Below are 144,179 nucleotides of genomic sequence, written 5' to 3'. Positions count from 1 at the left end.
GTTTATTTTTAGGGGCATATAGTTGAATATGAATTGGGGGGAGGATTGTCTTATTGACTGCTCTTTGGAGAATTCTTTTACTGTGTTCTGAATATGAAGCTTTTCTTAGGATGGAACGGGGAGAAAATTGAAACCAGAGGCAAAGACTTTGGAACTCTCTGCCTCAAAAGGCAGTGGAGATGGGGCCATTGAGCACCTTTAAGGCAGCAGTAGATAGATTCTTGTTAGGCAAGGGAATTAAAGGTTACCGGGGGTAGATGGGAACGTGGAATTAGTAATACAAACGGATCAGTCATGATCCTATTGAATAGTGGAGCAGGCTCAACTGGCTGAATGGTCTACTTCTGCACCTATTTTCATATGCTTGTATTATACATATTCTAATTAGTACATAATAAAAACCATGGGATTCTATATCCTGACTAAAAAAATCAATAGACAACCATGTTCCCAGAACCATATTAATGCTAATCACGTGCTAGTTGGTGCAAGGTATTCAAGAGTCACATGGGGCAAACAAGCCTCTGAATTTCCCTTTCTTTCTAATAGAAGAATCATTCGCATCTGCCCAGTGGCTCCTCCCTTTGGTCTTTGTGAGGAAATTGCATGTTCAAGCCACTGCCACCCTGCTGCAAAGGACAGGGGCTGACCTTTTCATAGCTGCAGATGTTTGCATGATACCTTTTTCCAATACTCCAGAAATTTAAAACAATGAACTTCTTTGAAAGAAGTATTGTTGATTCATCTGAGCAATTTGAAGATTTTAATTATTGTTAAGGAATTAAAAGATACAGTATGCAAAACCATAGCAGTTAAGAATTTATAATGCTGCAGGATTCAAGCAACCAGGTGAAAAGAAGAGAAATCATTGAGACACAAGTTTATAAAAAAAACAAAGGGGGGAGGAACAAAGAGAAATTTTATATGGCACGACTAGAGAGAAAAGACTTCAGACACTCAAAGGCGATGCCAAAAGTGATTGTTGCTATGAAATATTTTGTTAGATGTTAGATGAATTTAATATTAACAGTTTATAAAGGAATTCATTTAGAACTTTGTTTTCTTTATTCTTTCATGGGATATGGGAATCGCTGGCAAGCATTTATTGTCCATCCCTAATTGCCCTTGAAATTAATGGCTTGTTAGGCCATTTCAGAGGGCAGTTCAGAGTCAACCACATTGCTGTGAAATTACTCTACTTAAATATTATTTAAAATATCTTGTAATGCATAGATGCTGCATACAAAATTAGGCTATTTTGTTTCAAATCTATGGTTAAAGTTACCTTATTATCTTTTTTATTATTCAACTATAAGCCACAATCAATTTCAATACATTATACTCAAGTATACAGTTTAGTCAGATACAGCCAGAGTACGTGTTACATCATTGTTTTTTCAGAAGTCTTCACAATGTCACTAGCAGGTGTTTCAGACTTCCCCAAGAGTCATGTGAGACTGTTCTTCCCTCTACTCAAGAGTACATGATGATCTATTTGGAAACTCCCTGTTGGAATTTGTTCAAACACTCTCTATAGTCTTAACTGTTTGTAGAGCTTTGGAAAACTTTGTTTATGGCTGAATTACACATGTCCAGGTTTGTGCTTAAACTGCACTTGGTCTGTTGAAAATATACCAGTACATATGTGTTATTGCTGCAGATACATGGCAAGTTGTGGAAGTGAACGTTGCTGAGCTGCAGACAACTGTGATGACTAAAAAACCTGTCCTTGCTCACTCGGGTCAGTTCCTAGCAGCTTTTGATTGCATCCTGGAGCTACTTGCCAATGTTTTACCAAGTGATTTAAGAATCAACTCTGTAAGAGGAGACAGGGTAGCACAGTAGGTTTTAACAGCATTCTTTCACTGTGATCTTGGTTTAAATTCAGCCCAGACTGGTGCCATCAATGTCTTTCCCATCTGTCAACCATAAAAGGCTTAAGAGTGGATGGATGAATATTGTGGATTTTAGCTTGATTAGATTTAGAATCTAATTTAGGAGAATTATGTGAAATTTTGCCTTAGGTAATTAAATGAGTGAAGCGGACCCATGGTAGGGTTTCTTGTGCATGATTTGTGGAAGGGTTAATTGGCCTTCATCTAAATAGCCTTTTCTTGTTCTATATTTTCTCATGTTCTTTAGTAAAAGGGGGTTGGACAATCTCAGTCCAGTTCTTTGGGCAAAATCCACAAAACCAAATTGCCCATAATTCCACATTAATTGGCCAATTTCATTCAGAGGAGCCACAATAATTGCAAGTGTAGGAGAAATGGATATTTTATGCTAATGCTCTGCTGCGTTTGAGATCAAAGAATTGTTACAGAAGTGAAAATAACCTTTACCCCATAGCAATACCTAGCCTGGGATTGCTCGCCATTTGATAGCATGTTTTAAAGTAGGGGAGGTGTCCATCTTCTTCAAGTTAATGCATACAAAAATTCCAGACTCTCTTTTTTGTTATCCCCATAAATCTGTGTCAATCCTTTTCCACAACTTCATGTTTGAAATTCTCCAAACATGTTTATCAGTGAAATGGCATTCACTGCCCCTCTTAATCTTTGCCCTGGTGACCAGGCCACCAACCTCTAACCATTCCTCCGTTGTCCAACTCAGTGGGATTGTACTCACTTGGGTCCATTCTCACCTATCTGACCATAAACAGAGTACCTGCAGAGATTACCCCCCAAGTATCTATCCTTAATGCCACTCATCAATCTCCCCCACCACACACACATACATACACTTCCTCATCTAAATGTTGCCCTGACATCATATGTCTATACAAAATTATACTCAGGAAGAGATTTCCTGGTCCATCCAACCTACTGTATGCATCATAATGCATACACTCCCCAACAATCCTGAGCTATGTGATCTCCTGAGAAATGCAAAATATCATCATGCAGACATGGGGTCAGCTAAACATGTATTTTAACAGTACCCAATTCTACCTTCCTACTGGTTCTCTTAATCTCCTCTGCACCTAATCTCAAATGAGCCGCAATTTTCCTGACTTAAATGCTGGGAGCCCAAAATCAACATCAGTACCTATCACAAGCTCAATATCCTCTCTACTGATTCAATCGCATTCCCCAGCCACATTCTTCTGGTTGAAGTAAACTGTTTGTATCCTCAGCTTCCTATTCAACTATGAGCTGAACTTCCAACACCATACTCTTTCCTTCACCAAGACTGCCTCCCTCCATCTCTGTTTCATCATCCAACTCCACTGCTGCCTCGCTCCATTTGTTGCTGAAACAATCATCCCTGCCCCTATTGCCTTCAGACTAGATTACATCAATGCTATTAAGGCCATACTTCACAAACTTCAGATCATCCAAAACTCTGTTGGCCATATCAAATCCTGCACCAAATTCTGCTCACCCATCTCCCCTGTTCTTCTTGACTTACATTGTCTCTGCTCCCCATAAATCTCAACTTTAAAATTCCTATTCTTGTTTTTTGAATCCCCTCATGGCTTTGACCCTATCCTTATCTTCACCTCCAGCCGCATAACTACCCCTTACCACCACCTCCCCACAAACCTCCCAAATACTCCACAGCTATCCTAATACATTAGCTCAACTTTAATGTTCTCATCCCATTTTACAAATCCTTCCATTGCTTCACTCCTTGCTATCTCTGTCATCTCCTACAGCTCCACAGTTTTTAAGGATCTCTGTGGTCCTCCACTCCTGGCCTCTGATTTTAATCTCTCCACCATTGGCTGTCTGGCCTTCAGTTGCCTGGGCCCTAAGCTTTGAAATTCACTCCCTAAACCTTGCTGCTTCCCTCTCCTCCTACCTCATTGACCAAGCTTTTGGTTATCTGTCCTATTTTCTCCTTGTATGAAAATTTGATAACATTCCTGTGAATTGCCTTTATGATATACCAAGGGTGCTAGATAAATGCAAGCTGTTTTTCATCTTCTTCTTCTAACTCTGTAGTCTTGTGTATTCCTCCTTCCACTTTGCCCCACCATTCAAAGCCATACATTTTTAGATCCTATGCTCTGGAATTGTCTCCCTAACCTTTTTAATCTCTCTCTCTTCTACTCTAAACCCACTTCCTTAACAAAGCTTTTGGCCATCCAACTCTTACAGCATATTCTTTGGCTTGGCATCCATTTTTGTCTGTTTACACCTTTGTGAATCATTTTGTGACATTCCTTTTACATTAAAGGTTGTATAAATGCTAGTTGCATATTATTGGCTATGGTTTGCACACAATCAGTACTGTTATTCAACTTTTTCCAAAGAGAACTACTATTTCACAGATGACCCACCATCTCCACTGCCCAATCTTGTAAGAAGAACAATACTTCACAAATGTTGTCACTGTTTTTCCTTAATTTGCCTACTGGAGGGCATGCCTGAGTGGTACTAAAGTGGACTTCTGAGTAACTTTCCTTCCTCTCACATGTAACCCAGCTTTCCCTACCAAGATGTCAGTGTAGAGTTAGTGCTGATGTCAGGTACTCAGAGTGGCAGAAGCGGTCCTACAAGAATCAGTGCTAGGACCACTGATGTTCACAAATTATATTTACGACTTAGATTTTGGAATCAAAAACACAATTTCCAAATTTGCAAAAGACACCGAATGGGGATGGAGGGGGGAACAGGGTGGTGGTGTAGATGAGGGTGTTGATAGTAAGTGCTGAGGAGGACAGGAACAAATTACAAGAAGACTTGCAGAATGAGCATATAATCGGCAAATGAATGTCAACATAGGTAAATGTGAGGTATTACATATTGGCAAGAAAAATACATAGGGTGCATATTACTTGGACAATAAGAATCTAAACTGGGCAGAGGAGCAAAGGGATCTGGAATTACAAATACACAAATCATTAAAAATAGCAACACAGGTTAACAAAGCTATATAAACCAACTATTTCTAGGTACTATTTCTAAAGGGATAGAATTGAAAAATAAAGAAATATTTTTTATTCGTTCATGGAATGTGGATGTCACTGGCTAGGCCAGCATTTGTTGCCCATTTCTATTTGTCCTTGAGAAGGTAGCACTGTGCTGCCTTCTGTGCACTCCAGGTGATGTAGGAACTTGCACAGTGCTGTTAGGAAGGGAGTTCCAGGATTTTGACCCAGCGACAGTGATGCTAGACTTGTATCAAACCATGGTCAGACCACATGTACAGTACTGTGTGCAATCTGGTCACCATATTATAAAATAGATAAAGAGGCACTGGGAGAGGATGAGAACAGAAATGCAGGGGCATACCTATCATGAGAGGATGAACAGGCTGAGTCTCTTTTTCCCTTGATAAGAGAAGGCTGAGGGATGACCGAAAGTTATGAAAAGTTTTAATGGAATAGGCATTGATATAACATTTCCATTTATGGGAAAGAGCAAAAGGCCACCAATACCAAATTGTCATCAAAAAATCAAATAGGGAATTCAAAAGAAATGTTTTTACCCTGAGAGTGGTGAGAATGTGGAACTTGCTACTGCAGGAAATAGTTGAAGCAAATACTGGATTTTCACGGAGTCAGGAAGACTGGCAGACCTTTAAAAATGGCAGGTGGGATCCGGGTGCAGAAGTCCTGCCCCCATTTCTAGCAGATCCAATTTTTGCCAGTAGAGGAAAGGGGACAGGGCATGATTCACACAGGCAGGAAACCCAAACTCAGCAAGGCCATTTGAATTCAGTGCTGAGTTTAAACGGACCCCATTTTGGCTGCTCTAGGGGCCTTAACCTACAATATGGAAGTCACAAATTGGTGGAATATACATAAATGTTCTTGAAAAGTGAAAGGCCTGTATAACTGTCACGATTTGAAGTTTTTTAAATGCCCAGATCTCTAACCATTTAAAAAACAGGCTGCACCTGTCAGTAAGAGATTTAAAAAACCCTCTGCTGGACAGCTTTGATTGGCAGGCATAGGTTAGAAAAAGGAGGTCTTGTGATGCAGTGGGTACTGTCCTTGTCTCTGAGCCAGAAGCTCCAGGTTCAAGTCCCACTCCAGGACTTGATAGCCAAGAAAGATGTGTTGGTAACATGGCCAAACAGGTTGAGTATCGACTCTGTAAATCTCGCCAACATATGTCAAATGCAGGTGTTTAAAAGTGGGAGAGATTCCTTGTCAGCCATGTAATGGAAAGAATGTTGGAGCCTGTCCCATCACTATTCATAGCTCCAGACTACAACTTGCATGTAACAGTGTATGTTGCCAGTTGAACTTGAACTCCTTGTGGGGGCGGTGGAGGGGTTGCATTTGGCTGGACAGCTGTCGTGGATCAGGTTGGTGCAAAAAGCATGAAGTTTGATTCCTGCTCTGCTGGGGTGGATTCAGGATGTGCCTCCTCGCCCTACCCGTGGTGGAGCTGGTGGCACTGTGGGTTGGACCTGCCTTCGTTCAGAAAACTCAAGAAGAAGGTTAGGAAAAAGAAGTAACAGTCAGTCATGCAGTTCCAATAGAGCTCATCGTTGACATTTCCCCAAGGGCAGTCATTTTGTTTTTATGAATTCTTGGCTGAGTTTGAAAAGCTACAATAACCTCAGCAGGGTGTTCTGAGTTCACAGTTTGACTGACAGCTTAAAGAACCTATTAAAGGATTAGCTGTCTTTGATGTGGATAGTGAATAGAAGTTTCAAAACTTTGAAGGGATTTATGGGTAGTGTTTAATGGACGTGATCGGGTCTTAGCCAGCAGCTGGAGAGCTGGTTAGAGCCCTGAGTCACCTCTTTTGACAAGGCCTGCTCCATTAAGTGTCACACAGGAACTTAACTAGACAGAGGCAGGCCTACCCAGGATCAAGAATCCTGGTCTGGCGTGGAAGTCTAGCCTGCCAAAAGCTGCCAACCAATCAAAGGCTAGCAGCTCAATTGAACAGCAGCACAACCAGGGAGGTAGTGGCTGCTACTGGCAGGATGCCTACCCAAGGCCTAGGATCGTCACTGGATCTCAGGCCACTGGTGAGTGATGGGGAGATGGGGAATCACAAGATGGGTGTCACAGGTGAGGGGATTCAGCAGTTAGGGCATGGTGTGGCTCTCAGTGGGTGCCCCCACCTTCCAATGCCTTGTCCCTTAATCAGGCACTGAGTGCCTTTAAATGAGGGACCCCCCCCCGGGAGCCCGCAAACAACCCCGCATGGGTTTGCTTGTCATGCACCCTGTATGTCAAGCCCCCCACCCCCACCCTCCCACCACCATCCATGGTGGACACTTGGATACTTGCTGAGTGGCTATGGAGGTGGCATGGAGGGAATGAGGGGCCATGGAAGGGATGGGAGAGATTTGCAGGAGCGAAGGCTAGAGGGCCTAACATCTTCTAAAATAAATAGGTGGAAGTCCCAGAGAATTGAGGCACGTCTTCTAACCAGTCTGCCTTGACACTTGCTGCAGCCTGTGGCCACCTAGGCTCTGTTTCCGGGGTTGGCAGTCCAGAGCCTATCCCACACCTGTATCCCTGGAGCAAAACTCACACGTTTCAGGGTATTTTTTACTAAGACAGATCTGGTGACTCGGGAAATTTCCTGACTCAAGTCACCCATCTCGGTAACCAAAATCTTTAAGGGGAGGCTAGATAAGCTTTTGAAGGAGAAGGGAATAGAGAGTTATGCTAATAGATGAGGAAAAATGGGAGGAGGCTCAAATGAAGCGCAAACGCCAGCGCAGACAGGTTGCACCAACTAGCTTGCTTCTGTGCTTTATATCCCAAATATAAGTAATTCCATATACACCAGGTATGAAATCTGGTCTCCTAGCCCAGAGGCCCAAATTTTCATGCTGCAATGATCATCCAGGTTATTGAAAGTTATATATTTAGAATGTAAGTTTACCTTCAATTTCAATGACATAGCATATTCTTTATAATTATTCAAAACATTATGTAAAAGAAGCAGAACAGTCCACCCAAAGCTGTTGATGTATTCTAACAAAGTTTTTTTGACAATAAGCTCAACCACTAACCCTGCTGGCTGACAATGGTAAAACAGTTAAAGAGGCACCAAATTAATTGAATTACAAATTCCCTTCTGCATCTTGCACAATATTATTACGTTTAGAAAGAAAGGAGATGTTTTGGTTTAAATTGCTGCCCCACAATACTTCAGAGAAAAGTGGAGGTTAATTAGTATCCCTTGGTTTTAGCGTAACTTAAAATGAGCAGATGAAAGTACTCATATTTCACAAGCCCAATCTTTGTGTGCATTAATCTTTAAAGAAGTACTCTATCTTAGTCTTTGAAATTAGTACACCTGGCTTCTTTATGATTCTATGTGATAAATTCTCTAGATGCTGGGTTATCATTTTTTCTGTGAGAAATTCTGAAAGAGGTCCACAAGGGAAGCGAATGCTTCACATGGGTTGGCACTCAGCTGCGTACACCAGGAAAATTCCATTCCTGATCAGTGGTGAGTTAACTGATTGTAGCTGAGTTTATAGATGTTATAATTGGCCATAGTGTATTGAGCTAGGGAAAGAATAGCCAGAATACCCGTCCTTAATTGTTAACATTCAGTAATCTCTGGTATGAATTGAATGTATGATTAGGTTTGTTTTGACACCCCCACATTGATAATCATCATCAAAGCTCAGATATGAATAATGGTCATGTAGATGAGGCATTAAAGAACGATTATTGCATCAAAAGTTATCCAAAAATCCACCAGTAATGTATAATATACGATAGCAAAAAAAAAATTCCCCGACTAATAAAGATAAGATTTAAGGCAATAATTTAGTTCATTTCTATAAATTAGATAATGCTATAATTGCTGTTGCTCTGTTCTCTCAGCATATACATTCCCCCCCCCATTTGTTTTAATCCAGTGCCAATAGCATTAAAGTTAAGACAATGCAGGTATGTAATTATAATTGCTTTCTAAATATTTCAAACTTATCATATTTCTCAATCACATGAAACCTTGAGAAGTTTTAACTCTGGGGCATTTTTCAAGTAGGTTACTTTCAATAGTGTTACTAATGCAGGGATCATGGGGCAAGAACAGGCAAATCCCTTGGAACAATGAGTGAGTGGGCAAAGATTTGGCAAATGAAGTTGAAAGTGGGAAAATGTGGAGTTGTTCATTTTGGCAGTAAGAACAAAAAAGCAGAGCATACTTAAATGGAAAATGGCTGCATAATTCTGAGATGCAGAGGGATCTAGGTGTTCTAGTACATGAGGCATAAAAGTTATTATGCAGGTACAGCAAGTAATTAAGAAGGCTAATAGAATACTATCCTTTATTATGAGAGGAGTTGAACATAAAAGTAAGGATGTTATGCTTCAGTTATATGGGGCATTGATGAGACTGCATCTCAAATATTGCGTGCAGTTTTGGTCTCCTTATTTAAGGAAGGATGTAAATTGGAGGCGGTTCAGGGGAGGTTTACTAGATTGATAACTGGAATGAGTGGATTGCCTAATGAGGAAAGATTGGACAAACTGGGCTTGTTTCCAGTGGAGCTTAGAAGAGTGAGGGGTGATTTGATTGAAGTATACAAGATTCCCAACGGCCTTGACAAGGTGGGCATGGAAACGTTGTTTCCTCTTATGGGTGAGCCCAGAACTAGGGGACACTGTTTTAAAATTAGGGGTCACCCTTTTAGGACAGAGATGAGGATAATTTTTTTTCTCTCAGAGGGTTTTGCGACTTTGAACTCTCTGCCTCAGAAGGTGGTGGAGGTGGGGTCATTGACTATTTTTAAGGCAGACGTAGAAAAATTCTTGTTAGGCAAGGGAATCAAAGGTTCTAGGGTAGATGGGAATATGGAATTCAAAACACTAGCAGATCAGCCATGATCTTATTGAATGGCAGAGCAGACTTGAGAGGCCGAATAGTCTACTCCTGTTCCTTTTTCTTACGTTCTTTTGTTCTTAATGTTGACTAATTTTCATGACATGTGAAGTAATTATTCAGCAACCGCCACCCCTAACACCGCCCCCCCACCCCACCCACTCAAATCATTCTCCTGTCCATTTTCCAGCATATAATTTTGATTTTACAAACTCTTCAAGGAGGAATCGACATAAGAATATACAGGAGCATAGGAATTAGGAGACGGAGTAGGCCATTTGGTTCTTTGAGTATAGCTTCAGCATCTAACCTACTCCAGATGAACTGAACAGATAATGTAACAAATGACTGAATCAAAGAAAGGCCAATGTAGCTGCCAGTAAGCCAACATGTTGAGCAAAAGCATCTCATTTGGTAGACTGTACTAGATACTGAAATGCCAGCTGAATGGTATGGGCAAGTGGTACAAGACCAAGAACAATTTGGCATTATAGAGAAGATCCTCCTGGAGGTTGACGTTATAGCTCAATATGGGCTGGAGTGGAAGAAGCTACTACTGGCCCCATGTGGCAGGGTTATGAGAAGATCTTCCCAATTCAATTATGATCTTTCAGTGCTCAGCCTCGATAGGCAAAGGATTATTGCACTGGGGAATGGGCTAAGAGGAAGGTCTTCACAGCCACTAGATTAGAAATCCAGCAAGTTTACTTTGGCACTACACATTGTAAATGTTTAGAGCCAGTTCCTGCACCAGCAGTCCATCAAAATCAGATCTGTACACCACACAACGGAGCATAGCAGCATTACAAAAACTGACACTTACTGGATATTTTGTTAAAAGGGGAAGATGAGTACAGTATCTGAAGGTCACTGTTCCCTGAGTGAGACTCTTTTTTTTTTACAGATGAATAGAATGACTTTCAGAATATTGAATGCCAGTGTACATCTCAAGGGAGTTGGAATACAGAAATGAGGAAATGAAGTCTCACTTGTACAGGGACTTGGCCAAACCCGATCTGGAGCACTGCGTTCATTTTTGGTCCTGAACCTCACCAAAGATAAATTGAACTTGGAGAGAGTAGAGCACTAGAATGATGCCAGGGTTTAAAAAGTAAAATTGAGTATAGAATGCATGAACTTGGCTTGTACTCCATTGAGTTGAGAAGGTTGAAGGGCTATCCAATCGTAGGATTTACAATGATACTGGGTTTTGATAAGGCAGATACAGCAAAATTGTTTTCTCTTATGAGGAAATCCAAAACAGGGGGCACAATCTTATTTTTTTTAATTTATTCATTGGAAGTGGTCATCAATGGCTAGGCCAGCATTTATTGCCTATCCCTAATTGCCCTTATTCAGAGGGCATTTAAGAGTCAACCACATTGCTGCAGGTCTGGAGTCACATAAAAGCCAGACCAGATAAGGACAGCAGATTTCCTTCCCTTTGTGAGCCAGATGGATTTTTACAACAATTGGCAATGGTTTCATGGTCATCATCAGACTTTTAATTCCAGAATTTTATTGAATTCAAACTTCACCTTCTGCCACGGTGGGATTTGAACCCAGGTCCCCAGAGCATTACCCTGTGTCTCTGGACTACTAGCCTAGTAACAATACCACTATGCTTCTGGTTCATCTAGGAATGGAATCAAGAAGCACCTTTTCAAACAAAGGGTAGTGAAAATCTGCAGTACTGAAGACTGGGGCTGGTTGAAATTGTCAAGACTAAGATAGGTTTTAATTAGATAAGGGATATCAAAAAATATGCAAAGGTGGGTGAATGGAGTTATTGTGCAGGTCACATGGATTCTAACTGATTGATGGACAGTAGGATGGCCTACTGTTGTTCCTACTAAGTACATTGTGCATAATTTTGGCAGAAGATACTCAATAAATAGAGCAGACTGCTCCATCTACAGGGAAACTATTGTAGGTACAGATTTATGCAGGATTTGCATAAGTTATTTTAGGAAGGTTGTTTAATGATGATCTAAAAACCATATCACTCAGAAACCATACAAATATTCACTTAACACTCCAGGTTGTTGCAATATTTTGTTGATAAGCTTTGAGATGGTGGAACTAACATCATGTCAGTTGCAACAACATTTGGGCCCACATTGCACTTGGACCATTTTTTCTTAAATTCATTGACCCAATTGTTAGTAGTTTACTCTTCTGTGCTTATTATCTTGCAGAACGGGGCAACATTATGGAGGATGAAATTCAACTCATGGCCGGCCCTTTTGAAAATCGGGGGGAGGGGATTCAGCGGCTGGGCTGTCCCCATTAATGCCCAAGGCCTACCCATTGCCAGGTAGAGTCTGAAACAGACACAAGGGTGCTTTACTTTACAGATTGGGACCCTGTGCCAATTGTAAGGCCACAAAATTCAGGTTAAAAAGGGCCAAAGCTTGCACCAAAAGTTGTACCAGTTCTTCAACTGCACTAGGATCACTCACAAAATGGCCACAAAACTTGTTCAAAGTGCCATTATTCTGGAGCTAGACAGAGAATCGGTGCTCCTCCTGACTTCACAAAAAATACAGTAAGGCGCTGATAACCTGGGCAAGCCCCTCGCTGCACCACGACTCCCGGCATGCCCACCATCCTCTCACATCCCCCACTTCCCCCTGCCACATCTCCCTCAGTAGCCAGCTGGGATTTGTCAGGCCTCAACCAGGAAATTCCCTTGGGATGCCCATTTGACAGCCACAGTTTGTTGCTTCCATTCAAACCAGACCCGATGCCAAATTTGGTGCCGATCTCAGGCTGACATGGAACAATGCCCACAGCAATCACTCCATCGACTTGCCACTCAATTTGGGCACATTTTCGATTTCTCTCCCATGGTGTTTAACTCACAGCTGCATCATAAATGCAACCTTGTGCAATAAACAGCATCTGTTTGTTTTAATAGGGTACCATAATTTGGACTTAAAATACGAGGACTACTTACGCAAAAAAATGGAATGAGAACCCAAAAACTTTCTTGGTTCTTTTACACAGAATGTTTAAACAAGCGTATGTTAAAACCTGATTTAATTTTTACGCATTCTTCAGATGATTCGTAAGTAAAATGTAAATTGACACCATATTGAGATGAAAAGTCTTCTTGGAGTGGTTGCCCTCATTATGCACATACATATCTAACCATTGGTTTAAACCCTGCATGCAATCTGTAAGTGAATGTTGGAGCTCTGGGCCCTTAAGGTGAACCCAGCATTTTTCTGTTATGACAATAAACAGTCCCACTGAAGCACATTGGCGTTTTCAGTCTAAATCTAATATCTGATGCATCTGCGACATTCTTAAAATTATTCTCTTTATCGCTCATGCTTTTGTGTGTACGAACCTTTTGGACGTATTTTTTCACTTTCACTCGTCATCCCTGCTATTTGCACATTCTTTTGTTCCTCCCATTTAAATGCATTAAATCACTGATCTATATCAGATTATTCTGCGGTTGGATTTGGCCTCTCGCAGGTGCCTGATTTTAATTGCTCCATCATTGGTGACCATGCCTTTAGCTGCACAGGCCCTAAACTCTGGAGTTTCCTCCCTAAAACTCTCTGCCTCTCTACCACACTTTTCTTCTTCAAGATATCTTAAAATGCCTTTATTTAAGGTATTAAGCAAGCAGAAAACTACAGGCCAGTTAGCCTAACATCTGTCATAGGGAAATTGTTAGAATCCATTATTAAGGATGTTAGAGCAGGGGACTTAGAAGATCATAATTTGAACAGGCAGAGTCAACATGGGTTTGTGAAAGGGAAGTCATGTCTATTAGAGTTTTTTGAGCAAGTAACAAGCAAGGTGGATGAAGGAAAACCTGCAGGTGTGGCGCACTCAGATTTCCAGAAGGCATTTGATAAGGTGCCATATCAAAGTTACTACACAAGTAAGGTTACATGGGGCAGAGTTTTAGGGCGTTGTGCAGGCGCGATCAGCGGGCCTGGGAGCAGCCAGGGAACAAACTGCCACCCGCGATCGACCCCTGACTGCGATTTCATGCTGGCTGGTCATTTAACGGCCAGCCAGCATGAAACGCGTGCTGAAATGCTCAGCGCTGCTGGAGTTGGGGGGGGGGTGGGGGGGAGGCGGCTAAGCACTGACACCAGCATGGGCATGGGCAAGCTCTGAACGAAAGCTCCCTGAAGGCAAAGAGCTGAACCAATTTTTAAAACCAATAAATAAAGATTTTAAAATCTGGAAAAAAAATGTCCACCCATCAGAATCAGTCACCTGAACATATACATGATGAAAATTCTGTCCATGCTTGTTATTTAATAAAGGAAACCTCATGCCACCCTTAGATGAGATTTCATGAAAAATGCAAAGTCCACCTGGCAGATTCGCCCATCCCCATGAAAAATCAGGGACAATTGGAACTTTGATGGGCATAATTGCCCCCTTAATTGTCGACGGGCGCCTCTAACTTTTGCGCGTGCCCGCCAACTGAAATATCATGGGAGTGCAGGATGACATCGGGATGCTCGCTCGATGTCATCACACGCTATTTTACGCTCGAGCAGGTCAGGCGTGCGTCCGCATGCTGAGCTAAAAACTCTGCCCATGGTGTAGGGGGTAACATATTAGCATAAATTAGCAAAGGACTGGTTAGCTAACAGGAAGCAGACAGCAATGATAAATAGGTCTTTTTCAAGTTGGCAAGCTGTAACCAGTGGAGGGCCACAGGGATCAGTGCTGTGGCCTCAATTTACATCAATGACTTGGATGAAGGGACCAATTGTATGGCAGCTAAATTTGTCGATGGCACCAAAATGGGTAGGAAAGTGCGTTGTCAAGAGGAGGTAGAGAGTCTGCAAAGGAACATAGACAGGTTAAGTGAATGGGCAAAAATTTGACAGATGGAGTATAATGTGGGAAAATGTGAACTTGTCCACTTTGGTAGGAAGAATAGAAAAGCAGAATGTTATTTAAATGGAGAGAGATTGTAAAACTCAGTTATACAGTGGGATCTGGATGTCCTGGTACATGAATCACAATAAGTTAGTATACAGCTACAGTAAGTGATTAGGAAGGCAAGTGGAATGTTGTCATTTATTGTGAGGGGAATGGAATAGAAAAATAGGGACATTTAACTGCTGCTGTACAGATCCTTGGTGAGATGTCATCTGGAGTACTGTGTTTCAGTTTTGGCCTTCTTACATGAAAACTATATAATTGTATTAAAAGCAGTATAGAGAAGGTTCAGTCAACTCATTCCTGGGATGAGGGGCTTATCTTATGAAGAAAGGTTGAACAGGTTGGGCCTATACCCGATTGGAATTTAGAATAATGAGAGATGATCTTATTGACACATAATATCCTGAGGGGAGTTGATAGGGTAGATACCAGGAGGATGTGGGGGAGTCTAGAACTAGGGGACATATTTTAAGAATAAGAGGTCTCCATTTTAAGACTGAGATGAGGTGAAAATTAGTTAGTATGTGAAATCCTCTTCCCAAGAAAGCAGTGGAGGTTGAGTCATTGAATTTATTCGAGGCAGAGTTAGACAGGTATTTGATAGACAAGGTAGTCAAGGGTTAGGGGGGTGCAGACAGGGAAGTGAAGTTGAGACCACAACCAGATCAGGCATGATGTTATTGAGTGGCAGAGCAGACTTGAAGCGCTGAATGGCCTAATCCTGCTCCTAAGTCCTATGTTCCTAAAACCTGCCGCTTTGGCAAAAACTTTGGTCTCCTGTCCTGATATTATGTTTCTCAGTTTCAAATTTCATTTGAAAATGCTCTTATGTAGTTCCATGGGATGCTTTGCTACATTAAATGTGCTATATAAATGCAAGATGCTGGGCTGGATTTTCACAGAGTGCAGAGGCTTTTAAAAATGGTGGGCAGGACACGATTCTGGGATTCTCATCCCCATTCCCAGCACTGGCAATTTTCAAAGACGCAGAATAAGGGTGCAGGTATCAACCCCCACACCCTACGCTTCAGACTTAACTTAGCCCATTGCAGGGGTAAGCGTCTTATGTCCCCCATAATTGTCGTGGAGTCGGGCCAGCTTTTCGAGGATGCGTGTTTTGTGGCAGCTCAGAGGAGTCATGAACTATAGGCCTGAATTTTTCGGTTGTCGGGCACGCGCAATCCCGGGAGCAGCTTGGAAACAGACCCCCGGCCGCAATCGGCCACCAACCACCATTAATTGAAAAGCTCAGTGCTGCTGGGGTGGGGGTGAAAAGAGGGCAGGTCACAACATCACTGCGATCACTGTGCTGCGAGAGAGCTCCCTGAAGTCAGATAGCTGCCTCAGGGATCTGCAGACCTGCAAATAATGAAATAAAGCTCTAAAGTGCTGAAAAAAATGTCCATGCATCACAATGAAGCACCTGAACACATACCTCATAAAAATACTGTCACCAGATATTGATTTTTATTTTATTTCCTAATGGAAATTTCATCCCGCCCTTGAGTAAGATTCATGAAAAATGTAAAGGCCTCCTGGCCAATTCACCTGTCCATCAACTGTAAGGTTGGACAGACCACGAAAAATCACAGATAATTGTGCCATTAATGGGCTTAATTGTCCATTTAATTGTCAGCAGGCGCGCCTCCAGCTTTTGCACATGCCCACTGAGTGAAATATCACGCAAGTGTGCGATGATGTCAGGACACTCGTCCAACGTCATCTCACGCGATTTTACGCCCAATCAGATCAAGCTTGTGCCCACCCACAGGACTAAAATTCTGCCAATGGTCTAGATTCAGGGGCCTTTTGAAAGGTATGTTTAAAAGGTTTCTATCAATGCTATCAATACCCCCTATGCTCCCTCCATGCCATCTCCATGCCCACTCACCCATTATGCAACGTAGAACTAATGAGCCATATTATAACAATGTTAAGTCTTGAAATGCACTAAAAAAACACCCATTCACAAATCTGCTTTGAACATAACTGCTGCTCTTACAACCCTATAAAATTGTCAATCAGACAGAACCATTATAGTATCAATAAATAAGCTTTATCTCATTTCACAGCTCTTAATCCTGTCCAAATAAACATACAGGCATTGAAATAAAGAGTTCACAGAAAGAATAACTTATTATAACCTCATAAAGATGTCAATTATCTACTTCCAACTGTGAAATCAGAGCCCTGTGAGATAATCCATTTGTGGGTCTTGGAGCTCAGCCAAGCTTTCATAATAAGGCATGTGGAGTCACAAAAGTCTGCCCTTCTGTTATTGATATTACCACAGCTCTGTCTGATTCACACTTCTATAAGGTTATAAGAGCAACAGTTTTTTCAAAGCAGGTTTTTGAACAGGTTTTTTAATACATTTCAAGACTTGCAGTTGTTCTATGGTTCATTGGTTCTGTTGTGCACACTGGGTGAGTGGGCATGGAGGTTGCAGAGGGACCATGGAAGGGGCATGTAGGTGACATGGGAACAGGGGGATGCCGGGGTAGGGGGAGCTGGAAGAGACATGGGGCATGGAAGTAGCATGTGGAGCATGAAGGAGCATACGATGTCGATGGGAGGGTGAGGAGGTGTGAAGGGTGAGGGTTAGAGGGACTAACAGTCTTTAATGCAGCTCAGGCAAAGTCCAGGAGAACAAAGGCAAGCCTGCTAATCAGCCCACCTCGGCACTCACCCGCTTCCTTGTCCAGATCCAAACTGTTTCCAGAGTCGGTAGGGCTGACTCGATCTAGCTCCTGCCTACCCAGAGCAAAAATAGAGTATGCAGGGGCCATTTTTACGGAGATTTCCTGACTGGAACTTCCTGCCTCAATGGCAAAAATTCAGCCTGTTGCTGCTGTCACAGGTCATTTAACACATTAATTCCCTCTTTGTAATTGATTGCTGGTTACCTCTACATTTTCTCCACTCCATTTTCTCCCTTTGTATTCTTTTTAAGCTTATTGAGATACCTGTTTATCTCTCAGCCTTCAATCTATTTGAAGGATACATGCTGGGAGTGTTTCGACCTGTCTTTTCCCTTTACAGATGCTGACTGGCCAGCTAAGTCTTAAAATTGTTATTTTTAGTTCAGATTTCCTGCATTTGCAGTTTGCTTTTCATTTCACAAGTGAATGGAATGGTCTGTTGAATCCTAACATCTACCAAATGTGCATTTACTTGCTAATGAGTCACAGATTGTTCCTCAGCAAAACTGCAAAAATGACATCTCAAATTTTAATCCTTCAGGGTGACCACATTGCCAACACCAATGTTAAAATAGGCTTTTGAACAGACCAAAAACTGAAAGAAACAATCATGAAAAATGATACCAGAACATATGGTAAACAACTGGAGATAATGTGGAAATAACTTTAAAGCCAGTAATTTAACCTTCTGATCAGACAACCTTATAAATCACTTGCAGTTTATTCTGCCATTTGGATCTGGTGATTACATTACTGCTTGGAAATCGCTCCCAGATATCCATTATTTTCCGTTTAACCCGAAAGGATTGGTATGCTTGAAATGATAATACAATATTTCAACAGCCAGAAGTGTTTAGTCATCCTTCCTGAGAATAGTTACCATTTTTATTAAATATGATTTTGAAAAGGGTATAGCATTCCTTTTTCAATCCCATCACCTTGCCCATGTTGCAAATGGGTTTGGGCTGCAGGCAACTGGAAACATTCAAGTGCGGTTACCTCAGTTCACTTTCAATGGCTCAGATTTGTGATAGTAATGACAGCAAAGCTGTCAGCATTCACTATCATGACTCCTTTGAATCTGACAGCTCCTTCTGGATTCCATACATGTGAAAATCCAGAAATTTCTGTCAATGACTCTAAACTTCTCCCGGGGGCCTGATTTTTAAATTAGTGCAGGGTCCGGAAGGGAGGTGGGCATGTGCACAGTTTCACGCCGCCAACCTCTGTGCCAGTTCTTCACCACAATCCTGACCCAGAGTCATTTTGAATGAGGGCGGCTTGGAGTTGGATCGGGAGCCAAGAATTGTTGATAATTAGACCTGTTTCCTGTGCTCACTGGGATTTGCAGTTGACAATATGGGTAGGCCATGTCAGCCTGGACCATGTTGGGCTCAGGTAGGGAACTGGTTGGAGGAGTGGGAGGAGGCAATGGATCATGTGAGGGACCCCATACATGACCCATAATGGCTACCTAGCCACAGATGCAGCCGCTGACCGTTCCGTGGAGGGGTCGGCCCTCCAAGATCATGGCCAGCGGTTTAATTTTTTTAAAACTGACCTCTTCTTCATGGAGAATCTCTTTCTTTGTCACCTCAGTTGGTGGGGCTGCCGATGTGTCCATGCTGGAGGGCTTCCTTTGGCTCTCCAGCCTCGGAAGCCTGCCCATTTTGTGATATGAGGTGCATGCACTTTTTAGGGGGTGTAACTTAAACTTCTGTCAATTATTACCACCTCGAGACAGGATGTGATGTATTCGTCCCATGGCTTGTAGACAATCGGCAAGCTGTAGTGGTCGAGATCAGACATGTGCCTTACAGTCTCCCAGTGCACATTATCCGTGCGTAGTTTTATCTTCAAATAAAAAATCTACATTATTGTTTCACTAATCCTTCTGTATAATTGACACATTTACATTGAAGAGAACTAGAATGTGGCATGGAGGCAGCACAGTTTTCGAAGATTTTATTGAAAAATATATACGCCTCAATGTTTTGCATCAAGCAGAAGAAAAGAGCCGGTTTGAAAGTGAAACAACTATTAAGACTCACTGTGTGTAAGGGTTCTGCAGCTTTGTAGGAATTCTACACGCACTGTACCTTTGTCCTGGGATCATACCTTGCCCCAAGATCGCAGGCATCGGGTCCTGGTAAGATTGTTCAAATCTGGGAGAACTTGAATAGTTAAAGTTTACCTGCTGCGAATTTTAAGCAGGAACAGAAATTAAACTGAAGACTGCAGGTGGTCTCATTTTAAGTAGAACTCCACAGACAGGAGAATTTATTACTGCTGAAGCTAAATACCACTGGGCTGGGAAGAGAAATCTATGCAGTAACCACTCCTAACAGCTAAAATAAGCCTGGAAAAAAAAAAGGCTTTTTCACTGTTTGCTTCCATTTTTGAAATCTGCAGGCATTTTTCCTGCCAAAATCACTGCTTCATGAGTGGAATTTGGAACTAATACTGGGAAAAATCAGAATGAGCTCAACAGTGCCACCATTGCAGTCAAAGCAGTAACCTATGACCAGCTAAGACAGTGGCCACTAAAGGTAATGAAACACAGGCGAAATTAACTCTAAAAGGGCTGTAGGAAACTTGCTTAGGTCCAGATAGCATTAAGAATCCTGCAAGAAGGTAAAAGATGACTACAACCTTTCCAAATTTCGATTGGAAGGCAATGGATCTCTTACCTGAATTCACTTCATCCCAACAATACGTCGAGTTACGTTATCTGGGCCTCAATATTCCTGAACCAGATAACCATTAAAATTAAAATTGCAAGAGGCAATGAAGGCCTTCACAGACTGAACACACAGGGCAGAATTTTATGGATGACGCACAGGTGGTGGACCCCGCACGTCAGTGCTTAAAATGGCGCGCGGTGACATTGGGCAAGTGTCCCGACATCAGCGTGCGCCATCGCGATATTTAGCTAGGCAGGCGCGTGATGAAGCACGACACGCACCCGCCATTAATTAAAGGCCTTGTTAAGGCCCTTAACTCAGCATTCGACACCGATTTTGAGGCGCCCGTGCGATCTTTGGCTCGGTGCACGGGCGCAACAGGCAGGCGGGTAAGTGACTTTTTAAGAAACCTCATCCACAGGCAGGATATGTGGGCTCAGGGGGGTTGTCAATGTTTCATGTGAAGTATTTATTGCAGCAAGTGTTTTAAACTTGCCTGTGTGATTGTTAGCAGTTCAGATCGATTTCCAACAGCTTTCTCTGTACTTTGAAGCTTCAGCTCAGCAGTCTACAGACAGTAATCTTTATCGGGTCTGCAGCTTTCTGGAGGCCTCCATTTAGCCTGGGGGTATGGGTTCTGACATCTCCACTGGAGGCAGCTCCTCTGAGGAGGAAGGGATGGATAGAATAAGGAGGATGCCAGGAGTGGACAATCAGCCTCCAGGGGAGCCACCTTTGGGAGGCCAGGTGCAGGCACAAGGGGCGCAGGACTAAGAGGTTGTCCAAGGTGGAAGGGGCTGCAGAAGACGCCACTATCCTGCTGCCAGGGTATACAGGCGACAAAGCAGCAAGCTCAATGTGCCTGAGGTGCAGTGCCGAAGGAGGCTCCGACTGTCAAGGGAAAGAGTCAACTACATCTGTCAGATGATTGGCCCTGAGATATCTCCTAACTGTGTGGGTGGACACCCCATGCCAGCAGCTCTGAAGGTCACAGTTGCCCTCCACTTCTGTGCATCTGGCTCCTTCCAGGGCTTGGTGGGTGATCTTTGTAGTGTCTCCCAATCAGCTGTCCACACTTGTGTCAAGCAGGTTACAGACGCTCTGTTCAGACGCCCGTCTTCATCCAATTCCACTGCGACCAGGCAAGTCAGGCACAGCGAGCCAGAGGCTTCGCGGCCATTGCTGGCTTCCCCTGCATCCAGGGTGCTATAGACTGTACACATGTGGCCATCAAGGCGCCAGCAGGTGAGCCCGGTGCCTTCGTCAACAGGAAGGGCTTCCACTCCATGAACGTGCAGATAGTGTGTGACCACAGGATGCAGATTCTACAAGTCTGTGCAAGGTACCCAGGCAGCTCCCATGACACCTACATCCTCAGACACTACCAGGTGCCAAGGCTCTTCAGTGCTCCGGCTCAGCTGGATGGTTGGCTGGTGGGTGAGAAGGGCTATCCTCTCAGAAGGTGGATCATGACGCCTCTCTGCCATCCAAGAACAGAAGCTGAGTGCTACAATAGGAGCCAGGGCACCACAAGGGCTGTGGTGGGAAGAGTCATTTGTCTTCTCAAGTTGCGCTTTGTTGCCTGGACCACTCAGGGGGCGCACTCCAGTACCCCCCAGATCACATCTCTCTGATAGTGGTAGCATGCTGCACTCTGCACAATCTTGCGCTGGAAAGGGGGGACACAGTTGACGATGAAGACCTTGACGCAGTGGATGAGGCTGCACATGATGAATCCAGCAGTGGCTCAGAGGATGAGGAAGCACAGGGCGATGATGAGGGGCAGCACGCTGACCCACTACTACACCAAGGAGGCAGGGACACCCGGGACACTTTAATCCAACGAACCTTCAGCTAGTTCCACACACATGGATCAGCAGGACCAGCATTGCCTGGCGCTTCCACAAGTGGCACTTAGGGGCTACATCTTCCACCTCATTAGCTGCAACTAAGGGCTTAGTACAGAAACATCAATGTCCACTCAAACACTCATGATATGTCTGTGAAACAGACAAATGCAGCCATCGTCACAAATGTGGACTTTATTTCCACCCATTAGATGGTGCCACCAGAAACATGACAAAATGTTGCTCTGACGTTCACAAAAATAAATTCCCTAATCTAGGGGCAACAGAAAAGCACCAGTAACAAACCTGTGGAGTGCCTAACGTGCCTTATGCTTACGTTTGCGGGTGCTACGTCTCGGTGCCGTCCCATCGCTCGGAGTGGCTTGTGAGCCAGCCTGCTGACCCTGCTGTCCTGTTGGCCCCGATTACCTTGGTGGGCTTCCTCTGGCCCGTGGAGCCTGTGATGGCCCTGCCTGGGAGGGAGTGGCCAGTTCCAGAATTGGCACCTCCCCAGTTGTCGCAGCCTCAATGGATACAACGTTGTCTGGCAGAGGGGCAGAGGAGCTGCTGCCCTCATCCGGAGCGCCCTGAGAGGAGCTCGCAGCGACGACAGGTAGCTGCTGCACCGACGTAAGGTCACTTTGGACCTCCCTGCTCACCGCAGATGGATGGGCACTGAGCGATGACACTTGGTGCCCAGAACATCTCCCACATTGCGAATGACCACCTGTAGGCATTAGCGCTGTGAGGACTTGCAGGTCAGAGCGTAACCCAATCAGAAGAGTCTCAATCCGATCGAAGCCCCTCTCCATAAGAGTCGCCAATCTCTCAATGGAGGAAGCCGGAAGCTCTGCCCTGAGGTTCATGCCATCACTGACGCTCTGCCTGGATTCCTCTACCACAGAGACCAAGTGAAGAACACCCTCATGCAGCACTGCCAGACGTTCCTGCGCACCGCTTTTCCTGCAGCTGCTGCATGGCGGACATCTCCAGAGGCACATCATCACGGCCCTGCTCAGCATGTGCCTGATCCCCTACAGTCCTCCGGCTGCTGGCACCATCGGCACTCTCTGTCCATGCCATCTCCTCCAGTGATTGTGAACCTCTCCACTGTGCTCGGGACACTAGCCAACGTTATAATCCCCACCGATGTAGTAATCGCTGTGCTGGTACCTGGCTTGCTGAAATGATGTGACACTAGTGCCAATTGATACCCCTCAGATGTGGAGGGGGGGCTCCAGATGTGTTGAGGGCAGTTATGCAGTGGTGATGCTGAAATTAACACCAAGGACAGTGGATCAGTTAGTGTTCAGTCAGTAACACAATTCATCCCTTTCCCCCCAGGCTCATAATGTGCTCAACCTTCAAGAACCTAAGGAGATGAACATTGGTGGGGTGGTAAATAGTCAAGAGGAGGCCCAAACATTACACGCGCATACAGACAGGCTGGTCAGATGGCCTAAGGAATGCCACATGGAATGTTATGTGGATAAGTGTGAGGTTATGCACTTGGGCAAGACAAACAAGGACGGGAATACATGAGTAATGGTAGGACCATGGGAAGTAAGGACGATTACAGGGGCCTTGCTAGGCAGACCCATTAAGGTAGCAGAACAGGAATATAAGGTGATTAACAAGGTCAAAGCCAGACTTGCCTTTAGTAGCCGAGGAATAGAATGTAGGAAAAGGGAGGTCATGTTGCAGATACAGAAAACACTGTTGAGGCCACATCAACACTCCTGCGTCCATTTGTGACCTGCGCTTCATGGGAGGGATGGCATTGGATTGGGGAGAGTGCAGAGGTTCCTGACCTGGATGCATGCTGGCCTGGAGAGTTGGAGTGATGAGGAAACATTGCAAACACTTGTGACATTTGCCGTGAGGCACAGGAGATTGACAGGTCACATTATTGACCTTTACACTGTTATGAGGGGCATAGACCGGGTGGACAGAAGGCAACATTTCCCCTTGGCGCAGGGATGACTAACGTAGTGGCATTTATTTAAGTTGAGTGCCATGAGGTTGACAGGTGAGGTGCTGAGGACCTTATGGACAGAGTAATGTGGGACGCACTGGCTGAAAGGGTGGTGGAGACACAAACCCTCCTAAGATGCAATAAGTCTTTGGATGTGCAGCAGCGATGCCATGGCATGTTAGGCCATGGAGATAGTGGTCACAAATGGGATAAGGTGACTTTGGAAGGTGCTAGAGACGCGGATCCTCAAGGGGCTGAGGGACCAGTGTGTATGACACACACGTCTGACCGAATCAGTCTGTGAATGAACAGTGTTGCAGCATTAACGATTGCAGCAACCATCAGTGCTTTGGATAATGGAAAGACATAGGAGATGGGACTGTGGACCTCAAATACCTGGCCGCTGCACCCCAGCCTTACCGCCACCTGCCGACCTGGCCTCTTGGATTCTTCCCAGCTCCATGGCCTGTTCTTCAAAATGGGTGACGGTATGCAGCGTGGCCTGGCCACCACCAGCACACCAAAGCTCTTGGTTGTTGTGTTCAGTTTTTGCCTGCAGAACAGAGAAGACCATTTATTGGGGCTGATTGCTCATGTACTCTGCACGCGCATGCCGCACCCCAACCACAGCCCATCTGAGGCTTCCAGAGGCTCCTGTCCACACTACTGGTGATCAGTCCCCAGAAGATAGTACAACTGGTCCCAACCACCTCCCCCAAATGGACACCTTGGACACATTTGGTGTCCATCACTTTGAATAACACACGGGTCTTAGCGCCCATGGCAAGGAGGCGCAACTAGGTGCGGCGCTGAGGCCAGCAGATAGCTCTTGGCCACGACACCTTGAGGCTCCCCTTCCACCATCTCATCACCGTCAATAAGACATGTGTTGGAGTTCTGAGTATGTGTCTAGCAACCTCTCCTGCAGGTTGCCCACAGACTACTCAAATGCGACAAACACCAACATATGCTGCGCGGAGAACCCATCTTCTCATCAACCATTAAGGCTGATGTAAGCATGGTCACTATCTGTTTGCCCACCCAGCGTGCGCCAAATGCCCAATACAGTAACGACACTAAGACGTGGGGGTGGGGGGTCCTCAAAGGCTAAGGCTACCTGCTGGGTTAAATGGCCAAGGCTGACATGGTACTCACCCTTCCAGAGCGCAGCAAATCATTGAAGCGCTTACGGCGGTGGGTCCCTGTGCGATGGACAGCATCTTGGGAGCTTACAGCCTCCGCCACCTCCTGCCTGGCCCGCTTCGTCACGTGGGGGTCCCTCCTCCTCCCATCCTGGGGAAACAGGACCTCCCGACGTTCTGCCTTCTCCTCGAGAAGGGCAGCAAGGCAGCCATCAGAGAAGCGAGGGGCACATTGGCCCCCCACTGGCCTACCCTGCAGCCTGCCCTCCTCCTCTGGCAGACCCCCTGCACCTGTCACTGGCCATGGTGAACAGCCTAAAGGAGGCTGCCTGGCCTTTCTTTACACTGACTGCTGCTTCCCCATTGGAACCAGCGGTCTGTGCATGCCTGCCACAAATTTGAAAATCCCGCTGTCCACGAGAGGGTGAAATGCTCTGGGCGGGCCTTAATTGGCCCACCCACGCAAAATGGCAGCGCGGCCCGCTTCGCCGGCCGCGGTCGGCTCCGCGCCCACCAGCGATTTGGTCAGGCCCACCCACCTGACAAACGGAAAATTTTGCCCAAAATGTCTGTCTAATGACCATCTAAAAAAATCCAGAAAAAAAAATGGTCAACACTCCAAGATCAATTACAAGTGATGCTCTACTTCAGAATACACCGTATGGAATTCATGTCCTTCAGGCAACAACCAGCAGAGACCATTGGCCAATTCATAAGTAGATGGAGAGACAAGGGGCCTGACTGTGACTTCACAGCAGCAGAGCCAGCCAACCTCTTGATCGCATTTACCACAATGGAAGCATTCTAGAAAGGCATCTTGGACCAACCCAAAGGCCACACTATGGAAGCACTACAACAAAGCGGATGCAAATATGAAACTGTACTAATGAAGAGAAGCAGAACATAACATGATGGCATGGTGGCAGCACAGGTTTTGAAGATTTGACTGAAAAATATAGAAGCTTCAATGCTTCGCATCAAGCAGAAGAAAAATGAGCTGGTGTGAAAGCGAAATAACTATCAAGGCTCACCATGTGTAAGGGTTCTGCAGCTTTGTAGGGATTCTACATCCAGCGTGCCTTCGTTCTGAGATTGCACATCGCTCCAGGCCACAGGCATCAGGTCCATGTTAGATTGTTCAAATCTGACAGAACTCAAATAAACTGCTGTCAATCATTACTTCCTCAAGACAGGACGTGATGTATTAGTCCCATGACTGTTAGGCAGTTGTCGAGGTCAGACATGTGCCTCACAGTCTCCCAATGCACATTATCTGTATATAGTCTTATCTTGAAATAAAGAATGCATATTATTGTTTCACCAATCCTTGTGTATGATTGGTATGTTTATGTCAAATAGAGAAAAGTGTGACAGCCACCATCCTTAACTGTGCCTGGCCATTAAAAAATCCAGATAGGCATGTCTGGAACAGGCCATGTAGGGTCATGATCTGGAACCAAATGAGCTTCCCGATGTAGAATTGAAAATCCCAATCAGGGTGTGCTGTTGGTGTTCCTTCAGGATGCAATCAAGCAGAAATCATTGAAGTGATGAAAGCTTATCCTTTTACACTCTTAGTCTCACAGTAAGAACCCTTGAAGAAGCTACACCTTGTTGAATTAGGGGTAATTGTGCTTTTTAATCATGTACTATGCTCATAATTACTGCAGAACAGCCTCAGTGTCCCTAAAAATTTTTTTTATATATGTCAACTTTCTCCATGGTGATAAAGAATATCACATAATTTTAATCTAAAGTGAAACATTCAGTGGTTTATACCTCCTGTTTTGCAGTCTATGAGAATCTTAAATTTGATTGGCTTAACCCTGCTTAATGACATCACGGATACTGGACAACTGGAGAACACCTTGACTTAGCATCACGTTCAAACTGACACCAGGAAAGGGGAAATCCGCAACACAGCGATAACTGAACCTTTGTGGGTAACTTTCTGTGGGGTCAGCAATTTCCGTCACTTGGCCGTTGATTGCGAGATCTGGGTTATTGAAACTAATGACTCCAGTGCAGTAACAGAAGCCAGGACTTGTACTTAATTTAATTCAAACACAGATTTTTTATTTGCCAGATTTTTAACAACAGAACTGCAATATTGGAAATTTTACGAATAGAATAAAATTATTCAAAGAAGAATGACGCTTAAGCATACTTTATAAATTCAGGCAGTTTTCCTTCCCTTTCTTAGCATATATTGATTAAAAAAAAATTGGTTTTGCAAATAGTTAGAGTGCAGCCTCAATGCAGTTTCTGCAGCTTGGGTTCTGTTTAAAGTGCACCAGAGCGCAGCCCCCTTCATGTCCACAGACCAGGACTGCTCTAGTTGACAGATGGCCCTAAAAGCAAAGGTGACGGTAGCCCCCAAATTTAGTGACGCCTCCCTGGGGCACCTGTGGAAAGCCGCCATGATGACCTCTACCCCCGCTCTTGCCACAGGAGGTCCACCAGATTCACCAATCCCTCTTGGGAGGCAGTGGCAGCGACGGTCAGCACCTACGGAGCACAGAGGTCAGCCATCCAACGCAGGACGAGGACCAATGATCTAGAAGTCAACTACCATCAATCTCCACACACACTCCCAAACCCATCACATATCCGCAGGGATCTTACACCTCCAGGGACAGCACCATTAATTCTCACACACACCCTCACATCTCCATCAGACCTCGCGTCCTCATTCCATCAGCTGAGCTCCCTGGCACTTGGAGGACTATTGGGGAAGAGGCATCTGTGAGGTCCGAGTCAGATGATGAGCCTCTGGATTAGGCCTTTGAACCCATCGTGGAGAGTCAGCAGAATGTGGGGGAACATCACACAGAGCTGCTGGAAGCACTCAACAGAGTAGCACGCAAGTTGGAGGAGTGTGTCACCTGCTCTCTGGTGAAGAGGTGCCCACATGTGGGTGTATTAAAGCCTCCATGGGAAGGATGGCAGATGCCATGGAGACCCTGTTCCAGCAGAACATGGAGATGCGTGCAAACCTGAATTCCATCGCTGTAGCTATGGGTCAGTTCCTGCAATCTCAACGCGAGTGGGAAATGGGGCACCTCAACATCCCTCCAGGTGCTCCTTCCCCTCAAGAAGTCAGGCCAGGGGCACCCAGAGGATGAGGAGCAGCGGCTGGACGGCCCTGGGTCATCCACTCAGAAATCTCAGAGGCCGTCCGTTCACTCCAAGTCCCCTTTGCCTGTGACCCCCCTCAACCTCGTCCTCTGTCACTGGATGACAGCCAAAGCAAGTTGGGCCTTCAAGGCCTCTGCTCTCCAGAGGACACAAGCCAAAGTTATCAGAAGCGACAGGGCCAACCATTGCACAAGCTGTCTCCACCTCTCCTGCAGATGTGAGGATAGTACCTAAAAGAAGTGTTAGGTCTAGAAAAGCTAAGAAATTCTGATTACAGGGATAAACACATTTTATCATTTCATAACCTGAAAATAGATTCACTTTCACTGAATATTGTGTAATATGTCTATCAGCTTCATGTACAGACTTAGCGAGTCCTCCCCTTGCATCCACCACCCCACTCCCACCCCTGTCCACTAGCAGTTCAGCTGCACACAGCCAGACCACGAGTGACTCTGGAGGGAGAAGAGTGTCTGTGGCAGGACCTTTGTGCAAGCAGCCTCCCATGCACGTGGAGCCGTCCCCCATCACACTCACCTCACTATCCCGAGCATTTTCGATGCTGCCAGCTGGAGTTCTCTTTCAGTTGTTCATCTGAGCTGACCTGCATCTCCACCCACCCACTGATCACACTCCCATGCAACACCTGTTCCCGACCAACACGAGGCTCAGCTCATTTTTGATTTGCACTGTCTGGTAGTCGTTAAGTTTCTGATCAGCTCCCCCGTCCTTTCCTCTCACCCAGTCACCCATGTCCTTTCCCCCATCACAGTCCAGCCCCCTGGCATCAACTTCTACCTCTCTATCGTTACCCTACAGCCCAAACCCTTGTCATTTCAGGATGTTCAGGTGAACGTGCACATTCCCAACTTTCCGGAAAATCCCATCCACATCCACATTCTCTTCCCTGACCTCCTCCTTCCCACCCCCAGGGTCCTTGTTTGATCCCGTGTCTCCAACAACCACCCCCGCCGCCCCTTCTACCAGTACCGAAGCACCTCATGAACCCACACAACTGGCTCCCTCTGCACCTTCTCACGCATCATTCCCTCCTACCATGCGCAGCCTGGGTTCACTCCCCAGGAGGCAGTCAATGACACCACAGGCCCCTTCCTTGCATGTTCACCTGGACATTCCATCCCCCTTCCCTTTCTCCTAACTCCCTCCTCCACCCTTACTCCTTCCTCCACCCCTCTCCTAACTCCCTCCTCTGCCTGGACACCTTCCCCCCTCCTAAATCCTTCCTTCCCCCCGGATACCTTCCCACCCCCAAACTCCCTCACTTACACCTTCCACCCCCCTTACGCCTACCTCCTCACTTGTAACATTCTCTCCCATTACACTGTCCTCTCCCCGTACTCCATCTTCCCCGCCACACAACACCCTCCTTCCCCCTCCCAGCCTCACTCTCCTCCAACGCCTTCATCTCCCTCTCCGAACCTCACCCGCACCAACACCTTCATTCCCCCCTTTCCAACCCCCACCCCCCTCACCCAGTACACTTGCTTTCCCACTCAGACCTACACCTTCCTCTCCAGCCCCCACTTTGCCAATCATCCTTATCAGCCCATGGCAAAGTCCATGAAGTTCCAAAGCAGGCCCGAATCATGAACGGAGACCATGGAAGATGCTGCAAGCCCATGGCGAAATCCATGAAGGTCAGAAGCCTCAGCAAAGTCAAAGCTGAAGCATGGAGACCTCCCACCTTCTGATGCACATGGCAGTACCGCCATGTGCATGAGGATCCACCCAGCAGGCACTGCATGTGTTCCTCCAAGGTCCAGTAGCTGTAGACCTCCAGCATCATCCCATCTTCTCCTCGGATGTCCACAGCCTGAGCAAGGCCCTAAAGGTAGATCTCAACTTCTGCATGTCACACTTGTCCAGATGTGTTCTGGGCCAGTGTGTTTTCCCGCAGGCCAAATGGTAAATCAGGCGTGGGGGGACAATTCCAGTCAGGCCTGTCTTTGCATCCCATAAGCAGGATGAAAATTGGGTTCACGCCAGTCTGCAGCAGGATTTGCGATCTACGATGGTGGACACAATCAGATGATCCCGCTGCGATTTCACACCTGCGTGAAACCGATTTTCGGCCTTCTCGCCATGTTGTCCATTCACATCTGCCAAGGTGTGCCACTGCCAACGGGAGCAGACGGTTCCGGCCCTGGTGTATTGTTCACAGTTTTGGCCATTTTACCTTGGGAAGCTTGTCATTGCCTTCGAGATAATGCAAAAAAGGTTCACTAGGCTAATTCCTGTGAGGAGAGTTTGAATAGAATGGGCCTTTGCAGCCTCGAGTTCAGAAGAATGAGAGGTAATTTCATTGAAATATAAAATTCTCGGGCAGGGGCAGGTTGCCCAGATAAATGCTAACAGGCAGTTGTCCTAAATTGGAGAGTCTAGAACTAGTGTTAGTCTCAGGAAAGGGGTCGGCCATTTAAGACTAAGACGAGGAGAAATCATTTCACTCAAATGGTTGTGAATCATTGCAATTCGCTACCCCAGAGAGTAATGATCAGTATGTTCAATACTGAGATTGATAAATTTTTGGGCTCTAAGAGAATCAAGGGTTATGGGATAGGATGGTAAAGTGGAGATGATGTCGAAGTCCAGCCATTATCTTATTGAATGACAGAGCAGGTTCAAAGACCACATGGCCTACTCCTGCTTCTACTATTTATGTTCTTATGTAGAAACTGGTCCCCCTCAGGTCAGAACAAGCCTTGTAGTATAGGGTTAACGTGGGACTGAGCACAGTACTATCCACACTGTGATGTAAGAGAAAACACATGACATGCACCTAGGGATCACTCCAGCGTTAGACAGAGCCATGTGCGCAAGCAAGCATGGAAACAGCTCCTAACTTGAACTCCTTTCTGTATATATGTACTTTGTTCTTGTAGTTACTAAATGCATACAGTTAACCTACTTAAGACCATGAAGACTTCATTAAGACCTACTGAATGGTATCCAAACCCTACAACAATCTTTTTCTTGTGCTTCCTGGAAGGATGGGGCAGGAGAGACTTTAGATTGAAAATATATTCACTAGGAATAATGTTCCCCTTATAGGACCACTTCCTCTTCCCTTTCTTACCAATTTTACCTGGAGTCATAGAGTCATTTATGGTGCAGAAGGAAACCATTCGGCCCATTGAGTCTATTCCGGCTCCCCACAGAGCAATTCAGTCAGTCTGGCTCCCCCACTCAATCCCCATAACCCTGCAAGTTTATTTCCTTTAAGTGCCCATCCAACTTCCTTTTGAAATCATCGATTGTTTCCGCTTCCACCACCCATGTTGGCAGTGATTTCCCGGTCATTACCACTCACTGTGTAATAAAGTTCTTCTTCACATTCTGCCCCCCAACCCCTGTATCTCTTGCCTAAAATCTTAAATCTTGTACATTGTTTAATTTTAAGGAATTGGTGTCTATGAAAATACTTAGAAAGTTTATGTTATTTTTCGACAAAAAGATACAATAATGCATACTTCAAAATATGCCATGGTGTCACTTAACATTAATGAGAAAAAGTAAATATTCCAATTCACAGTCCCCAAAAATTATTTGCCAAACCCTTTTGTGGAGACAGAGCTCCTTTAAAGTAGGCGTACTGTATAACTTGGCACAAGAAGATAAACTGTAACAGATGTTACAGTTATACAAAGTGCAACAGATTCCTGCATTTCACCACTACCAGAGTTCTAATTTACAAAGTAACTGGAGAATCACTTCACTGGTGGCCACATTTTTAGTGTAAGCTGCAGGGGAAAATATTTCTTTCCCCCTTAAGCTGTTTTTTTGTCTGATGACACTTAAAAGTGATGTTCCAAAGTAACAAAAAATTTCTGCTGTGGCTTCCAAACATCAATGTACATATAGGTCACTATATTGCTGTTGCTGTGTATTTAAAAGTGTGAGGTAGTCTTGGAACCTGTGACTTAGGATTCAGAATAACTGAAGGGAAGGGGCTTTGTGACATGATGCCAATGTTATTAAAATGATGAAAGAACTTTCTTTTTTGAGAATAATATGTGTTCAATATCCCCAAGAGAAAAGCTGGTGGAAATGTATAATTCTGTAATACTTTCCATGTCTGGTAATGGAACTGCACTAAACTAATCTAGATTTAAACTTGCTGCAAAAAGTATTTGTGGCTTCAACATCAAGAGGCTTGAGAAATATGGAACTAAATAGATTCAATGGCTCTTGAACCCGACTGACCTTGAAATAAAAATGTGCCATCACTTAGTAGCGTTCCTTACAAAGTTAACAGAACTTGAAATAATCTGATTGGTGAGGTGATAGCCTAAACCAAATTAACTATACAAACTACAAAGATTCCAGGTTCAACCCCCATTTAGGCTGAGATGCCTCATAACAGGGACAAGTCTATGGATGGTACAATTCCCACAGGAAAGATCTGGCCAGAGTTCCCACCCCAGTCGCTAATCATTGTCCCCTGCTAGAAGTGAGTGTGTAAACGTCAGGACATTTTCAAGCCCAACTTGTGATGCCAGCTTCCCCATGGTCATATACTCTGGCAATAACTGCAAAGGTTCAAAAGTAAATAATGACCACTTCAGTGAGGGCCTAGAGGGGAACCAATCACCATGGGATGAGTCAATGACTTACATAATGGAAAAGAAGAAGGGAATCCAAAAGATAAAAATTCAGAAGCTATAGTGAAAATGTTTTTGATGTGGATATTCTTGTAATGGAACTTGCTGAGCATTCTCTCTTCTAATGCCAAAGTCCATTCTGAGAATATTCATCTCTCTTCTTGTTTACCTTAATTAAAATGGGTACATCTTTATGGATATGCCAGTAGTTAAGTTTACTAACCTTATGGCAACATCTTCCTGTTCGTTTTGAATTATTTTCTCTCATAGTTTTCTGACGGTTGTGTGCATTGTTTCAATTAGTTTGGAGTAAAATATTATCCCATTGACCTAGGCCACAGAAGTAAAGGCAATAGTGGAAGGATACAGTCGAGAATACATAGCTTTAGTGTTAGCACTTCATCAGATTTCAAATGTCTCAGATTTCAGATTAGACTCTGAAACTCCTGCTTCTGTTCGATAATTTCCTGACCAAGATTCCCAACAAAGCTTGGATCCCATGAGCTTGTTGAAAGAATGTTGTGACCCCTAATAATAAGGACAAGCAATGGCAGCTTTGCACTATGTGCTACCAGCAAAAAAAAACCTGGCCAGGAATTTCCTTGAAATAGCTCTTGCTCCAGCACTTTACCAGAAGTGTGGTGGAAACCTGCATGAAGGGGATTTTGGAATTTCTAGCAAAGTTACAGTGGCAGAGTGGAAGAATTTCCAAGGTTATGCAGTTTATAATAACATTAGCTGACGGTCCAGAGCAGCCTGCACTGTTGTGCCAGCAGCTTTCAAACTTAAGGCTGAATAATAGAGGCATAGTACCACTCTGTTTACTTTCTGCGGCCTAATTATTTGCATTACAGCTCTTCATCTTCCTGTTTGCATTGAACTCTATTTTCATCATTCTCTTCTTGTCTTTGTCTGATTCTGGGACACTTTGCCTGTCGTTGCCTCCGTATTTGTCTAAATGTGTCTCATCCTAGCCGTAGGCCTGTCATTCCCCATCTCCTCTCACTCTTGTATGTGTCCCGCACAGATGATTTGGGTGTCATTTTTCTTTCTGTTTCGTGTCTGGTATTGTGTATTCGTCTCATGTATTTCATTTCTCACTCTCATTTTGTGCTTTCCTTTTAATCATTTGAATTTGCTTTGCTCTTCTTTTTAATCCTGATCTTACCTTGATTTACAGTGGGTTCTTTCTTTCTGTGGGGGTGAAGAGAGTAAGGTTGCACTGTTGAATCAGCCAACACAAAGCTACAGAGCACGTGCAAAACCCCACACATCATGAAGCAACAATAATAACAACTTGTGTTAATATATTTTTTAAATTGGCAATAGTTTTATTTTGCATGATATTGGAAAGAACTTTGATGAACTTTAAGCAACAGCGACTTATATGGCACCTTTAATGTAATCAAACATTCCAAGGCACTTTACAGGAGCATCATAAAAAAAATATGACACCGAATCACTTAAGGAGACAATGGACTGGATGATCAAAAGCTTGGTCAAAGAGGTAGGTTTTATGAAGTGTCTTAAAGTAGGAAAGTGAGATGGAGGGGTGTAGAGATCTAAGAAGGGAATTTCAGAGCTTTGGCCTAGGCAACTGAAGGCACAGCCACCACAGGTGGAGAAATTCTGATTGAGAATGGCTAAGCTAGAGACAAGAAACTACCCATAACAAGCAGGCAAAGAATTAGAGTAGCTTAACCCACACAACACCCCCATCTCACCCCTTTTACACAACACCAAGTGAAGAGTAGGCTCTTTCTGGATGTTGTAGTCAGAAAGGGTGCAATCATCTTCCAGTTGCTTGCTAGCAAAGATCAAGTGCTGCAGGTCAAGTGGGATTCATACCTTATCTTGAATTTTGACTTTGATTATTGCAATGGTGTCACTGGGTTCTACTTCAAGGGTGAAGGTCTTGCCAGTCAGCGTTTTCACAAGGAACAGTGTGCTACCTCTCAGATGTAGTGCTAAGTACAGGGATGATTCTAAAAGTCATTGAGCTAAGGTTACACCTGCTGTCCCGACAAAGAGGCAAGAAATCATGTGAGTAAGGAGCAAAGAAAAACAACACTACCATGTTGTTAGGCGTGCAGTCAGAATGTTAATGTACATCCACAGAGGTATGGAAGATACCAGGAACAAAAGCTTAATTCTAATGTGCAATTTCAACCTGGGGATGCAGCCATTTTTGTGAGCAGGGCATAACTGAATTCTGAACCTGTATAAAAGATCAACAATAACAAAACAACTTATACTTATATAGTGCCTTTAATGTAATAAAACATCTAATGGCATGAAACAGGAGCATTATAAAAATGACACCGAGTCACATAAGGAAAGATTAAGACAGGTGAACAAAAGCTTGATCAAAAATGTATGTTATAAGGAGTGCCTTAAAGGAGGAAAGCAAGGTGGAGAGGCTTAGGGAAGATATTACTGATCTTAAGGGCTAGGTAAATTAAGGAACAGCCACCAATGGTGGAGTAGTTAAAATCAGCGATATTCAAGGCCAGAATTAGAGAAGTGTAGATAACTCAAAGAGTTGTTAGGCTGGAGGAGATTACAGAGATGGTGGGGGGGAGGAGGGCGGTGTGGTGGGGGGCAGCAAGGACATGGAGGGATTTGAAAACAAAGATGGTAATTTTAAAATCAAGATGTTGCTTGGCCAGGAACCATTGTGGCTCAGTGAGTGCCAGTGTGATAGATGAATGGAACTTAGTGTGAGTTAAGATACAGGCAGCAGAGTTTGGATGACCTCAAGTTTACGGAGGGTAGAATGTGGGAAACCAACCAGGCATGATTTGGAATAGAAGCAAAATACTGCGGAATTTAGAAATCTGAAATATAAACAGGAAATGCTGAAAAATCTCAGTAGTCTGGCAGCATTTGTGGAGAGAGAAACAGTGTTAACGTTTTGACTCGGTGTGACCCTTCTTCAGAGCTTGTGAATTGGATTAGTCAATGTCTAGAGGTAACAAATCTATGAATGAGCGTTTCAGCAGTACATTAGCTGAGGCAGATGAAGTTAGGCAATGTTATGAAGGTCATAGGGTCATAGAGGTCTACAGCACAGAAAAAGGCCCTTCGGCCCATCGAGTCTGCACCAGTCAAACAAGTACCTAACTATTCTAATCCCATTTTCCAGCACTAGGCCCATAGCCTTGTAGACCATGGCATCGCAAGTGCACATCCAAATACTTCTCAAATGTTATGAGGTTTATGTCTCTACCACCCTTTCAGGCAGTGAGTTCCAGATTCCCACCAGCCTCTGGGTGAAAAACTTCTTCCTCACATCCCCTGTAAACCTTCTGCCCCTTACCTTATATCTATTCTGCCTGGTTATTGAGCCCTTCACCAAAGGGAAAAGTTCCTTCCTGTCTACCCTATCTAGGCCCCTCACAATTTTATACATCTCAATCATGACCCCCCTCAATCTCCCCTGCTCCAGGGAAAATAACCCCTGTTGCAAACAGACAGGTTTAATCTCAGACTGTTGTCAGGGAGATGGATGCAATTGGTAGCTGGGGAACAGAATTTGGAGCACGGACTGAAAACTTGACTTCAGTCTTGCCAATATTTGATCGGGGGAAATTTCTGTTCTGGATGTCGAGTAAGCATTCTGATAATTTGACAACAGTGAAGGAGTCGAGTGATGAGGTAGAGTGGGTGTCATCAGCGTACATGTGAAAACTAATGCTGTGCCTTCGGTTGATGTCGCTAAGGGAGATTAGATAAAGAGGGAACCAAGGATTACAGAATACACAAGTGTAACTGGTTAAGTCCCGACAATGTTAATTCCCCCCAGTCATTTGCACTAGTGTTGCAGATTGTGGCTGGGATCCGTGCGCACAACTAGCAGAAACTTCAGCCCCGGAATATGTTGCATAAAGTGTAAGCTATTATCGCAGTACAAAAGTTATGCAATCGGTAAGAAAGTAAACTCAAATTGTTTCCCAAGGATCTCAGACTGAACCATAAAGATATGCAATGTATAAATAATTTGATTCAATTTACTGATGCTTCAGGGAACAAGCTAAGTAACCACGTGACTAGTCTGGCTCTCCAGCCTGTCAGGTGTTCCTAGCGATAAAAACAAAAAAAACTGCGGATGCTGGAAATCCAAAACAAAAACATAATTACCTGGAAAAACTCAGCAGGTCTGGCAGCGTCGGCGGAGAAGAGTTGACGTTTTCTCCGCCGATGCTGCCAGACCTGCTGAGTTTTTCCAGGTAATTCTGTTTTTGTTTTACGTGTTCCTAGCACCTAGCTCCCGCGCTAAATGATTGACAGCTCGCAGCAGCCAATGGGCTTCAAACACATCTACATCTCCTCCCGCCCAACATTCCAACTCCTCAAAAATATTTTAAAATTTATCTCTCATGGCCAGAAGCAATGTGTCATCGATAATTTATTTAAATGTAAAATATTTAATAATGTCGATTAATTTTATCAGTCATCTACCAGCGTTGTGGAATGGAGGGGGGAGTAAATCAGCATCGTCGGCTCTTAATTAAAAGGGAAAGCTATTTGTCACGGGTTCGGATAGATGAAACGAATCAGATATGTTACCAAGTGATAATCAACATTAGATCATTACAACTGAAAAGATTACAATATATGATTTAATATTTCCACCCCCCTCCAAAGAATGAAATGGATGAGTCCGCTGACCCGGAAGCGGATATGCTCCGGGATTGACCCCCTGGCTGGGTGACCCCTCCCCCCTTTCCCGAGACCCGGTGACAATGGGAGCTGCAGGTAATGGGATGAAGGGGGAGGGGGGGGGGGGCTGAATGAGAGAGGCCAGCAGTGGACAGCTCGGGCTGGGTGGAGCGGAGCGAGCTGGCCGGCCTCCTGCCCACCCGCCCGGGCCACTCACCCGCCCGCGGCCGCCGAGCTGCGGGGGAGGCTGAGCGCCCAGTGCGGACGTGGCTCATTCCCCGAGTGACCGCTCTGCCTTTCCCCGGGAGGAGGGGAGGGGTGGGGGGGTGTTTGGATAGGGGTACCGGCCGAATGGCGACCCCGGGGACGCCGCCGCTGTGCCAACTTCAGTCAAGACCTTTGCTTTTTTGTGCCTGGAAAATTGCGCATCAGCTCGTGGCAGGGTTCAAAACTCGGCCACCTGCAGCCGTAAAAAAAAGCTGCTGCCCCCCCCAGTTTAGCAGATCTGTACCAGGTTAGAATGGCCAGGTCGCTGGAAGTTATGGGACACAGTGTTGGACTCGTTGAAAGGCCTTTTGTCCCCGCTCGTTTTCTCAGCTGTTAGGCGGACACTTGTACCTGTGTCCTCTAAATTGAGGTTATGGATGCAGCAGCCCTTGCTCCTGAGCACCCCCCCCCCCCCACCTCGGTACTTCACCATTTTCTCTTATATCCATCTTTGTCTCATTCACTCTGAGCTCTGGAATTTCCTCTGTAAACCTCACTGCCTCTCTTGACTCACTCCCCCACTTTAAGTGGCCACTTAACACCGAGCCTTTTGATCACCTTTTTGTCATCTACACTAACATCATATGTGGCACAGTGTCAAATTTTGCTTTCTGACGCGTCTGTCAAGTGCTTTGGGGGTGTTCTTTTGTGTTAAAGGTGCTATACAAATTCAAGGCGTTATAAGGTTATGCACCATTTTAATTGGTAATGGAATGGTATGGATCATCAAATTATAGGTCTTTATTGCTTTAAAAGTCACATCTTCATTGCAAAAATTTTTGGTGTAGCCAAATTAATACTGTTTTTCTACATGGCGTTTCACGACAAAATGTTTTGGTATTCACAGCAGCCATCATGTTTTGGAGTGCATTGATGCACAACTGTAAATCTTGTATCTGTTCCAAGCTAGTAACATTCCAGAGCTGGCTGTGAGATGAATGGCCAGTCAATTTGATGGGGGAGTGTTGGCCAAAATACCAGCGGAACACCTTTGAATATTGCAATGGGAGTTTTTAAACTTCTAACTGAGCAAACGAACGAGGATTCAGTTAGAAGATTGGTACCTTTTGACAATGCCGTGTATTCTCTACTGCACTAAAGAGTCAGCTCCCCTGCACTTCAAGACATTTAATTTCTGAAAGACAGGATCAGTAACTAAAGAAAAATGGTACTATAGGAGCAGAAGATATAAAAGCAGGAAACACTGGAAATCCTCAGGAGTGACAGCATCAGCCAGAGTTATTGTTTGTTTGATGACCTTTCATCAGAACATTGCTGCAGGATTCCTAGGCCCAACACTGCTTCAACAATGACCTTCCCTCAATCTTAAGGTTGGAAGGGACGTTTGTTGATGATTACACAGTGTTCAGTACTATTCAAACTTTGCAGATGCTGAAGCAGCCCATACCAGTTTGCAGCAAGACCCGGACAGCATTCAGACTTGTTTAGCGGCAAGTAATTTTTGGGCTATGCAAGTGCCAGCCAATGACCATCTCCAACAAGAGAGAATCCAACCATCTCTCCCTGATGTTCAATGGCAATACTGGATCCTTCATCAAATTTCTGGGGGTTACCATTGACCAGAAATTAACCAAACTAGCCATATAAATGCTGTGGCTACAAGAGCAGGTCAGAGATTGGGAATTTGGCAGTGAGTAACTCATCTCCTGACTCCCCAAGGTCTGTCCACCATCTATAAGGCACATGTCAGAAGTGTGGTGGAGTATTGTCCACTTGCTTGGATGTGTGCAGCTCCAACAACACTCTCAACACCATCCAGAACAAAGCAGCTCACTTGGTCGGCACCCCATTCATCACTTGAAACGTTCACTCCTTCCACCACCGCTACTCAGTGGCAACAGTGTGTACCATCTACAAGGTGCACTTCAGCAACGTGTCAAGCTTCCTTAAGCGACACTTGCCAAACCCACATCTACCAGCTAAGCAGCAAAAGCATGAGGACAGCACTACCTGCAAGTTCCCCTCCAAGCCACACGTCATTCTGACTTGGAACAATATCACCTTTCCTTTGCTGTTGTTAGGTCAAAATCCTGGATCTCCCTAACAGCACTGTGGGTGTACCTACGCCACCTGGACTGCAGCGGTTCAAGAAGGTGGCTCATCTTTCCTGAGGGCAATTAGTGAAGGGCGATAAATGCTGACTTTGCCAGAAATGTGCTCATCCCATGAACAAAAAATAGCAACTATCCAAACCTGAGTATTTCCAGCATTTTCTGCTTTTGTTTCAGAAGTAATGCCCTAGTAAATTACTGAATGCTTGAGACATGTCTACAGAACAGACAGAAATCCGGTGACTTTGCTTCCAAGTTATCTGCTTGTAAGCATATATTTTAAAAATCCACAACCTAGATTCTGAATTCTGAAATAAACAGTTGCAGTAAATGGTGACACTGGATAATGTATTATCTTGTGGATTATAGAAGCAGGTGGGGAAGCATTTTTGTTTAAAACAAAATACAGATATTTTCTCTTTTTTTTCTCTGCACGTGAGAAAGATGAGCCACCTTCTTGAACCACTGCAGTCCACGTGGTGTAGATATAACCACAGTGCTGTTAGGGAGATCCAGGATTTTGACCCAACAACAGGGAAAGAATGGCAATTATAATTCCAAGTCAAAATGGTGTGTGGTTCAGGGGGAATTTGCAGGTGATGTTGTCCCCATGCTTCTGCTGCTTGGTTGGTAGAAGTTGTGGGTTTGGCAAGTGCTGCTTAAGGAAGCTTGACACATTGCTGAAGTTTACCTTGTAGATGGTGCACACTGTTGCCACCTGAGTCAGTGGTGGAAAGAGTGAATGTCTTAATTGCTGCTTGAGGCGTAAAGAATTCACTGTGAATTGAGAATGCCTGCTTTGAGTGCTCTCTTCATATTAAAGAACTTCCCAAGGAATGGTATCTCTGTTAAATATATTAAAGGGAAATCATAATAAAAAAACAACATGAAACAAAGTCACTGCCTTCTATCTCCATACTCCACTGACTCCCCACTATCTGCCTGATGTGTGTACGCACAAAAAAAACACTGAATTCAAATCAAACACTACTAAAAAACTGAACTGAGAAATTAAGTAATCTTCCTTTCCCAATAAATACATACACACACGCACACACAGAAATAAGAGTTTGAATCGCAATGATACACAGTGTTTAGATGTGACGAATGCATCTTTTTGCAAATCATACTAGATACACCATTGTTTACTTAAAGACTCCTGTGTTGTGTGGCAGGATTGAGAACAGGCCCTGGTCAGTCATTCGCTATTTCTGATTTAACTTTCATTTCAATATTCAATTTTTCTTTTGTACTAGGATACATTCAGAGATGTGTAGCTCTCATTTATAATGTTAAACATATGCAAAATATATAGTCACATTGAATGAACAGATGATGTTGTAGAAATATAGAGACAGAGCTACCTATCCCCATGAGCCTGTTCTGCCATTCAGTGAGATCATGGCTGATCTGTGATCTAACTCCATATCCCTGTCTTTGCTCAATATTCCTTATTACTTTTGATTAACAAATGATCAACGTCAGTTTTAAAGTTAAAAAACGATCTTGCATCAATTGCTGTTTGTGGTAGTGTTCCAAAAATCTGCCAGCCTTTGCTCAAAGGAATTTTTTCTAATTTCTCTCCTGATAGGTCTGGCTCTAATTTTTTTGACACTGTCCCACTCTCTTCTCCCCCTGCCCCCAACACGCACACACAGCCTAGGCCTAGACTTCCCAACCAGTGAAAATAGTTTCTCCCTCTCTCTCCCTCTACCTTATTTTTCCTCCTCAATTTCTTGAAAACTTCAATCAAATCATCCTTTAACTTTCTAAATTCTGGGTGGGTATAGCCCGATTGTGTTTAGTCTCTCCTCCTAGCTTAATCCTTGGAGTCCAGATATAATTCTGGTAAATCTACACTATTCTCCCGCAATAACCAATATATTCATCTAAGTTGTGGCACTCTTTACTGTTTACATCACACCAGATGTAGTTTAACTGAACGTTGTTTTCTATTCCCTTGCAGTCTATTCTAGATATAAAGGCCAACATTCCTGTAACCTTTTTGATTATTTTCTGTACCTATTCATGACATTTTAATTATCCATGTACCTATGCTCCCAAGCCCACTTTCTAGCTTTTTACAATTTAGAAAGTACTCTATTCTGTCCCCTTTTGGTTGAAACTGGATGACCTCACATTTCCCTGCATTAAAATCCATTTGCTACAATTCTGCCCATTCACTTAACCTATCAATATCTCTAATTTTATGCTTCCATCAAAACATCCCTACTTTTATATTCCATTTCCCTTGCAATAAACACCAACATTCCATTTACCTTACAAATCACTTGCTGTACCTACATACTAACTTTTTGTAATTCACGTACTAGGACGCCCAGATCTCTCTGTACCTCGGAGTTTTGCAATCTCTCTCTATTTAAATAATCTACGGTGTTTCTATTCTTCCTGCCAAAATGGGCAAGTTCACATATTCCCACATTATACTCCATCTGCCAATTTTTTTCGCACTCACTTAACCTAACTATATCCCTTTGCAGACTCCCTATGTCCTCCTTCACAACTTGCTTTCCTACCTATCTTTGTGTCATCAGCAAACTTAGCAAGTATACATTTGACCCCTTCATCCAAATCATTGATATATATTGTAACTATCTGAGGCTCAGCATTGGTCCCTATGGCACTCTACTTGTTACACCTTGCCAACCCGGAAATGACCCATTTATGGCTACTCTCTTTTTCCTATTAGCTAATCAATCCTCTATCCATGCTAATATTTTACAGGGGCACAAGAAATTTCAAATTTGGTTTCTGATTAATAAGTTGCATAATTGGCACTTTCAACTACATATCAATTTTTCTGTTCTGGGAAAGGCAAGAAATCACTTGTGGGAGCTGTGAACAGGCCCCCTAATAGTAACCACATGATAGGGTGGGACCATAAAGAAATAATGGGAGCTTGTCAGAAAGGCATGGCAATAATTATGGGAGATTTTAATCTGCACATAGGAAAAGTTGGCCTGGATGAGGAGTTCATAGAATATTTCCGGGATAGCTTCTTAGAATAGCGTGTTCTGAAGTCAGTCAGGGAGCAGGCCATACTAGTATTATGAAATGAGATGGGATTAATTAATGATCTCATAGTGAAGGCATCCTTAAGTAGCAGCGAGCATAATATGGTTGAATTTTACATTCAGTTTGAGGGAGGGAGCAGTGGGACCGAGACTGTTTTAAAACTTAAATAAGGGCAATTGTGAGGGCTTGAAAGCAGAACTGGCTAAAGTGAATTGGCAGATTAGGTTAGGGGATAGGTCAATAGAGATGCAGTAGCAAACATTTAAGGGGACATTTCGGAATACACAGAATTGATGCATTCCAACGGGTAAGAAAATGTCAAAGGGATGAACACATTTTCTATGGTTAACTAGAAAGCTTAAAAATGGTATCAAACTTAAAAAGAAAAAGCATATAACTGGGTGAAGACAAGTGGAAAGTCAGAAGATTGGACAGAATATAAGGAACAGCAAAGAATGACTAAAATGTTAATAAGGAGGGAAAAATTAGAGTGCAAAAGAAAGCTAGCCAGAAATATTAAAAACTGATGTGAGTTTATATAAATATTTTAAAAAGAAATGAGTTAACAAAGTGAGCGTTGGTTCTATAGAAAATGAGTCTGGGGAATTGATAATGGAAAACCAGGAAATGGCACATGAATTGAACAGATATTTTGCATCAGTCTTCGCTAGAGGATTCAAGTAACATCCCAGAAGCAGCTATAAATCAGGAAATGGGAGGGAGGGAGGAACTCAGGAAAATTACAATCACCAGAGAAGTGGTACTGAGTAAATTGTTGGAGCTGCGGGCTGACAAGTGTCTGGGCCCTGATGGGCTTTATCCTAAGGTCTTAAAAGAAGTAGCAGGTGAGATAGTTGATGCAAGGCTCCTTAGCACCTTCCAAACCCACGACCACTACCATCCAGAAGGACAAGGGCAGCAGACACATGAAAATGCCACCACCTGGAAGTTCCCTTCCAAACCACTCACCATCCTGACTTGAAAATATATCGCCGTTCCTTCACTGCCACTGGGTCAAAATCCTGGAACTCCCTCCCTAACAGCACTGTGGGTGTACCAACACCACAGGGACTGCAGTGGTTCAAGAAGGCAGCACACCACCACCTTCTCGAGAGCAATTAGGGATAAGCAATAAATACTGGCCTAGCCAGCGAAGCCCACATCCCATGAATGAATTTTTTAAAATTCCAAAACTCCCTAGATTCAGGAAGGGTCCCATTAGATTGGAAGATAGCAAATGTAACTCCATTACAAAAAGGTAGGGAGACAGAAAGCAGGAAACTACAGGCCGGTCAGCTTAACATCTGTCATAGGGAAAATGTTAGAAGCTATTATTAAAGAAGCTATAACAGGGCACTTGGATAAGTTGACAGTAATCAGGCAGAGTTAACATAGTTTTGTGAAAGGGAAATCATGTTTAGCAAACTTGGAGTTCTTTTGAGAAAGTGACGTGCTGTGGATAAAGGGCAACCAGTGATTGTACTGTACTCAGATTTCCAGAAAGCATTTGATAAAGAGTCACATCAAAGGTTATTACGTAAAATAAAAGCTCATGGCGTGGGGGTAATATATTGGCATGGAAAGAAGTTTGACTGGCTAACAGGAAACAGAGTAGGCATAAATGGGTCTTTTTCAGATTGGCAAGATCTGAAGTCTTTTCCAGACTGAAGTGCCACCTGGGATCAGTGCTGAGACCTCAGCTGTTTACAATTTATATAAATGACTTGAATGAAGGGGTGGTTGATGGTTGCCAGATTTACTGATGATACAAAGGTAGGAAAGTAAGTTGTGAAGAGTACAAAAGGAGGCTACAAAAAGATATAGGTAGGTTAAGTGAGTGGGTAAAGACCTGGCAAATGGTGTATAATGTGGGAAAATGTGAAATTGCTCATTTTGGCGAGAAGAATACAAGAGAAGTATGTTATCTGAGTGGTGAGAGATTGCAGAGCTCCAAACTGCAGAGGGATCTGGGTATCTTAGTGCATGAATCTCAAAATCACTTGCTAGTATTCAAGTACAGCAAGTAGTTAGGAAAGCTAATAGAATGTTATCATTATTGTAAAGGGAATTGAATAGAAAAGTAGGGAGAACTCAGGTCTGAAAACATCTATGGAGATAAAGACAGTTAACATTTCGAGTCCGTATGACTGTTCTGAAGAGTCATACGGACTTGAAATTTTAACTCTGTCTTTCTCTCCACAGATGCTGTCAGCCCTGCTGAGATTTTCCCACAATTTTTGTTTTTGTTTCAGATTTCCAACATCCACGGTATTTTGCTTATACAAAAGAAGGGAGGTTATGCTTCAGTTATATAGAGCACTAATGAGACCAGATCTGGAGTACTGTGTATAGTATTGGTCATCTTATTTAAGGAAGGATGTAAATGCTTTGGAAGCAGTTCAGAGAAGGTTTACCAGACTAATACCAGGAATGGGCAGGTTGTCTTATGAGGAAAGGTTGGACAGACTAGGTTTGCATCTGCTGGAGTTTAGAAGAGTAAGAGGCAACTTGACTGAAACATATAAGATCCTGTGGGGTCTTAACAGGGTGGATGTGGAAAGGATGTCTCTTTTTGTGGGAGAATCTAGAACAAGGGGTCGCTGTTTAAAAATAAGGGGTTACCCATTTAAAACAGAGATGAGGCGAAATTTTTTCTCAAGGTCATGAGCCTTTGAAGCTCTGTTCCTGAAAAGGTGGTGGAAGCAGTGCCTTTGAATATTTTTAAGGCAGAGGTGGATAGATTCTTGGTATGCAAGGGGGTGGTAGATTATTGGGGATATGTGGGCTGCAGGTTTGAGGTTACTATCAGATCAACCAAGATCTTATTAAATGGTGGAGCAGGCTCGAAGGGCTGTTCTTATGTTCACTTTCACTGTATCTCTCATTTAGTTCCTATTGTAGATAGGAAGTGATCAGAATTGTGAGATCTTCAGTGTCAATGTGGGGAATGATACATATTTGTCTTCAGTTTGCAGTTCTTCACTGCTATTGAAGTGTTCGCATCAGTTAGTTCTGCAGACGTCTGAGTCAAACAAGCCTGGATATATCCTTACCATGTGCTGCTTTTAATTATATTGAACTCATAAAACCCAGAGATGTTTAATATGTCTCAAGTTAATAAACATTACACAAAAAATACTGTGAACTTAATGCATGCATGTGTAATCTCTCTTAACCTTTTACTTTAACTGTATTTTTCACTTGTGTTTCAGGTACAGGAACTCTGTTCACCTTGGCCTTGCTGGCCATTACTCAGGCCATCACCCTTAAGCACTATTTGTCGAATTTTGATATTGAAAGATTAACGCAAACTTTAAAACAACCTTATTCCAATTTGGAGAATGCCTATTACACCATAGTAGGCTTGCAAAAGCTTGGTGATCAAGTACCAGATGAGCAGGTAAGCAGTTGCAAAATGAGAATATTAACCTATATCACTAATGCAACAAGAACTTAAATTTATATAACACCTTTAACATAATAAAACGTCCAAGACACTTCGCAGGAGCATTATAAAACGAAATGACACCGAGCCATATAAGGAGATGTTAGGTCAGGTTTGATCAAAGAGGTAGATTTAAACAAGGTAGAGGTGTACTGTGGGAATTCCAGAGCTTAGGTCCTAAAGTATTGGTGCGGCCACCAATGGTGGAATGATTCAAATCGTGGACGCTGAAGAGACCAGAATTAGATTTGTACAGATATCTCAAAGCATTATGGGGCTGGGTGATATTACAGAGATAGGGAGGGGCAAGGCCATGGAGTGATTTTAAAACAAGGATGAAAATTTTAAAATCAAGACTTTGCTTGACCGAAAGCCAGTGTATGTCAGCGAGCACAGGAGTGGATCAAGTTTAGAGGTAATAAAGGTATGAATGAGGGTTCAGCAGCAGTTGAGCTGAGATGAGCAAAGTCAGGCTGTCACAGAGATAGAAATAGGTGGTCTGAATGATGGCGTGAATATGTGGGCGGAAGCTTCTCTCTTCGTCTCCCTTATCAACATAGTTACATCACCTGGAGACGTGGGGTCAGATGTACTGTTGGATAAATATTCTCGAGTTAGCCAGAACTCGGCCATTGTCCACTGATGTTGGGTATTTCTGTTTTGCCCTATTGCTGCTCCTGAAGTTGGAGGCCAGGAAACACTGTCTGCCACCTTGTATTTAAAGAAATTGAGAAAAAAATATTTTCTTTATTCTGGGATCATGGGTGTCACTAGCAAGGTCAGCATTGCTTACCCCAAGTTAACCATGAGAAGATGGTGGTGGGCTGACCTCTTGAACCACTGTAGTCCATGTGGTGAAGGTACTCCCACAGTGAAGTTCGGTGGAGAGCTTTCAGATTTTGACCTGAAGGAGCAACAATATATGTTCAGATAGGATGGTGAGTGACTTTAAGGTAATGGCGCTCCAATGGACCTGCTGCCCTCCTCCTCCTAGGCAGTGAAGGTCGCAAGTTTGTGGTCCCAAATAAAGAGGTAAATAGCCAACCTGAGTTACACCAAAAGCAATTAGTACTTATACTTGAAATTGAATCAACATTTTTTTACAATAGATAGTTATTTCAGAATTTTCAATAATGTGATGGGCAATCGGTCCAACAGGTGGAAAATGAGGTATCTCAGATTCTTTTAAAATAGTCTTTGGGCCAAAGACCTTGCATACTTAAGGATTTCCCCTACCCCATTAATCTAGCTAGTACAGAATGATGACTGCCTGCTGGGAGAAATAAGAAAGACACCAAAGGTAATGAGAGTTTTGAAAGTTTGCATGTTCTGTGTTTAAGGGAAAACTGATTAGCCTGAAGAACAGAACAGCTTTCGTTGGGCTGCGTTTTGTAGCTCTTGTATCTTTTACATATGTTAACAATGCTGTTTTAATGGCTTTGTCCATTTTAATAATTTATTTTTGTTTACTTATCAATGTAAAGATTAGTGCTAAGAATTAACTGGACATCTGATTCACAAAATCACACCCGAACAATTTTAGAACCACATTATCTGGATTTCATTTCCATCGTTTCTTTTAAGACATATAAGCAATTAAAACTGATTTCTATTGATTATTACTGTGTGCAGTTCTGGTCGCCACATTATAGGAAGGATGTGATTGCACTGGAGGGGTTGCAGAAGAGATTCACCAAGATGTTGCCTGGGATGAAACAGTTAAGTTATGAAGAGAGATTGGATAGACTTGGTTTGTTTTCGTTGGAGCAGAGAAGACTGAGGGGCGACCTGATCGAGATGTACAAGATCATGAGGGGCATGGACAGGGTGAATAGGGAGCAGCTGTTCCCCTTAGTTGAAGGCTCAGTCACGAGACGACACAAGCTCAAGGTGAGGGGCAGGAGGTTTAGGGGGGATGTGAGGAAAAACTTTATTACCCAGAGGGTGGTGACGGTCTGAAATGCGCTGCCGGGAAGGGTGGTGGAGGCGGGTTGTCTCACATCCTTTAAAAAGTACCTGGCTGAGCACTTGGCACGTCATAACATTCAAGGCCATGGACCAACTGCTGGTAAATGGGATTAGGTAGGTCAGGTGTTTCTCATGTGTCGGTGCAGACTCGATGGGCCGAAGGGCCTCTGCACTGTGAGATTCTGAGATTCTTAAATACAAAGGTTTATGTCAGTAGTGAAAGGTTATTTCTAAATCTGTTCTTTCCAATCAGGCTGCTTGTAACTTTTTGAAATCACAAATGGACTCCAGAAATGTTGATTCCCTTTTTTACGTTGCTGAGGCAAGTCAAGTCCTCTCTAATTGTGAGGTAAGATAATTTGAAAATAACTTAAGAAATGTTTTATTTTACTTTGTAAAACGTATAGAAAATAATTTCTGTGTGATTTAGTCAGCCTTCTACAGACCCATTCATGCTATAACTGTTTTCACAATAGTAATTACTGTAATTAATTGAGTTTTCTGATGGACTCGTGAAAGTGCAAGCAATAATATAGGAAAGCTGATATTCTAAACTGTATTGTACCAATGTATCATTCCATTGTATCATTATTCAGGGGCATGTTGTAAGCACTAATACTGATTTGATAATACCAGCTGCATGTTTTGTACCAGCTAGAAAGAATAGTGTAGGACAGGAGATTTCATGGCACTTGCGCTGCCAGTTTTAATTGAAAGGCCTCCATATTGTTTCCATATCTTTGGAAAATTAGTACAGCAGGGCTTACAGCCCAGAGAGGACTATTTCCATATAGTGATACTGAAAGCAAATCACTGTATTAGTAGTGGCCTCCATGACTGGGACAGCACTCCAGACGAACAATATTTTTTTGTTGGAGTGCAATCTAATAGCTAAGATTGCAGCCCCTTTATCCTATAGATGTATACCTTTATCCTGCTGATACATACCAAAATGATGGAGCCTAAGTGACATGACAAGGAAGCGGATGTAACCTTAAATGACTGACTGTGCAACAAGTAGGAAGGGCAATAAGCAGATACTCACGTTTTTTTCTTCAAAACGCATTCGCAGATTACAGTCAGCAATGAAACCCGAGATCTCTTGTTGGCAGCAGTGAGCGATGATTCTTCAATTACTCAGATTTACCATGCAGTTGGAGCTTTGAGCAATTTTGGCCTTCCTCTGGCATCTCGGGATGTTCTCGGGGCCCTTGCTGCTCACATCTCAAAAGATGATGGCTCCTTGGGGTATGTAATTCCTTCTATTTCTGTTATTAGTGAACACTAGAAATTTAAGATGGCCTGTTCATCTGGAGTCTATATATAAATCCATACCTTTATAAGTCAGTTATGGATAATCACACAAATCCTTATGTGACCAGAGTGTAAGTTTTTAACTATTTTGCAAAGAAAGTGAGTTTTTTAACAATTCTTTCAATAATTATATAGCCATACATTGCAGAAAGAGGCCTTGTTCAGTTTGACCACAATGAAGGTGAAATGTGGGAATGAAAGTATAGAGGGACTGGTCCTGACCACTCTCAATCTAATTCCTAAAGCCCAGCCATTTCAGTTGTATTTGTGCTTTTATTTCTTAATCACTGGTTTGTCCTGCATGAATTTTGTATGCCAGGAAGTTTGGAAGCAGCTGCTCATAGAGCATCAAGTTATGTTAGTAGCACATTGAGATTAATGAAAACAAATACATGGATTTAAACTTTATTTAAAGCTCCTAAGGCTTGATACCTAAGTGGTCCATGAAGATAAACCTTTGGACACTCTGTGCTTGACAATGGTTCCTGGAGATTGCAGATACCATTGGGGCAGAGAGAAGGGAGTTGTGCTTTACTCTGCTCAAAACTAATAGTACGTCAAAGAGACTGAATTCAAAAAGTAGCAAAGTATTCAATTCTTCTGAAGTGCTTTGAGGAAGTTAGCTAAGGATAGAAAAAATAATGTTGTCTAAATAGATAATACAACAGGTGCAAGAGATAATTCCTTTACAATCTCAGAATGAGCGTCTCAATAAAATGACTGTAATCACAGACCTTCCCAACCTTTTGATATACAGAAATAGTGTGAGATTACAGATACATTACATTAATGTATTGTGATTATTCTGATTTTCTTCGATCAGTACATTGCAATCTGAGATTGCAGGGTCATTAAGTAGAGCCTCTTCTGGTCACTTCTGCAATGTACAGTAACAATGTGAGATTGTAAATACATTCATGGAAATTTGTGGTTATTGTGCCATGGTGAAAATTGAGTAAAATTATTAAAGATTCAATCTGTACTGTAACTTAAATTAGCACATCATATACAAAAGTATGGACCTCTTAAAATTAGACATCCCTGAGTCTGGTGTTCTTCTTTACAGAATTATCCAAGCATTGTTTGCGGCTTCCTATCTATCTCAGCAGGCTGATCTAAGAAGCATTGTGGAGGAGATTGAGGTAAAATCTTTGTTTCTGAGCAGTGTGTGGGCAGATGTGAGTGGGGGGGAATAGAATAGAAATGTTAAGGCTTTGACAATCAACATTGGTGATGAGCAGATTGCATTTTGGCTTTTGAAAAGTTCTTTTGACTTTTTTAAGCATAAAATAACCCTGCCTGCAATATAGATAGGATAAATAATTAAACTACATCTGCAAACAGTAGAACAAAGATTGTTATTCTTAATATACATATTCTGAAACAGTTATAATGTGTATTGTTCATGTGTATTTGTGTGAATTTCAGACCAGTTGGATGAAGGTAATTCACATGTTTGAGTTTTTACAACTGATGTCTTTTATTTGGCTAGAACTAAGCTTTGTATGTGTTTCAAAATATTTTAAATGCTTAACAAATAGTTCTGTGTACCCGTCCATTTCGTTAACTACATATTTTCTAATATTACAAATTCCAACTATGTTTTTCCCTTTTTCGTTATTATTAAATGGGCAAATTTGATCAGTACGACGAGTGTCCATATCACCTAAGGCAGACTTTACAGCGTACTGTCAGTTGTTATACCTTTGTGACATCCATTGAGTCATTTTTCCTGCCCAGTATTCATCTCCCAAATGCTTTCATCTACAATTTCCAATTTACTTGTTACCTTAGTTTTCTGAAATATGTGTATTCGCTTTACTGATTGGACATCCGGACTAGTGGAGCTCCCTTAGCACCGGGTAATTAAGCCTCTTATTTCAAGACAAAACTAATTTGGATGATTCATAGTTTGCCTTGTGTCCCTAGAGGCTTTGTTATTCATATCTTTCTGAAACAGAAACTTGAACATTTTTAAATATGAGGTAAGATTGGGTTGTATCCTTCATAAAAGGACCATAAATGGCGAGGTGACACTTCTGAATAGTTCAGTGCTACATATTTCAGATTTATAATAGAATTGATATTAAACTTTTTTCTCAGCAACAGGATAGAAATTTCATATGGTTCAATCAAAAATCAAGTATTTTGTGACGTATTCCTTTGTCAGTGTGTTTGCTATAGGCACCTGTTGAATTTCAAAGTTTATTTTATCTGTTTTACTTCATTTTTACTTTATTTTTTTGTTGCTTATGTGTTTCAAGCTGATGTAGTTGAACCTTAGGTCCCTGTGTCCTTCATTAGGAGGAGGCTGCATAAATATCCCCATCCTCAATGATGGGGGAGCCTAGCACATAAGTGCAAAGGACAAGACTGAAGCATTTGCAACAATCTTCAACCAGAAGTGCCAAGCGGATGATCCATCTCTGCATCCTCCTGAATTTCTCAGCACCACAGATGCCAGTCTTAAGGCAGGTCGCTTCACTTCTCGTAATATCAGAAAACGGCTGAAGGCACTGGATACTGCAAAGGCTATGGGCCCTGACAACATTCCAGCAATAGTACTGAAGACTTGTGTTCCAGAACCAGCTGCACCCTTAGCCATGCTGTTGCAGTACAACTACAACGCTGGCATCTAATCAGCAATGTGCAAAACTGCCCACATGTGCCCAGTCCACATCCAACATGGCCAATTACTTCCCCATCAGCCTACTCTCTTCATCAGCAAAGTGATGGCAGGGGTCATCAACAGTGCTATCTAATAGTACGAACTCAACAATAACCTGCTCACTGATGCACGGTTAGGATTCTGCTAGGGCCACTCAGCTCCTGACCTTATTACAGCCTTAGTCCAAACATGGACAAAAGAGCTCAACTCCTGAGATGAGAGCGACTGCCCTTGACATCAAGTTTGACCAAGTGTGGCATCAAGGAGCCCTAGCAAAATTGGAGTCAATGGGAATCGGTTGGGAGGTGTCGGGGGGTGGGTGGTGTGGCAGGGGAGACTCTCCACTGAGTCGTACCTAGCACAAAGGAAGCTGGTTGTGATTGTTGGAGGTCAATCATCTCATTCCCAGGACATCATTGCAGGATGATGCCCTAGGCCCAACCATCTTCAGCTGCTTCGTCAATGACCTTTCTTCCATCACGAGGTTAGAAGTGGGGATGTTCGCTGATAATTGCACAACGTTCACCATTTGGGACGTCTCAGGTACTGAAGTATATTCCCGTATGTATGCAGCAAGACCTGGGCAACATTCATGCTTGGACTGATAAGTGGCAAGTTATATTTGCGCTACACAAGTGCCAGGCAATGACCATCTCCCCTTGACAATCAATGGAATTACCATTGCTGAATCCCCCACTATCAACATTCTGGAGGTACCATTGACCAGAAACTGAACTGAGCCAGCCGTATAAATACTGTGGCTACAAGAGCAGGTCAGAGGCTGGGAATTCTGCAGAGGTTAACTCACCTCTTGACTCCCCAGAACCTGTCCACTGTTTACAAGCCACAAGTCTGGAGTGTGATGGAATATGTTCCACATGCCTGGATGAGTGCTGCTCCAACAACGCTCAGGAAGCTCCACATCATCCAGGACAAAGCAGCCTGCTTTATTGGCAACCCAGCCATCACCTTCAACATTCACTACTTCCACCACCGACGCACAATAACAGCAATGTGTTCCATCTACAAGATGCACTGCAGCAACTCACCAAGGCTCCTTCAACAGCGCCTTCTAAACCCATGACCTCTACCACCTAGAAGGACAAGGGCAGCAGATGCATGGGAGCACCATCATGTGCAAGTTCCCCTCCAAGCCACACACCATCCTGATTTGGAACTATATCACTGTCCTTTCACTGTTGCTGGATCAAAATCCTGGGGCTCCCTGCCTGATAGTGCTGTGGGTGTACCTACACCACAGGGACTGCATCAGATCAAGACAACTCACCACCACCTTCCTGAGAACAAATGGGAATGGGCAATAAATGCTGGCCTAGCCAGCGACATTCACATCCTGTGAAAGAATAAAAGAAAGTTCACATGTCCTGATACTTAGATAACATTAATAGATGTCTGGGAACAAACATTTTACTAGCTATACCCCATGCCTTCACTGGATCATCCTTGTTTTCTGAAGATGGCAAAATTATGCTAAACTGGTTTTAGGTGTTAATTGCCAAGCAAATTTAGTGAACAGTTACAAACAAGCAATTAGTACATTTTACAGCAGTTGTTCAAATTAGCTGGTGCATTGTAATTAAAAATTAATAGCAACTTCTTTGCTTCTTGCTGCTCACCAGCCCAAGGAAGTTACCTGACCTAACTAGCTCTCTGTGCATGAATTCTAGGCTCTTACTTAGATTGGAAAAGCAGACAGATAAAGAGCTTTCAAAGAGCTACCAGGATCTTGAGAATTTAACTATATAAGAGCAGCTACTAATCAAATACATGTTTGAACAAATTGCAGCGTTTATACATTTTTAGAAAACCAAAATATTATTGAAACAAAATATATCCAGAACATTTTTGCAGGGGTAAAGCCTATTTTTAATCAATATATACCATGATAGAACTAAAGAAGCCAATGCAATGTTGATTCTTCACAAATAAATACTTTTTGTTATGGTTAACCTTTGAGGCACCCTGTTTAAAAAAAAATAGTGATGGAGAGATGTTGATTCTGTTGCATAGTTTCTAGTTATTTTCTCTGTTCTATATCCTTCTGTCTGCCTCCCACTGTGAAATCCATAATTGCTTGGTCAGGACAATCAAGAGCAGTACTGTTAAGTTCTTCCAAAGTTGGGAAGACTTTCACCCTTAGCAGGGGAAGCCAGAGTGCTAAATCTAGCACTAATGGAGTACTAATAGCAACATTACTATTGCTAGTGAGAGTGTATTCAAAGTAAGCCTCATAAAAGGAGGGTGAGACTGTGATGACTCCACAACTTTTTTCTTCAAATTTCATGGTCTCTATTTGTTATTAAAATAGTTGATTAATTTTGGGTTAACTTTCTTGATTTTAAACTTCATACACACGTATCAGACAAAAAACTGCTGTTGGACGTAGACAGTAACATAAAACAGTTTCAAGTTTAAAAACAGTTGCGCTTTTTTTTTAAAGAAACACATTATCGGTACCTTATAGCATGTTTTTTCCTCTTTAGGATCTGGTTGCACGTCTTGATGACCTAGGGGGTATTTATCTTCAATTTGAAGAAGGATTAGAAACAACAGCGTTATTTGTGAGTGCTGCATATAAGCTGTCTGACCATGCTGGAATGGAGCCAGCAATCAAAGAGGTAAACACAGTAAAGAAACCAGACATATTGTAGAGCTAATGCTGAGTTTACTTAAGAAGTACCCCGCTTAGACTTTTTATAATTGTATTTTCAAGGCATCCACATATATATTTTGTGAAGATCCTGTATGTTTTTATTGTGCCTGTTAGCAGGAGGAATGCATTTACACATCTAGGCTTCTGAGCTATTTTATTTAGCATATTCTCCTCATAGGATGTGTATGTGTGTGGGAAAAATGAGTGCTTGATTTTTATATATCCTTTGATAGCAATGCCCTGTTCCACCCTCCCCACACTCTACGTTCCCACTCCTTAGTTGCTTTGGTGACATCAGGCATGAGGAAGAGCACATGTAGCTCCAGCCGCTTCAGTAGGACTAGAATTTTGAAACCGACTGAAGCCATCTAATTCAAGAAAAGGACTTGGGAATAGCTGAACAGTAGTTTGATTTTTTCTTTCATGGATAATGTGTTTTCACTCCAGTGATCGTACAAGAAAATTATTTGTAAAAATAATAGTGAAAATATCCAGGCCGAAGGAAAAATCTGGTTCATGATCTTTAGACAGTGAACATTAATGGTCATTTTTGTGATATTCTCATCCCTGTTCAACTTACTTACAGACTAAGTTATGCTGCCTTCTGGATCATGGTACATTGGTCAAAATTAACTTTGCCCTTCCTGTATAGTATGATCTTGGCACTCTGGTAGCACTTCAGCCTCCAAACTAGAAGGCCACAGGTTCAAGTCCCACCCTGGAGCCCAAATCTCAGCACAGTTCTTCAACTTTGGTCATGCTAAGGTTTTATGTAGATTCACCATTTCAACCTCAGATATGTTCAAGCTTTGTGTGCAATTAGTTCCCTTTTCCCTCTTTTGTGCAGGGAAAATCATGTTTAACTAACTTGCTGGAGTTTTTTGAGGAGGTAACAGAAGGTTGATCAGGGCAAAGCTGTCGATATGGTGTATATGGATTTTCAAAAGGCATTTGATACAGTGCCGCACAAACAGATTTGTGAGCAAAATTCTAACTTGGGAGCGTAGGCACTTGGCTAAGTGACAGGAAACAGTGTAGTGGTTAATACATGCTTTTCAGAACGGAGAAAGGTTTGTACTGGAGTTTCCCCGGGGTTAATGTTTGGACACTTGCCCTTCCTTATGTATATTAGTGACCTAGACTGTGGTGTGCAGGGCATGATTTAAAAATTTGCAGATGATGAGAAGATTGGAAACAGTGTCAGCTGTGATTAGGATAGTCTTGATATTCAAAAGGAAATAGACATGTTGGTGGACAATTGGCAGATGAAGTTCAATGCAGAGAAGTGTGAGGTGATTCATTTTGGCAGGAAGAATATGGAGTGACAGTATATAATAAAAAGAGAAACTCTAAAAGAAGTGCAGGAACAGAGGTGTGTGTGTGTGTATACGTAAGTTATTGAAGGTGGCAGGATATGTTGAGAGAGCAGTTAATAAAGCATTTAGTATCTTAGGCTTTATTTGTGGGTGCATTGAGTACAAAGAGTAAGGAGATTGTGTTGAACTTGTGTAAGACACTAGTTAGGCCTTAAATGGAGTACTGCTTCCAGTTCTGGGCACCATACTTGAGGAAGGTTGTGAAGGCATTGGCCAGAGTACATAGGCAATTCACAAGAAAGATTCCAGGGATGACGTACTGTAGCTATGAGGATGGATTGGAGAGGTTGGGACTGTTTTCCTTGGAGAAAAGAAGGAGGTGTATGGACAGGGTAAATAGTGAGAAGCTGTTCCCACTCAGGGGAACATCAAGAACTAGAGGGCACAGATTCAAAATAATTGGCAAAAGGAATAAATGATGTGAGGGGAAAAAGTATTCACTTAGAGGGGTGGCTGAAGTGTGGAACAAACTTCCTGAGAGGGTGGCGGAGGCAGTTTGATCGAGGTATTCAAGAAGGAATTGGATGGCTATCTGAAAAGAAAGAAAGAATGTGCAGGTTAGGGCTATAAGGCAGGGGAGTGGGACTAGGTAGAATGCTCTTTCAGAGAGTCAGTGCAGACTCAATAGGCAGAATGGCCTCTTTCTGCACTTAAGATTCTGTGAGGAGGAAGAGAGCCTAGACTAGTACTTGAGCTGTATACTGAGATTGTTTGGATTGACTTCACAGCACAATACCACTGTGGACAGACATTCACTGAGCCACAAGAATTCCAATAGATTTACGGTGTTATATCACTTCATTAATTTGTGGTTGAACATCATACAAAAACTAACTTTGTCATTCTGGTTAGAACCACTTTTTAAACAGTTAAGTATTGCTTTGGATGATGTACACACCATATAAGAGTATGCAGAAAAGTTAATCGATTCTGACCTTCAGATTATTAAGGTAAAATAGGTGGCTAGGATACGAAGATGTCGTGTTGATCGATCAATTTTTCGGTTTTATGCATGTCAGTAAATCTGAAAATTTAAGCTCTGTTCTTTTTAATTTCAGGATCAAGTCATTCAGCTTGTTAATGCTGTATTCAGTAAGAAACATTTTACCACGCTCTCTGAGGCTTTCAGCATTGCCTGTGCTGCCGCAGCATTATCCCATAATCAGTACCACGTTCCAATTATCGTGGTAGCTGAAGGAATTGCCTCTGTTTCCCACAAGAAGCCCAGCCTAAAGGTAACTTCTGTTAGATCTACAAGTTAATGTTGTTCAACTTTTTTGTAAAAGTAACTTCACTGTTCAAACTGAGAAGCTTTTTCTCTTTGAGGCAATAGGAATTTGAATCTACTTTCGGCACCATCTCTGGTTCAGTTGCTTCACTTGCTGCCTTAAATGGTCTCTTAAGAATTGAATCTCATTGCCCTATACTGGCTTTTACATTAATATACCTGAAGTGGAAGGATGCAACAACAATATCCCCCTTGTGACTTGAAAGCAAATATTTGTGCCTGTTGCAGATATATTTCTTTAAATACTTTTAAACAAGTCGTGAGATGAAATATAATAAAAAAATTAATCTGCTTTATTGTAGAAAGCTTAAGTAAAGAGTGTGCTATTTTATAAGAGCAGGAATACTGTGCAACGTAAAATCAAATATAGTCACGTGGCACTTTAAGATTATGAATTGTTGGAATAGATTTTGGGATCAGCTACCAATTAGAATCCTGGATTCCAGAGTGCGGGGAGCTGTAAGATCAGGAGGAAAGGTGGGGCTGGAGTGGGACCGCCTGTCGTCTACCCGACTCCCTGGGATTCAGTCATTCTGCTACTGGCAGTGGGGAGCAATTCATCATGTGGCAAGGCAGCCCAGGGTAAAGCTGGTGGCCTCCTGGAGAGTTCAAGGGGGGAGGCACTTCTGACCAAGCACCCTGTGGCTCACGGAGGGCCCCACCAGGAGCAAGGGCCAGCTTGCTGAAACACAGTCCCCCGCCCACCTTTCTCCCCCCCCCACCCCACCACTCCTCCATTACCCCTCTCCCCATCCCCCGTTCTCAGCAGCAAACCCCCGTACCCCAGGGCCTGTGTATAGCCCCAGTGAACCCGATCCCATTTATCTGCACTCCACAGCCACCTCCATATTGGTAGTTCTGGCCAGCTGCAGTACCAGCAGTAGCCATTGCACCTGCTGGGGCTGAAACGCTGCTGACCCACTGAATGGCCAGCAGCTCTTGGCAGTGGATCTTCACCCTTAAAGAGGTGGGAGCCATGGTGGCAGGCAATTAATTGTCTGATAGGCGTAGAATCATGCCAGGGCTCTTGGAACTGTCTCAGCAGGGTTGCGTCCGGCTTTCTGGCCTGCCAACAGGGCCACAGCCATAGCCATTAAATTCAGCCCCACATATGCAAATTGCACAATTACCAATCTGGGCAAAAATTATCAATCCCAGGTTTTTGGGTGAGTTCACGGTCTTCAGGTGAACGCTGTCGTGAAGCTATAACACAGCCCGAAAGTTACCTCATTGAACTGGTTTAATCTTATTAAAAGCAGTAATGTTTAGAATTTTTGTTAAAAATGTATTTTGAACATTAAACTGTACAGTCATTATCAAGTGAAAAATAGCAACTAGTGTTTTTTTCTGAAAGGATTTTAGGTGACTTGTAGTCTTGTGTGACTGAAACCTATGAAATTTCAAAGTTCAAGTTAAAATGCAAAAAACTATTAAAGTTACGCCTTAAGCTATGACGGGGAATCATGCTATCTAACTTGACATTTTAATATTGGAAACCCTGTAAAAGAGTTTCTGAGGGTTGAATTGCCTCCCCGCCCCCGCCCATGCATGATTTCAACACACTGGATAGATTCTAGATATCTACACATAGATAAAATTAGATATTCTCAGAGATTGTTGTAGGCCCTATTTAATAAACTTCCATAAAAATCAAAGTAAGATCACAGTAGAAACCATAATTTTAACATGACTGATGCATTGAAAAAATTTGCCTGCTCTTGTTGCTCCATGAAATGAGAGCAGTTTTGTAGAACCAATTCTGAATCAGAAGTTCACTATCTCCTCTAACTTTGGAGCCATATTGGTGATTAGGGTGGAACTGGTATCCAGTTTTAGGCCACATTTGGGTCAAAGAAGAACATGTGGGAGTTCCAGGCACTTGAAGGACAAGAATGACCTTATACATTTTTTAAAATCTGAAAATAAAGTATCTGAAAAAATGACATTAATTTTGTGAAGTTATGTTGTTATTATTTTGATTAATTTTAAATGGATCCATCTGGCCACATGAGTCACTGTTTAAATGCTTGGTAATTTCATCACTGCATATATTGTATAATTGTTTCATGACTAAGAGAGGATTGCACTTTACACTTGTTCAGGTCACTGAACAAAATTGATAGCTCTTTTATGGAGTGAGTGTTAAATTAGAAAAAATAATATTGTATGATGTACATCTGTTTTTGGTTTTTAAAAGTAAATGATGGGAAATTTAATTAGAACAAAAAAAAACCTGTGTGTGGCCAGGGTGAAAGCGATGATAATTAAATTTTCATTTGGGTTACAGCTTAAACAATTTTTGTTACAGGATTCTTAATGCTTTAGGTGTTTAGGGAATCCATTTTTGACACACAATTATAACTGTAACATCGAGCTGATTGGACAGAGGACAATTTCAAGTTCACTGCACACAACGTCTGGCAGAGATGCATCTTCTATGTCCATAACAAGTGACAGTTGTGTTAATCTGTGTCTAAAATATATTTTAAATGCACCTAATTTGTCTTGCTGTTAGAAGATATCTTCTTTGAAGTGGCATACCTTAAAAGTCTTTTACTCTTAATTTTTCTTTCCTCTACTTGTTTCCAGTTGCATGTGACAAACGTTTTGTCCCAGAGTCTGACTTCAGCTGATGTTCAGCTTGAATATGCCAAGTCTGTTTTGACAAAAAACACAGTTCTTCAGCAATCATCTTTTACTCTGAAAGGGTAAGAACAACATTTTTGTGGCTAATACAGATAATATTTTTCTTTGTTTCTATAGACCACATGAAATAGTTAATAACAAATTTCACTATGTCATAGTCACAATGTGTGTGCGCGCGTGTGTGTGTGTGGCCCTTGCATGTAATGATTTTGGCTGTAGGCAGTCTGACTCCCAAATGATACTAGATGATGGTCCCATGACATGATACTCTTCTTCTTTTAAGAGGCAATAAGACATAGCTGATACTGAAGGTGGGAACTTAAGCTGGCATAGGAGGAGGCACTGCTTCAAGATTATGGTTAAGGAATGTTGTATCAGAGCATAGGGGGCTTTCTATACCTTTGTTGTACATAATGTGAAATTTTTTGATGCCAACATTGGCTATCTTGAATGTCACACCATAAAATCACTAATACATTGTCTTAAATCATGGTTTCTCTTTCTTTGTCAGGAAAATCAAACTATTGTTAATTGTGATCATTTTGAAAGGAAAGCAATTTGATTAGGATATTTAAAGTTGGAGCAAAGTCAGATTTGATCAGCTTTATTTAGCCTCTTAAACGCAAAAGTTCTTGTGGGGAAAAATGTTTTTTAAAAAGGGTGATCTTAAACTTGTCCATCTCCAAAAAACACGATTGAACAGAGGAATTCAAAAATTTGCACTTTTAACACCTAGGCCAATACATTGATGCCATGGAATATGGGGGTACAAGTTTCATATCTGTAAACTCCTACCGTCAAATTCCTGAACTAAAACCATGGCACTGGGAGGCTCCATGTAGGATTATGCCTCGACGTTTACATCTTTTATTTAGCTTGAGTATGAATTAACATCATCTGAGGGGTTAGGACCAAGCCACCTACCCACCCTAATCCTAGAATGATGAGTGTCACGGCGAAACTGTCTGACGGCATGGGAAGGTAATACTGTAGTTTTTAAAATTTTGAGCATGTTTTTGCTGTTCCATTGGAACTAACTCTTCATTCTGATAATTGTTGTTACAGACATTGAATTTGGCATACATCAGTGCTTCTTGAATTAATGTAAGAAGCCACTGACATTTTATCTACAACAAATGGCTTTTAAATATTTGATCATCAAAGGATAACATGTATAATTTTCATTTTTTTATTAGTGATATTTTTGAATTAAATTTTATGGAGGTAAAGCCACCAAGTGGATATTATGACTTCTCTATCAATGTGGAGGGTGATAGCCGATTTATAGGAAACCACATGGAGGTACGTGCATCATTTTAAGTGACATTGAAATGTTTTAAAGTGCATTCACAAATGTGAAAGGGCAAATCCACTGATATTTACTTTGATAAACTTTGTGTAAGTTGTTGCATTTGTATTTTCCTGATTAGCGCTGCTGGACCCAAACTTCATTTCCACCCTTCCTTTTCTGGGCTATGTACTGTCCACAGTTCAACAATCTCCTTCCTTCATGTCTCAGTCATTCCAGAATTTGTTTCTGAGTGCTTCTAAATCTTTAACCCTCCCACCTTGACTTTGGCTCTCTTCGCTGCTGCCACCCACACACTGATCTTATCTCCCTTGGTTTATATCTTGCTTTAGTTTTCTTTCTCTCATTCCCACTTTCCCCCTGAGTCCCTAGTCTTCGCTCTTGAAATGTACCTTGAGCCATAAATAATATGAAAAATAGGAATTGAGAACACCAATAAACAAGCATTTGGAAGCCATGCACTAATTACAAATTTGTTATTCACAATATTTAGGAATGTAAACTGAAGTAAATCTGAGGCTATAATTTTGTTAATAGATGTTAATTGACGTTGCCACAACAGATATTTTATCAGAAGATTTAATGTATTTGGTGGCTATGAAGCCCATCAAAGCACAGTAAAGTGTTTCTGAATTGAATACTAATGGCACTGGATAAAATCAGGTTGGTCAGTTTGGAGAGGTGGTGAGAATGAGAAGCTTGTACTTGACCTTTTTGTAACTGCTGTAGAAGTGCAAGAGCATTGTTGAGAGTTTAACTCGGGGATTTTACAGAGAGCTGACAGTTCAAATTCCCTGGTATACCTAGGAAATAGTTGGAGCCTGGGATAACAGCTCCTACTGTAAGGCCCATGTTTTAGTGTGTCATAATGTACTTAAATGACACAACTACCCCCCAGTTCCTGGCAGTTGACTTAGAGGTCACAAAATGATGTTGTGACCAAAGGGGAAAATGGACTACCTAGCAGAGTTATGGAATTTGTTCATTTTCTGTACCATTAGTTTTGCAAGCAGGGTTTTAGGACAGTATATAGTTATCTAGTTTGTAATTTATGGTTCCTTTACTGAATTTCCTAATCTTGTCTTTACTGATTAGTTGAAACTGTGTCCAACAAGATATATTTCTATTTTTCGGCTGATATGTGAGATTGTGAACTGGGTGACTTGATAAAGTATGGGAAAATGATTAGGTTCCATTCTGTGCAACCACCAGAAATCTTGTCAGTGCAAGAAAAGTAAAATAATTAAAATGGTGCCAAACAGATTCTGTATACTGTGTTACCAAGTACTGTAGCATCAGCATCTCTATTCCTGGAAAGATGCGATGTGGCGGTCCGGCTGCTCTACAATATTATTTCACGTTTTTATGTAACCTTGCTCCTCCAGAACATTTCTGTCCAATTTTTTTCATCCAATAATGAGCACTTAATCATATTTTGACCTGTAATCTGTAGTCTTACTCTTTATAAAAGACTCATTTTAAAAATGAGTAAGCTTAGAATAACCTTCTGTCACGTGCAAAGGAGTGACATGCCTTCTAACTTTTTAAGGATTAGTCTTTTCACCAAACTTGACAAGTGATTCATCTGATGAGTCGAAACCCAAATAGATGAGGAGGGTTTATGACCTCAGTTTGTTTCTTTTTACATTTTGTTTTTAAATTTGTTAAAACTGATACACTGGCTTGCCTCTTGTGGGTAGCAATTTACAAATTCTTACAAGAGTGTAGGCTTTAAACTTTTTAAAAACACAACTCTATTTTGTATTGATACGTCATTAAAACTATACATTAATGTTGCTTTTCCAATTTGTTGAGACCGTTACTTACCAATAGTGCTTTATAAGCATCTAACTCATCTAACTTTCTAATCTAGCTCAAAGTCAAGGTTGCCACTGAAGTTGATATCACTAATGTTGACCTTTCAGTGGTTGACAGGGATCAAAGCATTGCACCAAAGACCACTAGGTAAAGCAAACTATTATTATATTTGTTGAAACATTTGTAATATCTTAGCTGTTGTTTCTGGAATTAATATAATGCTTCTGAATTTTTAAAGTGCATATTTAAGAATAGTGTTTCTTAAATTTAGTTTTCAATATTAATTTCATTAGGGTGGTTTATCCATCAAAAGCCAAGGGACTTATTGCTGCTGACAGTCACCAGAGCTTCGCTTTATCTTTCCAGTTGGCTGATGTGAATACTGGAGCTGAGCTTACTCCACACCAAGTATGTACCGTACAGTTTAATGCTAGCTGTGTCTTTTGTGTCTATTTTAAAAAAGGATGTATTGTTAGGGGGTAATAATTTTTTGATTCTATCCTAGATGTCACAAAACTATAATTTTCATAATATTTTTATGGCTTATTGTAGTTTTATGGGTATGAGTATAGATGGCTCTGTCTGTGTGATTTAATTAAATTGGAGTCAGGCTGCAAGCTTGAAATTATCAAGAGAAGTTAGGTGTAGAAGGGTACTTGAAATGCTAATGAGTAAACATGGATGAGGTCTTTAGAATATATGGTTTGAAGGAAATTTGCATTTTTAGATAAGTGAAGGAGCTGTTTAGATTTCAAAGGGATGGTAGGTTGTTTACAACTGGCAAGATAAGTAAGGCTAAGCAGTTAGTTTATTTTTCCCAAAAAGAAAGAGGTCTTATTGGCAACATGAAAGATTTTTATATTATGAGAAAAATAAAGACATATGGAACAACTGAATTTACCAATTAAAGAGAGAGAAGCATATATAAACGGAATGAAGGACCACATTGGGGGGCGGGGGCATGTAGGATCTAACAGGAGTGTGTGAAACAGCCTTGAAGAAGCCTCCAACCATTTTTGCAACAGTCTGCTGTGCCCAGTAACTAAAGTTGGTGAAACGCCTTTAGAATTACGCTGTTGAGTGGGTGCTGTGGTAACTTGCTGGCTTTCTTTTTAAATTTAAAATCTATTTTGAACTGTTGCCTTAAAGGGGGTGTGTAGTTGAGAGTTAGGTTAATTAAGAATTTTAGGATCTGTTATATTATTGAGTAGGTGTATTCTTATGTATGTGCTTGAAATCTTTTTTGTTAATAAATATTTTAATTTTTAAAATCTGTAAAGGTCTTAATGGACTCATTACTTCCGAATTCAATGCGCACATCTTCTCATAAATACAAATTGCAAAACCGTTGTGATAGCGTGGCCAAGTTTCCCTTGTGGATTTGGTCAGCCTGGCACACATCACCTGCCATGTCATAACAAGCACCATAACAAATAAATGAACATGCAAATGCACCCTCTTGACATCTTCCCCAACCATTTTACCGATCCCCCACCTCTTAACCTGTCGCCAGTGGGCCGAGAATATTCAGCCCAGTACTTCCAAAGGAAGGGAATGGTTTTGCCAGGCAAGGTAACATGTTTAGGAAGCATTGTTGCTGATGGTCTGATGGAAAGTCATCAACCTGAAACATTAGCTCTGTTTTTCTCTCTACAATTGCTGCTACCTGATCAGCTGAATATTTCTAGCATTTTCTGTTTTTATTTCAGATTTCCATTCGGAGAATTTTGTTGCTGTTATACTGTTAACTGAGTGTAGCAGCAATCTTTACAACTTGATAAAGAATCTTACCGTTTCTGAAGCTGTCCATTAGTGAATAAAGGATTTAATCATTACTGACCTCAGTTTCTGAACAACCTTTTTTGTTTAAAGAATTACTGAGGTATTCAGTACTGAAGCAGCCATGTTTTGTTGCCAGATTTAAGGTTGAAACTAGAATTTCGCATAAACTCATGGGGAGATTCATCTATTCCCTTCACCAGTGGTTATGTGTCTTGGCAAAAACATAATTAGGAGCAGAATTGGGTCATGTGGCCGCTTTAGCCTGCTCCGCCATCTAACAAGATCGTGATCAAACATCTACATCAATTGCACTTTCCTGCTCTACCTCCCCCCACCCCGCCCCCCACCAACCCCAGGAATTGTCATGGCAGTCCTCACAATTGTCACTTGCCAAATTGTATTTGCACTGTAATTTAAAGGAATGATTTTGACAAGTAACAAATGCCGCTTTTTGGTATTGAAAGGAAACTGAATGATGGGAGGGATCAAAGGCGTTGCAGACAAAGCAAATTTCAGGAATTGGAGTGAGATACACACTGATGGTTAAAAATTGATAACCCAAACTTTCCTGACATATCAAGGCTTCCAAGCTGCAGGGTTCTTAACTTATGGCATTATAAGCACAGTCTGTGGTAATCGATTGTGCAAAATGCCACATTTTCTATGCAGTGATTGATTATTGTGTCTCAAGTAAAACGTTGACCTCCTCAATATCTTACTCATACATTGTTAAATGCCAGGGTATATTGTATGTTTTAGACTTTTGTACGCCTCTACAATCAGAAGACTGATCAAGAAGTGATATTTGTGGCTGAACCTGACAGCAAAAAAGTATACAAGTTTGACCTGGATGTGGCAGAGAGAAAATCTGAATTTAATTCAGTGTCTGGAACCTATTCCCTGTTTTTGATAATTGGAGATGCAACACTTGAAAATCCAATTTTGTGGCACCTGGTAAGTCTGTGTTCTCCGATTGAAAATTATTTACTATTCCACCATGTGTGTAAGGGCAGTTCTAATGGAGATGACTCCAATGCTGTTTTGTTTAATGACTACACTAATTTGTTGACTGTTGTTGGAATGATTCGATGCCTTTCAAAAACTGGCAGAAAAGTTCAGCGATTCCTGGATACTTTTTTTTCCTAATGCTGCTAAGTAATGGCTCATTGTAATATAGTAAATGTATGCACCTTGCATCATCAGATTACTTTACTATGTACTGACATTGGGGGAAAAAAAAAGAGTTTTGTATCCAGTTGTAAAACAGTTAAGTGTGGCTTTCCAAAACTACCAATCCTTGTTGATCCAGATGAACATATTTTAATTTTATTCTCAGGTGAAGTGAAAAGTAAAATATGGCCATTAACATTTTTGGGCATACCTTTGATCTCATGCTTAATGCCTAGCGTAATCATCCATTAGAACTTAGATAATACTACATTACGTATATTAATCACTAAATTGACATTCATATTTTGAGCTTTCTTTTCTACTGAATGACTCTCACAAGTTCACATGTTCTATATTCGATGTTAATTGGTTATCAGTGCAAGGACTAAAGATCACAATGCAAAAGAAGAAAATGTTCCATGATTCAGGACAGTCAGAACTCCACCTGATTGGACCGTGAGTTAAAGCTGAGTTGGAGGAAAAACTGCACATCGATTCAAGATAATAAGGCTTATGCACCTGTTTTTTTTTAGGGCAGGAATTCTGAATCAATTTTGTAATTAGCCCTATATTAAGTGGACTATATCATCGAGTTAGTAGGAATTGTAAGGGTTTGTCCCCAGATAAAATTATCCAAAATGATAAAATTTCTCATGTTGCAGTCCAAATTAGAGATCTCCATGAGACCCTGTAACATCATCTATTTTGGTTATTGAATGCTGCTCTTATAATGAGATGACAAGCCCAATGGAATCCTTTGTAATGCATTGGATTATCATTGCTCCTACTTCAATGTACCTTATGGGTTGTTGAACTCTGTATTCTAATATTCTGAAGAAACTAAAAAGAAAAGAACAGCTATGGTGTAAAGAAGCCAACCATTTTTCCAGTACATCTACTATGCTGTTCGGCTACTGAAAGAATGGTTCCGTAGAGTTCTGTGAAGAAACTTTTGTAACCATTAAATCCAAGTGTAAGGGCACTGTATTTATTACTCATACTTATAAGCTCAAGTTTATTTTGTGATGTTGTGTGCAAAACTGCAAAAATAATTGATTGGAGACCAGAGGTAAAGTAACTATCTAAGATTGTGAAATCTGTCACACAAAAATCATTGGAGAAGCACAGTTTCTCTCCAATGCATCAGAAATATTTGCTTGCAGCAATTATTACCGTGAAAGTTGCTGCTGTCAAACATCATATAGTTAGTTCTAATTCTTTTGATATCAAGCCTGTAAGTACTGGGTTCTTTTTGTAGTTTTCACTGCACTAACTAGATTTCTAGCTTGCATCTCTAACCCTCCTTTAAGACACTCCTTAAAACTTAGCTCTTTAATCATCTGACCAAGGGCTTTCAATGTTCGAGGTTTTTTTTCAGTGCAAGCAGTAAATCTAGACTTTAAGAAGAATCTGCCTTTTTAATTCTCTTCATAGGCTGATGTTGCAATTAAATTTCCTGATGAAGAGACTCCAACCCCAGTCCAGTCTCAGAACATCTTTGCCCCCAAGCCAGAAATTCAGGTAGGTGCTTGTATAAGATTGCTAAGAATAAATGTTATTCTAATAAAATGTCTAGCTAATAACAATATTATACTCTCCATTAGAATAGCAAGAAGTTTCGCAGTACACACAACAGTTCATGTTCTCCATATTGCATGCCATGCTGTTAAAATTCTTAATGAATCGTATTATTTACATGACTCATACCACGTGTGATCATCTCCTAGGTTACTTTGCAAATCACGGAGATGATATCACATTTGGGGAGATGGACAAATTTAGTGACAGCACCAAAACCAATTGATGCATCAATTTAACATGCATATTAAAATTAATTTGTATATAACATTTGATACATTTAATTACCCAAAGAGTGGCACAAGTCAGATACATAATCAAAACTATGGAACTGGATCCAGCTTCCATTTGTTGTGGCCAACCCATTTATCAAATATAAACTCTTTCCTACATGTTGTTATTATTTGTGCTTCAGTTTGTGTACCAGTGAATTCTAATGCTCCAAAATAATGTCATATTAACATAGCATATGATTCATTAACCTAGGTTTAAGAAGAAGTTTAATTTAAAACACTGGTCATAATGTCAGTGTTTGTAAACTTCTCTCTTATTCATATATGCTAAGCCAAGTCAAATACGTATCCAATTCTTTCTTAAAATTGTAGTGTTCTGTTGCCTCAGCTACTCCCTTTTACAAAGCATTCTGTGCTCTAACAGCCATTTGCTTAATGGAGTTTTTAATAACCTCTCCTCACACTCATAGCGGCAACTTTAAATTAATGATCCCTTAACGGTGGCTGTCCAACCTGAAAAAATAGTTTTCCTCTAATTATTTTATCAAAACTCATTTTAAGAGCCTCTAAGACTCTTCTCTTAGCTATAGTTTCATATCCCTGGCATCATTCTATGCTGTTTGCTCTGTGGCTTTATTATCCTTTCAATAATCGGAGTTCAAATGTGCAATTATTTTTTATTCTTTGTCCATATTTACAAAAGCCAAAATGCTGCTGTTCTCATAAATCACTTTATGGAAATTACAGATTTAAATTTCATGATTGTTCTGTTCATTGATATCCATCAGTGCCTTTCTATTTGAGTTTATTTCCACATTTCTTGTTTTTCCTTCCAAAATATATTACTTCACATTTCTGTATATTAAATTATATCTGCCACTCCAGCTAACCCACCATTTTATTTTTACTAGGCACTTTGCAGTTCTCTTAGAATTAAAATTTGAATTTAGCAACTTCAGACCTTAACTACATTGCCCATTTTCTCTTCGGCAGTATATGCCAGAAATGTAGCGTAGGTGTGCTGGTATTTTTGGGCATGGCTGGAGGAAGCCGGTTGATGTTTGGGGTAGGTATCTCTTGTTGGAGCTCTGCTGGCATGGTGACCTGCACCCTTGGTGTTGACCGTACTTACTTCCAGCAGACTTTAGGGCATTGGTGTTTATTCTGCCTTGTTGGTCTCCTATGTCTTCGGTTTCTTTCATTCTGCGTCTTTTTTTTCTGCTAATATTATTACCTTTTAACCATCTCCTGTTCTCCACAACGGTGCTCTTCACAGGTCATTCTGTTACTTTTCCTGTGTGCATTCCTCTGCCAGTGCCTCCTGCACCCATTTTCCTTTCTTCTTTAAATGCTCCCTTTTTAAATTACAAAAGATGATGTAATATCTTCCAATCTAGAGAAAAGCCTTAAAACAGAAGTCACTGGTTTAGGTTTTCCAACAGACACTATCTGACTTGTTGAGTATTTCCAGCTGCATTTTTAGTTTCTTTTATTGTGATTTGTGCAAACTTCCACCAGACCACCTCCATTTCCCTGTCACCCTTTCATAATGTGTTCCGTTCACTGGTGGGCTCATCTCTCACAGGACATTATGCATGTTTGCAAGTAGCTTCTGTCAGTAACCATTTATGTTTGTAAGACAATGAAACTTGTACTTTTTAATGCCTTGTGAGTTACCTTAAAAATATATTTTCAGCCCACTTCTTTATTAATCAGATCTATGAATATTGGAAACTTATCAACTCATTTAATTGATGATGTAGGCATTTTTTGAATAGCGATGCAGTTCAAAGCTTTTAACTTACAGCAGCACCCATTACAGGATATAAATGCATTGATTGCTTTAACTTAGGCCCATCATCTTTTGTAATATGAGCTGGATTGATCTTTTAACTCTGCTAGCTTTTTATAATACAATAAATATTGTTTTCTTTGTAGCACCTCTTTCGGGAACCTGAAAAGAAGCCACCCATTGCGGTCTCCAATACTTTCACTGCCCTTGTTCTAGCACCCCTCTTATTGCTTGTAATTCTGGTAAGTAATGGACTGATCCAAGTTTTTAAGATTGTGTTGCTATGAATGACTGGGATTTTAATTACAGCTATCCGGTTTCAACCTAACTGGGGAAGAATTTTTTCCTAAGTTATTGCTAAAGGTTGCCTACTACACAAGTTAGTTTTATTTTGAACAGATTCCTTATGATGTACCATTTGAAATTCCCCAAATCATAAAGCAACAAACATGTTTTGCTTTAAAGTTAGTTTTTCATTTGTTTTATGTAACCATTGTCATCTTTTTCCCAGTGTTCACCTATTGGCCCAAGAAAGCAGTGACATTCTGAGCTGTTATTTTAATTGTTGGCAGCCAAAAGACCTTTGAAGTTTGAGCTTAGCTGGTGAATGTCCTCTGATTTTGTGATCTTTGAGGGCAGCACACTTGAACCTGATCCTAACCTCAGTAAACGTTTAAATGTGCACATAGGAGCAGACATCACCTGAGATGATCAACAAATGTGGCTGATGTTTTCTTTTTTCTGGTGTTCTCTGCCCCTGGGATCCTGCGGGATGCCCATGGTTACTGAGATCTTCTAACCTGGCATAAACCAGAGTTCAAAGTTAACGTTCTGAGCCGACATTGCTCCATGCACTGAACCATCTGGGAGCTGTCTTCTTTATGTTGAAGTAATTTAGTTTTTATTCTGTAATGTATATTTTAAAATAAGAACATAAGAACTAGGAGCAGGAGTAGGCAATTCAGCCCCTCGAGCCTGCCCCGCCATTCAATATAATGATGGCTGATCTCATTTCAGCCTCAATTCCAATTTCCCGTCCTCTCCTCATAACCTTTCAACCCATTATTCATTAAAAATCTCTCTATCTCCTCCTTAAATTTATTCAGCGTCCCGGCATCCACTGCACTGAGATAGTGAATTCCACAGATTCACGACCCTTTGAGAAAAATAATTCCTCCTCATCTCTGATTTAAATCTACCACCCCTTAGCCTAAAACTATGGCCTCTCGTTCTAGAATGCCCCACAAGGAGAAACATCTGCTCCACGTTTACTTTGTCTATCCCCTTTGGCATCTTATATACCTCAATTATATCTCCTTTCATCCTTCTAACCTCTAGTGAGTATAGGCCTAAAATGCTCAATCTCTCTCATAAGACAAGTCCTGCATCTCTGGAATCAATCTAGTGAACTTCCTCAAGTAAGGGGACTGAAACTGCACAGTGCTCCAGGTGCAGTCTGACCAATGCCTTGTACAGTTGCAACAACACTTTGCTATTTGTATATTCTATTCCTTTAGCAATAAATGCCAAAATTCCATTTGCCTCCTGAAGACAGGTGCACTCTCCAATCCTGCAACAACCACAGAGACGCAGGCTTCCTTTTAACCAGTTTTATTCAAGCATATGTAAAGGAGCTGCAATCATTCCTAAGAATGAAAACCCAGCTCCCAGATTGATTACATTTCATTACTTTTGTACTTTTTTCTTATCATACATTTGAATACATCCAATCGATAACCGACACACTGGCCCCATACTGACTCTATCCTATTGAGTACATACACGTGTGATTTTGCTAACCAATTATTCTAAAGGAGGTATACATAATTATACTATCCAATCAAAATTAAAACACCTACGCAAAGAACTTGGTTCTCACAGCTCAAGACTGTGTTTCATCAAAGCCCCCTCTTTGTCTATTGTATGTCTTCCCATATCTAAGCTAAAACCATCGGCCCCTTCCCTATATGAGAGGGGAGTACACCTAATCTAACTTATGTCCTTTCTTGTGTCTCCAGTCTGACTCAAAGCTGTGCAATGTTCATCTGGTAACCTTCAATTCTTAATATGTTCAGCAGCCATGTCTGCCTGGAGATTTTACGGGTTTTTCAGTAAATTCTTATTATATTCTCTTTTAGTATTTTTAATTTCTCCCTAACACCTTCCTTATTACCTGTTGTACCTGCACACTAGCTTTCAGCGATTCACGCACAAATCCCTCTGCACTGAAGCATTCTGAAGTTTCCCTCCATTTAAATAATAAGTTGCCTTTTTATTCTTCCAACCAAAATGGATAACCTCACACTTATCCATGTTAAACTTCATCTGCCAAATTTTGGCCCATTCACCTAACCTCTCCATATCCATTTGTAAATTTCTTATTTCTTCATTGTAACTTACTTTCCCACCTATTTTGGTATCATCTATAAATTTAGCTTTGGTACCTTCTATCCCTGAATCCAAGTAGATTGTAAATAGTTGGGGCCCAAGGACCGAACCCTGTGGCACCCCACTAGTTACAGCTTGCTATCCAGAAAAAGACCCATATATCCCGACCCTCTGCTTTCTGTTGGTTAGCCAATCCTCTATCCAAGCTAATAAATTACCCCTAACTCCATGTGATCTTATCTTGTGTATTAATCTTTTGTGTGACACCTTATCAAAGGCCTTCTGGAAGTCCAGATATACTACATGCTGCCAGACCTGCTGAGTTTTTCCAGGTAATTCTGTTTTTGTTTTGGATTTCCAGCATCTGCAGTTTTTTGTTTTTACATCTACAGGATTCCCATTATCCACTTTGCTTGTCACATCTTCAAAGAACTCTAGCAAATTAGACAAACACGATTTACTCTTCATAAAACCATGCTGACTCTGATGGATTGCGTTTTGACTTTCCAAATGCCCCATTACTACTTCCTTAATAATGGATTCCAACAATTTCTCAATGACAGATGTTAAACTAACTAGTCTATAGTTTCTTATTTCCTGGCTGCCCCCCTTTTTGCATAAGGGCGTTATATTAGCATTTTACCAATCCACTGGAACCTTTCCAGAATCCAGGGAATTTTGGAATATTATAGCCAATGCATCCACTATCTTTGCTGCCACTTCCTTTAAGACCCTGGGATGTAGGCCATCGGGTCCTGGGGACTTGTCACCCTTTAATCCTAATAGTTTGCTCAGTACTTTTTCTCTAGTGATGGTGATTGTTCTAAGTTCCTCCTTCTCTATACCTTCTGCACTACTTGTTACTATTGGGGTGGTACTAGCATCCTCCATCATGAGAACTGAGGCAAAATATTGATTAAGCGTCTCTGCCATTCTTCCGTTCCCCACTATTAACTCCCCAGTCTCATCCTCCCTCCAAGGGACCAACATTCATTTTATATACTTGTAGAAGCTTTTGCTTTCAGTTTTTACATTTTGCACTAGTTTTCTTTCGTAATTTACCTTTGCTCTTTTTATTATTTTTTTAGTAACCTTTTGTTGATCTTTAAAAGTTTCCCAATCTACTAGCCTGCCACTGACCTTTGCAATTTGGTATGCCTTAGTTTTTGCCTTTGTTATCTTTAACTTCCTTGCTTAGCCATGGATGCTTTTCCCCCTCTTACCATCTTTCTTCCTCTTTGGAATATATTTTACTTGGGAGGAGTTGCATATCTCAAATATCTGCCACTGTTCATCAACTGTTCTACTTTGTAGTCTTCCTGCCCAGTCCACTAGGACCAAATCTGCCCTCATGCCTATGTAGTTACCTTTTTTAAATTCAGAACACTAGTGTGGGACTCAAGTTCCTCGCTCTCAAACTGAACTTGAAATTCTAGCATGCTATGATCACCCTTCCCTAGAGAGTCCTTTACTATGAGATCATTAATTAATCCATCTCATGACACAAAACCAAATCCAGAATAGCCTCCTTCCTGGTTGGTTCCACAACATATTGCTCCAAGAAACAATCTCTAATACACTCTATGAACTCTCCTTTGAGGCTACCCTTGTTAATTTGATTAGCCCAGTCTATATGCATATTAAAATCACCTATGATTATTGCCGTACCTTTCTTACCTGCTCTCATTATTTCCTGGTTTATACTGTGGCCTAATAAACCAGGTTTGGGGACCTATAGATTACTCCCACAAGGGACTTCTTTCCCTTGCTATTTCTTATTTCTACCCAGACCACTCTACCTCTTTCTGTCCAGTGCCGTATCATTCCTCACTATAGCACTGATCTCTTCATTTACTGACAAAGCTTTACCACCTCCTTTTCCTTCCTGCCCACCCTTCCGAAACACTGAGTATCCTTGGATATTCAATTCCCAAACCTGTTCTCCCTGTAACCAAGTCTCAGTAATTGCCACCAAATCATACCTGTTTATCTCTATTTGTGCTGTTAACTCATTAGTTTTATTCTGAATGCTACGCGCATTCAGATACAAAGCCTTTAAGTTTGCACTGTTGTCAATTTTCTGTACTCTTATATGATTCTTTGGTGCAATATGGCGTTCACACAGTCTGTCCCTTCTTTTCGCTTTTTGTTAACAATCAGCCTCGTCACTAACCTGCACTCTTACCCTCTCGTTAAACTTAGATTTTTTTATATTTCCATGCAACTGAACACCGCCCCCCCCCCGACTATTTAGTTTAAAGCCCTATCTACAACCCTAGTTATGCAATTCGCCAGGACACTGACCCCAGCATGATTGAAGTGGAGCCCGTCCGAACGGAATAGCTCCCTCTTTCCCCAGTACTGGTGCTAATGTCCCATGAATTCAAACCCATTTCTCCCACATCAATCTTTGAGCCATGCATTTTACGACAGATAAGATACATCAAAAACTCCCTGTATTTGAAACTTCTTGGCACATGTCAGAGAGAGATTCCCCAGACACTGTTGTGCTTTTACTGTTGGTTTCTGGGTTTGAAGTCAGCCAACACATTGTTTTTACCTGATTGTTTGCAACATCAGTTTATGTCACTCTTGGTGAACACAAAGATGCCATAGCCAGAAAACGACACTATCTTAATAACACATTAAAATTAACCATGGGTACTTTTTGCTGAGGTGTTGTAGAGAGCTTTGGATTTTTTTTTCATTTGTTCATGGGATGTGGGTGTCGCTGGCTAGGCCAGCATTTATTGCTTGCCCTTGTTCAGAGGGCATTTACAGTCAACCACATTGTTGTGGGTCTGGAATCACACGTAGGACAGACCAGGTAAGGACAACAGATTTCCTTCCCTAAAGGACATTAGTGAACCAGATGTGTTTTTATGGCAGTTGGCAATGGTTTCATGGTTAGCATTAGACTTTTAATTCCATATTTTTATTGGATTCATATTTCACCATCTGCCATGGTGGGATTTGAACCCGGGTCCCCGGAGCATTACCCTGGGCCTCTGAAATACTAGAACAAAGAAAAGTACAGCATAGGAACAGGCCCTTCGGCCCTCCAAGCCTGCACCGATCATATTGCCTGTCAACTAAAACATTTTGCACTTCCAGGGTCCGTATCCCTTTATTCCCATCCTATTTATGTATTTGTCAAGCTGCCTCTTAAACGCCACTATCGTACCTGTTTCCACCACCTCCTCTGGCAGCGAATTCCAGACACTCCCTACCCTCTGTGTAAAAAAACTTGCCTCGCACATCTCCTCTATAGTTTTCTCCTCTCACCTTAAATCTATGTCCTCTAGTAATTGACTCTTCCACTGTGGGAAAAAGCTTCTGACTATCTACTCTGTCCATGCCACTCATAATTTTGTAAACTTCTATCAAGTCGCCCCTCAATCTCCGTCGCTCTAGTGAGAACAATCCGAGTTTCTCCAACCTCTCCTCATAGATAATAACCTCCAGACCAGGCAGCATCTTGGTAAACCTCCTCTGCACCCTCTCCAATGCCTCCGTATCCTTTTGGTAATGTGGCGACCAGAATTGCATGCAATATTCCAAGTGTGGCCTAACCAAGGTTCTGTACAGCTGCAACATGACTTCCCAGCTTTTATACTCAACACCCCTGCCAATGAAGGCAAGCATGCCATGTGCCTTCCTGACTACCTTATCCACCTGTGTTACCACTTTCAGTGACCTGTGGACCGGTACACCCAGATCCCTCTGCCCGTCAGTGCACTTAAGGATTCTGCCATTTACTGTATAATTTCTGCCTGTATTAGACCTTCCAAACTGCATTACCTCGCATTTGTCTGGATTAAACTTCATCTGCCATTTCTCCGCCCAAGTCTCCAACCAATCTATATCCCGTTGTAACCTTTGACAATCCTCTTCACTATCTGCTACTCTTCCAACCTTAGTGTCATCTGCAAACTTACTATTTAGCCCAGTTATATTTTCCTCCAAATCATTTATGTATACTACAAACAGCAATGGTCCCAGCACTGATCCCTACGGAACTCCACTAGTCACAGCTCTCCATTCAAAAAAGCACTCTTCCACTGCTACCCTCTGTCTTCAATGACCAAGCCAATTCTATATCCATCTTGCCAGCTCACCTCTGATCCTGTGCGACTTTACCTTCTGTACCAGTCTGCCATGAGGAACCTTGTCAAAGGCCTTACTGAAATCCATGTATATAACATCCACTGCCCTTCCATCGTCGATCATCTTTGTCACTTCCTTGAAAAACTCGATCAAGTTAGTGAGACATGACCCCTCCTTCACAAAACCATGCTGCCTCTCACTAATACGCCCATTTGCTTCCAAATGGTAGTAAATCCTGTCACGAAGAATCTTCTCCAATAATTTCCCTACCACTGACGTAAGGCTCACCAGCTTGTAATTTCCTGGATTATCCCTGCTACCCATCTTATACAATGGAACAAGATTGGCCATTCTCCAGACCTCTGGGACCTCACCCGTCGCCAGTGAGGATACAAAGATTTCTGTCAAGGCCCCAACAATCTCCTCCCTTGCCTTCCTCAGTACTCTGGGGTAGATCCCATCTGGCCCTGGGGACTTATCCACCTTAATATTCTTCAAAGTCTAATGACAGTCCCAGCATGCCATTGCCTTCCCCTTGCATAGTTCAATATTGAAGCAAAGGATTCTTAACATTATCACTTAATTTATTTTTTGCATTGCAGTAACTGCCTAGAAAAAATGCTCCTGTCTTTAGGAGCATGGAAAAGATTTTTGTTACTGTAGCCCTTTGGGAAGTGCCTTCAAAATGTGCAAGACCAGCAGGCACTTGATCTTAACTATTTGAGCATCTGGTACTGGACATTTTAGGCTGAGATGTTATTGGCTGCACATCCAGGATCAGAAAGATAATGATCTCTCCTACTTCCTTTGGTACTGGTATTGATGGGCCTATGGGTGTTAGCAGTGGATCATCTTCTGTTATCATTGTTTTGTTCTTAGATGTAGTAGTCATGGTCCTGGGCTTACAGATAATGCTGGAGGCGATGCTGTTAGCAAACTCTATCCTTGATTGAACATCATGCTAACTATTTACAAGGTAGACACAGCAGAAGACTCTACGTAGAACTACCTCTCTCCATCCTCTGTTATGTGTTCTTACATCACTGATGATGTAGACTATAAAATTACATATTTATCATTAACCCTTTATACTACATCTCCCTTGTGATGCAGACCCAGAAAGGTAGGTATTGCCATACCTTATTCATAAATCAACTGCTACTCTTGCTATTGTATTCACCAAATTCATTGAAAATAATATCAGAAAAAGGAATTCACAGCAAAAGGAAGGTAGTCTTCGGGAGTGGAGTATCCAAATATTTGAAATTTAGTTTGGTTGTATTTTGAAGTTAATTATTAAACTCAGTGGAGAAGGTAAATAGTCCACAATGTCCTCTGTTTAAATTGGATTGTTTGATTAAAGCTTCATAAGGAATTGAGCTGATGTCCCAAAACCCATTTGCTCAATAACTGAGACTTTGTAAATTGCTTTCTTTATCTCAATGTCCTCTAGAGTAATGTACATGCAGTTTTTAATATCGTAATGTACTGAATTTTGCAGTGTCAAAATAATGACATATTATTTGGATTATCCACATCTTTTTGAATTAAGAGATTTGGCAAGTTGAATAGAATGCTTCATTAGTTTTAGATTCTACTTTTAATCCTGTGAATCTGTTAAAATCGAACAACACTTTATACAGAGGAAATGCAGATTGTTGAATTTTAATAGTACGTGGATTTATGGGGTAGAAATTTGTCTTGGGTGGTGATTCAAAACAGTGACTGCATTGGAATTGAACATAAGGCACTGTGTCTAATGGATGGCTGATCTGATACCACCTGTTTTGCACCAGCACCCGAGACAAATTTCTTTCTACCCTTATATGTAAAACATGTCTGTTGTGTGGGATTTTGGCAGGGGATATGGTAAGTATGACATGCTTATTGTAAATTGAGAAAAATAATCGAGAAGCCCTAATCCAAGTCTGATTCTGTGCATTCGCTAGTCTGTTGGTTTCTAAGGCTTATTTTATCCTGCCTTAAAATGGTACACTTTGGGCTAGTGATATTTCTGACCGCTGTTTGGAGACATTTTTGGGAATACTCCTTCCAGAAAAGCTAATGATGCATTCAAAGTTATGCTAATAATTCATGCATTTTTTTTTTCCTGCAGGAATCTTAACCTATCTCAAATTGTCTCAATTTTTTTTGACAGCTGTAAGTGCTGAGACTGCACCTGAATGTGTAAGATGAATAGTTGACTATGTGTTAAATCACTTTAACTGAGCACAGTTCAAGTAAATGGCATGTTTAATATCAGTTACAAATATAAAGGCTACTTTGGGTAAGAGACTGTTGCCATTGTATTGGGGGTGTACTAAGCACTATTTTTAAGAATCCATGTAAATAAACACTTTGAGATTTTCAACTAGCAGCGTAGGAATTGTTAATAAGATACTTTATGACCTTCACAAATGTTTAGCTTCCGTGGAGCTCTATCTGTTGGAAAAAAGATGTTTCATACGTCTCTGCAATGCATTATTGACATTGAACTGAAATATTAGCATTATCTTTGTTTATGAAACTAATAATCTGAGTTAGAAATAAGTAATTTCTGCATGAGAAGACCTCTAGCAAAGACTGGCACTGAAATTAAATCTGTGCAATAATTCATTAAATCTTTGATTGTTGGCATTTAATTTGAGTACATACAAACCATAGATTTAAGGTCCCTTCAAGGTGCCCATGAGATGCTATGCTGCTAACACTGCACTAAAAAATTGTAATATTGAATTATTAGTAATTATATACATTGAGTTGCCCAGCAATGGCAATTACAGAGCCAAAATTTATGATGAGACCAATAGGGTCTTCAGGGCTTCACTTTTGGGATCATTAGTTTTCTGGACCTCAGTAGCACTGTGTTTTAAAGTCGATTGGGATGCATGAAGAGAAGGGGCCAATTTAGGTATATCTAGTGACATGCTGTGGTGAACCATAGGGCAGGATCTTCTGGTCGGTGAGCGGGCACAGGACTAGCTCACTGATGCGGGATGACGTCAGGTGGAGTTCCCGATGTCACCCCACGTCATTTCCATTTTCAGGTCGGCGGGCGTGTAGCCAAGTCAGCTGTGTGCCCACCAACCTGTCAACGGCTTATTGAGGCCATTGAAAAACTAATTAAGGTCATTGATGGATCTACCCAACCAATCTTAAGGTTGGCGGGCAGGCCGGGAGCCCTGGTGGGCTTTGGGAAAAAGCATGAAATCTCATCCATGGGCGGGATGAGGTTTTATGAGGGTATTTAAAGTTTTATCAAATCTTTAAATAAAAGTTATGGATATGTCCCAACTCATGTGACAGTGTCACATGAGGGGGCATGTCAGGGAAAGTTTTTTATCATTTGTATTAAAAATTTAAATTCCGAGCCGATCTCCCTGAGGCAGCACTTAGCCTCAGGGAGATCTGTGCACGAAAGAACGCACTCCCGGCTGAGGGAATCTCCCCTCCGCCGCTCTCTCCCCCACCCCCCCCCCCCACCTGCACAGGGAGCACATAGCACTTTCGAGCAGATGTCACACTGTATGAGGCCTTAATTGGCCTGCCCATGTAAACTGGCAATGCACCCCAAATTGGGGGTGCTAATTAGTGGCGCGCGCGCGCGCCCACTCCCACACTAACCTCCCCCCCGCAACAGGGAGGAAATTTTTCCCATTGTCTACCTATTCCCAAGGGAATCAGGGAGAAATCTCTCAGGATTTTCCCTTTTTTTTATTTCCTTGGGAATTAATATTATTGACAAAGGTGCTTAAAGGTGCATCTAATGAATGAACCTAATGAACTTTCTTTACCTTCCTTTTAATTTGTTCCAATGTAAAGCTTAAGAAGCTAGAAGGATATGAAAACATATTTTAAAGAAGTTGTAAAGTTAAATTCTAAATTGAGATGCGTTTTGAAATGTACTTGTGTTTTTGAAAGTTGTGTATTACCTTTGGACCTTGTATGTTTTTATTGAAAAAAAAATGTTTCTTGCAGTGGATCAAACTTGGTGTCAACATCTCCAATTTCACCTTCTCTCCGAGCACTATCATCTTCCATTTGGGCCATGCTGGTGAGTTGTTTTTTTTTTACTTCATAGGAAAGTAAAATATTGCTCAAGTTATCAGTTAAATTCAGCACATGGGCACACATTTAATTGAAAACCCTTTGCCCTACTTGTTGTTCTCATGCATAATCCCATCATTAGTGCTTTCAATGTTGAAAGTGTCACACTTGCCTGTCATGGTGTTATTAGGGCACAGTAGGAGGCCATTCAACCCATCAGGTCCATGCTAGCTCTCTAGAGCAATCCAGTCAGTCCCATTTTCCTGCTTGATCCCAGTGGCCCTGCAATTTTATTTTCTTCAAGTGCCCATTGAATTTCTTGTTTAAATCATTGATTGTCCCTACCTCCACCACCATCGTAAATAGCAGTTTCCGAGTCGTTACCACTTGCTACGTAAAGGAGTTCTTCCTCCCATCCCCCCCTGCCCACCCCTGCATCCTTTGCCCAAAACCTTAAATTTGAGTTCACCAGTCTTTTTATGATCAACTAATAAGGAAGGCAAATGGAATTTTGGCGTTTATTGCTAAAGGAATAGAATATAAAAATAGGAAAGTATTGTTGCAACTGTACACGGCATTGGTGAGACCACACCTGGAGTACTTTGCACAGTTTTGGTCCTGTTATTTGAGGAAGGATGTAGTTGCATTGGAGGTGGTTCAGAGGAGGTCCACTAGATTGATTCCAGAGACATGGGGCTTGTCTTATGAGGAGAGATTGAGCAGTTTAGGCTATACTCACTAGAGTTTAGAAGGATGAGAGAAGATCTAATTGAGGTATATGAGATGCTAAAGGGGATAGATAAAGTAGATGTGGAGCAGATGTTTCCCCTTGTGGGGCATTCTAGAACGAGAGGCCATAGTTTTAGGCTTAGGGGTGGTAGTTTTAAATCAGAGATGAGGAGGAATTACTTTTCTCAAAGGGTCGCGAATCTGTGGAATTCACTACCTCAGAGTGCAGTGGATGCCGGGATGCTGAATAATTTTGAGGAGATAGATTTTTAATTAGTAATGGGTTGAAAGGTTATGGAGCGAGAGCAGGAAATTGGAGTTAAGGCTGAAGTGAGATCAGCCATGATAGTATTGAATGGCAGGGCAGGCTCGAGGGGCTGAATTGCCTACTCCTGCTCCTAGTTCTTATGTACAGAAAAGAGATCGAAGCCCAAAAATTTCAGAACCAAAGTATAATCCTTGAGACGTTAATGATCCAATTTAATTGTAACGTATAAACGCTAATGAAATGAAAACTGCTAAGTAGATGCTTAAAACATTTACATGTTTAATTTTTTTTTTTAGTTATTCAAAGTATTAAAGCAATCAGATTATGGATGACAATCTGAATTCTTTGGGGCCGAATTTTCCCCCAGTCTGGGGGGGGTGGATGTTTAGGAGCGGGTGCGTGGAAGCACGCCCCTTGCCACCATTTTACGTGAACGGGCTAATTAAGGCCCGCCCAGCGTGACATCCACCAGGAAGCGCTATGTGCTCCCTGTGAGGGCTGGGGTGGGGGGGGGGGGGGGGGGGGGGGGGTGGGATTCCCTGAGCCGAGAGTGAGCTCTCTCACACATGCGCACAAAAGAGTGCATTCATCTCCCTGAGGCTAAGGGAGATCGGCTCCACAATAAAAAAAATCTTAAAAATAAGAAAAAAAAAATTCCCTGATGTCCCCTCATTTGACAATGTCACATGAGTTGGAACATGTCCATCACTTTCAAATACACCTTTAGTACATTTTTAAAAACCTACGTGAAACCTCATCCTGCCCATGAACCATCACAATGGAATAAAGTAAAAGCCAACAACCTAATTTGAGAACTTAGCCATTTGACTATCTCTATGTAGAATAACCTTACCATCAACTGAGTAATTTAATAACTTGCCATTCTGCAATTGTGCAAAATTGCATTTGTTTCAACAATATTGGTTGCTCTTTTATTTCCTGTGATTTAATCATTTTAATTATTCTACTTTCATTGAATCATTCTGTTTTTATTGCTCTATTCCTTTATTTTGTGTATCTTGTGCATTAAGGAAATAAGTACAAGCTAATATAGTGAAGGTAGAACTACAACTTGATGCAAAGATATTGATGAAAAAAATGAACAAATTGCCAGAAAACACATGTAACAACACCATTGCAATTAACTTACTTAAACCCCAGTTTTGTATTCAGTTGTAAAAGTCAACAGCAGGCCCATAATTGGCATTTTTGTAGACAGGTATGGAGCCGTTGGGTCTGCAAAGAGTTGTTAATATTGGATGATACTGATAAGTAAAAAGTAAACTAACATCCAATGATTTTTTGGAGCCATTGCTTTATTTTTGTTTATTTGCTAGAGCCTTTTGATTGGGTAACATAAGTCAAATTGTATATAGTTTTCTAATTTCTCGCAATCAAACAGCAGTGACTTGAGACCATGCCAGTCTATCTTTGGTGAGCTACAGGCAGATTATAAACAAATATTCAATGGTGATTATGTAAAATTTGCAGTCTGGATCAGCTAGTCCTCAGCAGTGAAATAGTTTAAGGCGTTGCCAAGAAAATATTTTAATTGCCTTTTGTTTCAGGAAACTAAATCAAGTGCTGTATACAGATAGCGCAAGTTTAAACATTAACATTGGTTAAAATGAAAGTCTGAATGCAACTAGCAGGATTTGATAAATTAAAGAAACTTGATGACCACATGTAGCATCTTCATTTTGACCAGGTAGGTCAGTGAAGTGCTTAACTATTAACAGGCTAAATCCAATGTTTGTTCAGCCTAAGTGATCTCTGTACTGATAGCCCTGTTATACAATGTCAGCCTAAAACTTTCCTTTTATCTTACTTTCTTCAGGAATGTTGGGACTCATGTATGTATACTGGACTCAGCTGAACATGTTTCAGACTCTGCAGTATCTTGCTATACTTGGCAGCATCACATTCTTTGCTGGAAACAGAATGTTAGCTCAGAAGGCAGTAAAGAGGTATGGAATTCTCATCCAACCCAAAATATTCTGTGCATTAGCTCTTTGCAGCTATATGTTTGATTGCTGTATGTGCATTTAGATGATTGTATTTTTTTAATCACTGTTGAAGTTAAATATTTTATCGGCACTTAAAAAGAAATGAAATGTTTAACTCTTACCATGATAAATGACAGGAGCTGCATCCAGTGCAATCGAAGCCAGGTAGAGTGATAATAGTTTTGAAGGTCCCTCAATGGTCAATATGTTGGAAGGTAACAATTCCCCAGTGCCTGTCTGCACTGTGGAGTTTACCACCTTCCTATTATAATTTCAGCATAACTGGAAAGAAAGACTGTGGGGTGCAGCACAATCTTGATCAACTACGTGTACTGAACAGGAAAATTGATGGAAAATGCACAGTTAATATAATGCCATGGGCAGGAGGGGGGTTAATTTAAACAGCCCTGATTATTCCTCTCACCACCCGTCCGTAAACAAAAAGGTGCTTTGATTTGCTTGCCCTCTTTTAGAAGTGTGGTGTGTTTCCCAACCCCTCAGTTTTGGTGTGTTCCAATTTTATGTTAATTAACGCCTCAGCCAACGCAAGATCGGATAAACTCAGTGGGTTAGATTATTTGCACACACTCGAAATGCGGAAGGGGAGTCACTATTTAGCTTTCTGTGCGTTTGTACAGTAAAAAAGGGATAGAGAAAGAAAGATTTACCTCGCAAAGACCTCCAAAAAGAATCATTGTTTCAAGTGTGTCCAGAATCAAAGTCCAATGATGTTTTCCTTCACAGAGGTCGGCAGGCTAAACTGATGCCAGATAATTGACTTTTCCAGTAGAGTTGATTTCCATGATGAGATGGGCACTCAGCGATGAATCAGTTTTGTAGGCGATGGTACAGAAGTTCCAGTAGAAACAGTGGGGCCAGGCATTCAAACCTGGACAGAGCCCCTTTTTTGTGCTGCTGCTTGTAGATGGTAAAAATGGCAGACTGAGCTTTGCAGCTCCACAAGGCAATATTACTGATTTCCCCCAGCTAGGGGTTCATGTAATATGTTTATCACCTCTCCACTTTGGCTTTGAAAAAGGGTGTGTATCTGTTTGTCTGCGTCCCTTAGATTGTTAATGTCCCAATCATTAAGTCTCAAAGAGAGGTTGTGGGGTCCTTTGTCCTAGCAGGTGGATCAGATCCAGTTGGCTAGCCTGGCTTATGAAATGTAGATGGCCTTTGCATTGTTCCCTTTTAATTTGGTCTCTGCAGCCCACAGAAAGTCGTTGGGGTCTCCTCAGAGATAACAAAGTGCAAATTTCTTCAATACTGCCAGATAGCCCTTTTTGTTCAGGGTCACAGACAGACATAGCTAATAGCCTTGAGGATATATATAAATATAGTGTGAGATCTTAGCCTCCTGACGATTTTGCCAAGAGTAATTTTAAGCATCAAGAACTTCAAGATCACTAAAAGCAAATTCCATTCTAAGCAAAAAAAACTATTAGCATTTAATGTTTAAAATTTATTTTCTAAGTATTTTCAATAGTTTAACTAACAGCTTCTATTTATAAAGCACATTTAACATTGTAAAACACCCCAAGGTGCTTCACATGAGCATTATGGAACACAATTTGACACTGAATCACATAAGATAACAGGACAGATAACTAAAAACTTTGTCAAAGAGGTAGGTTGTAAGGTGCATCTTGAAGGATGAGAGGGGTGATGAGGTAATCCATCACTAAATTATAGTAGGCACATTCACGCTAGACAAGATATCTGCTATTTCAACTATCGTATGCATAAACCTGCGCAGCTTTCCTATCTGTTAAGTAATCGTTTAAAAAGTTACAGCTCCGTGCAATGCACAGTATCATTCTCCATAAAATACCTGGCTCTAAAGCAGTGCTATGCCCTAGCTAGAAATTATATCAGCTGCATATATCCAGATACATTTCAGATTTAATAAAACTTGTAGCAGGGTGACTCAATATGGGTGGCAGGCCGATCATGCCTGGCTCCCATTCAGGGTTGACGGAGTTCGTCATGAGGCGATTCAACTTGGGCAACTGTTGTTGGGGCAGGTGTAAAGGAGCCTTAGTTTTACCTGTTTCTACCAGCTGAGGTTGGTTAATAGAGACAGTGGTTACCCAAAGTGAAAAAGTGTTCCATTCTCTAGTAGTGACGTTCTTCAGCTTGATGCACAAAATCTTTCTATGAGAAGGAAGCAGCGGAATAATAGTCTTTAGAAAAAAAAATCCAGAAAATGGAACCTGCATCTCATCCAGGGTCCACTGAATGAAACTTATCATTGTAATTCGGCATTAAATAATATCAAAGAGATAAATTGGCTGGAGAAACTAGTATCTTTTTTCTTCATATTAGGTGATGGTCAGTTCTAAAAATGACTGATTAGAAATTTGTAGCATATGTTACCCACCCTTTTATCAGAAGGGGTGATTGTTTGGAAACAGGAAGAAAAGTGGAACATTTTTGAAAAATACTTCGAGATTATTTTTATTAGATTAAATTATTAGAATTAGTTTATTTTTAAATATTGATATGTTTACAACACTTTTCTGACTGCTATTATAGAACCGAGTGAAGAAATACAAAACAGCTTTTAAAATGGTTTTGTCATGTGTTTTAACATTCAGATACTATTTGACCCCGACTGTCTTCCCCATCTGAAGTGATGGATGTGCTGTGCTGAGCCCAACTGTTCAGCGTGGGTTTATAAACCCGACTGCTGAGCAAATTAAAAATAGGGGGACTTTCAGTGTGTTGATTTTATATATTTGACATGTAATTTTGATTCAGTTGGTTTCATGAGTCTGAAATGTTACAGCTATAGTTTGCTGTTGTATTGGAGAATTTAAATAATTTGCATTTTAGAGCTGTCTACTAATGTGGTTCATTGGCCACTCATGCAATAAAATTCATTTTGTACCCACACAAACCAATTAGAAGTGATACTGGTACCCTTTGAGGACTGTAGCATTTCAGCTATAAAATGCAAATGTAAGTGGTCTTTTTTTATTCAGCGAGTGCCAAGGCTCATAGAACAATGTGGTGTTGTAAAGCTTCACACTATGACAAACTCATGTGCAACTTTCCAGTTGCAGCTTTGAGAGTTAACACATTGCAGTTTAATATACATTTAAGACAGTCCATAGCATTTGACCTCAAGAACAACTTGTGTTTATTTAGCACATTTTACATTGAAAAATATTGCAAGGCTCTCCTCACAGGCATAATCAGACCAAAACTGACAGTGAGCTAAAGGTGGCGATACTTGGAAGGATAACGAAAAGCAAGGTTAAAGAGTTTGATTTGGAGGAAGGTCTTAAAAGAGCGAGAAGTGGAGTGAATTCTAAGTGTGTTGAGAAATGGAGTGTTGGGGTTTGGGTGAGTGGAAGCGGTGGTGGTGCGGAGGGAACGAGGTTTGTAGTGGACCAGAAGAAGGAAAACAGAGGTTGGGAGTGGCTTATGGGCTAGGAACACAGGGATGCAAATTTTAGAAAAACAAGATATTGCAGATGCTGGAAATCTGAAATAAAAACACACATGCTGGAAAAACACAATAGGTCTGGCAGCATCGGTGGAGAGAGAAAAACAAGAGTTAATGTTTTGAGTCCAATGTGACTCCTCTTTGGAACAATCATATATATGAGAATTTTAATTTTGACGCATTGGGGGCCCAAGAGTTAATATAGCTCAGGACATTAAGTGAGCAGGACTTTGTGTGGGATAAGATATGAGTAACGAAGTTTTGGTTGAGATGCCGTTGATATGAGACTTGGATTGGAGGCTTGGCTCAGGGTCCAACAGTCTGGTTCAACCTGAGACTGTGATCAGTGGGGAGAGCTATCTTTCTTTGCTTCATTCCTTCATTCTTTGCCTCATTGTCTGCTGATACTTCAGCCTGAGCCACTTTTTTGGGCAGTTTTTGGCAGTTGTGGTTTGCCATTGCCTTCCACTCTCAGTGGTGGGGCAAGGAGGCTACTTTAGCCAGAACACAAATTGAACCTGTGCTGTTGATGTTATTCCGAACCGCACACCAGGCATCAAACCAAACCCCAGAAAGTATGAGAGTGTTATATATTAGAGTGTTTTGACTATCTATATTCATCCTATATAGTAACTCATAGTGCATATCAATGTTTTAGCTCATATATATATCTATACATTTTATCTGCAAAATGCTAGCTGATAAGTTATCAATGTATTTGATCTTACACACATTTTGTATCAATAAAATATATGAAAGAATCATGGAATAATGTGATTAAAGTGTAAGCATTTTTAAAATAAGCTTCTGAGATGTCAAAGAGCTTTGTATTTTTAACTAGAATCTGGTTTTACATCCCTGGAACCTTCTGAATTATAGGAAAAATGATAATTTGAAAACATTTTTCTCATTTCAAATTCTTTATGTATGACCATGGATGTCATTTATATTTTCTGTGTTTATACAACATACACAAATATCCTGCTTGTCTTTTCAATGCAAGTTTTTGTTTTGAATGGTAATCTTTACCTCTGGTGTTTCTGCTCTCGTTTGCTCCCTCTCTTGAAGGCAATGTAAGTCATTCTACACACATCCAACTGCAAACTACCATTCCTCATACCATACAGTGAGTGTTGCCAGGCTGTTCAACCAAAGCAACCCTCACATCTGAGCCAAATTCTGTTAACTGGCTGTTAGACCAAGATGAGCAGCGACGATTTTTCCCTACTTTGAACAAAAAATGCTAATGCAAACTATAATGATGTTATCATCCTTAAGTTGATTACCTTAGCACAATCCAAGGGTCAAACCTGTTTTCTCCCTGACCCAAATGGATCATTGAAAGTTCGTAGAAACATACAGCACAAGAGGAGGCCATGTGGCTCATCACATCTGTATCGACTCTGAAAGAATTAGCCAATTAGTCTCACTTTTCTATTAGAACCATAGAACTCTACAGCACAGAAAACAGGCCATTCGGCCCTTCTAGTCTGTGCTGAAATATTATTCCGCTAGTCCCATTGACCTGCACCTAGTCCATAACCCTACAGACCTCTCCCATCCATGTATCTATCTAATTTATTCTTAAAACTTAAGAGTGAGCCCGCATTTACACGTCAGATGGTAGCTCGTTCCACACTGTCACCACTCTGAGTGAAGAAGGTCCCCCTAATGTTCCTCCTAAACCTTTCCCCTTTCACCCTAAAGCCATGTCCTCTCGTGTTTATTTCTCCTAATCTAAGTGGAAAGAGCCTACTCGCATTTACTCTGTCTATACCCCTCATAATTTTGTAAACTTCTATCATATCTCCCCTCATTCTTCTACACTCCAAGGAATAAAGTCCTAACCGGTTTAATCTTTCCCTGTAACTCAACTCCTTAAGACCCAGCAACATCCTAGTAAATCTTCTCTGCACTCTCTCAATCTTACTGATATCCTTCCTGTGGTTAGGCGACCAGAACTGCACACAATACTCCAAAGTTGGCCTCACCAATGTCTTATAAAACCTCCTCATAACATCCCAACTCCTATACTCAATACTTTGATTTATGAAGGCCAGTATGCCAAAAGCTTTCTCTACAACTTTGTCTATCTGTGAAGCCACTTTCAGGGAACTCTGTATCTGAACTCCCAGATCCCTTTGTTCCTCTGCTCTCCTCAGTGCCCTACCGTTTACTGTGTATGCCCTACCTTGGGTTTGACCTTCCAAGATGTAACACCTCACACTTTTCTGCATTAAATTCCATCTGCCATTTTCTGGCCCATTTTTCCAGTTGGTCCAGATCTTACTGCGAGCTTTGAAAGCCTTCCTTGCTGTCCACAACGCCTCCAATCTTAGTGTCATCAGCAAACTTGCTGATCCAATTCACCACATTATCATCCAAATCATTGGTATAGACAACAAAACAATGGTCCAAGCACAGATCCCTGAGGCACACCACTAGTCACAGACCTCCAGTCTGAGAAGCAATCATCCACTACCACTCCCTGTCTTCTCCCACACAGCCAATTTCGAATCCAGTTTACAACCTCTCCATGGATACCAAGTGTCTGAACCTTCTGAACTAACCTCTCATGTGGGACCATGTCAAAGGCCTTACTAAAGTCCATGTAGACAACATCCACAGCCTTTCCTTCATCTACTTTCTTGGTAACCTCCTCGAAAAACTCTACAACGTTCGTTAAACACAACCTACCACGCAAAAGCCATGCTGACTATCCCTAATCAACCCTTGGATGTCCAAATAATTATATATCCGATCTCTCAGAACACCTTCCAATAATTTACCTACTACTGACGTCAGGCTCACCGGCCTGTAATTACCTGGTTTACTTCTGGAGCCTTTTTTAAACAACAGAACAACATGAGCTACCCTCCAATCCTCCGGCACCTCACCCATGGCTAAGGACATTTTAAATATTTCTGCCAGGGCCCCTGCAATTTCTTCACTAGTCTCCCTCAAGGTCCGAGGGAACATCATGTCAGGCCCGGGAGATTTATCTACCTTTATTCGCTGTAAGGCAGCAAGCACCTCCTCCTCTTTAATCTCTATATGTTACATGAAACTACTGCTTGTTTCCCTTCCTTCCTTATACACTATGCCAGTTTCCTGAGTAAATACTGATGCAAAAAAAAACTGTTTAAGATCTCCCCCATCTCGTGAGGCTCCACACATAGACAACCACTCTGATCTTCAAGGGGACCAACTGACAAGGGGACAAGTTTTAATATACTTGTAGAAACCCTTTGGGTTTACCTTCACATTATCTGTCAAAGCAACCTCATGTCGTCTTTTTGCCTTCCTGATTTCCTTTTTTAGTATTTTCTTACATTTTCTATACTCTACAAGTACCTCATTTGCTTCTTGTTGCCTATACCTGCTATATACCTCGCTCTTCTTCTTAACCAGATCGCCAATATCCCTTGAAATCCAAGGTTCCCTATGCCTGCTAACTTTGCCTTTAATCCTGACAGGAACATACAAACTCTGCACTCTCAAAATTTCGCCTCTGAATGCCTTCCACTTACTGAACACATGCTTGCCAGAAAACAACTTATGCCAATCCATGCTTCCTAGATCCTTTCTCATTTCCACAAAATTGGCCTTTCTCCAATTTAGAATCTCAACTCGAGGATCAGACCTATCCTTACTCATAACTAGCTTAAAACTAATGACATTGTGGTCATTGGACCCAAAATGTTCGCCTACACATACTTTTGTTACCTGACCTGTCTGGTTCCTTAATAGGAGATCAAGTATTGCATCCTCTCTCGTTGGTACCTCTATATATTGATTTAGAAAACTTTCCTGAACACATTTGCCATCCAGCCCTTTTACAATATGGGAATCCCAGTCAATATGTGGAAAGTTAAAATCTCCTACTATCACAACTTTCTGTTTCTTACATTGGTTTGCTATCTCTCTACAGATTTGCTCTTCCAATTCTCTCTGACTATTGGGCAGTCTATAATACAACCCTATTAGTGTGGTCACACCTTTCCCATTCCTCAGCTCCACCCATACGGCCTCTGTAACTCTTTCGAGTACAAACCCGTTTCCATCTGTTCCTAGTCAGATGAAGTTACATTGTTTCATAGTTTGCCATTGTGAGATTTGAACTCTGGATCTTGGGGTTACAAACCCAGTACCATAACCACTTGGCTATTTAGGCCAAGCCATATGGCCTCTGTAGACGAGCCCTCTGGGCTGTCCTGCTTACGCACAGCTGTGATATTTTCCCTGACTAGTAATGCCACTCCTCCCCCTTTCATCCCTCCCCCTCTATCACGTCTGAAACAACAGAACCCCAGAACATTGAGCTGCCAGTCCTGCTCCACCTGCAACCAAGTCTCACTAATAGCAATAATGTCGTAATCCCACGTGCCAATCCACGCCCTAAACTCATCTGCCTTTCCGACAATACTCCTTGCATTGAAATAGATGCACCTGAGAACATTTCTATCACGTACGGACCCTTGATTTCTGTCTATACGTGCATTCCTCGCTTGACCTTTATCCTCCTCCACCTCACTATCTGCTCTAACACTCTGGTTCCCGTCCCCCTGCAAATCTAGTTTAAACGCCCTGGAGCAGCACTAGCAAACCTACCCGCAAGGATGTTAGTCCCCCTCCAGTTCAGCTGCAAACCGTCCCGTCGGAACAGGTCCCACCTTCCCTGGAACAGAGCCCAATTGTCAAGAAACATGAAGCCCTCCCTCCTGCACCATCTCCTTAGCCACATATTTAGCGGCATTATCCTCCTATTTCTAGCCTCACTAGCACATGGCACGGGTAGCAATCCTGAGATCGTAACCCTGGAGGTCCTGTCCTTCAACTTAGCACCTAACTCCCTAAACTCTCTTTGCAGGACCTCCTCCTCCTTCCTATCCACGTCATTGGCCACAACATCTGGCTGCTCACCCTCCCTCCTGGGAATACTGAGAACTCGATCCGAGACATCGCGGACCCTGGCACCCGGGAGGCAACAGACCATCCAGGATTCTCGATCTCTCCCACAGAACCTCCTATCTGTCCCCCTAACTATCGAATCCCCTATCACTACTGCTCTCCTCTTTTCCCTCCCTCCTTTCTGAGCTGAGGGTCTAACCTCGGTGCCAGAGACGCAACCACTACAACTTGTCCCTGGTAGGTCGTCCCCACCAACAGTATCCAAAAGGGTATACCTATTGTTGATGGGAACAGCCACAGGGGTGCTCTGCTCTTTCTGTCTATTCCCTTTCCCTCTCCTGACATTCACCCAGCTGCCTGCCTCCTGACTTTTAGGGGTGACTGTCTCCCTGAAACTCCTGTCTATTACTGCCTCTGCCTCCCGTATGAAACGAAGTTCATCCAACTCCAGCTCCAGTTCCCTAACTCGGCTTCTCAGGAGCTGCAGCTGGATGCACCTTTTGCAGGTGTAGTGATTTCTATTCTATTCCTGTAACCTCGAAAATGTTTTTCTTTCAAGTATATATTCACTCCCTTTTTAAGTTACTACTGAATTTGTTTCCACTGCACTTCAGACTGTGCATTCCCAATTGTACCACGTCATTTAAAAAAAATTCTCCATCTCCCTCCTGGTTACTGACCTTCCTGCCAGTCAGTGGAAAAAGTTTCTCTGTATATTCTCTAACAAAACCTCTTTTAAATGTCTCAGCTTCCTATTCTGCTCTAAGAACAACAATCCCAGTTTATCTAGCTTCTCAATTACTGAAGTCTGTTATCCTTGGTACCATTCTAGTAAGTCTCCAATGTTTTGACACCTTTTCTAAAGCGTGGTGTCTAGAATCAGACATAGCACTCCAACTAGGACTGATCTCCAAAGGTTCAGCATAACTTCCTTGCTTTTGCCCTCTGTGACTCTCTTGTAAAGCCTTGGCTCCTCCTTGGCTTTTTCAACAACCTTCTCAGCTTTTCCTCCACTTCTGTTCTCTATGTTAATCTTTATAACTTAGCAAGGTAACTATTAGAAGTAAATGTGTGTTTATGCTGCTGGCTTCTTTGTCTGCAGATGACTAATCATGTATTTTTGACGAATTCCTGTTGGATCTATAATTTTAGAAATGCAGCTAAAGCCACTTAAAAATAGATTACCTGTATTCTCTCATAGGAACTTGTGAGCCATGGGGGAAATTTGTTTTAAAGTCACCCAAGGCGCAATGTTTCAAAATGAAAGGATGCAAATTATATGTCTGTCATGACATTTGACAGTTCTTTAGAATCTTGTAAATCAAATATGCCTAACAGACTTTCGTGGTTAGTTTGTTCAGCAAAAGTAGAGCATTTTGTTCTATACGTCTTACTGGAGGACAAGTTTGGACTTAACTGTGATGTTCCCTAAGGTGAAATGGTTTACTGAGGGTCAGTTGAGGCAGCATGTCAGCAATAAAATTGCTATAATTCACTACAGTACCTTTGGCTTAGGAAACTAAATTGGAAGGGCAGGTTCTAGCTTGTAATTCCTATCCAGCCCTCCTGGAAGTATGATGACAAAATGTGCCCTGCTGTTATGCCCCATGTGATTGAAAATCTCACCAATTACTGCATAACGACTCCTTTGGCGAGGTAACTGAGAGGGCCTATTGGAACCATATTTTAGTGAACACCTTGAGAACGACAAGTTCTCAAGTTGAAAAATGTCAATGCACAAAGAAAATAGGGACTTGAAGTACTGGGGGGCCGGGGGGGTTGGTGTCGGTGGGGTGCTGCTGTCAGCCGAGCATGGGCCTGTGCCTTCAGGAGAGGAGAAAATTGGGAGTGGGGTTCTCTGTTTTCTTTTGCATCTATTATAGTTTGTTGAAACACTTATAACACAAGTTCATATCTAATTGAAACCTTTTTTTTTGGTTTAAGTCTGTTCAAGCGAGGTGTGTAAGCAGTGAAGGGGGAAAACAATCAAATGTCAGAGATAGCAGTCTTTCCAGTAATTTATTTTTAAAGCAATAGATTGGAACTTTTCCAATTAAAAATGCCATGACATACCGCTAGAGTCATTAATAAACCTCCAGGGGTTGGTCTTCCATGTAGGCTTCAATGATTTGACCTTTTAGTGTGTACAGTTTCAACCTATCATCAGTGGCACTTCACTGAAGAATGTATTATTCTGTGAACTTTACTTTGAATCATATTCCTCTGTCCTTAAGATCTTTTGTCTTTCTAAATCTATATTCCTCTCTCCTTTGCCAGGATTGCAGCAGAACAAAGCAGTAGATTGGCAAAATATAGGACTCTTCGGTAGAAGGGTTTCTAATCAACCTAACCCAAGTAAGGGTTTAAAGCGCATCAGCTGTGTACATATATGTTTGTGGAAAATTAGCTTTTCTGATATGCATGTGAACCATTAAACATTTCCCATTCCACTGTGCATGGCAAAAGATGTTGTTGAAATTAATAATAAAATTGTATTAATTTTACATGCTCATTTTTAAAGTTAATTTTATCACCGTTGGGATCATACAGTCCTCCCATTAGGTGTGATTTGGACCTAAAGTGCATTTTCTGCCAAGCCAGGCCTTGTTTGGAAGTTTGATGCTTGTTCAAAACAAAATTTCTTTAAATCTCATACCAGGTACATAAAGATCAGGCTAGGATTTGGAGGCAAAATCATTGCTATACTGTGAGCTTGAGGTGCCAAAGTACAAATTCTTTTTTGATATTTTCCCATTTCCAGTTACTTTCTATTGTTGCTCATAGAATTATATTTAAGATTTTAGCTTGGAATTAAGGAGGAATGTCTACTGTAGAAAATTAAGAGGCTTTGAGTATATTTATAGAACCATATTACACTGAAGGAGGCCAATCAGCACAGATCAGGTCAGCTCTTTGAAAGAGTTTTCCAATTAGTCCCACTTCTCTACTTTTTCCCCCATAGTCCTTCAACTTTATTGTTTTATATTAATATTGTTTTATTAAAGCTAATTAATCTAGATACATATGTAAATATAAGCATTGGATAAAGGATAAGGAGTAAACATAAAAAGGAATGAAATAAAAAGTTACTTGTGATGGTGTCAGATAACCTTGAAAATACATGCCAACATTTGTACTAACTTCAGCAAGAATAAGAACTAATAATACCATAAGGGATAGAATTTCACAGTAGTGATCCGAGAATGTATGATTGTTTAACTTGAACTTTAATGGAACCAACAATAAACTATATTTGGGCAGTAAAGGTAATGAAGTTTCAAGCATTTCTTCATAGTGGCTTGATGAATTGTACTAGTTTTTAATTTTCTTTCTGTTGAATGGGACATGTTTTTCCAGTGTTGGTTTTACAGCTGCATGTTGTTTTGCATGCGATATTTTCATGTTTAAATGTCACTTTTGGGTTTTTTTTTGTATGTTTTTCAAATTGCTATTGGATCACAATTATTCAGGAAAAGCATTGTTATAAACATTCTAGCATCCATACAAATATAATTAATAATTTCAAGCTCTAACATTAACTTTCCTGGATAATCAGAATCATAATCCATTTCTGGTAGAAAAGTTTATTGAAGTTTGCCTTTACTTAACACTTGGTGGCTGTGGAAACTCAAGATATAGCTGAATTGTGGATGTACCTACATCACATGAACTTCAGTAGTTCATGAAGGTGGCTCAACAATACCTTCACAAGGGTAATTTGGGATGTGTAGCAAATGCTGGCCAAGCCAGCGACACCCAGATCCCTTGAAATAATAAGTTTTTTTAAAAGACAAGTTGCCTTTATGTAAACGAAATTCTAATGTATCTATTTTGTGAACCATTGTTTTAATGGATGCACTGTTCTTCAAATTTTCTAATCTCAAATGCTCAATGAACCTCATGTATTTAACTGAATTGCTTATTGTCTCTTCTGAGTCAACCTTCCATGTGCTCAAAAAAGTCAGGCTCAAATATTTGCATCTCTGACTAAAGTTAGGTAAACCTTTCATTAAACAGAAAGTGTGTAGAATATTTTAAGATAATCTTAATGGTTCCTCGCTTAGACTTCTGAAGGGAAACCACATTTTGACCTTGTCATTCTTTCTGGCAGCTTGCAAGTGAACTCCACAGGGGCCCAGAGTTATTTGTAAAATCATGCTCTCTGCTTTGATTAATGTGAAGTAGTAAGGGTAGTCACTTATTTCATGAAAAGTGGTTGTTTCAAAGCTCTGACCTCGTCATACTTAAATTCCTAGGATTGTGTAAGTTCAAGATATATTTTGACTAGAAAGTGCAGTTGATCAAAGAAAAATTTTTGCAATGTGGATTTGATGTATACCATGCATTGTTTATGTATGACACAATGCACCACAAATGAAATCAACCATACCTGTGGAAGATAGTTAAAAGCTCGGCTTGGAAATCGCTGAAACTCAGTGTCTGGGCTAGAAAAAAATAAATGATTTATTGATTAGCATTTCTTTAGAAGGACTCGCTACTTTTCTGGTTCAGGACAAATGGTCAGCATGTGACTAGCAGATAAAGGAATTTAACCTGGTAGCTGTTCACATTATGCAACTGTGTTCATTATTCTACGTAACTACATTTAAAAGTCATGGTACTGTGGTGCTTTTTTCCCCCTAAATATATCTGGTTTTCTTCTTTTTAGATCAGGGAATTGATAGAAAAGGAAAATTCGGAAGATGAAAAATATTCCTAAAGCCTGAAGATGTGCCACCGAATTTTGAAACCTGATTGTAATTCCTTTTTTGAATTGGTGATGGTATTTGTTTTTTTTTTTAAGAAGTGCACTGATATTTGGTCCATATGAGGCCACCCCTGATTTTTGCAAGTGCATCTTTTGGGTGAATCTCAAATATGTGCTGGCTTCCCTTTTGGCTCTCTCTGTGTTTTGTAATATCAGTTATGTTTTCTGCAATAAATCTGAGCAGGAAATAAAATATTGTCATCACCTTCATTGGAATGACCACCATTCATTTAAAGTTCCTCTGGAGGACATACTATAGAAATATTTACTGTCACTTGTTTTACAACATGACCAGCTAACTGTTAGCTGGGATGAATGGCATATCACATAAAATAATAATTGATAAATAGATAATATACAGCATGCACAATAGCTTAACATTTCATGTAAATAAACTTTTCATTTAGGTAGTCTGTTTATATTCTCAAACGTTTTAAAGTGTGTCACATACAAAGATTTTTGTATAATGTCTTATGGAGGCAAATATGCAAGCTGCGTCAAGGTACTAATGTTTATTGGTGTTGGTGGTTGAAGGCAAAACATTGGCCAAGGGACCAGCTTTTTTAAATCATCCATGGGATGTTGGCATCGCTGGCTAGTGCCAGTATTTATAGCCCATCCTCAACTGCCCTTGAAAAGGTAGTGGTGAGCTGCCTTCTTGAACTGCTGCAGTCCATGTGATGTAGGTGCACCCACAGTGCTGTTAGGGAGGGAGTTCCAGGATTTTGACCCAGCAACAGTGAAGCAATGGCAATATATTTCCAAGTCAGGATAGTGTGTGGCTTGGAGGGGAACTTTCAGGTGGTGGTGTTCCCATCTACCTGCAGAAATGGGAGAACTCCCTCCTCTTGAAACAGTTCTGTGGGATGTTTAGTGTGCAGCCACAAGAACAAGACAATGGAGCCTTAATTTAAAGTTTCATCTGAAGATGGCGCTTCCAACAATGTAGCTTTTCCTCAGTACATGAGTTTAGGACTAAATACAAGACCTAGAATGGGGCTTGAACCTATGGTCTTCTAAAGAAGCCAAGTTGATGCTGCAAGTTCCACGTGGCTGCAGATATGTGTAGTTGAAATAAGTAGAAGGATATTTTATATAAAGCCATAAGGAATACAATTGCTTTGGCGTCATGCAATTCAGATTTTGAAAGAAAAATTTTGTAAAGAAACATTGGTCGGTAGCCACTGCAGTATTGTGTTTAATGCAAGTTTCTCATGACAGCTTTTGAAAGAATACGGCGAATGACCATTAAATGTTGAGAACAGTAAAAACAAACTTTAAAGTCCCTTTTCTTAATTTACTGTTGAAGTATTCTGAAATTTAATTATGGTAGCAATGCTTTTTGGAGTCCTGCAACAATATAAGTAGTGAATCTATTCAGCCACTGAATTGAGGCCATCAGATCTTGTAACCATTGCATAATCCCATCAAATGTTGATCCATGGTTCAAAACTACATTGATTTTGGTTTGTGCATTTTGTTTCAGAACAGAAATAATGGCCTTTAAAAAATCAATTTTGAATATAGTCCATTACTTCAAGTCCTTTTACAAATAGATTGATTAATTTGGGTTCAATCACATTTTGGTATTTGTGTACAGCTATGGATTGATGTATCAGAGCGTAATTCAGAATATTGCACCCTCCACAGGGTGCACACTTTAGTTAACTGAACTTTAGAGTGGCGTACTTCAGGGCAAATAGGGCTAAAAATTGGCTGAAATCACCGCCTTTTGTTAAGTTAGGAACAATGATTAAATTAAATATCAAAAGACTAAATGCACAACAGTCAAATGCCTCCATGGTCTTGCCCCACCATATCTCTAAGCTCCAGCGTTACAAGCAGTCGAAATCTCTGCACTCCTCAAATTCTGGACTCATCCCTGATTTTAGTCACACCACCATTGGTGGCCATACTTTCAGTTGCTTAGGCTCCAAGCTTTGAAATTCCCTCCATAAACACCCACCCTCTACCTCTCCTTTAAAATGCCCCTTAAAATCTTCCTCTTTGACACGCCCTAAAATCTCCTTATGTGGCTTAGCGTCAAATTTTATTTCTAATGTTCTTGTGAAGTGGCTTGGCAATTTTATTACATTAAAGATGCACATTGCTGTTGTACAGTATTGAATACATGCCTTCAATGCACACCTTCATTCAGTCAATTCAAAAACATAATTACTGCAATAAAAGTAGTGGAATATTGTGCCAAATCCGAAGTTTGTTAGGATGAGCCCAAGTCCTGCTGCATTTTCAGTCTAACTCCTGATTTTTATATGTTGTAAAACCTCTATTTTGGGCTTGTCTTTCGGTCTGAGCTTTTGGGGCTGTTTTTTGAAATTAATAGAAAGGAAAATTGGGAGAGGTGTGTATCTGGCAGCTAATCTGACATTTGTTTTACGCTCACCAAATTAAAAATATTCCTAATGACTTGATGGTTGCCTCAATATTACATGCAAGTCTCAAAGCCCCAAGTCCCAAATCCTTTGTGTGTGCGTAGTTACATAAATGATCAATTGCCCTAATTACAGTTGGTGGTATGCAAAATCTCTTCCTAATCATACTGACTCCATTATATCTGTTATTGCCTCGTAGTGAAACATTATAGTAATTTGACACAAAACTGTAAAGACTGACTATCAAATTCAGCTGCTCCCTGGGTAAACTTGCTGAGCCATTGGTGGAGCCAGACTGATTAATTTCATGATAAATGTCTTTAATTTATGGGTGTTGAGGAGGCCAAAATGCAACTTATAGAGGACACAAAAGTCACAGTTGATGGGAAGGATTTTTAGCAGGCTTTTGAGGAGGATAGGGAGGTAGCTAGGTATAGAGGAGGAAATTTGGTGCACATAAATGATAAGTTACGATGGACTAAAGGGAACAGAATAAGTCAGGAATAGCAGATAGGAACTTATGACTGGAGAAGATCTCTCAAACAGGTTGTAATGGAGGGATTTGAAGTTAAGGAACCTAAAAATGATTGCTGTCAAGAACCAATCTAACCCTTATGGGAGGTAGAAGAGCATTTTTGTAATACCTTTAGTTTAAATTATTTATGATGAACTCTGCACTGTTCCCTCTTGTTTTAAAGTGTTAGACTTGTGTTGTTTACACCACCAACAACCCACCCACCCCTTCCATCATTTTTACTTTTTATTTACTTGACTTTGGAATTTTATTAGCTACTGTTTTGGACGGATGAGCACTTAACAAATTTCGATTTTGGCTCTTCTCTTTCCAAATTCGGATGCTTTGGGTCAGAAGTTGAGAAAAGGGGAATGCTGCATGGCCATTATATGCTACATTTTCCCCACACTGTGGATAACGACAGAAACAGGCTACTCACCCCAACAGGTCTATGCAGGTGTTTATGTTCCACATGAACCCCAAATCACCTTACCTCATCTACATTAACCTTCTGTTAGTTCTCCTTTATGTACTTACATAGAATAAACAGCACAGAAACAAACCCTTTGGCCCAACCAGTCATTTTGGCTTTTATGCACCATTTGAGCCTCCTATCCTTTTTCATCTTAATTCTTTCGGCATAACCCTGTCTTCATTTCTCCCTTATTTATGAATCTGCCCTCTCTTAAATACATCCCCTCCATTATGGCTGACAACATCTAGGACCACTTCCATCTCATTTCCCACACCTCCATTCAGTCTGCAAGCATGACAAGCTTCCACTCACCTGTCCCTTTAATTCTCAACTCCACTCCCACTCTGACCTCAGCCAGCATTCTGCTAATGAAACTCGATAGAAGGTCAAGAAACAGCATTTCATTTTTCAGTTAGGCACTTTCAAACCATCTGGACTCCGTATTGAATTCAGCAATTTCAGGTCATAACCATGTTCTCAGCAGCTGTTGGTAATTTTTTTTATCAGATGTGGGCTTCGCTGGCTAGGCCAGCATTTACTGCCCATCCCTAGTTGCCCTTGAGAAGGTGGTGGCGTTCTTGAACTGCTGCAGTCCATATGGTGTAGGTACATCCACAGTGCTGTTAGGAAGGGAGTTCCAGGATTTTGCCTCCAACAACAGTGAAGGAACAGTGATATAGCTCCAAGTCAGGATGGTGGGTGGCTTGGAGGGGAATTTCCAGGTGGTGGTGTTCCCATGCATCTGCTGCCCTTGTCCTTCTAGATGTTAGTGGCTGTGGGTTTGGAAGGTGCTGTTGAAGGAGCCTTGGTGAATTCCTGCAGTGCATCTTGTAGATGATTCTGCTATTACCATTCACACCCCCTCAATTCATTTTTTACTTGTCCCATGACCATTCCCTTTTGCCTTGCATCATCATCATCCCCTTTTGTCATTTAATCTTTCCTGCCTTCCCGCCCACCCCATCACAGAGCTTCCCTTTTGTCCTTTCTTCCCTTCTGCAGCCATCTTAACAGTCTTGTTAATCTCTGCTTTTTAAATAAAAGACAGCTCCAGAAAAATATATACTGAATTCTGCTGATATTTAAAGGTATGAAGAGGACATGCCTTTACTGGGCATGAAATTTTCATCAAAGTATATTCCCAGTTGTACATAATTTCTGAATCAATTCCTACTTAAGTTATATTTCATATTTTTTTTAGCCAGAGCTTATCTTTGTATACTCGTAATGATAAACATTCCTGTTCCAATCTGTGCAATGTATTTAGCTCTCCAATTATTCCATTACTGCTTAAGAAAATCTCATCAGTGTTATTTTAAACCATTCCCACTGATGTTCTACATTGTTCATCACTGCTTTCCAGTCTTAAAACTGATTTCACAAGGGAGAAAAGCTAAATTATCTCTCGATAACCACAAACAGTAGTTTCATGAGTAATACCAGACTTTGATTATGCTCAGTGGGATTTAATGGCTTACAGGATAATTTTCTTCTTGACATGAGCAGTTTATTAAGAAAACAAGTCAATAGACAAAACAAGAGAACCCATTCTGCGTATAAGAGCAGAGAAAGATTTTTGTCACATGAAACGACATTTCTCTAACACTCATACAGAGAGAAGCCCAAGTTGCAATTTACAGGACACTGGTTATTCAGTGGACACTGAGACAGGCAAAAAAGGGGTGAAGTGCAATGACAGAGCAATGCTATAATTTCAATAAACTTCCAGTATAACACAAAATCCTGTAATAGTAATTCAACAGTGCATTAATTTGATGCACAGAAATCTAATTCACTTGCAAAACTCTTCGGGTCCTTCACAGACCACTAGGATCTGTGAACCCCAGTTGTCATGTTTCAAATTATGTCTATTTAATAATCATTAATGATATGTGACTGGCAACTTTAAATCTGTGTTGCTATAGGCTCTGAATGAGATAAAATCTACATCTCCGAAGCCTCTGATCTGAAGGCTAATGAGACAGTCTTTCCCAGTCCATCAGTATTTTTGGATTATTTGAAACAGAGGCAAATACTTGAATTTATATGGTGCCTTTCATGGCTTCAGGATATATCAAAGTGCTTCACAACCAATAGAAAGTACTTTAGAGTTGTAGTCCCAGTCGATGTAGAGCAAGCTCAAATATCGTAATCATCCAACATTGTGTTGTTGCTGGAGTTTATGCAGTGAATTATTTATCATGGGGTTTAACCACAGCCAAATTAATAGTGGTTGACTTTGAATGATTTACCCAGACCTTTCTTACAACAGATAATGAACTTCACATTTAAAAAAAGCCTTTTTTGTGCTTCCATTTAGACACAAATAATTAAATCTTATTTACATAGTAGACACTGGTTTTGGATTAATAAGTGAAACTAGTAGACTGAAGTGATATAAATGGATAAGCTGCCACCTTTGCACTTATTCTTGAAGTGCAAGCTGATTTTAAAAATGTTAAGGTTCTTAGCGACCAAATGCCTAACTACCTACTTACAGATGACCATAGTTTACTGTGTGTCCCAATGCTGAATTTTTGAATGAGGTCTTTAGATTAAGTAATCTAAATTGTTGGATTATGGTTTGGAAACTCCCTTTATTCTCATTTTAGCATTGAACATTTGCATTCATATTTATCCATTGTTATCTATGGTAGCTCTGTCATTTTAATCTTGATTCCCTGTTGTCTTTCTTTCCTTTGCCCTTAATACCATTGCTTGCCAGCTACCTCCATCTTAAAATCTAAATTGATTTTGCATCTATGGTCTTCTGAAGCAATATATTCCATATTTCCAGAACCTATGAAAAGTTCATTACCGGATTTTCTTTTAACCAGGTTAGCTTGAATTCTGACGATTCCTTTACTAAATGGTTTCCTATCTGAATTCCCTTCATTTTTCTAAAACCCTCAATCAAATTACCTCTTCACTTCCTTATCTCCAGGGAAAATAATTCTGATTATTTAGTCTCTTATCAGTACTTTGGTCCCTGCTAGCATTACTGCTGTGCTGTATATAATAGTAGGAATGTTCCATGCCTTTTGTATTCTATGCCTTTTGTGATAAAAGCAAGCATCCCATTACTATTTTTGATGACTAGAGCCATATATGATTCTACAGCAAACATTTTTTTTGCAATCATTGGCAATTAAAGGATATGGACAGACAGTTCGTTCTTCATCTACAGTGCGAGCACATGTATAAATTGGTCATCAATCTGTGTTAAGCTATCAAGTTACTTCTGATTTTGAGTTCAAAAACTTCTGCAAAATCAAGTCAGTTTACACTTCAATTTTTGGTCTACACCCAGGGGGTCACATTTTCTGAGTTCTAATTTAATATAATGAAGTTATATACTTATAAAAGTACTTACAATGTGTTTTTATATTTCTGGCTCATTTACTCTCATTCCTTTTTTTAAACTTTTTATCAACTTTTTGATGGCCTTTTTCTGGTTTCTAAAAAAAATTCCAATCCTCAGACTTGCTATTAATCGTTGTAACATTATAAGCCTCTTCTTTTAATCTAATACTATCCTTAGCCTCTTCAGTAGTCCATAGATCGACCTTTCTTGATGAGTTTTAGCTTTCCAACGGAATGTATTTTTGTAGAACATTTTGAATTGTTTCTTTAAATATTTCCCATTGTTTATTTACAACCATACCTTTTACCCAAGTCAACCTTAGCCAGCGCTCCCCTCGTACCAATGATATTGGCTTTAAGTTTAAGATTCTTGCTTGTGATTGGAGTATGTCACTTTCAAACTTAACATGGAATTCAATTGTATTATGATCATGATTTCCCAGTGGTTATTTTACTGAGAGATTGCCAATTAACCCTGCCTCATTATACAATACTAGATCTAAAATAGTTTTATCCATAATTGGTTCCATTATGTATTGCTCCAGAAAATTGTCAGTAAAAGAATTATACAGAATCATCTTTCAGACTACCTTTACCTCTTTGGTCCGGGCTAAATGAAGATTAAAGTCACCCTACAATTGTTACATTGCCTTTCCTATTAGCTCCAATAATTTATTCTTTAATGCAATGTCCAACTGAATTTTTATTAAGGGGCTTATAACTACTCCCAACAGTATTTTCTGACTCTTGCTACTACTAATTTCCACCCATTCTGATTCTACTGCCTGATTTTCTAAGCCAAGATCCATTATCACTAATATCCTTACTTCAACCTTTACTAACAGGGCTACTACTTTTCCATTCTGCCTGTCTTGAGGTATTGTATACCCTGGAATATTTATTTCCCAACCTTTGTCATGTTGCAACCATATCTATGTAATGGTGATTAGATCTAAACCATTTATCACTATTTATGTCACAAGTTCATCTATCGTACTGTGGATACTTTGCACATTCAAATAAAGAGTTTTTTTTTTACTATTCTCTACATGGACCTTACTTGCTGATGCGCTATAACCGTCGAACTCTGTCCCTTCCTGCCCCACTCTGCTTATCTTTACCCATTGTTCCACTGTTCTATTGTCTTGACCTTTCTCTTTTGATTTTTAATTCTGCCTTCATCTGAACCCTTCCCACCCCCTCCACTCCTGTTAGTTTAATGCCCTATTTACACTACAGCCCTAGTTACGTGATTTGTATATAGATGCAGTGATCAGAAGTCATCAATTTAAAATTATCATTAGGATAGTGAGGAAAGAGGTTTTTCTTTACATAGAAAGCTTTTAAGGAATGGAATGCTTTCCCTTAGAGATTAGTTGAGGCATAAACTATTGCATGTTTAAGGGAAAAGTGGAAGAACATTTGAGGCAGAACATGAATCAGGGCTATGAGAAGAGAACAGAGCAGTGGAGTTGGCATGGAGCCGATGGGTTAAATGATTTCCTTCTGAGCTGTCAACATCTATGCTCTCATTACTTTTATGGCCAAAGTGAAAGATTTTATCCCTGGAGAAATGGAAAGCATTCACTTTCAATATCCACTAATAGCATGAAGAATTCAGATGCAATATACGGTATGGCAAAGTGAAGTCCACTCTATTCTGTACCAACTTAAGGTATTCCTTTTTCAATGAGGAGTGCATGGCAAGAGCAGCACCAGACATAGGTAAAGGAGGTGCTGACCTGGCAAAGGTACAACACAGGACTTCATACATGTTAAACAACAGAAGCAGCATATAGTAGTCAAAGGTAAATGATCCCACAACCAATGGATTAGGTCAAAGCTTTGCAGTCCTATCACATCCAGTTGTGAATGAGAGTGGACAATTAAACAACTAAAGGGAGGGTTGGGGGGTGGGGGGCTCCTTGAACTTCCCATCCTCAATAATGGGGAAGCCCAGCAGGGGAGTCCAAAAGTCAAGGCATTTGCAATTATCTACAGCCAGAAATACGAGGTGAATGATCCATCTTGACTTCCTCCTAAGGCTCCCACCATTACAGATGCTAATCTTCAGCCTATTAGAGGTTCATTCCACATGATATCAAGAAATGGCTGGGTGCACTAGATGCATCAATGGCTATGCACTCTGACAACATCCTAGCTGTTGTGCTGAAGACCTGAGCTCTAGAACAAACCAGACCCTAGTCAAGCTCTTCAGTACACTTTAATACTGACATCTATGCAATAAAAGGTATGTCCTGTCCACAAAATGCAAGATAAATCCAATCTGACTAATTACTGCAGTATCAGTCTATTCTCAATCATCAGAAAAGTGATGGAAGATGGTGTTGGCACACCTATTAAATAACTCACCACCTGACTTCCTGTATTCTCACCACTTGCCCGCCCACAAAGCCTGAACACTATCCACAAGGTGCAAGTCATGAGTGTGATGAAATACTCAGCACTTGGCTGTATTCCTGTACAAACGAAACTCCACAACACCGTCCAGGACAAAGCAGTCCCCTTCATTGACACCCCATCCACCACCTTCAACTTACACTCCCCCTCGCCACACCACCATGTCTGCATTGCGTACCATCTGTAAAACTTCCATGCTCTCAACAGGAGTCAGCCCACATGGAAACTTGACACAAGCTTAGAGAAATTGTCACCTCAATCATACACATTGGAAGTGAACAACCAAATATACCAGTGCAAACTGCAGAAATTTGCCAAGATCTCTTCGACAGCATTTTCAAAACCCATGGCCTCCACCAGCTAAAGGAACAAGGGCAGCAGACAAATAGGAACACCACCACCTCCAAGTTCCCCTCCAAGTCATTCAATAAGTTGCCTTGGAAATGTAATGCTGTTCCTTCACTGTTCCTGGGTCAAATCCTGGATTTTCCTAACAAGACCATGTATGTGCCTACACCAGATGGACTAACTGTTCAAGAAGGCATCACCACCAACCTCTCAAGGAAAATTAAGGATGAGTAATAAACAGCGACCTTACTAGTAACATGAATGAGGAAAAGACACCACTTGTTGCTGGTTTCCATGTGGAGATGTAATCATTCATGATAACCCTTTGCCTATGAGAATGAACCAATTGCCCATCCAATAGAGAACCTTCCCTCCAATCACACAGGACTTTAATTCATTGAATTAGTCTGTGTTCTTCTTTGTTACAGTATTTTTATATTTGGAAACTGCAAGTTAGAGGCACTTAGGCCTGGTACCTTTATATCGAACATCTTATTATGTGACATTATTAAGGGAAACAGTGGCTGGGTGCAGTTTTTTTCCAATTGTAATGTCACTGGATCAATTCAGTAGAATTCCCATCTGAGGCTTTCCAACTCAACATTCAACAACTTGAACTCTTAACTGTGTATTATCTAACCATTATTGACGTTATTCTATGAGCAATGTTGTCATGGTGCAGAAACATTCTGAAGAACTTCACCAAGCTCAATACCATTATACATTGCAACAAATGAAATCTGAGCTGTGTTGGGCTGAGTTGGTAATGGCTTTATTAGCTACATATCTAAAGTAGAAAACATGACCTTTTTTGAGTAAGAAAATTAATTCTGGTTAGATGATTGGTGTAAGTTCCAAAAGGCTTCTTTCTATTGGTTATCCAGGTCATCCAAAACAGAGCATGCTGGAATTTAACATTGGTGACTTGAGATTCATTCTGTCATTTACAGAATCTTGATTATCTGCCATTCTGGAAGAAATCCACAGCTTGGATAATGGTAACGAATCGGTAATTGAGAATTCCAAACTCTCCTTTCAACTGCTGTTATAAATGGACTTCTCGGCTTTATTTCAAGCTGGTGCATATGAACATACAAATGAGGAGCAGAAGTAGGCCACTCGACCCCTACGAGGCTGATCTGTCATTCAATAAGATCATGGCTGGTCTGACTGTAGCCTCAACCCCACATTCCTTTCTACCCCCTTGTCAATCAAGAATCTATCTACCTCGACCTCAAAAAATATTCAAAGACTCTGCTTCCACTGCCTTTTCCGGAAGAAAATTCCAAAGACTCACGACGCTCTGAGAGAAAGAATTTCTCATTTCTGTCTTAAATGAGTGATTCCTTATTCTTAAACAGTGACCCCTAATTCTAGATTCTTGCACAAAAGGAAACATCCTTTCCATATCCGCCCTGTCAAGACCCCTCAGGATCTTAAAAAGTTTCAATCAAGTCGCCTCTTACTCTTCTAAACTCCTGTGGATATAAACCTAACCTGTCCAACATTTCCTCATAAGACAACCCACCTATTCCAGGTATTAGTCTATGTTTCAAGTATAAGGACAACAGTCTTCTTTAGTGTGTGTCTGTGAGAGCCTTTATTGAACTGATCTTAAGATGTCTGCCCCCAGAGGCAGGGTACCTCATGGCAGAATCACAACTATGGCAAGCCAGTTAGTTAGTACAATCTTGCATTTCCAAAACACAAACATCCCCTTTTTCAAATAAAAAAGATACAAACATCCCCTTTTCATATTTAAAAAGAGATACAAACATCCCTTTTTCTCCCACTGAACAAAAGACACATTTACATGCACGATCCTATGTGACTGTGAGTTACCCAAGTTACCCACTGCCCACAGTTGTCATGAAACAACTGTTTGATCTACTATTCAGTCTCTGCACATGCATTGCACACATAGTCTTTAAACCACGCAGGTCTCTTAATGGAATGCTTATGCGTTGACATTGTTCTTCTGGGTGATGTTCCTTGTACAGAAAATATCTTTCCCATGACACTTGTTGCCTTGGTCACTGTTGTTCTATTGCTGTTGTTGGGACTCATGGACCTCTGGGATTGATGGTAGCTCTGCACTCAGTACAGCTGGTGAGATCCTGTCTTCCTGACCACCCGAGTGCTGTGAAGGAACAGTTTCACTAGTTGTTTGGATATACCTGTGGTTGTGCTGGTATATTTGGTCGTTCACTTCCACTACGTACAATCAAGGTAACAATTTCTCTACACGTGCCAAATTTTCGTGTGGGCTGACTCCTGTTGAGAGCATTGAAGGTTTGCACCCTGACTGGCTCTCCAATGCTCAGCTCTGGCAATGGTTTGGCAGTCTTGTCAAAATGAAATTTGGTTTTCTGCTATTTCACCTTGATCATTTCACTAATGCCTGTTAGCACTTTTGGCTTTAGTAGCTTTTTTTCTATTGGAACAGCAGTTTGCATGCTGTGTGATATCAGTCTCTGGACAGGACTCCTTTCCATGCCTTCAGTCATTGTGTTTCACCTTGTATACATCAGTGCTAGATTTGCTCAATTTCTTAATGAGTCCTTTGGTGATTTTTACTGCTGCCTTGGCCTTTCCATTCGACTGAGGATAGTGCGGAGACAATGTGTAGTGCTGAATTTCCCAATCTTTTGTGAATCGGCTGAATTCTTCACTTGTGAACTGAGGGCCATTGTCACTCATCACATTTTCTGTAATGCTGTACTGGATGAAGCGCGCTTTCAAGCATTCTACTATTTCTCTCATTGTTGTTGAAGTCAACTGATCTAACTCCCCATAGTGAGAATAGTAATCTACAGTGACAAGTTCCTGTCAAAGTCAAAAGGTTTACTCTCAGCTTCATCCATGGCCTGTCTGGGATGTCATGCATCATAAACGGCTCTCCACTTGTTTAGCTTGGTACTCATTACAAGCACTGCACTGGCCTATGTGGTCATTAATTTCATTGTTCATGTTTGGCCAGTAAGCACTCCTCTTGCCTTTCTCAGCGTCGATTCAATTCCTTGGTGACTTGCATGGATATGCTTCAGCAACTCTCCTCTCCTCTCCATAGGGATGATGACTTGTACTTTGTACAAGATGCCAACTTGGGCAGTCAATTCATCTCGGTATTCCCAATATGCTCTTGTGACCATAGGTGTGGCCTTGATGCTCTCAGGCCATCCTTTCATCACCGATTTGTAAGTTTTGTTCTCCAGCTGGAGGCATGGGTTCATATCCCACCTCTGACACCATGTTTGAAGTATAAAGACAGCAGTCCTCTTTAATGTGTATTTGTGAGAAGTCTTTCTTGAACTGATCTTAAGATATCTGCCCCCAGAGGCAGAGTCACATGACTATGGCAAACCAGTTAGTGAGTACAGCATTGCACTTCCAAAACCCAACCAATCTAGTAAATCTTCTCTGAACTGCCTCTAACGCATTTACATCTTTTCTTAAAAGTGGAGACCAATACTGTACACAGTACTCCAGATGTGGTCTCACCAGTGCCCTGTACAACTGAAACAAAACCTCCCTACTTTTGTAATCAATTTCCCTCACAAGAAATGACAACATTCTATTAGCTTTTCTAATTACCTGCTGTATCTGCATACTAGCCTTTTGTGATCCATGCACGAAGACACCCAGAACCCTCTGCATCTCAGAGCTATGCAATCTATCACCATATAGATAATGTTTCCTTTTAATTCTTCCTGCCAAAATGGACCATTTCACATTTCCTCACTTTATACTCGATTTGCCAGATCTTTGCAAACTATCCATGTCCCTTTGTAGCCTCGTATGTCCTCTTCACAATTTGCTTTCCTATTTATCTTTGTGTCATCAGCAAATTTTGCAACCAAACCTTCGGTCTCTTCATCCAAGTCATTTATATAAATTGAAAAAAGTTGAGGCCCCTGCGGCACACCACTCGCTACACCCTGCTAATCAGAGAAAGACCGATTTATACCAACTCTCTGCTCCCTGTTAGCTATCCGATCTTCTATTCATGCCAATGTGTTACCCCCTACATTATGAGCTTTGATTTTCCACAATAACATTTGATGTGACACCTTATCATATCACTTCTGGAAATCTAAGTATAGTACATCTACCGGTTCCCCTTTATCCACAGCACAGGTGACTCCTTCAAATAATTCCAATAGGTTGGTTGAACATGATTTCTCTTTCACAAAACCATGTTGATTCTGCCTGACTGCTTTGATTTTTTCTAAATGCCCTGCTGAAACATCTTTAATACTAGCTTCTAATATTTTCCCTTTGGCTAACTGGCCTGCAGTTTCCAGTTTTCTGTCTCTCTCCCTTTTTGAATAAGGAGTTATATTTGCTATTTCCCAATCTAATGGATCCTTCCCAGAATCTAGGGCCAGAATCTTTGGGTTGGCGAGCGGAGGCGTGCGTCCCGACATCACCGTGCGTCATTCAGGTCTTCAGTTCGGCAGGCGTGTATCGGAACTGAACTGTCAGAGGCCTATTAAGGCCATTTAAATAGTAACTGAATTACTTGACGGAGCTGCCCGTTCAACCTTAAGGTTGGCAGGCAGGCGAAGAGCCCAGGTGGCCTTCGCATATATCATGAAACCTCATCCACAGGCAGGATGAGGTTTCATGAAGTGTTTATAAATTGAATGAAAGTTTTAATTAAAGTTCATTGACATGTCCCAGCTCACATGGCACTGTCACATGAGGGGACATGTCTTAAAATGTTTTCTTTATTAAAATGTTTAAAAATCAAACTAATCTCCCTAAGGCAGCTCTGTTCCTCAGGGAGATTTTTGCATTCTTTCGTAACTCTCCCTCCTCCCCTCATCTGCACAGGGAGCGCTCAGTGCTTCCGGATGTGCATCACGCTGGGCGGGTCTTAATTGGCCCACCCACGTAAAATGGTAGTGCGCAACTGTTTGCTGGCAGCAATCAGCTGCGCACCTGCTCGTGCCCGCTTCCATCCAAACCACCCCTCCCCCCGATGGGGAGAAAATTCTCCCCTAGGGAATTTTGTAAAATTAAAACCAATGCATCAACTATCTCACTAGCCACTTCTTTCAAGACCCTACAATGAAGTCCATCCAGACCCAGTAATTTCCTCAATACCTCTTCCCTGGTGATCATAATTTTTCTGAGTTCCTCCCTCCCTTCTATTTCCTGATTTACAGCTATTTCTGGGATATTACTTATATCCTCTATAGTGAAGATCGATGCAAAATACCTCGGGCGATACCTTACGTCACATCAACAATTTCCAGTTCCCTGGCCCCAACCGCTTCCTCTTCACCATGGACGTCCAATCCCTCTACACCTCCATCCCCCACCAGGATGGTCTGAGGGCCCTTAGCTTCTTCCTCGAACAGAGGCCCGAACAATCCCCATCCACCACTACTCTCCTCCGTCTGGCTGAACTTGTTCTCACGCTGAACAATTTCTCCTTCAACTCCTCTCACTTCCTCCAAATAAAAGGTGTGGCTATGGGTACCCGCATGGGCCCCAGCTATGCCTGTCTTTTTATGGGGTCTGTGGAACATTCCTTGTTGCAGTCCTACTCCGGCCCCCTTCCACAACTCTTTCTCCGGTACACCGATGATTACTTCGGTGCCGCTTCATGCTCTCGTCGGGACTTGGAAAAATTTATTAATTTTGCTTCCAATCTCCACCCCTCCATCATTTTCACATGGTCCATCTCTGACATTTCCCTTCCCTTCCTTGACCTCTCTGTCTCAATCTCTGGTGATAGACTGTCCACCAATATCCATTACAAACCCACCGACTCCCACAGCTATCTCGACTACAGCTCCTCACACCCCGCTTCCTGTAAGGACTCCATCCCATTCTCTCAGTTCCTTCGCCTCCGTCGCATCTGTTCCGATGATGCTACATTCAAAAACAGTTCCTCTGACATGTCCTCCTTCTTCCTTAACCGAGGTTTTCCACCCACGGTCGTTGACAGGGCCCTCAACCGTGTCCGGCCCATCTTCCACGCATCCGCCCTCATGCCTTCTCCTCCCTCCCAGAAACATGATAGGGTCCCCCTTGTCCTCACTAATCACCCCACCAGCCTCCGCATTCAAAGGATCATCCTCCGCCATTTCCGCCAACTCCAGCATGATGCCACCACCAAACACATCTTCCCTTCACCCCCCTTATCGGCATTCCGTAGGGATCGCTCCCTCCGGGACACCCTGGTCCACTCCTCCATCACCCCCTACTCCTCAACCCCCTCCTATGGCACCACCCCATGCCCACGCAAAAGATGCAACACCTGCCCCTTCACTTCCTCTCTCCTCACCGTCCAAGGACCCAAACACTCCTTTCAAGTGAAGCAGCATTTCACTTGCATTTCCCCCAACTTAGTCTACTGCATTCGTTGCTCCCAATGTGGTCTCCTCTACATTGGAGAGACCAAACATAAACTGGGCGACCGCTTTGCAGAACACCTGCGGTCTGTCCGCAAGAATGACCCAAACCTCCCTGTCGCTTGCCATTTTAACACTCCACCCTGCTCTCTTGCCCACATGTCTGTCCTTGGCTTGCTGCATTGTTCCAGTGAAGCCCAATGTAAACTGGAGGAACAACACCTCATCTTCCGACTAGGCACTTTACAGCCTTCCGGACTGAATATTGAATTCAACAACTTTAGGTCGTGAGCTCCCTCCCCCATCCCCACCCCCTTTCTGTTTTCCCCTTCCTTTTTTTTCCAATAAATTATAAAGATTTTCCTTTTCCCATTATATATAAAAAAAACCCCACTAGAGCTATACCTTGAGTGCCCTACCATCCATTCTTAATTAGCACATTCGTTTAGATAATATCACCAACTTTAACTTTAACACCTATGTGTTCTATTGTACTATTGTCATTGACATCTTTTGATGATCTGCTTCCATCACTGCTTGTTTGTCCCTACAACCACACCCCCACCTCTCTCTCTCTCTCTCCGCCCCCCACACACACACCTTAAACCAGCTTATATTTCAACTCTTTCTTGGACTCAAACTCAAGTTCTGTCCAAGGGTCATGAGGACTCGAAACGTCAACTCTTTTCTTCTCCGCCGATGCTGCCAGACCTGTTGAGTTTTTCCAGGTAATTCTGTTTTTGTGATGCAAAATACCTGTTCAATTCATCTGCCATCTCCCAACTTTCCATTATCAACCCACCAGACACACTTTCTATAGGACCAACACTCACTTTGTTAACTCTTTTCTTATAGAGACATAGAAACTAGGAGCAGGAATAGGCCATTCGGCCCTTCAAGCCTGCTCCGCCATTCGTTATGATCATGGCTGAACATCCAGTCCAAGGCCTGCTCCCGCTTTCTCCCCATACCCTTTGATCTCTTTCGTCCCAAGAGCTATATCTAACTCCTTCTTGAAAGCATACAATGTTTTGGTCTCAACTACTTTCTGTGGTAATGAATTCCACAGGCTTACCACTTTCTGGGTGAAGAAATTTCTCCTCATCTCAATCCTAAATGGTCTACCCCATATCCTCAGACTGTGACCCCTAGTTCTGAACTCCCCCACCATCGGGAACATCCTTCCTGCATCTATCCTGTCTGGTCCTGTTAGAATTTTATAGGATTTTATGAGATCCCCCCTCATTCTTCTGAACTCCAGCGAATATAATCCTAACCAACTCAATCTCTCCTCATATGTCAGTCCTGCCATCCCAGGAATCAGTCGGGTAAACCTTCACTGCACTCCCTCTATAGCAAGTACATCCTTCTTCAGATAAGGAGACCAAAACTACGCACAATATTCCAGGTGTGGTCTCACCAAGGCCCTGTACAATTGCAGCAAGACATCCCTGTTCCTGTACTCGAATCCTCTGGCTATGAAGGCCAACCCACTATTTGCCTTCTTTACCACCTGCTGCACTTGCATGCTTACCTTCAGCGACTGGTGTACAAGGACACCCAGGTCTTGTGGAACATTCCCCTCTCTCAATTTGTAGCCTTTCAGATAATAATCTGCCTTCCTGTTTTTGAACCAAAATGGATAACCTCACATTTATCCACATTATACTGCATCTGCCATGCATTTGCCCACTCATTCAGCTTGTCCAAATCACACTGAAGCATCTCTGCATCCTCCTCACAGCTCACCCTACCACCCAGATTTGTGTCATCTGCAAATTTGGAGATATTACATTTAATTCCCTCATCTAAATCATTACTATATATTGTAAATAGCTGGGGCCCCAGCACCGATCCCTTCGGTAACCCACTAGTCACTGCCTGCCATTTGGAAAAAGACCCATTTATTCCTGCTCTTTGTTTCCTGTCTGCCAACCAGTTTTCTATCCATCTCAATACACCACCCCCAATCCCATGTGCTTTAATTTTACATGCCAATCTCTTATGTGGGGCTTTGCCAAAAGCCTTCTGAAAGTCCAAATAAACCACATCCAGTGGTTCCCTGTCATCAACACTACTAGTTACATCCCCAAAAAATTCCAGTAGATTTGTCAAGCATGATTTCCTTTTCATAAATCCATGCTGACTCTGTCCGATTCTGCCACCGTTTTCCACGTGCTCAGCTATTAAATCTTTTATAATGGACTCTAGAATTTTCCCCACAATCGATGTCAGGCTGACTGGTCTCTCATCCCCTGCTTTCTCTCTGCCTCCCTTTTTAAATAGTGGAGTTACATTAGCTACCCTCCAATCTGTAGGAACTATTCCAGATTCCATAGAATTTCGGAAGATGACAACCAATGCATCCACTATTTTTAGGACCACTTCCTTAAGTACTCTTGGATGTAGATTATCAGGCCTCGGGGATTTATTGGCCTTCAATACCATCAATTTCCCCAACACCATTTCCCTACTAATACTGATTTCTTTCAGCTCCTCCCTCTCACTAAACCCTGTGTTCCCCAACATTTCTGGTATGTTATTAATGTCCTCCCTTGTGAAGACAGAATCAAAGTATGTATTTAGTTCGTTAGCCATTTCTTTGTTCCCCATTATAAATTCCCCTGTTTCCTACTGTAAAGGACCTACATTTGTCTTCACCAATCTTTTTCTCTTCACATGCCTATAGAAACTTTTGCAGTCAGTTTTTATGTTCCCTGCACTTTTACTTTCGTACTTTATTTTCTCCTTCTTAATCAATCCCTTAGTCCTCCTTTGCTGAATTCTAAACTGCTCCCAATCCTCAGGTCTGTTGTTTTTTTTCTGGCCAATTTGTATGCCTCTTCCTTGGATCTAATACTATCTCTAATTTCCCTTGTAAGCCATGTATTTTACTTTTGTGCCAGACAGCAATAAACAATTGTTGCAGTTCACCCATGCGCTCTTTGAATGTTTGTCATTGCCTATCCACTGCCATCCGTTTAGGTAAAGTTTCCCAATCCATCATAGCCAACTCGCGCCTCATACCATCGTAGTTTCCTTTATTAAGATTCAGGACCCAAGTCTCAGAATCAACTATGTCACTCTCCATCTTGATGAAGAATTCTATCATATTATGGTCACTCATCCCCAAGGGGCCTCACACAACTAGATTGCCAATTATTCCTTTCTCATTACACAATACCCAGTCGTCTATGGCCAGTTCTCTTATTGGTTCCTCAATGTATTGTTCCAGAAAACCTTCCCATATACACTCCAGGAATTCCTCCTCTACGGTATTGTTACTAATTTGATTTGCCCAATCTATATGCATATTAAAGTCACCCATAATTACAGATGTTCCTTTATTACATGTGTCTTTAAGTTCCTGTTTAATGCCATTCCCAACATCACCACTACAGTTTGGATGTCTATATACAACCCCCACTAATATTGTTTGCCCCTTAGTGTTTCTCAGCTCTACCCATACCGATTTCACATCGTTGGAGCTAATCTCTTTCCTCACTATTGCATTAATTTCCTCTTTAACCAACAATGCAACTCCACCACTTTTTCCTTTTTGTCTGTCCTTCCTAAATACTGAATACCCCTGGATGTTCAGTTCCCATCCCTGGTCACCCTGCAGCCATGTCTCCGTAATCCCAGCTAGATCATACCTGTTTACATCTATTTGTGTGGTTAATTCATCCACTTTATTGCAAATGCTCCTTGCATTAAGGCACAAAGCCTTAAGGCTTGTCTTTTTAACATTAGTTGTCTCGTTCCCACTATTTTTCAAAGGATTCTTGCCCTTGATTTCTCTATCACTTTTCTTATTCCGCTTTCTGTCTTTTGTTCTTGTCTTTGATCTCCTTCCTCTGACTCCTTGCATAGGTTCCCATCCCCCTGCCATTTTAGTTTAAACCCTCCCCAAGCACTCTAGCAAACGTTCCCCCTAGGACATCAGTCCCAGTCCTGCCCGGTGTAACCCATCCAGTTTGTACTGGTCCCACCTCCCCCAGAACCGGTCCCAATGCCCCAGGAATCTGAAACCCTCCCATTCACACCATCTCTTCAGCCATGTATTCATCCGATATATCCTGCTATTTCTACTCTGACTGGCACATGGCACTGGTAGTAATCCTGAGATCACTACCTTTGAGGTCTTACTTTTCTACTTATTTCCTAGCTCCCTATAATCTGCTTTTAGGACCTTATCCCTTTTTTGACCTATGTCGTTTGTACCAATGTGTACCACGACCACTGGCTGTTCACCCTCCCCTTCAGAATGTCCTCTAGCTGCTCTGAGACATCCTTGACCCTAGCACCAGGGAGGCAACATACCATTCTGGAGTCTCGTTTGTGGCCACAGGAATGCCTATCCATTCCCCTTACAATTGAATCTCTTATAACTATTACATTCTCACACTTTTTACTCCTCCCCTGTGCAGCAGAGCCAACCGCGGTGCAATAAATTTGGCTGTTGTTGCTTTCCCCTGAGAGGCCATTCCCCCAACAATCTCCAAAGCCGTATATCTGTTTTGCAGGGGAATAGCCACAGGAGATTCCTGCACTGCCTGCCTAGTCCTCTTGCTTTGCAGTTATATAAATATCTATAGAAAGTTTTACTATCTGTCTTTATATTTCTAACTATCTTTCTATCATACTCTAATTTTTCCCTCTCATATTAATCTTTTTGTCATCCTTTGCAGTTCTTTATATTCTGTCCAATCTTGTAACCTACCACCCTTCTTTGCGCACTTATATGATTTTTCTTTAAGTTTGATACTGTCTGTAACATTTTTAGTTAACCATGGATGGAATTTTTCTTTCTCATTAAAAAGTATCTTTTTTGTGTGTTCTGAAATATCCCTTTAAATGTCTGCCACTGCATCTGTATTGAACTATCACATTAACCTCATTTGCCAGTTCCCTGCTTTCGTGCCCTCATAATTGCCCTTATTTAAGTTTAAAATACTAGTCTTGGGCGCACTCGTTTTTTCCTCAAATTGAGTGTAAAATTCGATCATATTATGACTGCTGCTACTTAGGGATGCCTTCAGTAAAAGGTTAGCAATTATTCCTATCTCTTTGCTCAATACCAGGTCTAGTATAGCCTGCTCTCTGGTTGGCTCCAGAACGTGCTGTCCTAAGAAACTATCCAGAAAACATTCTAGAATTCCTCATCAATGCTACCTTTGCCCATCTGATTTTTCCAGTCTATATGTAGATTAAAATTCCCCATGATTATTGTTTTCTGGCACGGTCCCATTATCTATTCTTTTATACTCTGTCTTACAATGTAGTTAAAACTGTACACCAGTCCCACAAGTAACTTTTTGCCTTTATCACTTCTCATCTCAGCCCAAACCATTCCTCCATCCTGGTTTCCTGAACTTAGGTCATCCCTCTCTAATGTGCTAATACCGTCATTAATTAACAGAACCACCCCTTCACCTTTTCCTAGCTTCCTATCCTTCCTATATGTCACGTACCCTTCAATATTCAGGTCCCAATCCCTGTCATCCCTCTCTCTGTAATGACCATCAGATCATACATACTTATTTCTATTTGCACTATCAGTTCAACTGTTTTGTTTCAAATACTGCGTGCATTTAGTTACAGAAACCTTTAGTTTGTCTTTCATTATTTTTGTAGCGTTTAGCCTTACTTTACGTATGTGTTGATAGTTTTATATTCTGCTGGTTCCCTCACCTAAACCCCAGCTTCTGTCAAATTTTCTTGGTGAATACAAAGAAAGGGATGGCAAATTATTGAAGTTTTGCTCTTTTGGAACAAAACTAGTGGCGGACTAGTGGCTGAATTTTCACTGTTGGGACAGGAAACAAGATGTTTCCACATCCCGAACCTGCCCCCGGGGCAAAACAGTCACTGACCTGGGATTTTCATGGAGGTGCCCCCTTAATTGGCATTAAGACAGGTTCCCTGTCCAATTAAGGGCAACAGGCAGGTTCTCAGAGCTGGAGGGCCAATCAGAGGCCTTCCAGCTTGAAAGGAGCAGCAGGAAAGTGTAAGTAACTGAGTAACGCTTTAACATGAAGGTGCACTCTCACCATCTTTTTCAAAGATGTAATTAAAAATAGGAAATACATATGTAGCCAGGCCACCAGTGTTTGGAGTGGAATCCCTCTATAGAGTGAACTTTGGCTGCGCCTGTACCCGGCCAGGCAGTGAGGGCCTGGGGCCTGCATGGAGCACTGACCACCAGCCTTCTGCCGGTTGACTACCTCCAGGAGGTTAAACCGCCCCTTGTTGCTTCAGGAAACTGGAGGCTGACTAGAAAATCTCAGTCAACCTCCTTTCCATTCCCTTGACACAGCTTTTAATGTGCCTAATTGGCAGCCAGCCAATTGCCGGGTCTGAACCTGCCTCGGCAAAAAATGGCTGGCACCAGGAACAGTGTCGGAAAACCAGCTCGCCAGTCAACATTGTTGTCTTTGTGCCCCATTCACTTACATTCCCAACCTTAAGGAGGCCCAAAGACGCTGCCCAATGTATTTTGAAAAAGGAAAACCATTCATGGGTTTTGGGGCCACTGGCAACGTCAGCATTTATTGCTCGTTCCTAATTGTCCCTGAAAGGTGGTGGTGAGCCACCTTCTTGAATCACTGTAATCCTCATGGTATTAGGTAGGGAGTTACTGGATTTTGATCCAATGGAAGTGAAGGAATGATGGTATATTTCCAAGTCAGTATGGTGTGTGACTTGGAACGGAATGCTGGTGATGTAATTGGTACAAATTGCAACCACAACTCGCTGGTGGTGGAGAGGGTGCCGATCATGCAGATTGCTTTGATCTGGATGGTGTTGGAACTGCACTTACATTGTCGTGAACACTTTAATCACAGAAAATGGTTCATCTTCAAAAACTAAGGACATTCTGGAAGAATTTATGTTTCGAAGACACTGTCCTTAAAGGGTTAATGCAGTACTTTGATTGCTATTCCTGGAAAAAGCATCCTTTTACAAGAAAGGATAACTAAGCAGTTGAAAAAAAGGTTGTAAACCTCTTGACCCTAGTGGACTGTGTACAAAGGGGGGTCACATGGGTTTTATGGCTCTGAAAAGAAATGCCTGGAAGACTGTGTTTTAAAAAGTTGATTTTGGTTTTGCTTTGAGAAGAGAAGGACTAACTGATCGAGAATGAATGCAGTCCAGAGGGAGACCATAGCCGGAAGTGAATATAAGCTGCTCCCCAGATGCTCTTCATGCTGAAATAGAGTACCCTCGAGTATTCCTCGACTCTGCCTGGAAAGCAGCACCAGAGGCATTGATTGCTTCGTGGATCAATGGTGAGAGACCAACTGTATAACTCGGATGCCATTTCAAGAACTCCACCATCTATCCTTGCCTTTGAACCATCGACTTTTAACCTTTGGCTGAATTCCTCCATTCCTATATTTATTTCATTGTTTATGTGTGTGTGGCTTAGGGTATCTGGAAAGAGTAATTAATATAATTTCAAATTGCATACTGTATGTTGATAAGCTTTGCCTTTCTATTCGACAATACTGGTTTCATAATAAACTAATATTTTTGTTGTTTATTGAAAGAAGCCAGGTTAAAGAAACTTTTATTCTGGATGACAGTAGTAAATGTAAATAATTGGCCATTTTGGTGAGCGAATTACACATTTAAACTAATGTTGCGACCTGTGGAATAGTGGGGCTAGATCAACAGCGCACTCTTCCCATCCCAGTTGTAACAACATAAACTGCCAATAACCACAAACATTTTTTTGTGTTGAGTATGTCTCCAGCCATTAGAGAGCTTTTGCCCTCATTCCTATTGATTTCCATTTTACTGGGACTGCTTAATGCCACAGTCAGTCAAATGCTGCCTTGATGACCAAGAGCAGTCACTTGGACCTCACCTCTGGATTTCAGCTCTCTTGTCCATGTTTGGACAAAGGCTGTAATGTGGTCAGGGGCTAAGTGGACCTGGCAGACCCCAAACTGAGAATTGAAGTGCAGGTTATTGGTAAGTGTCATTTCATAACACTGACAACAACACGTTCAACCACTTTGCTGATGGTTAAGAGTAGGCTCATGGGGTAGTAATTAGCCAGATTGAATTTTTCCTGTTTCTATGTTGCCAGGACATACCTGGGCAATTTTCCACCTTGTCACGTAGATGCCAGTTATTCCATACTAGAACAGCTTGGTGAGGGTTGAAGCTAGTTCTGGAGTGCAAGTCTTCAGCACCATATCCAAGATGCTGTCAGGGCCCATGGCCTTTGCTATAGCCTGTGCTCAACCATTTCTTGATGTTATGTAAGTGAATACAATTGACTGAAGACTGACATCTATGATGATGGAGACCTCAGGATGAGGCTGTGATGGATCATCTACTTGACACTTCTGCTGACGATAATTGTACACGCATCAGCTATGTCCCTTATTGAGGTTGGGGTCTTTCATGGATCCTCCTCTTTCCAGGAGCAAGTGGACAAGGGAGCCAGCTGTCTGCCTGTTTGATGCACCAACCCTGGGGAGGTGGCACTGGCGAAGCTGTGGGAGGCTGGGTGCTCAGTATGGACATGGCTTCCTCCCTGCCTACACCCGAGTTATTGCTGCCTTCCCAGGGGCCAGGAATGGGTGGGGGTGGGATTGGTCGGAATTGTTGGGGGGGTTCGTTATCCAGCATCAGCCAGGACCTTTGCTTCTTTGTGCCGAGAAATTTGCACATCAGTTTTGGGCAGAGCTCAAAACATGCCCACCTGCACCCACAAGAACAGCAGCAGTGGCTGTTGCCCCATTCAACAGATCCAGACCAGGTTATAATGGCCAGGTTGCTGGAAACTCAAGGACATAATGTTGGAATCATTGGAAGACCTCTTGTTCCACTCTGTCCTCTCAGTTGGCAGGAGTTCAGTACCATTCAGAACTCCTCAGACACTGAAGCAGCCTGGAACCACATGCAGCAAGACCCAGATAACATTCAGACTTGATAAGTGACGGGTAACTCTCATGCCACTTAAGTGCCAGTCAATGACCATCTCCAACAAGAGATAATCTAACCATCGCCCCTTGACTTTCAATGGCATCACCATCGCTGAATCCCCCACCGTTAAATTCCTGGAGGTTACCGTTGAACAGAAATTAACCAGACCAGCCATATAAATACTGTGGCTACAAAAGCAGGTCAGAGGATGGGAATTTTGCAGTTAGTAACTCACCTCCTGACTCCCCAAAGCCTTTCCAAAGCACATGTCAGGATTATAATGGAATATTTTCTACCTGCCTGGATGAGTGCAGCTCCAACAACATTCAAGAAGCTCAACACCATCCAGGACAAAGCAGCCCACTTGATCAACACCCCATCCACCACCTTAAAGATTCAATCCCTCCACCACCTGCACACAGTGCCAACAGTGCATACCATCTGCAAGAAGCAATTCAGCAATGTGCCAAGCTTCCTCAGCAGCACCTTCCAAATTCCAACCAAACACCTTTGTGACTTGGAAGTAGATTGTCATCCCTTCACTGTCACTGGGACAAAGTCCTGGATCCCCCTAACAGCACTGTGGGTGTAACTACACCACCTGGACTGCAGCAGTTCAAGAAGGTGGCTCATCACCACCTTCTCTAGGACAGTTAGGAATGGGCAATAAATGCTGGCTTTGCCAACAACGCTGATATGCCATGAGCAAATAAAAAGCGGCTGAATAGTTCCAGCATTTTCTGTTTTTGTTTCAGAAGGGATGTTTTGGTAAGTTACTGAATACTTGAGCCATGGCCACAGAACAGACAGAAACTTGGAGACTTTAGGCTGCACATTATGGGTGAGGCGGGAGAGGGGGTCAGTGGTGACGGACCGGGCCACCAACACCTCCCTCACACCTAAAGCAAAGTCAGCATGAAGCCAACTTACTCCATGCCAACCCACCCTGCAGCCATAACACACTGCGGGCAGACTAAATTGCCTGACAGTGGAACTTCCGCCTCTTACCAGAGAGGAAGCCCCACCCTCAGGAGTTGGCCAGTTAATCTGATTGGCCAACAGCTCCAGCAGTCCGGGCAGCACCAAGACCACATTAATGGGTGCTGCCAGAACTGCAACCAGTCCCAAGAAGGCGACCCAATGGATCCTGGAGTAAGGTAAGTCCGGGGTATTGGATGGGGAGGGTTGGGCAGCTTAGGGAGGGCGGCAGGGGTTTGAGTCTCTTTAGTTTTAGAAAGCAGGCAAGTAGGAAGAAAGGGGGCATACTGTCTTAGAGGGGAGGGGGACTGCCCCCGATAAGCAAAGTACACCCCCTGAAGATAGTACTCCCCTTCTTTCCCACCTTTTTAAAAACTTTTAAACATAAATGGCCTGCCCACTCCTGCCCGACTGCTCATGCCAACCATATTATGGCATGAGCAGCATATTATTGGCGTCAATTGGTTTATTAACAAATAAATAAACAAGAGTCAATTGAGCTTAAAGAATAAATGAAAGAATTCACTGCGAGTTGAGAGTGTCTACTTTCTCTTCGGATTAAAGAATTTCCCAAAGAATGGTATCTCCATTAAATGTATTAAAAGGAAATGCAAAACAACATGAATCAAAGCCACTGCCTTCTATCTCCACCTCCACTGACAACCCATTATCTGGTCAAAATGTGTGCACACAAACAACACTGAATTCAGATCAAACACTGTACTGGAAAACTGAACTGAGAAATTAAATAATCTGTTTCCTTTCCCAATACACACATACACACTCTGAAATAGAAGAGTTTGAATTGCAATGATGTACAGCCTTTAGATGTGATGAGTGCATGTATTTGCAAACCATATTAGATACACCATTGTTTACTTAAAGAACCTTGTGTGGCAGGATTGAATGCAGGCCCCTATCAGTCTTTTACTATTTCTGTTTAATAGATAATTTAGTTTTTTTTTGTACCAGGATACATTTAGAGATGTGTAACTCTCATTTGTAGTGTTCCACAAATGCAAAATATATAATCACATTGAATGACCAGATTATGTTGTGGGCACATAGAAACAGAAGCAGGCTATCTATCCCCATGAGCCTGTTCTGCCATTCAGTGAGATCATGGCTGATCTGCAGCTTAACTCCATATCCTTGTCTTTGCTCCATATCTCTTATTACTTTTGTCTAACAAATTATCAACAGCAGTTTTAAAATTAACAATTGAGCGAGCAGCAATTGCCGTTTGTGTTAGATAGTTCCAAAATTCTACCAGCCTTTGCACGAAGGAGTATTTTTTAATTGTCTAATTTCACTCTTGAAAAGGCTAGCTCTAATTTTTTTAACCAAGCCCCCCTCCTCCGCCCCTGCCTAGACTTAGACCAGTAGAAATTATCTCTCTCTCTACACGTAATCTACACTATTCTCTCTCAGTGACCAATATATCCTGCCTAAGGTGTGGTGCCCTTTACTACTTACATTACTGTAGCTGTGGTCTAACTGAACTATGTTTCCTACTCCCTTGCACTCTAAAAATAAAGGCCAGCATTCCTGTAGACTTTTTGATTATTTTCTTTACCTGTTCATGACATGTGTATCTGTACCTCCAACTGTCTTTGGTTCTCCACTGTTTTTAGCTTTTTACCATTTAGAAAATACTTTGATTTATTCTGTTTGGGTCCAAAGTAGATGACCTTGCATTTGCCTGCTTTGACATCCATTTGCCACAGTTCTGCAAATTTGCATAACCTATCAATATATAATTCTGTAAACCTGTAATTTTATGCTTCTAAACTACCCACAACACCATCAATCTTTGTGTTCACAGCAAATTTGGGTGTATTGTTTTCTGTAGTTCATGAAGGCCTGCCTCCTTGCCTTGCTCCACACTTGTGGAGTGGTGGCCCTCAAGCCATATATAACTAATTGTCTCTCTGATGGAGATAGATGCCTATGGTCCTTTGTGGACTATGGCTAATTACTTGCTATTCCGCCATCTGAGTCATTAATGAATACAATGAATAGTTGGGGCCCCAACACAGGTCCTTGCAGAACACCACTAATCACATCCTGCCAATTAGATACTTTCTGCCACCTTCCACTCAGCTAATTTCGTAACCAGCCAAATTCCTAATTTCCCTTCAAAACTTTAGCTAATGGTCTTTTTTTTTAAAGGACTTTATCCATAAAGTCCATACAAATAACATCCATAGACATTCCCTTGTCCACTACTTCAGTCAGCCTCTTTAAAAAAATTCTATCAATTTCATCAGTCATGAACTACCCTCTACAAATCCACACTGCCTCTCTCTCTGTGATCAGCTGAAGATATTCAAGGTCACCCTATCCTGATTATAGACTCTAGTAATTTTCCCTCTGTCTCCTTTCTTGATATTATAGGATCAAGGGTGGAACACAGAAATCGGTACACGTAATAATTGCCGATGAATAGCACTTGTCTATCTGGATAATCGTAAATAGTATTTGAGTATCACAGGCATGTGACTGGAATTATAAAGGTTTTATTATCTTTCTCTCGGTTAAACGGAGTGTGCTATCTAAAAGGGTAGTGAAAGCAGATTCAAGATTAACTTTCAAAGGGGAATTGAATTTATACTTGAAAAGGCAAAGTTTGCAGGGCTAAGGGCAAAGAGTGGGGTTGTTGGAGCTAATCAGATAGTTCTTTGAAATAGCTGGCACAGGCACAATGGGTTGAAGGACCTTACTATGTGCTGTGACAAATGTTCAATGTTCAAATATTCATCAATTATTTAATTGTTCACTGCCATTCATGACTGGATATGACAGGACTGGAAAGCTTTCCCCTGATCCATTGATTTTGGGATTAACTCTGTCTGCAGCATGCTACTTCCTATGTTTAGCATGCATGTAGTCCTGAGTTGTAGCTTCTCCAGGTATGACTGAGGCTGTTTCTGGCATGCTCTTCTACACACGGGGAAATAAAGGGTTATGGGGAGCAGTCTGTGTAAAATGTAGTTGAGGCAGAAGAACAGTCATGATCATTTTGAATTGCAGAACAAACCTCAGGGGGTCAATGGTCTACTCCAACTCCCATGTCTTATGCTTTTATTTCACCTCTTTGAATGAACTGGGGTTGGCTGCCTAGCTTGATAGTAATGGTAGAGTCAGGGATATACTGAATCAAAAAGCTACAGTTGTAGTGGAATACAATTCTGCTACTGCTGGTAGAAAACAGCACCTCATGGATGCCCAATTTTGAGCTTTTAGGTCTGTTCTGAATCTATTCCATTTAGCATGGTGGTATTGCCACACCACACAATGGAGTGTATCCTCAGTGTGAAGACAGGACTTTATCTGTTTAGGGATGACTTCTATCAATGTTGTCATGGAGGGATGCATCTGTGATAGGTTGATTGGTGAGGATGAGGTCAAGGCAGGGTAAGGGGGGGGGTGGGTGGTGCAGGGGTAGTACCTCACATGGCTCTCTCATCTATTGCTATGTCCTGAATGACTCAGCCAGCTCAGTTAGTAGTGGTTCTACTGAGCCACTCTTTGTGTTGGACATTGAAGTCACCCACCCTATATTCTCTACCCTTGTTACCCTCAGTATTTCTTCCAAATGATGTTCAACATTAATTGATCAGGTGAGCAAAGGCAGTAGGTGATAATCAACAGGAGGTTGCTTTGCCCTGTTTGACGTGATGCCATGAGACTTCATTGGAGTCAATGTTGAGGATGCTCAGGGCCACTCCCTCCTGACTGTAAACCACTGTATGCCATGGTGATGGAGAATTCTGGATCTGATTCTCTGAGTATGACTATGGCAAGCCTTTGTTGTATCTATGTCCAAAAGCTGAACCAACGCAGGGTCATCCATCCACTTTTTTGCAGTGATTTGATACATTTCAGTGGCTTGTTAGATCATTTTAGAAGGTAGCCTTTTCTGTAGGTCTGAAGTCACATAAAGGCCAGCCCAGGTACAGATGACAAATTTCCTGCCCAAAAGGACATCAGCCAGCCAGCTGGGTTTTATGACATGCTCATTATCACTAACACTAGCTTTTTATTCCACATGTATTTAATGAACTGGATTCCTAGTCCAGTAACAGGACCACTACATTACCATATCCTATTTTATCACATATACTGATACATTTGTTATTGCATTGTCTTCATCTCTGTTCCGCTTTTTCAACTCAGTCATTCCTGCCAGATCCATGATGTCCTTCCGACTCACTATTCACCACAGACATTAAACCTGAGGGCTATATGCTTCAGCAAACATGATACCCAATTGTTTATTGATAGACCAACTCAAGCAAAATCACCTTTCCCATTTCCTTCTCCAGCTTTTGCTACTCCAGGAACATCCTGACTGCTCCAAACTTTTCTCTACTACAAATCTCTTCCTCCTACCTGGCTGCTATCTTCCATCCTCAGCTACAAAGAGATCATGGACCATTCACTTCCAAAAGTAAAATACTATAAATGCTAGAAATCTGAAATAAAGCCAAAAATGCTGAAAATACTCAGCAGGTCTGCTGCAGCATGTCTAGAGAGAGAAAAACACTCCAATAGGCAGCCTATTTGTCTGTCCCGACCTCCTTGCTCAAACACATCAGTACCACCCTACTCTTTGCCCATGTCTCTGACTGTTCCCTGTTTGAATATCTTCAGTCTGGCTTCATGGTCATAGCACTGAATCACCTTGGTCAATTCACCAATGAAACTTGGGTAACATGATTCCTCTTCATCCTCTCTGCAGCTTTTGATACAGTCAGTAACTCCATTTCTTTCTCATGGCTAGCACCTCATGCCTCTCCTCCTTGCATGCCCAATCATCTGTAGTATGCCCAAAGGTTCCGTTCTTAGCCTATGTTTCCTTTGCATCCAGCCGCTTAGCAACATTATCAGTAATCTTTGGTTAAGCTTCCAAATGTATTGTGAGGACACCTAACTTTAACTCTCCACCAACTCCATTTACTCTGATGATTGCTATGCTGTCAGACTGCCCAGTAAGCCAAAGCTTCCATCAATTAAACATTGGAATGATTGTTCAATTTTCACCATTGAATTTACACCTAAACCCTTGATCCTACCTCCTTGTCCAGTTGTTCACTCAGACTGAACCCAAAAATGTACAACTTGGCACCCTGCTGGACGCTATATTTGGTATTAAATTTTACATCCACTCCATCATAAAGACTGCTCTCCTTATCACTAAATCTGAATTTCCCTCTTCCCCTCTGTGAAGCAATTTGGCACATTTCATCACATTATAGGAGCTTTAGGTCGACTTATTGTTGCCTTCTCTTCCTTCTACAATACACAGGCTTCTAAAACCAAAACTTTGTTTAGACTATTCATTTTTTTTTCTCCTTAGCTTATTCATTTCAATGTTGACACTGCCTGCACTAGTGAATTAGGTTCTTCAACTAAACTTATTTAACTAAAATCATAAATACTAAAAACAAAAATATTAGAATTCTTGATTAATAGAAAATATAAACTATCTAATTTGTTTTCTAATTTTTTGCATCTCATGGCATTGATCTCTAGTATTGTTCTACAATGTTAAAAAATCCTCATAAGCCTCAAGTAAAGCTGGTAATAAATGAGACGCTATTCTTTTCATTCTGCTGTTGCTTTTGAGGTTAGTGTTAACTCATTGATAAACAAAGCAATTTATGCAACATCCTGTATTTTTTCCTAATTTTCCCTAGTTTGAATTATTATAGGGATAAAAATAATTAATATAGAGAAGTAAACCAACCTTTATGTTGTCTACACTTTTCTAAATTAACTCCTCAAGACAAAGAATGTTGGTCTTGCAAAATGGAACATTTTTCTACTTAGTGTTCAAAGTTAGTATCAAGCATTTAAAAGTTAAATCCACTACAGGTGAGCTGCTCTCAGTTACTTGCAGTTACCTTGGACTTTAACCTTGGAAGATTAATGTAACTTTTTAATTTCCCATATCATAGTTGCGGCTACTCTGAACAAAAGTGCAATTTAATGCAAGCTATTGGTAGTGTTGTGCTTTACATTATATGGAAACTAGAAGCTGTTCACTTTAGGACTTACAGCTAACAGAGCAAGACATATTCCATCAAGTTACATTAGGTTCAATCTCCCAGAGCTAAAAGGATAATACGCTTATATATTGTGTGACAAAGTCATTGGGAGAACCCTGCTCTTTGAAAGCTGTCACTGAATCTTTTACATCCACCTGAACAGGCAGACAAGACCTCAGCTTGATGTCTAATCCAAAAAAAGCACCTCCAAAAATGCACATTTCCCCAAGGATTGTTAAAGTTTTAACTTAAACTACGTGCTTGAGGTTGAATAATTATTGGCTTATTGTGTGCTTGTTTATCCTTCCAAAAAAAAAACATAGCCATGGATTAGAGGAATTACATTAGGTAATTTGATAATTCCCCTCAAATTTAGCTTCAAATAATTCTGATACCATTCTTTCTACAACATGGTCTTCAATTGTGTGACAAGCAAAGCATTATGCTGTTTAGAGAATGTATTCAGAAAGTATAAGTGCATTAAGTAGACAAGCACAAGTTTAGTAAATGTATGCCCTGTATCCACAAGTTAAGTCATGTGCTAAATGAATCATAACACAATGACTTCAACATTTTCAGATACAAATTTCATCATATAACCATTCTGATTTTTCTTCTGGCGGGTTATGATTAATTGCAAATGAAACTACGACAATTAAAACAAATCACATTTTAAGCATGTATTTTAAGTAGTATTTGCAAGAGTTACATTTAAGCTTATATATATTTGCACTATTATCTGAAACCAGTTAACTCCTGGGTAAACATACATATAGCCAATTAGCAGTATAAGGAAACCTGCCCACTGAATCTAGATGTTATTGATGCCCTCATACTTTACATTATTCCAGTAGTACGATATTGGGATGTATAACCATATTACTGTTGGACTTGGACATCGCATTAAGCACATGCAGTTGGTTAAGAAGTTATAGCCATTATAAATTACAGTAGAGTATTTCTCCAAGGTGACCAATACAGTAGGACTCAATACATACAGTCTTACAGTAGCATTCTGAGAAGAGCTTGCCTGATTCAATAAATGGTACTTAAATGTATTACTAAAGATGACTTTCAAGTTCATATGTGCATTGTGTGCTTAATCCCGTAGTTTGAGAAAACATCATTTCAATTAAGAACTAGACTGTAATGACTCCTGCACACAAAATGAAAGAAACCTTGACAACAGCCAAGAAGAACAATATAACAACAGTACTGTTCTTCATGAATATTGATGACAGAATTTCACTAAGAGCAAAAATGAACAAAAGAGAAATGTATGATCTTACCAATCATGCAGATGTAATTTTAATATGATATCACGATACAAACTTCTATACCAAAATAATGCTTACTGTCAATTCTATCAACAAATTTGGTGCATAATACTGTGCATCAAAAAATAATTTAATGAAGAATTTCTCCCGGACAGGAAATTTATGAACCATTAGGGTGGAGATTTGTCACTTCTTCCGTTAGTTACCTGTGAGAAAAAGAAAGAATTTTGTTATCTTTCATTTCCATTCCATTAATAGTCTATTTGTATTGGACAATGACTTGAGATTTAAGTTAAACATTTTTGTTTTGGTTAGTTGGGTATCTGACATACAGAAACATATCGCCATATTTGATCATTTCTAAATTGAGCTACTAAGAAACCTTCACAGGTAGAATTTTCATTCCTTTGACATGGAGTATGCATTCTCTCACTGCAGGGGATATTCCCAATTACCTAAGTCAAGAACACTTAGGTCCAGGTTTGCAAAAGCAAAGACCAAGGAATCAGAATCCTAGACTGAAGTACTGCTGAAAATTAAGCAGCTAAAACTGCACAATTCACCAACATAGATCACTGGGAAGATTTATGCTGCTTGTTCAACCAGAACCTCTATGCTTGGACTGGAATCAGGTAGGATAAATTCTCATCTCCATGGCCTACCTCTCCAGGTTCCACTAATGAACCAAGCTGGCTGATCAATCATCAACAGTCTCCTGGATTACTGTGGACCTGTTTCACTCAGGTATTGGATTAACAAGTCTGCTGCAGAGGGTGGCCTTGGTTCCAATCATCCATTGCCACCTTGGAGCCAATATAACACCAAGGAGGCCTTACTCATCTTTCATGCCACTACCAACATTTGCTGTCAGTGTTAGCCATTTTCACGTTTGAACCCTTGCTAAGTGGAGACCAGATATTGGGTAGGACCATTAAGGTGAATGTCATAACTCACCAACTAACATGTTTGCAGCCTCCTGGTCACAGTTTGTATCAAGTTTAACAATTGTTGACTCAGCCATTATGTGTACCCACGTAATATGTCATACAGACTAGAAAATGTTCAGGCTCAATCCTTAGTCAATGCTGAGTCAGCTGATTGTGTTTAAGTAGCAATTGATGATTCACTTGTCATTGTCAAAGTCTGGAGAAAAAAATAAACCAGAGTCCCTGTTTCTCACTACTATTCAGGGAGCCCTGCTGGACATGTATATCTAGCGCGCCTAAGTGATTTAGAATGAGGACATTCATTTGAATAAATCCCTGATAGTTATTGTTTAAGGTCACACATGACAAGTAAGCACTTGGGTGAGGTATTGGAGGATTGAAACAGTACTCCATTATTGTTTTCAAAAAGGCAGTTGAGGAAATTGAAGGAGAAAAGAAAGAGCAGTTTAATAACAATAAAACTCACCAGAAACAGGATTGGTTCCATAAGCTGCTTCCAGGGCTGCAGGAAAGTCCTCAGACAGCTGCTGTACATTTACATTTTCAGGTCTGCAGTAGATCACAAACACTTATCAACTCTGAACTAATTTTTTAAAACCCTAAACCTAATCCTAGCCTTATTGATACATTTTTAAAATTTTTTCCCACATTACTAGTAACAACGTCATGTAACACAAAGAATTTTCAATTTGAGGATGGTAGTTTGTAAATTGCTACTTAACTTACATCACATAGTTTTTAGATCTGTGATGGTTTCAGAGTACAAAATAGAAATCTATTGTAGTTGTGGGTAGAACTTTTAATCTTTTAGCTAATTACCTTCTTTACTGAGTATATTACTACAAGGGCCCAAATGGTTGATTGCCATACACAAGTCTAGATTTTTATTTATTCTTTTCATGGGATGTGGGTATCATAGGTAAGAATAGTGTATGTTGCCCAAGCCTAATTGCCCTTGAACTAACTGAGTGGCTTGCTAAGCCATTTAAGAGTTAATGACATTGCTGTGGGTCTAGAGTCACATATAGGCCAAATAAGGATGGCAGATTTCCTTCCCTAAAGGATATCAGTGAACCAGATGGGTTTTTACAACAATGGTTTCATTGGTCACTATTGCTGAGACAAGCTTTCAATTCCAGATTTATTAATTAAATTTCAGCAGCTGTTATGGTGGGATTTGAATCTATGTCCCCAGCATATTAGCCTGGCTTCTGGATTACTAGTCCTGTGACATTACCAAGAAACCACCTTCTCCCTAGACTCATGAGACAGTGAGTATCAGCCATCTTATCATGCATGATGCTATAGCTGAGACCCATTCTGTTCTTGTTGGACACACACTCTCTCTTGCTCTCTCCCAGTCTATTTCTCCCTTTCAATTCCAGGAGCATTCAGACCAACTTTTATAGCCCCACCCAACCCTTATCATTACACTGGCTGAAGACAATAATTGAGTACAGACCATGGATTGAACCTAGACTATTCCTGTATGACGGAGCTTTAGCAGTTTAAGCTTTGAGGACATGGAGATGTATCTGAGAGAGCAAGCAGTTAATTTAACATCTCATCTGAAAGATGGCACCTTCAGTAGTGAACACTCCCTCAGTACTGCACAGGAGTGTCAGTCTTGATTTTGTGCTCCAAGTATCTGGAATGGAGCTTAAACCCTTAACCTCTGACACGGAGGCAAGACTTTGCCCACTGAGCCACATCCAACCCAGCTATTGAGTACAAAACAAAAACAGAATTACCTGGAAAAACTCAGCAGGTCTGGCAGCATCGGCGGAGAAGAAAAGAGGTGACGTTTCGAGTCCTCATGACCCTTCAACAGAACTGGTTGAGGGTCATGAGGACTCGAAACGTCAACTCTTTTCTTCTCCGCCGATGCGGCCAGACCTGCTGAGTTTTTCCAGGTAATCCTGTTTTTGTTTTGGATTTCCAGCACCTGCAGTTTTTTGTTTTTATCAACTATTGAGTGTTGGGAAGCTATTTTATCAATGCAGATACACAACTGATTCCAATTTTATTGTCAGCTGATGCCTGCACAAATGTACTTTTCCAAAAGGGGGTCAATGAGTTTCACACTAGGGAAGGGCTACGGCTGATTTTCCCCTTCCTTATCCCAAATACATTAAGGCTAATTGTAGTGTCCCAATTGCCATCCCAGCAAACAAATGGACTGAACCTGGAACATTCTGTTCTATATAGATCAGTTCCACATTGGATGGTAAATTTTCCACTTGACCATAATATAATTTTTTTTATTCACATTTTACTTTTAGTACAGACTCTCATTATTTTATGTATCAAAATCAATAACCTTTATGTAGAAAATTAGACTTTATGCACATTGTGTTAGTAGTGAAACAAGACACTTATCAATGCCAATCAGCTTGACCTATTAATTATACCTTTGATTGCCCAGAATTGCAGCCAAGAATTTTCTAATTGCCATCTGCCTCTGGTAGCGAGCATAGATATCTGTAAAGATGTTATCAGAATGCCTCTTGGCTAAGAGTTCAGGCTCTTCCTCAAGGCTGCTATCACTATTTAAAAAGACAAAGTTATTCCCAAATGTTATAATGGTTAGAAAATGGTAGTTTCAAGTTATGTTACTTAACTTACATCACATATATTTAACAGTTCTCAATCTCTTAGCAGGGGAGGGTCTATAAGCTATGATCTACAATTTTAATTGTTTGCATCCACAGACACAAGGTAACCAAACCTTTTATAAAGTACAAGTATTGTGTATGGATTATGCTGGTTAACACATTCAGTTTACAATGAATTCACCAAAGCTACAGCTACTATGCATAAAAACTATATACATTATATATTCAAATAAACTCACTGTGTACTGAAAATATGATGGATTACATGCACAAATACTGAGATGAACTACTATTATTCTGCCAGTGAAGGTATTTAGGCTATATTTTATTCTGAAAGGAATGTACTATTTGATAAGGGAACAAGTATTCTTAGTCATTTTCCAAAGCCCATGTGCGTTATTATTCCTCCTACCAAATTACATCCCTTGTACATATCTCTATTGAAAAAGGGATTCAAACAAGCACCTGAAGAAAAAACAATATGGGGCCATAGGGAAAGGACAGGGGAGTGGGACTAGCTAAAATTGTTCTTGCAGAGAGCTGGCAGACTTGAAAGGCCAATTGGCCTCCTTCTGTGCTGGACACATTTTATTCTATAATTCTGATTTTGCATTTACATGACTATTCTACATGTTTGTTAATGTCTTCTTGGTATTTTGTCTTTTTCAGTATTAACTACAAATACAACCCCTTCCCCAATTTGGTGCCATCTGCAAATTTTCATATTGTATTTTCAATTCCCTAGTCCAAATTATTTATTTAAATGGTGAACAGTGGCTACAGCATTGATCTTTGTGGAACATCACTTCCCCAACTTCTGCTAGTACCCCTTACTCTGTTTTCTATTTGTAGCCAGTTTACTATCTATTCTGCTCCTTGTCCCCTGACTCCACATGCTCTGACCTTAGACAGAAGTCTACTTATAGGAGGCCTTTTGGATCCCATATATATCACCTCCGCCATATTACCCTTAAATACTTGTTCTGTTATTTCCTCAAAGAATTCAATAAGGCTGGTGAAGCAAGACCTTCCCTGAGTTGACTATTCTTTATTATATTTTCAGGTTTCTCAATATTTTCTATTAAAGCTTTGAGTAAAGATTTTAATATCTTTCCTACCACCAACATTAAGTTAACTAGTGTATAGTTCCCCCGATTTATTCTACTCCCTTTTTGAATATAGATATCTCTTCCCAACTTCTTTGAGAATGCATGGCCACAATCCATCAGAACCCGAAAGTCAATCCTCTCTAAATTTGTCTAGTTAGTCAATTATCTCCCTCCTTTCCATCTGAAATGACTGGATATCCTTTTTTGATGTATGTAGGTATAACATGTCCATCTTGTTATGCTCCCTGGTAAAAATCTGAGGCAAAATAACCATTCAATATTTCTGCCATTTCACTGTTGCTGCCTGTGAGTGTATGTTATCTATCCTTTAGTGGCCCCATTCCTACCATAGTCTTTCTTTTGTTACCTATCTACCTATGGAATATATTACTGTTTCTTTGTGTTCTTTGATAATTTCCTATTGGCATCTGAGTATTCCAGGGCATTTTGGTGTGACTATAATCAAGTTAACATCCTATATTTATTTTCTTTTTTTAAGTTTACATGAATGTAAGTATAATGAAACATGATAGATGTCAAAATAAAATGTGGATATAATTCATTTTAAAGGGATTTTTTTGCTGAAATATTCTTTGGAGTATAATTTAAGGCAATTAACACCACATTATTAGAAAGTGAGAGACAAGCATTTAAACTGATACAACGCTACAAAATAAACTGAAGCAAATGAGAGAACTGTGAGCTCACCCCAGTCTTTTGCCCATAATTGTCTGCAGAAGCTTCCTTGCAGACATCTGGCCCAGGACCTTCCTGTAGGTGTTGGTGAATATTGCGTCTGCGTGCCTTTCAGTTCTGAATGTACAAATAAGTATCAAGAATTCTTAAAGTCATATTGGAATTAATCAACTTTTAATAATGTGAACTTAAGTTTTTAAAAAATTAAAACTCCATCAAACAGACAAACCACAACTGGAGAAGCATTTTAATGTTTTTTTCATAATTAATTTCATAAACATTTTAATCATTATCCATCAAAACAAAAATGGGGGTGAACAGCTCAGCATTACAACTAAGGGTAGATCATATAGCAACATACACACTCAATAATCGTGCTTATGTTGGAACAGTGAACGAAAAGTGCACTGGATGGATAACTGAGTTATTGAAACGTTCATGGTATAAATTTAAGCTTAAATGATACATGCAAACCCAATCGGCACAACCAAGGAAGCTGGAAAGACAGTTTAGTGAGGCATAGGTTTTTATAATACACCTGGCAATTGCCTCTGACCTCCCAACAATTCATACTGTCTCTGATACACAGATGCATAAACATTAATGTTTTCAGGGAAGTTGGACTTTAGAAATCAGGAAATGCCATTCTGCCAGAGTGAAGGGTTAGTTTGGTTATCTAGAAAAAGCACTACTGGACATACATTGTAAAAGGCAGAACATGTCTCACCACATGTTAGGAGGAGAGATTGTTCCTCTATGTAGTAAGTTGGTGAACCCATTATAAATATGTTTACAAATTGTTATACACAACATTCAGGAAAATACCTTGAATGGATAGGAGGTGAAATGATGAATGGGGAAGCTAGGTAGCACGGATGTTAAATGCACAGGTGGATGTATAAATGTGTCTATTAAAATATATCTTTTGGGTGGACAGTTTCTGGACTCACCGTTTTCCAGTAGAGTCCAGGGCAGACTCATTGCCCTCATAGACCCCTCTAGCTTGGGCAACACCATTCTCCTCCGCTGGGGAACTGAGCAATCTCCCTAGGGTTGACCTATTTTCAAATCTACAGTCAGAGATAAAGAAGAGTCCTTTTTAATCTTTAATGTAATGTAGCATTGATTAATTACTAGAAGGAGGCTATGAATAGCAATTTGTAACTGTCAGAATAGACTTTGAAGTGCAAATTATTAAATCCCCAGACAAAATAGGGTTGTACATCAACCAATTATGTAACACTTATCTATTAATCCTTAAGTGATATCTTAATACAGTGGGGATGCAAAATGTGTTTTCCCAGCAATTCATCTATCAATAAGAATTGGGAAGTCATATCTGAGTAAGACATGGAGCTAATACTATGTTGATTTCAGTATTTTAGTTTTGTAATCTTAAATTGTAATATTATATATTTTTTTCTTTTTCATTTTTGTATTCTCCATTCACAAACATTATATTGTTTTCTGGATCTTGCACACATTTTGCAGAACTCTTGCAGTTGACTGTTACTATTGACTGAGACCAGTAGAGTTTTATCACCAGTGAAAACACACTTGTTTGCTTGACAACGTTTGCAGGCTCACTCTTAAGTTTTAAGAATAAATTGGATAGATACGTGGATGGGAGAGGTCTGGAGGGTTATGGGCTAGGTACAGGTCAATGGGACTAGCGGAATAATATTTTGGCGCAGACTAGAAGGGCCGAAAGGCCTGTTTTCTGTGCTGTAGTGTTCTATAGTTCTATGGTTTAATTAATTTTTGCCACTTCAGATCGTGTGAAGTTCAGATCAAAACCAATAAAACACAGAGTGTGTTATCCAGAGGCTGCACAATAACAGAATTATATACTATATGGAGGGGAAATATATTTGGTGACTGGAGAAGCAAACCATCTATTCTTTTTGTAACTTGACATTATTTTAATGAAAAATGGATACTTCTAATCCAACATGCATCTCATTTAATTCACGAAACTTTGAGGATAATTAGCTCCAGTCAAATATGGTCAGGTTTATATTGATGGTGTCAACATTCTCCCTAATAGTTTAGATTATCCTATAGAAATAGGAGCCGTTTGTTGTTTGTAAACAATTCTGTCGAATGCAATGGATGTGACATTGATTTATACAATCTGTAGTACAATCGCTGTCGCCAAACTCACCTCAAGACTGGATACACCGGTGAACATACTGTGTGTACAGTCAGGCAGTAAAACATCAGGAGGGAAGCTTTGCCCAGCATTGTCTGTGACACCGAAGAAAAATAACATACATTAATATAATAATAACACTGCTGAGAAATAGTTCAAAATTACATACGGTTGTAAAAAAAAACCTTTGCTTAAAAACTTTGATTTTTTTTTAGCATAATGTTGAATGCAGTGGTATAGAACTTACCATGGCTGGTGGTTTTCGCTAGTGACACGACGGTCGAGTCGAGTTTGTTGCTGCTGAAGTGCTCGGATGTTGTACAGTGCTTTAAACTCGGTTCCTTTCACTGCTCATTTATAAGTGCCTTACAGTCGCTTGTGTCGTTGCAGGGGGGCGGGGCAGCTTAAATCAGGTGTGATATCCACAGTAGACGTCATCGATCCAGGCTTGAAATGCAAGGAACATCTTAAATGTTGGATTTAGAAAAATACTTAATTTGCGCATTTTATGTATATTTTTTCTCCCTCCATAGTAAAATATCGAGGACGTTAGCTCATACCTGCTTTTTCACGCAACTTATGAGTAGATTCAAGCACCTCCGAGCTAATTATTTTGCTTTCTTGACATACCGTGATTATTAATCATCACTGATCGTACAGCTCCCGTAACTAACACTGTTGCCTTTCATCCACAAGCAAGTTTCTAAAAGTTTGGCGGGGGCGAGTGGGATGGTTGATGTACTTAAGAAGTTAAACCGTTATACTAAAAACCCTTTATACTAAAATCTACAGTGTTCCAAAGTGAAAAAAAGCCGAGATTGAAAGGAAAGCTAGGAATGCTGGAGACCTGAAAGAAAACCAAGAAACATTTGGAAATGGGCAGGCGGTCCATCTAAAAAGGTGAAACAAAACTGCACCCCAAACTTTTTCCACATTTTAAAATTTCAAATAGATTCCATAATAGAAATGTGAAAGAAAAAATGATTCTCCAAGGTGGAGAACACCTGTGTGGGAGAAAAAAAAACTTTCTTTAAATGGACCATAATCATGATGTTCTGAAACTGAAAAGGCAAATGTACAATTAACACTATCCGCATAACAGTAATTTATTCATCACACAGCAAGCAGAAATGCATGTGCAATGGCGTAATGAATTAAACATTCCTTTGACTTTAAATATGCACAAAGCACATACATTCGTCTATAATAAAAGCAAAAACTCATTCGTCCTTTGATTTTGAGAAAATCTCCATAGGGCAAGCGAACATCGCAAAATCCAAAAATTTTGCTTAGGTTCTGACTTTGCTCCGTAATCCCAAATTTACCCCCTTTTCAATACGGCTGGTGACACGGAGATGTCCTGTGCATTTAGAGAGACAGTGATTGTCCAATACTGGGTGTACTTGCAGTAATGAGATTAGTGGTATTCTGAATATTCACAGTGCTAATTGAGTGAAGGGTCGTCTCGATCCACAAAGATTTTGAGTGAAAATAAATATAGTGCTTTTAAATTATTACTTCATTTATTATAAAACTAGCTATTTAAGCGCATATTCATAACACGAACTAGAGTCGTAACTGGTGTATCGAATGCTGATATACTGTAGCAATACTTACAGCAGTCTGCAATTTCCCCTAAAACTAAGCAACATATTTAGAAAGCCCCCTGCAGGCAATGTGAGGAAAAACTGTATCTTTAATACATTTTATTAGTACTATTTTATACATATACGCTGGATGTCCGTCGATTGTGTAATATCACTATAAAATGTATTACACTGTGATATGTATTATGTGTAATATGTATTCAACAAGTATCTCTTACTCAGAAATAGCCTGCTCACTGATTCTCACTTTGGGTTCTGCCAGGGCCACCTCATTGCAGCCTTGGTCCGGTCATAAACAACAGAGCTGAATTCATGAGATAAAAACAAAAAACTGCGGATGCAGTTTTTCTTCTCCGCCGATGCTGCCAGACCTGCTGAGTTTTTCCAGGTAATTCTGTTTTTGAGCTGAATTCATGAGGTGGGAATGACTGTCCCTGACATCAAGGCAGCTTTTGACTGAATATGGCGCATTAGGGAGCTAATTAAAGTCAATGGGAATCAGGCAAAAATTCTCCACTGATTGGAATCATACTGAGCTCAAAGGAAGATAGTTGTGGTTGTAGGAGGCCACTCATCTCAGCCTCGGGATATCACTGCAGGAGTTCCTCAGGGTAGTGTCCTAGGCCCAACCATCTTCAGCTACACCAGTGACTTTCCCTCCACACAAGGTCAGAAGTTGGGATGTTCACTAATGATTGCACAATACCATTTGCACCCCGTCAGACACAGAAGCGGTCTGTGCCCATATGCAGCAAGACTTCGACAGCATTCAGGCTTGGGCTGATATGTGGCAAGTAAAATTCATGCCACACATGTGCCAGGCAATGACCATTTCTGACAAGAGGTAACCTAAGCATCTCCCTTTGATATGCAGTGGCATTATTCATTGCTGAAATCTCCACCATCAACATCCTGGAAGTTGCCATTGACCAGAAACTTAACTGGACCAGCCATATAAATATTATGGCTACAAGGATGTGTTGGAGGCTGGGAATTCTGTGTGATTAACTCACTCATGACTCCCCAAAAGCTTGTCTAACATCTACAGTTACAAGTTAAGAGTGTGATAACTAGCTGAGTGTAACTCCAACAATACTCATGAAGTTTGACATCATCTAAGCAGCCCAATTGATTGGCACCCCATCCACCACTTTAAATATTCACTTCCTCTACCACCAAAACACAGCGATCATCTATAAGATACGATGTGGCAATTTGCCAAGTTTTTTTCAACAACAGCTCCCAAACCTATGACCTCTGCCACCTAGGGCAGCAGACACATGCTAACATGCTAACACCACCATCTACAAGTTCCCCTCCAAGCCACAAACTTGGTAACTTGGAAATATTTAACAATTCCTTCACCCTCACTCGGTCTAAGTCATGGAATTCCCTTCCAAACAACACTGTAGGTATATCTCAACCATATGGATTAAAGTTTTTCAAGAAAGTGGCTCACCACCATCTTCCCAAGGGCAATTAGGGATGGAAAATAAGTGCTGGCCTTGCCAGTGATGTTGTTATCCCATGGACTAATTCTTTTAGTTTGGAACTCTGATAAAAGTATCTACCCTAAAATGTTAACTATGTTTCTCCTTCCATAGATGCTGCCAGACCTGCTAAGTATTCACATTATTTTATGTTGTATTTTTTATACTGCAGCTGCCCATCTAAGAGTAGTTGCAGTCAGTAGACATTTAAGTGCAGTTTTACTATCACTTTCATGGTGAAGTAAAGTGATTGCAAGTGTACATCTATTTTAAAATCTAGCCATACAACTTTTGTGCCAATACTTGGCACTGTGCCTCAGAACAGATGCATTGCACTTGGAAACAGAATGGTACTAGGGTTCTAAGGATTGACTTGTGAGGAGATGTTGCCAATATAGTTTCACGCTCTCTCTTTGCTTTCATAATTTAATTTTTAATTTCGTCCTACACTCCTCTAGCTTTCCTACAGTATTGAGATCTCAGTATCTATCAAAAAACTTCCCTTTTTTTCCTTTATCTTCTCCTATGAGCCCCTTGACATCCAGGTGGCTCTGAATTTGTTAGTCCCACACTTATTATTTAAAGGAACACACCTGTCTGAACCTTTACCATCTCTTCCTTGAATGTCTCCAACTGATCTGGCACTGTTTTACCTTCAAGTAGTTTATCCCCAGTTGAGAACTGGTATTCCAGGTCTGCCTTTCTGTAATTATCCTACATCTAACTGAATTACAATCACTTCCACCAAAGTGCTCCCCAATTGATTTCCCTTCCATCTGCCCAGCTTCATTCTCTAAAACTAAGTCCTGAACTGCCCCCTCTGTTGTTGGGCTTGCTACGGGCTGGTTAAAAACTTTCTCCTTAATGCCTTTTAAGAATTTTGCTCCCTCAGTGCCTTTCACACTAATTCTATCCCAGTTAATTTTAGGGTGATTAAAATCCCCCACTATTACGGATCAGCTGTTTTTGCAATTCTTAGGGTGGGATTTTCCATGCCTGCCGGCACTGGGTGTGTTCAGTGGTGTGAGCAGACAATGTGGCATGATTGGTTTCATGACATCGTGAAACCAGTTTGCGATCGTCCACTCAGCCCACCAATAGTGGGCTACGTTCCCCACCATCGGACGTCGGGAACCTCATTGTAACGCATCAGCATATCATTAATAGGCCAACCCCCAGAATTGTCCCCCGCCTTCCTGCCCCCGCCCACTGGATCATATGTCCACGTTGGTGGGAAAACACCCTGACATGTTTCACAACAGCACATACACTATGTGCACTTGGCAGGCTATACTTTACTTGGGGCTTCAAAGTTTGTTTGCCTACCTTGCTTTGGCCAGCCCTCGCAGTCATCAGCGCCAGGCTTCATGTATAGCACCACATCACTTTGAGGGGGGCAGATAGGTAAGTCTCTACCTGCCGGATCAGCCATATGTGGCTGATTTCAATGGCTGCCAGGCTAGGTCTTGCTTGGCGAAGGGGGAGAAGTGGCCTTAGGCAAGGGAAGAGGCTGCAGGGCAAGGGCTGTGCTGGGGAAGGACAGTAACCCAGGGTGTGTGTTAGGATAACATGCTGATCTGTGCAAGTGGCCAGAATGGTGATACCTGAGGAGGCAGTCTCCAGAGGAGATGAGGCCAGATGGACTTGGGAAGGTATATGTGTGAGAATGGGTGGTGATGTCCCTTGAGCTGGTAGTGAGTGAGATGCCAGCGAATGTGTGATGGGCTTGAGTGTGTGAGTTTAGAGTAATGAGAAGGTTGCCTTATCCTGGCAGCATGGGTGAGATCATTCATCCTCTATCTGCATTGGATGGCCAACCTCTTCTGTGCAACATTGGCACTGACCACCACTGCCATCACCTACCAGGCAGTAATGGTAATGTTGCTGCCCCTCCTGTGGCCAGCGTGGGGATAGAAGACATCGCAGCGGGCCTCCACAGCTCCCAAAAGGTGCTCAAGGGCTGCAGTCTTCTTGTCTTTTGGAGCCATGCGTTCTTTGCTGCAGCCCTGGGCTGGAAGCACTGAGCATGTCTGGTGAGTTGATAGCATGGCAAGCGAATCAGAGCCTACCTACCATGGAAAGAGCGTGTTTCCCAGGAATGCATCCCATCATGGTTGGTGGGTAAAATGCACGCTACCACATTTAGTGCAAATCTGGGACAATGCCGCCCTCAGAGATTTGCTTACTTATTTGCCCATCTATCTCTCCCAGGTTATCTGGGGGTCTCTTGCACATTCCCAGTAGTGTGATTGAAGATGAGTATATTGAATTTGATGCATTAAAGCCAAAGGGTGCAAGAATACCTCCAAGAGGCCATCCAAAAGTGCTTTGAGTTCACAACAATTTATTATAATTCCCTACAGTGAACCTCCATTTAAAAGATGCACAGGCAATCCACTGGACCAGCTGAGGACTTCAAAAATATTTAACATTAGAACCCAGGAACACAATTTCCCACAATTTGTCACATGTCAGCTGTAGTTCAGTTGGTAACATTTTTGCCTTTGAATCTCTGGGTTCACTTCCCACTTCAGGGCATGACCGCGAAATTCAAAGCTGACAGTACTGGTGGGAATGCTGCACTGTTGAAAGTGTTGCCTTTAGCTTGAGTTGTTAAATTGAGGCCTCATCTGCCTTGTTGGGTGGATGTAAGAGATCCTATGCCACTATTTTAAAGAATTTTCTTCCCCAGAAAGCAATGGAGGCTGTGTCATTGCATTTATTCAAGGCAGAGTTAGATAGATTTTTGATAGACAAAGCTATCAAGGGTTATGAGGGGCAAATGGCAAATGGGAGTTGAAGCCTCAACTAGATCAGCCATGATCTTATTGAATGGTGGAGCAGGCTTGAAGGGCTGATTGGCCTACTCCTGCTCCTAAGTACAATGTTCATTATCATATTGCTGCTTGTGGGAGTTCGCTGTGTGAAAATTGGCTGCTGTGTTACACCAGTGACTACACTTCAAAAGTACTCCATTGGCTGTAAAGCACTTTGAGACATCCAGTGGTTGTGGAAAGCGCTGTATAAATGCCAGAGCTTTTTATTTAACATGATCAGCTTGAGGAATGGAACTCTGTATATATCGACATGTATACACAGAGCTTTAACATTACTACACCATATTGCCAGCCAGACTGAATTTTGTCTGCACTATAGGGACTGACCAACTGAACACTGTAGTGTCAAAGAAAAGTGGCAGTTTATAGTTGTACAATAACTATCTGATTTTTTTTTTGCCCTGCAGTCTGATCTTGGCTGGCACGAAAATGCTGCAGGAATGGATTCTTCACATTTGCTCTGATGCATGTGCAGGGATCAGCAGCAACATCCCCCGGCACCCCCATACACACACACACTTAACACAACCACACCCCACAAATGTTAAAAAAAAATCAATCAATATTTAAAAGTTCGAAGGATCATTATTGAATTGCCCAAACTCTAGCCTCAGGGCGAGGATTGGACTAATCTGCAACCCATTCAAACTCTAAGCAGCGTGATTTGACCTCTTGCAGGGGGTTCCCATACTCCTTGACATAGCATGAAAAACAAAGTGCCCATTTGGACCTGCTGATCACTTCAAAAACAGAATTACCTGGAAAATCTCAGCAGGTCTGGCAGCATCGGCTGCCAGGTAAGGCATTCACTAATATTCACTCAGTTCTGTTGAAGGGTCATGAGGACTCGAAATGTCAACTCTTTTCTTCTCCGCCGATGCTGCCAGACCTACTGAGTTTTTCCAGGTAATTCTGTTTTTGTTTTGGATTTCCAGCATCCGCAGTTTTTTTTTGTTTTTACCGCTGATCACTTGTTTGACGGCACAGTAAATTCACAGTTCATGGGCTGAAACTGCC

The 144,179-nt window shown here is 41.3% G+C and overlaps 1 protein-coding gene across 2 annotated transcripts; it reads left to right on the top strand.

The window, feature by feature from the left end:
* Positions 1-37,453: 37,453 nt before the first annotated feature.
* Positions 37,454-96,772, top strand: rpn2 (ribophorin II). Of its 2 annotated transcripts, XM_041204427.1 has the most exons (18): positions 37,454-37,561; positions 46,053-46,240; positions 48,507-48,602; positions 49,326-49,501; positions 50,634-50,709; positions 54,740-54,874; positions 57,344-57,520; positions 60,163-60,281; positions 61,416-61,521; positions 63,402-63,493; positions 63,640-63,754; positions 65,888-66,082; positions 67,733-67,819; positions 70,048-70,143; positions 80,375-80,450; positions 83,278-83,407; positions 94,089-94,166; positions 96,481-96,772. In XM_041204427.1, the coding sequence occupies exons 1-17, from the start codon at positions 37,549-37,551 to the stop codon at positions 94,138-94,140; spliced, it is 1,929 nt and encodes a 642-aa protein (XP_041060361.1). In that variant the 5' UTR covers positions 37,454-37,548; the 3' UTR covers positions 94,141-94,166; positions 96,481-96,772. The 2 variants fall into 2 exon arrangements, with proteins under 2 accessions (XP_041060361.1, XP_041060363.1); XM_041204429.1 differs by lacking the exon at positions 94,089-94,166.
* Positions 96,773-144,179: the final 47,407 nt, after the last annotated feature.

The sequence above is a fragment of the Carcharodon carcharias genome, chromosome 14, assembly GCF_017639515.1.
Source record: "Carcharodon carcharias isolate sCarCar2 chromosome 14, sCarCar2.pri, whole genome shotgun sequence".
Classification (NCBI taxonomy): Eukaryota; Metazoa; Chordata; class Chondrichthyes; order Lamniformes; family Lamnidae; genus Carcharodon; species Carcharodon carcharias.
This window is presented reverse-complemented; position numbering and strand designations above follow the sequence as displayed.

What these genes read in the sequence shown, in the direction of transcription:
- rpn2 (XM_041204427.1), top strand. An exon ending in CTGAGCTTACTCCACACCAA is followed by an intron (nt 63,755 to 65,887) that starts GTATGTACCGTA and finishes TGTATGTTTTAG; the next exon opens with ACTTTTGTACGCCTCTACAA. An exon ending in ATCCAATTTTGTGGCACCTG is followed by an intron (nt 66,083 to 67,732) that starts GTAAGTCTGTGT and finishes TTCTCTTCATAG; the next exon opens with GCTGATGTTGCAATTAAATT.